At 41.0% G+C, this 138,635-nt stretch overlaps 3 protein-coding genes and 2 long non-coding RNA genes across 7 annotated transcripts; 2 read left to right on the plus strand and 3 right to left on the minus strand.

The window, feature by feature from the left end:
* Positions 1–31,009: 31,009 nt before the first annotated feature.
* LOC134488030 (uncharacterized) lies at positions 31,010–32,902 on the minus strand. The gene is made up of 2 exons (XR_010066924.1): positions 32,808–32,902; positions 31,010–31,942 (listed from the first exon to the last, which is right to left on the minus strand). It is a non-coding gene; the product is annotated as an uncharacterized LOC134488030 (long non-coding RNA).
* Positions 32,903–42,183: 9,281 nt separating this feature from the next.
* Positions 42,184–59,418, minus strand: LBH (LBH regulator of WNT signaling pathway). Its single transcript, XM_063304457.1, has 3 exons — positions 59,160–59,418; positions 55,453–55,552; positions 42,184–44,748 (listed from the first exon to the last, which is right to left on the minus strand). Exons 1-3 carry the CDS (start codon positions 59,183–59,185, stop codon positions 44,560–44,562), a joined length of 315 nt encoding a protein of 104 aa, XP_063160527.1. The 5' UTR covers positions 59,186–59,418; the 3' UTR covers positions 42,184–44,559.
* A 17,174-nt stretch (positions 59,419–76,592) lies between these two features.
* LOC134498413 (uncharacterized) lies at positions 76,593–100,602 on the minus strand. Its single transcript, XR_010068034.1, has 3 exons — positions 100,501–100,602; positions 78,334–78,413; positions 76,593–77,493 (listed from the first exon to the last, which is right to left on the minus strand). It is a non-coding gene; the product is annotated as an uncharacterized LOC134498413 (long non-coding RNA).
* On the plus strand, positions 100,077–108,872 carry YPEL5 (yippee like 5). Of its 3 annotated transcripts, none has more exons than XM_063304468.1 (3): positions 100,077–100,238; positions 105,594–105,753; positions 106,814–108,872. In XM_063304468.1, exons 2-3 carry the CDS (start codon positions 105,613–105,615, stop codon positions 107,036–107,038), a joined length of 366 nt encoding a protein of 121 aa, XP_063160538.1. In that variant the 5' UTR covers positions 100,077–100,238; positions 105,594–105,612; the 3' UTR covers positions 107,039–108,872. The 3 variants fall into 3 exon arrangements, with proteins under 3 accessions (XP_063160538.1, XP_063160554.1, XP_063160546.1); XM_063304484.1 differs by lacking the exon at positions 100,077–100,238 and adding an exon at positions 100,854–101,215; XM_063304476.1 differs by lacking the exon at positions 100,077–100,238 and adding an exon at positions 103,206–103,237.
* A 7,903-nt stretch (positions 108,873–116,775) lies between these two features.
* LOC134498421 (ankyrin repeat domain-containing protein 9-like) lies at positions 116,776–118,508 on the plus strand. Its single transcript, XM_063304498.1, has one exon. It carries the CDS (start codon positions 117,307–117,309, stop codon positions 118,198–118,200), a length of 894 nt encoding a protein of 297 aa, XP_063160568.1. The 5' UTR covers positions 116,776–117,306; the 3' UTR covers positions 118,201–118,508.
* Positions 118,509–138,635: the final 20,127 nt, after the last annotated feature.

Below are 138,635 nucleotides of genomic sequence, written 5' to 3' on the forward strand. Positions count from 1 at the left end.
ACAAATTGTATCATCCCTTCCCATTTAGCTCAATGTGCTGGTTTAGTTCAGTAACAATCAAAGTGAAACTTGTAGCTCAGGGTTGAACTGTGGAGTCCTTGGTGCTCTCTGAGCCTTGCTGTTTTCTTGCAGACGTTTCATTGCCAGACTAGGCAACATTTTCAGTGCGAACAGGGAGTGGGCCTTGCTCTCTGTTTATATACTGTCCAGCTTGTGTTGATGGAGAGTTCTCTCCTTGGGAGTTCCTTGATTGGGCTGTTGTTTGCTGCTTGGTTGGTTGACTGAGTTAATAGTTCTTTGATTAGGGTATATTGTGCTGTTTGATTGTTCATCTGGTGTTAATTGTAGTGTTAATCTTTGCATATCTGGGTGTTGATTGCTGGTGAGGAGATGTCCTGGTCTTTTGTTTTCTATTGTCTCTTTTGAATGGTATATAGGGAGAGGCCCACTCCCTGTTCACACTGAAGATGTTGCCTAGCCTGGCAATGAAACATCTGCAAGAAAACGAGGCTCAGAGAGCACCAAGGACTCTACTTTAGTTCAGTAAACCATGATTCCACTAATCATGGATAAGCACATTATGAGTATACAGTACATGTCTTTCAGTACTTTATCATAGTCAACAATTTTTCCAAAGGCAAGGTGGCTAGTGGTTTCAGCACCATGGAAAGTTCCTGCTGAGCAACTTGAAGGGTTAATCTTGGAAGTGAAATAAGGCTTCAAAGCTCCACCCCCTCCCCAAAGAGTGTGAATCTTTAATATTAGGATTCCTGATAGAAAGTGAGAACCTCTCCTTTTTGTACTTTTCCTCTTGCCACTGAAATAAGTGGTGGCAGCCAACCCGTAAATAACCTGTTGAATGAATAAGAACTTCCTGGATACTCTTGGTTGGCACCTAACCTGGAAAAGAGCCAAGAGAACCAAATAATCAATAGAAAGAAGGTGTGTGTGGATGAGTATGTATGTGAATGAGCTAGACAGGGCAGATTATTCCATTACACCCACATGTTCTTCCTTTCTTAAGGCTAATGTCTGGGAAGTATTGGAATCACATGTAACCACCTCCCTTCATCTGCTAAATTTTTACTTGTCTCAGAATAAATAATGGCAGAGCAGTTGCCAGGGGAAGGGGAGGAATCTGGCTACCCCACAGCCTTATAAGAATGGGTGGTCATTATTAATGGAATGGGATGTAACCCATTTGAAGGATATCTCTGGTATCAAAGGACAGATATTTTCATGTAGTCTTTGTTTCCTTTTGATTTTCTTTTCCTCTGACAAAAGATTCCCAAAGGCCAGACAAGAGCTCTCTTGGGCTTTACTGCTTTTTAAAAATTATCTCGAGGCAAATGAGCCTTGAAGAGTAATTGTAACGTTACAGGAGGAAGCAAATGATCCTGAATTATGCAATGGCTTTTAGCTGGAGCTGTTTAGTTGATTGGCTGAGGGAATGAGAGGCAGCTAATTAAATTTTGGTGTCTGTTTGTTTGCTTTTTAATCAGGTAGATGTTTAGACAATGGAAAGGTGGCAGATGTTTAGGAATTAGAATGAACAATTTATGTTAGTTCCCTCCATTGTTATTCTGTTGGATAAATAAGGATAAGGGCCAAAAATGCAAACAGTAACTTGAGGTTTTTAAAAAACCTGTCAGTCTGATGCAATACTACTTATATTTTATTTATTTATTTAATTTTTATCCTGCCTTTATTATTTTTATAAATAACTCGAGTTGGTGAACATACCTAATACTCCTTCCTCCTCCTATTTTCCTCACAACAACAACCCTGTGAGGTGAGTTGGGCTGAGAGAGAGTGACTGGTCCAAGGGCACCCAGCCGGCTTTCATACCTAAGGTGGGGCTAGAACTCACAGTCTCCTGGTTTCTAGCTCAGCACCTTAACCACTCGACCAAACTGGCTATATACTTCAAATCTAATTTTTTTAATGGAACTGTGCCAATATATCACAGGGTCCAGGGCTATGAGGATAAGTAATACCAGTCAGCATCAATGTTCTTGAGAACATCTGCCTTGGTACCTGGCAGCCTTCTTGTTCCACCTGATGACATCATCATCACTACCACCACAACCTAAAAACAAAAATGAAACTGGCCTGATGCAAAGCTTCTAGCAGCAGGGCAGACAACATCCAGGCCAATTCCCATTTTATTGCTTACAGAACAATTCAGATCATGCCTCTCTATGACCATTTCACTAAGCCAAAGATTCTCTCTGCAAAGATACATCTCCATCTTCAGGGCCCAGTTCAGGTAGTTGGTCTCTGATAGGTGCTCAAGAGGCATCGCTGAGGGCTGGGAGGCAGCCATGGCTTCTTCCTTCTTTTGCAAGTCATCTCAGCTGGCTTCTTTGTCCTGTAGACCAGCAGTGGCTGGAAAAACTCCAGGTGACTCCAAGGAAAATCTTGGTCTTTGTTACTTGACTTTAAAATGTGCATGAGTTGTGGAGCTGATCTCTCTGGTTTCTCTGGACTGGGCCCATAACCTGTCAACATGTGCTGGAAAGCATTTGGCCCGAGAGATCAGAAAAAACACACACCAGGCATTTCTATACAAATAAATGTATTTACAGAAAGCTTCTTACATAAACATATTTACAAGCTTATGCATTCGCACGCGCTCTGAGAGGACTGGAAGGAGAGGCAGATAGAAAGGAAACTGAAACTAGTCCAGGAAAGCTTCCTCTAGGCAAATCAGGAGCTTTACCTTATATGGTCAAGCCTTTTCACACCCAAAACTGAGGATACTTAAGTTTGACCTGTTCACCCTGCCAGAGTGATTTGTTACCATAGTGACCTTACTCCTTAATAACAGCCTGAAATACCAACAGGCCAATCCCCATTTTATTGCTTACAGAACAATTCAGATCATGGCTCTCTATGACCATTTCACTAAGGCTGAACTAGCTTTGGGGGCAAAACTGCCTATTTTTTTGCCAGCAATTTTAAAAAATTTCCCCTACTACAATGGATGCTCCTTAAATTACTAAAAGATCCTGAGAAAAGCGGGATTAAATGTTCATTGTCCCCCTTCCTCTCCAATGTTATCAGCAAATCACTGGACATACCACCTCAGGCCCAAAAAGGCCAAAAAGAGAGAGAGAGAAAGTGCACCCTTTGCTCTGAAAAAGATACCTGTTCCTGCTGCAGTACAAGGGGAGATAACCTTTCTTTGTTCAGACCTCACTTTAAAAAAGGCCTCCAGATCAGGCAGAAATTGTTTCAATGTCTTTATCCCAATGTATAATGTATAATTTGAGTTATATTGACTATAGATTTTAATTATTGCATAATAACCCCATTTAAATATTGACTTATTTTTAGTACTGACATAAAATTTCAAATTGGTACAACATGTTCCAGCATGCAGATTTATATTAATATCTTTTTGAAACTTTTTAAGCTAATTACACGTTGGTAAATATCCTTTATTGCCTATTTTATGTTCTTACTGTTTTTTTTCTTTGATTGTACTTCCAAAACTAATGCATCATTTAAAAAAAAAAAAAAAGTCCTCCAGTGATTGTAGGAGACATGGCAGCAAGGTACCTGCAAGGGGAGGCCAAAAATTTAAGATGGTGGCTGCACCATGGCAGTGATCATAGAACAATCTTTCATTCATTCGTAACATTTATTGTATTTTTTAAACTAGGTTATATTGCTTGCAAGCTATTTTGGAAAGAATGCTATTCTGAAAGGTGGGAGAGAACATGTTGCAAAGCTAGAATAGTTGGCAAAGAGCAATCTCTTCAGTTTAACTAAACCAGTGTTTCTCAACCTTGGCAACTTTAAGATGTGTGGACTTCAACTCACAGTGCAAGTTGAAGCCCACACATCTTAAAGTTGCCAAGGTTGAGAAACATTGGACTAAACAATAGCATAGTCGAAAGGCAGTCCAAAAATCAGGTATCCAGAATGCAATATGTCAATCTAGCATAATCAGCCAGGTCACTGGGCAGCTGAAGATTGTTAGGCTCCAGGCTGCTGAGTCCTCCCTAAGTCCAGCTGTGAGTTTTATCCAAGAACACTCGTTGTAAGCAAGGCCTCTTCCCCAGATACATCCGTTTCTTCTGAAAACCCTTCCTTGAGGTGTTCTTTTCATTGTGCTACTATTCTAACCATTTAATCTGAGGAGTCTCAACTCCCAAGGGCTGGGAGGAGATCTCATAACTCAGTCTGAGTTGAACACCACTCTTCCTGATATATCCATGTGGAGATATATCCAGTATGTTCTTCCCTTGTGACTAAATTGGATTAAAATTTAGGCATGTCTGAGTGAGATGGGTGGTGATGAAACTGGAAATAGGAAGGAAGGAAGGATCTAGGGGAGGAGTTACCATGGTATTACTCCTAACTCCAGATTTTGCAGTCAATCAAATACATAAATGTGTAAGAGAAGTCTCAGAAGTTCAGAAAGAAAAGGGAGTATTTAAAAACATGACAGATGAAGAGCAGACAGACATTTCAGCATATCTGGCTAAAGAGCCACTAGCTCTTTGGTTAAGCAATCCAAGAAAAAGAAGTTCTAGTGATTCACAGAGAATACTCCCCCCCCCCTTAATGAATTCTTTACTAAACAAGGACTAGAATTTTGCTTATTCAGTTTCCAAGATTGTGTATGTTAACCCTGTCTCCACCCCACTCCACCCCCATTATTAAGCCGGCTTAATGAAACTCCATATGAACCTGACAAGGTTTCTGCCTGCTTTAACTATTATTATTCTTTTGGGGGGAAAAAAACCCTGTTAAAACATGGTGACAGTGATAATGATGCAGAACCACGTGATGGTGCAGATTGCAGAGGTAATGTCTCTTGCGATGGAGAGAGAGAAATGTGCCACTATTTGAAACGTTTTGCCCCCATGCACTCAGGGGATACGAATATATCAAAAGGGTCACAGTAATTATAGGTCAGAGATAATTTTCCTCAGCTATTGTTTCAAATGATAGTTGCTATGCACAGGATCATTTGGATTAAGCTAGGGTTACCAAGTTATCACATCTGCATACACAAACATGCAAAAGGACTCTGAATATTTTGTCTCCTTCACAGGCTGGCTTGGGTTTAAAAGAATTCCTGTGTGCTTTGCATGCATCAGCCACAAGAGAAACCTGTCTAGTGGTAAGAGGAGACCTTGAATTACCTCTTGTTCCATCTCTGTTTAAATGCAGGTGGTTATTGTTGTTGACACTCAGTGATAAGTGAAGACTTTTTTCCATTGGAAAGAATCTCAAGAATCTGAGTTCATTTTTCATATCATTTTCCTTCTAATGCCTTGCATCACCTAGCCATTTCAAACAGGATGTAGATAAGAGAGGGAAAAAGCCTAGAGGGTATGATAATAGAGGGCCCTGAGTCTCCCTTTCTCTCTCTCTCTTCCTCTCTCTCTATCAGCAGTCAGAAATAAGAATAAGAATTTGCTTATCCCAGGTCCTTGGAAGGACTTGATAGGTGGACAAAAATGCCAAATCCAGTGTCAACATCTGGTTGATTGTGCGATCAACAACAACAATAAAAAATAAGTAATGTGGCAATACCAGGGGATAGTAGAATAGAAGACAAAGAATTGGAGAAGATCACAAAGTATCAAGATCAGAAAATCAAAGTTGAAAGATTATGGCATAAACCAGCTGTGGTGGTCCCAGGGGTTATTGGTACCAAAAAGTCTTGGATGGCACTTAGAAAATTTGCTCATCTGTCAATTACAAAAGGCCACACTGCTTTGATCCACACATATACTACGCCGATACATTACGACATCCTAGGTTTTTGGGAAGAACTCAGTGTGAATGAAGACCAGCACCAGCTAAAGAACTGGCAGCTGTGATTTTACATTATTGTATATATAATAATAATAATAATAATAATGGTATGGCTGGCGGCTATAGAAATCAAATAAATAAATAAATATTCCATTTGGTCATGATTTGGCCCATATACAGGTAGGCAACCTTTCAGTGGCCGTGGGATGGGAAAGTGTAGTGAATATTTGAGAGACAGTGAGAACTGCTGTAGATGAGGTAGTTGGACAAATTATGTAGGGCCACTCCCTACATCTACAGTAGGTAGGTGGAAATTTTATTTATTTTTTTCCCCTGAAGTTTGGTGAGTAGTTTGATTGGTGTCCTGTGTCAACTGCCTAACTTGTATTTTTTGTATTTTTTATCTTTACCCTTTTCACCTTCCTGAATTTTCCCCCTCTCTCTTCCTGAGCTGCTGTTCAGCACAGCACTTCCCTAAAAACGTGCTAGTAAAGGTAAAGGTTTCCCTTGACATTAAGTCCAGTCGTGTCCAACTCTAGGGGGTGGTGCTCATCTCCGTTTCAAAGCCGAAGAGCCGGCGTTTGTCCGCAGACACTTCCGTGGTCGTGTGGCCAGCATGACTACATGGAACACCGTTACCTGCCCGCCGAAGGGGTACCTATTAATCGACTCACATTTGCATGTTTTCGAACTGCTAGGTTGGCAGGAGCTGGGTCTAGCAACGGGAGCTCACCCCGTCACACGGATTTGAACCGCCGACCTTCCGATCAGCAAGCTTGTCCTCCTGTCTGAAATTGACAAAGACCCTAATCAGTTTGACCCTAAAGGCTTTCTTAAGTGGCTCTGGCCTTACTGCCGCCAGCATGCTAAGCAAACAGCCAGTGACAAGGCATTCCTTTCAATGTGTGTTCCCCTCATTGTGTACTCCAAGGCATTAAGCAAGCAGCTGGCACCAAGGCATTCCCTTTAATGGATGATCCCCCATTGTGCACTCTAAGGCATTCCCTTCAATGTGTATTCCCCCATTGTGTACTTGCTTACTTTCTTGCAATCTCTTCCTCCACGTTGACTCATCATGGCAGACGGACATGATCAGATGATTCAGCAATCATTTGATTGTGGAGTCTGACAGTCACCAGAAATGGAGGGTCCTTGAATCCACAACTACTGAGCCTTGTTAAGGTTCAGTATAACTCTATTCCACCCCATCCAGATCCTAATAGCTTCCAGGCACTGAGACAGCATCACTTGATATATCAGAGGTTGAGATATACAAAACGGTATCATCCACATATAAATGATACCTGACCCCATGCTACTGGAAGACTTTACCCATCATCCTCATGTAGATGTTAAGTAGAAGTGAAGGAAGCTTCAAGCCCTGAAGGACTCTATAAAGGAGGGCCTTGAGCTTTGTCTCTCCCCCAACACCAATTGGAACTGGCCATGAACAAAGGAAGAAAACCACTGCAAGACAGTGCCCTCCATTCCCACCCCTTGAAACTAGTCCAGAATTCACCACTGCATAGATCTAACCACATGTTACCTCCTGGACAGCTTCAGCCAAGCAGGAGTGACAGGTTTCTAATATATAGGTAGCCACCCTGACAGCCCCAAGTGCCCTGTCAACTTTCTCAAAATTCACAAGTTCAAACTCTTCCCAGAGGTCCTGATTAGGACTTTGCCTGGAAGGAAGCCTTCTGAATTTGTATGCTTTCCTGAATGCTACTACAAAGCCATAGTGGTCTCTTCCTGATTTGGTTGACCCTTTCTTATATTGTGGAATACATTCTAACTAAGCATCAATTATTGCCTTTGTAAGTAACTTCCAAGGCTCTCTGGCTTTTTCTTTTAAGTTTCTTTTTCACCAGACCTCCTTTTTTTTTTAGATATTTCCCCTTTCCTATCAAACAAGATTGTTTTGAACCCTCTTGTTTGTCCTGTTTGTATGAATGCTGAATATAATAGCTTTATGATCATCATCATGTTGTAGAGGTTCAACAATTATGGCACTAGATCATGCTCACCATTTAGGATTAGGTCACTGCCCACAGTGTAATAGCTGCCTATCTAACTAGTCTGTCAGTGCTTGGAATACTGGCCTGAAAATGCCATCTCTGCTTACCTTACAGCAGCGTTTCTCAACCTCAGCAGCTTTAAGATGTGTGGACTTCAGCTGGCTGGGGAATTCTGGGAGTTGAAGTCCACATGTCTTAAAGTTGCTGAGGTTGAGAAACACTGCCCTACACTAAGAGAAAATGCAGTCGAGTCTGATAAGTTATTTTTGAGATCACTGTGAAGGTACACGCAATTAAGTCTTGGCTTTCTGCACAAGACTCTTGATGTAGGCACCACACACATAAATGACTATCTAAGTGGGGTTCACAAGTGAGGAAATGAGTTCTTTCCATGACCGTGAGCACAGCAAACTTGCAAGTACATGTTAATTATATAAATGCATCTGCAAAGCTCTTTGTGGCTGCAAAGCCCAAGGCACTGTAATACAAGATGTTTGGATTGCCTCCGTGGAGCATGACTTTTTTTCTGTCAATTTCCTGGAAAGTCTCAAATGCTATAGAGGTTCTCCAGTGGACTAATAATGCCGCCTCCTTTGCTGTCCTCCCTCCCTTTCTCTCTCTCTCTCTGTAATTATGCTGGTGAAGGAAGAAGCAGTTCCAACTACTGTGCCTTGCCCTATTGCATAATGGAAAATATGAATGATCTTTTTAAAAAAAATCCTGGGAGCAAGCAAGCCCAAGGTGTCTGCACAAAGTACCCTGGGAACTTAACCTAGCCTGGCAAGTTCGCTGAGGTTAGGCTGCAGTGCAGTCATTAATTAGCTGTCTTTTTGACTGCCACAATCGTCTCATAAGCCCCTGAGAGCTCCTTCTTTTTCATAAGCAAGAACAAAGCACCACAACCTTTGTAGCAACAGCAGGCTCAGACAGCAGCCTTGCAGCCTTGAACCCAACCCCCTCCATTGACCTGGCCTGCTCTATACTTGTTGGATTACCACTCTTGTACTTGTTGTGCTGGCTGGAAATTATGAACGATCTAGTCTGAAGGCATTGCATCAGGAAAGGCTGTTTTATGCACACTATTTGTCACAGCTGCAGTTTGGACATAGTTCACATTGCCTACCAAATCATAATTACTTTTAACTGGTTCATTGTTTCCATTGATAAAATTGGTTTTATAATGGCCTATAGGCCAAATGCTAGAGAACTTACTTGGTCTTCAGTCAGTGGGATAGATCTAGAATATTAGTTGTCCTGATTATCTACTGAAATCAGCAGGACTATTTAACATGATTCCTTATTTTATTTATGTGTCTACTGGATTTATAAGGCTGCCCAACTCAATCAATGTGATGCTGGCTGGCATACAACAGAAAATCAAACAATAAACCAAAAGAACCATGTAACATTAAAACATGCATAATATACATATACATATAAGATTTTTGTGTGCATGTGTATCTTTGAGTCAATTTTTGACTCCTGGTGACTGCCTGGACAAGTCCCTGCAGTTTTCTTGGCAAGATTTCAGAAGTGGGTTGCCATTGCCTCCTTCCCAGGGCTGAGAGAGAGTGTCTGGCCCAAGCCTTTGTGCCTAAGGCAGGACTAGAACTCACGGTCTTCCAGTTTCTAACCTGATGCCTTAACCACTACACCATACTGGCTCTCAAATATGAAATACAAAATGGTGGACCAAACACAATAGTAAAAACAAGCAAAAGAGACTTCACTCACCTGGATCCAAAAGGCTGGCGGAAAAGCCAGGTCTTAAAAGCTTTCCTAAAGGTGAGCAGAGTTGGGGCCAGTTATATATTGGGGGGGGGGCAGTATCATTCCTGAACACAGGGTAGCCACCGAAAAGGTATTCTAATATATAGTTTGCCCTCCCTCCCTTAAGATGCTCATTGAATTTAATGCAGTTTTTTGTTGACAGCTTTGTCCAAAAAGGATTTAACCCTGTTCTATCCCAATCAGGACATAGTGTGGAAAATTGGATGCTCAGGATGAGTCTCAGAACTACCATTTTTTTAGACCTGTTGTACATTAAAATGCATATTCTTCCAAAAATCCAGGGCCTTTACATGGTCATATGCAACTATAGACTTTGGATATATAGTCAGGGACCTTATTTATTTTACATTTCCTGATTGAACTTAGAAATATACATAGAGGTTAGGGGCAAGGCTGGTGCTCCTGGTGGTCTCACTTTCCACTCCCAACCTGCATGTTGATCAGGATGTCTGCATAGCCCTTTTCCTAGCAAATTATTAATAGGTATGCATTGCATCATGTACAATGAAGCAAATCTTCTGGTATTAAAACTGTTGAAAGAAGTTGGCCAATTGTTAGAAGGTGGGCTGGTCCATTGGCATAACTATGGTGCACCTAGATGTTTATCGCAAAGCAAGTAAAGAAGCTATTGCTAGGGTAGCCAAGTATACATACATGAACTGTTATCCAGAAAAAGGCACCTCTGATACTTATGAATTGTCTACAGTGAATGATGTTTATGGGTAAGCGCCATCTTGTGCTTTGGGAAGGTGTGGAGTTCCTCACAGATTTATGAACGAGCTGCTTCTACTTTAAAAGCTGCTGTTTTAGGTCAATAGATATGCGTACATCTTGCTATATTCCCCAAAAGGACTTTTGTTCTGTGCAATCTGTTGTTGGTAGCTTCCTGCTATTGGCAAAATGGGTCATATGACTCATCTCCTTCAGTGAAAACTTGCCATATTTTTAGGGGTGGAAAATTTCCAAAAGCATATGGAAAAGTACCAGCTCTGCTTGAGACAAATGAATCGGACTGTGCATTTGTCACAGGGAAAAAGATGCCAGAACTTCTTGAGCATCAGTTGGTTGTTTGTGTTTCTCGTCTCAGGTTCCAGTGTTGCTTTACCGGAAACATGAGATAGATGGTTATTTCATAAACCCATCTATATAATTTGCATACCAACCACTCAGAAGTGGTGTGGCAGTGCCACCTTCTAGATGCCTTTTTTACTTCCCTGCCTAGTCCACAACCCTGGGATTTCTAGGGTTTCTCACCCAAGTACTAACCAGGTCCAAACCTGTTTTGCTTTTTTTTGAATTAGGGTAGGTATTGTTACAGGGAATCTGAAGAGCAATACAACACCAAAGGTTCTAATATGTGCAGAATTTATGAGGATGTATGCTAGATATCCACAGCTTTTTCTTCTTTTCAAAGCTTGTGAGGGGTGATTCCTACAGTTCTGATTTATGCAGAAAGCTGAACATCAGATTATTTATGTAGCATTGGCAATTAATTGATAGGTCAATGGTAAATTAATAAATCAGTGGTAAATAATTGATACAGTAGGTTATTTATTTAGTAATAGTGTCTCTTGACCAGTTTGATAATGTTGTCAGAACCAGTGGCCCTCTAGGTCTCCAATAAATGACCCATCATCTGCCACTCAGTTACAGTGGCAATGGGTGCATCATTGGAAGTCCTGAAGGAACAGGTTAGCGACAGATCCTCCTGGAGGAAGTCTACCTATGGGGTCGCTTAGAGTCAACACTGACTTGATGGCACGTAATCAGTCAATCAAAATCATCTACTATCCAGTCCTTTTACTGATGATGTTCAGAACTGAATCTCAGGCCAAGTGTATGCAAGATAACTATTTTTCTCAGATGGTTTCTGGCATGTGTTTAGAATGGCGATGTGCAAAGTCTTCAATGCTAAGATTTCTTTTTAAAGTCCACCTGTAAAATAGGGGCACATACTGAAATTCTTTTCACCCACATTAGCACTCAGTCACACATGAAATGAGACCAGCTTTTTAGCAGCCTTTTGTGATTGGGCAATAAAGCTCTTTGTCATGGGTCAGTGTCAGCTGTCGAGAGGAAGGAGAGACAACTTCACATAGCAATAGATGTTATGTATGTATCATGTAATATTGTGTAGGAGTAATACTCTTATTCCACTGGTCTGTGATTACTTGTGGAAGTTGATTGGGAATACGGAATGCTTTCCAATTGCCAAGATAACTTAGCAAATATTTCCTTTCTTGCACTGGGATGCACCTCCAAATATGCAACCAAAAACAACTGCCAGAGAAAAGGGTAGGACGGCAAACTGTCACTATAAGTCAGAAGTAGGCCATATCTGTTTAAAAGTCTTTTTTTAAATAGTACAATTAAGAAAAGGTGGTGGGGGGGAAACCAGCAGTAGTTACCTGTGCTGAAGATCAAGATTGCTATTCTCTACATCTCTGTCTAGGAGTACTCATGACTGAGCACTTGAATGCCCATAATTGAGTTTCATGACAGTATAATGTGGCAGTTAAGGTGCTGGCCTGTGACTGGGAGACCCATGTTCAAATCCACCAATTGCAAAAGAAGGCCACTGCATGATTTTGGCCTAGTCACTCTCTCTCTGAGCGACCTATTGCACAGAGTTGTTGTGAAAATAAAATAAGAGGAGCGGTGGTGCACATGCCATCTTGAACTCCTTGAGGAGAGATGGAATAGTAAAGCCCTGTAATAAAAAGAACAGCCTACAACAAACTAATGTTTTTCGTTAATTTGGGGCATCACTGCAGACTTTTCCATGTTCTAATACTTGTTCACGTTTTACATCATCTGCTTGGTAAGGGATTTGCCTAGCTTAGTGAGTAAAATAACAAAGCTAGGCATTGTAAGGAAGGAAAATGAAGGAACATGGTTTTGGTTTTTGATGTTTTTTAAAATGGTACTCTATTTACTATCCAGAGCTAGAATGGAGAAAAGCAACTCATTCTTTCTTTTTCAACTGACTTGAATCCCATTAAAATTCCAAGCACAGAAGCCTTCCACGCAGATGGCATTAGTCATGAGAGTTGCTTACTCCACACTTGCGTGAAAGATTATCCTTTGTGCGTTCATCAGCACAGAATCCTTGACATATCTTCTCTCACTGGCCACATTATTCTTTTTTTTCACCTCTTCTAAGGAATCACTTTTCAAAGGTCCCTTTTCCCTCTTCCCATCCCCACCCATATCCAAACAGCTTCTGCTTGTTCGTCAGCACGTCCCACTTGTGATCCTTGTAGCATCTCACAGCTCTGTGGCCAACAGAGAATGTAATGACTAGCATGCCAAGAACAGGAGAACACTGACTTTTGTCCCCCTCAAATTTGAACCAAAGCTCAGCAATATGTGACTCTCTCCCCCCAGCTTTGTCTAGAGTAGAAGTCAGCCAACATATAAGAATCAATTTATTATAAATCACAACTCACAAATGTCACTCCATTATGCCAGGCTTTCCTTCAGAGCTGTGTTGGAAAGTCAAGCCTGGGGTGCAAAATTATTATTTATTGTTTTATAGGCAGTTATTGAATGCTGCAGTGAAATGGTCTCAGTGTTCATCTGGCAAGAATATATCACATGCCGAACCATAGCCAAATTTCAGATGCAGTTGGTTAGGAGAGGATCAGAATATGGCATTATCAGGGACCTGTTGAGATCTATACAAACCAGTGGGGGTCTATCATTTACTCCCAAGCTCACTGCCCTTCTCTTCTTTTGCAGTTGCTACCAGATTGTGGTATGGCCTCCTCTGAGTTAAGCTTGACTCCTGGTGACTTCATGGACAAGCCCAAGTTATTTTCTGGGGATCAATTAAAAAAAAAGTGCTGCTGTCTTTTTCTGGGATGTTTTACAATTTCTTGGGCTAACTTACAGCTCTGGTATTTCCTGGTGATCTCCCATCCAAATACTAACTAGGTCCAGTCCTAAACCAAGGTCACTATCAGATTACTGCCAGCAATTGGCCCGTAATGGCATGTAGATTAGCTCTGTCCATTTGGGGCATTTTGACTCGCTCTCTCTTGCCACAAATCTGAAGTTGTTTGAGGGAGTTGTGATCCATAAGCCTTTTATCATTTATTTCAGATGGTTGTTTTATGCCAATGAAAGGCTTAAGCAGAAGGATCAAGACCTGTTAGACAAAGAGGACTCATTTTCCAGTAAGCATGGATGGTGAAAGACCCATCTGCCCCCATTGCCACATGGAACAGATTCCAGGAAAGAAATGGGCTAATGAAACCTCTTCCACCTCAGCTCAGTCTGAAGTGACACCTTCTCCTTCCTCTTCCATCACCACTTAGGACCCTCTGCCAGGAATAGATTCTAAGACTTATTATAGTTCAGCGTGGTGATTTTCTCTCAACTACTCCTGATCAGTTCCCTTAGAAGGATTCATGTCCTGAAAGGGAAGAGAAAGGGGGAGGAAAAGGAGGAAAGGGAGTAAATCTGATTGATTTTACTGCCTGTTTTATGGGGCAAATTTATTTGTGGATTTCTAATAAAATATCAGAGATGAGTTATGTCTGGTCCATTTAAGGGACGGGGGGGATGTCCTTACTAGGAGCATGACAAATTTTGATGGGATGCTTCCATTTGAAGGTGAATTGATTAAATCACCCCATCAAAATAGAAGTATGCCGTGGGCTGGTAAAATACTGTCATTTACTAGGTCAAAGTAACTACCTTGAGTCACTTTACTTCATCCCTTCTTTGATGTCTTATTTATTTATTTGATATTTACTGGTTAGATTTACATCCTTCATATTTTGTTAAGGACTCAAGGAGACATACAGTACATAGCACACCCATCCTATTTTCTGCATAACACCCCCCCCCACACCCACTCCCATGAGGTAGGTAGAATTGAGGGAGAATTTCTGGTTCCTTTGATGAGCTTCTGTGCATCTGTGGAAGCCACTTTCCTTGAAGTGGAGTGGCCAGTTGAGGCAAATCAGCCCTATCTTGATGCTTCATGAGGCAGAGCATATCACTTCCAGCACCTTTTCCCTCTGAACATACAGAAGGTTGCATCTCCTCTGATGCTTGAAGTGAAGCATTCAAACAGATGGTGACCCTTGGCACAAGCCTAACAATTAATCCTAGGTGGCTAAGATTCCTGGGTTTTGTCATGTGATCACATGACAGAGCATGTTCACACGGTCATCTAGGCAAATAAAGTATAGTTTCTGTTAAGTGCCTTGCACTGCTATGTGCACGGGGGGAAGGGGGGTGCTTTTCCTGTAAAAAGAAAGAAAGGAAAACAAGACTACTGGCCATCACTGTCTTTACCCCAGTGAGTTTATTTATTTATTAAATTTATATCCTACTGAAATCAGAAACAGAGTTTTGGCAGCCCACGAAAGAAGATGCTAAAGGTTTTTTCCCCCCTTAGGAAGGACAAAAGCTAGTCTGATGTTCATCTTGGCTTTGATTTAGTGGATGTGAAAGATCTGCTTCCAGTAAGATCTGCGCAAATTTTTTTTTTACATCTCTTGAGAGACTGGGGAAGGAGGAGAAAGAAATTCATGATATTCAGACACTTTGTGTACAATCAGTCTCCCTCACTTACTCAATTTTACAAGGGGGTTATTTTTAACCATATTTGTTTGTTCACTGTTTCTTCCATCTTTTTTTTTTCTTGGCACAGATTAACAGCTATGGAGGAAAAACATGGAAATGCTACATAATGCCTTTTGACTGGCAGTACAGTTTTTCACCCTCAAATAATTGTACTTCTGCAAACATGACTGAAATCAAGAGAACAGGTCCTGGTGCCCTTTGAGGACTGAAATAGACATAGTGATTAGAGCCATCGAGTGTCAGAGAAATCCATACAAGTTAACATGAACATTTTCATCCTAAACTTGGTAGAGATGAAGCGGAAGAATTAATAAATAAAAAAAAAGATGCAGTTGTTTCTTCACATCCTACTTGGAGCTAATCTTTCTTCCATTAGTTCATCATTGAGTTCCTGCTAAACACCCTGTGGGAACAACAGTTTCCAGAGCAGACTATGGAAACTTCCAAAGCACAAACACTTGAGACATATTCTCACGGGCCTCTCAGTATCTGGCAGCTGGAGTTTCCAGGCAGGCCCTGATCATTTCCTTGCGGGGACCGCCACAGGCAGAAGCCATCACGTGCATGAGGATGGCACATGCCACATATCAACCCAGATCAGGCTTTTGGCATGCCACCAAGATCATTCAGAGGGCTGTTCTTTCAGTGGTGAGGACAGCTTATCTACTCTAATTCTAGCACAACCATTAGGCCGAGCGAGGCGGTTGTCTCAGGTGGCAGATTAAGTAAATTCAGCTGCCAGTCTGGCCTGTGTTGGTTCATGGAACGGAGAAACACTCTCTTCTTATTCATCCCAGACAGCATCATCTCTTGGGCCAGCTGTAAACTACTTGAATAATTATGACTCCCTTAGTCTGAATCAACTGTTCTTCTATCTTTCTATCTACATGCATCTAATGGTTATACTGCTGTTCTGTATATCGTTAGTCAGGATGATTTTACAAAATTAAAATCAAATAAAAATCAAATACGTTTCACATGGACTTGAATATTCATCAGTGGGAGCTGCCAGAAAAAAACCCAGCAACTCTATTGGGCTGAAGGTGTGTATAGTTAAGTGCTTGGCCAGAACCATGACTGCATCACAGAGCCGTTCAGTCTTAACTTTTCCCAGTGTTTTATCATTCACTGGAGTGTAAAGTAGTGAAGGAAAGGGAGTGTATTAAATCTTCATTGTGACAGATTGTCCCCCATAATGATGCTCTTTGCCTGAGAGGAATAAACATCTTTGCTTCTTGGGCAAACAGCATCTTCATGTAGGAGAATAATGTTTAGAAGAAAATGTCCTGAGTTTAACATCATCTCACCATTGTCTTGGATGTGAGTGGTATTTCAATGTTTCCTCTATTAACAGCATTTTAAAATATACAGACGGTGAGATGAAGATGGCTATTATACTCCTATCTTTGTGGGCTTCCTAGGGGCAACCTGATGCTTCCAAGTCTCCTGGCCTACAATCCCCATGATTCCCAACTCTTTCTTATATTAGTAGGGGTATTCCATAACAACTGCAGTGCACCCAGACTGAGGAAAGCTGAGAAAAGCTTCAGATCAACTCCATCAACGATTGTCTTGATAGAGTTCATAGATCTCACACATCAGCTTCATACCCAGTTTGATTCTTAGTGAGATCAATATCTTCCATCAGATCTTTAGTTACCTTCCAACGAATGTTCCTAATGCTACAATAATAACATCCCTCCTCTGTGTCCTGATTTTTTTAAAAATGGGAAGCAACTCTCAATGATATTTCTTCACAGACAACACACTATTGAACCCATACTTGTCCTGAAGAAATTCAGTGCTTTTAGCCATCTTTTCCTCATTTTCCCCTATTTGGCTTGACTCCTAGCAGTGTTCTGTAGATTATTAGCACTGAAGAAATATTTCTTTGCTGCATAAATGAAGCCTGGTGGGAAGGTTTTCACTTATGCAGTTAAACCTATCCTGCAAAGGCTGTGTATAAATTTATCACTGCAGGTGCTTCCACCATGCAACTCCCTAGCAGGAGCTGAGGTGCAAGCACATTCCAGTGGGTCAGGATGCTGTTGTAGTGCTGAGCTGAATGCCTCCCTCAGCTTCATCCTATGGCAAGGCTAGGCATGGTCTTTTCATGAAAGCATCCTTGGCTGCAATGGCAGTGGTCCCTGTGGGAATGGATGGCATGTGCCAATTTTGCCCAGCAAGCTATAAGCACAGGGTACATCCAAATATGGGTTTTATTATGCAGCCACCCTGGAAGCCACATTTACCCAAAGAAGAGGCAAGGCTAGTTCAAATTCAATGTAATTAAACACAATGAATAATACAATTACTAGACCTGTGTGAGGCAACTGTACATTCTGCCTCAAAGAAGCAGCTCGCCCTGCAATGGCCCCACTATTTGCCTCATTGTGCTGCTTTGTTTTGCTCTTAGAAGTGCAGCAGGGGAGATCTGCAATGCTTTACAAAGCAATTTCAAAGAGGTGCTTCACTCAAAGCATCACCACAGCAAGCACCCCTTTGAAGCTTTGCACATCCGCCAGGATTCCTCTCATGTCCTTAATATCTCCCTCCTTTTGTTATATTAAACATTAGAATTCAATTGTGTCTTTGGGAAGAGTAGTTGGGGTTGCCTCCAAAGCTTTGGGAGGCCTTACGTAGGTCTCATGTGGCAGAGAGGAATGCTATACTTTTTTTTTTTGCATTCTGCAGCCATTACGAACTTCCAAGAGAGGAGGGAGGGTTCATATGGTATGAGGCACTTCCTTTTTAAAACATGGTTTAATGATGAACCCAATTACTTGATTCACAAAACTCAGGGATGGGAGTTTTAGCCTTTCATGCAGCATGAACTCAGCCAAAGAAAGACAGAAATAAATAACAGCAGCAAACAAACAATTAACTCAAAACAAACACACCCACTCCCCAGATAGTTCACAGAATCATTCACTTCCTAGACAGCCTCATTCCCTATTTCAAGTTGTAAAACTACTCTGAACAGAACTTTTGGCTCAGACTGATGAAAGACAGAAGTTGAATGGCAAAGGAAGAACAAACAACAATTGCCAGATCATTGGGCAGTGTGTATACTGACCACTTTCACTGCATGTCTTGAAAAAAATAGCATGAAAAGATTGTGTGGTGTGACAGAGAGGATGCATGGAATAGGAAGAAGGATGACACTGGTAATTCCAACAAAGGAAGAAGGAACCCAGATGCAAATAAATATAATCTCCTTAAGGTAGTAGCAAGTAAATGGAACATATAAAGCTGGTAATTAAGTTAGTCACCAGCAGCAAATTACAGCTCTTAAACCTGCAGTGACTTTAAAGACTCTTCCATCCACCTTTCTTTCCCCCTCCCTTAAGCACCTGCCTGTTTATGAAAGGTCCGTGACAAAACAGCCCATTAAAGGAATTATGAAACAAAGCTGCCCATAACACTTTCTGTCTCAGAATTTTCCATTCCTTTCTGCCTTGCACAGCTATCTTAGATAATTGGGCTTTCAAGGTACCAGGTGCCACTGCTAATAATACAGCTCCTTTCTTAGCAGATCTCCTTGAGGTTTTTTTTTTTTTTTCTTGTGTAAACCAGAATACAGTCACAAGATTGATCCTGGGCAAGTATATTGAGATATATAATGAAAATAGAGGCAATCTGACCAAAGTATGACAACTGCATGCATAATCCCCTTTTTGGGAGAGATGGGCAGTGATAGAAATTTGAAGAATAAATAAATACAATTTACAGAATGATCCAATAGGTGGAGAGGTAGGCTGGGGTGGGGAAATGGATGTTAGAGTTTCTTCTAAAGTCCTACTGCTTCGCTGCAGAAAGAGAGAGGGTGGCTTGTCTACCCTGCTGAAGGGAAATGATTATGCCCAACTCATGAATGGCGTAATATCAGACATATTTTCTGGGCATGCCAAATGAATGTAGAGGCTTTAGGTTTTTTCAGATCTATGGTCTGGTGACATAGAAACATCAGAACTTGAACCCTTCTGGACTGTACTAGGGAACATGTAGTCCAGAATTTTCTGCCACACTGTCACAGCTTCTGACTTCAGAGGTAGTAAACCACCATCAAAATTAATAATCAACAATTATCTGATCCTCCCTGAATGTGTCTATTAGTTGCCATGTAAACCTGTTTAAACTGGTGGCCATGAGTACCATAATGGTAAAGAATTCCATGATTTAACTATGGCTTTGTCCTCACTTGCAGCTAACCACATCATAAATTTGCCCTGACAACCTCTTTTTTCCTTCCATAATCTCATAACATCCCCAGCCGTGAGTGAGCAGGCTTAAGTTGTCTGCAGCTGTAACAGCGTTAAAGAAGAATGTTCCCCTTTATTTCAATACAGTCCAAGGGCAGCTCAGGCTGTGTAAAATCTGTCAGAGTTGTCATCTTCTACTTTAGAGGGAAGTCAGGCACCTGGCAGTGAGAGGCAGTTGAGGCAAAATAAGGGTCAACAAAGGGGACAGAAAATTTAATGCAAACATTTTTTTCTGCCCATTCAAGAATGCCCCCCTCCCCCAAATCCTGTTGGACTGCCTCATTGTGGCAGGGCTGTGTTCCTACATTGGGCAGCAGTGATATAAGAAGATGCTGGAGGTGGATGATCACTTTAGTGGCAATACCAAAGGCATCAGTTCATACCATGTGGGAGAAAACAATGGTAAACCACTCCTGTGTTTTACCAACAAAACCACATGGACAGAAAATATAAAATGATTAACTATATATTGTTGAGTGATGGGCCTCTCAGGTTGGATGGCACTCAATATGCTACTGAGGAAGAGCTGAGTCTTTTGGAGTACTAATGGTGTTTATGATGTGGCTAGATTAAAGCCTTTAGTTGCTGATGTTGCCCTATATGAAAAGGAAATCCAAAGCTGCAAAGAGAGAATTAGTGGGAACATAGAATGTAAGAAGCATGAACATGGGAAAGCTTAACACAGCGAAATACAGAATGAAATCACTATATTGATTATTTATTTATTTATTATTTATTTATTTATCAAATTTTATTACCACCCATCTTCCCCCCAAAGGAGGGACTCTGGGCAGTTTACAAAAACAGAATTAAAATTCAGTATCAATTTAAATACTATACTAAATATACAACAAGAATAAAGTATAATAAAATATAATAGAATCCAGACGGCTAAAAGTTGTGTTTCAGTCCATGGGTAAAAATTGTCCTAGGGCGCTAGCCATCCCCACGAATGGCTGTTCCCCAACCTGCCCCAGGCATGATGACAAAACCACGTTTTTAGCTTTTTGCGGAAGTCCAGGTCTGAGGGGGCTTTATAGAAAGATCTTTGTGTCAATCATGTCAAGATGTGAAATGTGCTTTAAAAAATGGGAATCCCAAAATATCTTATTGTCCTCATGTGAAACCTATAGACAGCTCAGAAAGCCACAGTCCAAACAGAACATGGCGAAAAGACTGGCTCCAGTTGGGCAAAGGAATGAGATAAGGCTGAATACTCTCCCCTTATTTATTCAACCTATATGCTGAATATATACTAAGGGAAGGTGGATTGGAAGACGATGAAAGTGATTTTAAAATTGGAGGAAGAAACATCAATAACCTGTGCCAAGTTGATGATAGCTATTATGATAGCTGGAAATGCAAAGTATCTACAAACTCTGGTAATGAAATTCAAGAGGCACAGTGGAAAAAAAAATTAATGTTAAGAAGGCCAAATAATAGATACAGCAACCAGCCATAGAACTGACAGTGAAAAATGGTAGATAGCTTCTGCCTTTTAGGATCAACCATCAACAAGAATGGAACAAGCTGTCAAGAAATGTGAGGCAGACTAGCACTTAGAGTAGCTATGAAGGCCTTGGAAAAGACAATTAGATGCCACGGTGTGTGGATATCTATAACAATCAGAACAGTGCAGGCAGTGGTGTTCCCTGTGGCACTCTATGGAAGTGAAAGTTGGACTTTGAAGACATAGGATAGAAAGAGTATTGCCACTTTTGAAAATTGGTGTTGGAGAAAACTCTTGAGAATACTATGGACAGTCAAGAAAACAAATGAAAGGATTATAGAAGAGATCAACCCACACTTTTCATTCGAGTCACAAATGATGATTTGTAATACTTTAGACACATTATGAGAAGATCTAACTCTCTGGAGAAGGTTCTAATGCTGGGAAAGGTGGAAGGAAAGGGAAGAAGAGGATGACCAGCAATAAGGTGGTCAGTTACCATGACAATGGGTGCCCCATTGGAAGTTCTGAAATATCAAGTTAGGTTAGATCGTCATGGAGACTTTGTGGTCGCTCAGAGTTGGCACCAACTCGATAGCATGTAATCAATCAAAAATTCAAGGATGAGGGTATAGAACTATAACTCAGTAGTAGTCAAAGGCACCAAATATTATGTGGTGAATTATTCCCTTTTATGGGTTCTGAGTGTTTCTGCAGTGACTCTGAGTTCTGACTTTGTAACAGGAAGGGACATTTCAATCCTCAATGCAACTTCCAGATGTGTGGACTTCAGCACCGAGCACCCCCTAATCCGTGTAGCCATTGCTGAGAATTCTGTTTGTAGTCAACACAGCCAAAAGTTGTAAAATAAAAAGCCACAGACACTATAGTCTTTTCTTATAGGGGAGCTGCTCTAATCATTCTGATTGCCTTTTTTGCTTTTTTTTTCATCTTTTCCAGTTCCAGTGAGGTGACAAAACTGAACAAACCTTTGGTGAGCTATCACTGGTAAAGTAAAAACTCAGACAGCATTTTCCACCAGCTTACTGCAGGATTTGCAGTTCATATTATCCTATTTACAGATCGTTCTGTCTGTTGGGGAATATTACTTCTGCAACTGTCATAAATTTTCAGCCATCCTCCTGGGTCCCTCAGGTTGTTTCTTAAATAGATATTATATGTTCACCATTTATTCATGACATTTCCACCTCACCTTGCTTTTTCTGCCAGGAGCTCAAAATGGAACACAAACTGCATACGCTTCCATTTTTATTCTCTGGGGAAACCCTGAGATCAGCCCAAGATTATTCAATGAGCTTGAGGGTATTTGAATCTCAGCAGGCTTTGTTCAGTGTTCAAACCACTACACCACACCAGCACAAAATAGCTGAAGCCCAACCCTTTCTATGTCTACATGGAAGCAAGGCCCACTTGTTCAATGGGCATAGGTTTCCAGCCTTAGGCTGTGTTTGCATTTCTTATTAAGGTAGGTTTCTTGTCGCTCTAAAGTCACATACAAACTTGGACAATGGGTCAAATTATGTTTAAGATAGAGCACATTAATCACAGTTTCACCTATGATTTGTTTTAAGTTTATTTACTTACTTTACAATGCTTATAACCTGCCCCAATTCCAAAGGACTCTAAGTGGTGTACAGCAGATGTTACCACAATCTACAATGTCATTTGAATCTGAGGCAGGTGGTGTCTTTCTTAATAATCTCTTCTGGCCTGCAAACATGGAGATAGGAAGCTAGAATAGAACTGCTGTAGCCACAGCATCTCTTCTGTTCCCATATTTTTCCCCACCAATACAAGCATGTGTGTGAAATGAAAACATTAAGCTTTCCACCATGCTGTCCTACATTAGTGTGATCCTACATGGGCAACTGAAGAATTTTTTTACAATTATTTTTATGATAGTGTAAAACAAGAAAAAGTTTGGTCAACCAGTCCCTAGGGTATTGGCCAAGATGGCAGCTACCTAGCAAATAGGAGCTGACCTTGTTTCATGGCGCTAGATTAGTGAATAAATATTCCATCCCTGCTTAGCACCAAATATAGCTGAGTGTGTCATATCTGCTTAGTGTTCCTTAACATTTAAAGGTTAAGAATTAAATCTACATTCCTCTGTACAGTTATCTGGAAGTAAACCTCATTAAAGTAAGCCTCAGTAAATTGTTATTTTTGAGTAAATGTGCATAGGGCTGCACTATAAAATATTTGTTTACAATAGCTACAGTTGGGTGCTAAGTACATTGATTGACTAATCTGAGAGTTTTAAGTAATTTTTAAGAGAGTGTTTATACTCAGGATATTCTGGTTTATCTTTTTTTTATATAAGCAATTGACATTTATTTGGTTAATTGTGTGCTTTTTGAAAGATGGCTGCACCATGAAGTAAACGAAGGCATTATTTTAAAAAGTGCATGGGTGTAGCTTAGGTAGTAGCAAATTTTTGACTCTTGTCCAAAATGTGCCACCCCTTCATCTGCCTGATTTGACCCTGGAGATAATTAGACTTAATCATTTTATTTATACAATAGCTAACAACTAGTTCAGGTTAATGATGTGGTTGGTTCAATCCAGCTTTCCTCAAGGTGGTGCCCACCTGATGGGTAGAATCTCAGCATACAGTCTGGGAATTCTGGGTATTATGGGATGGTGACAAATCATTATCCCTGGACTTAAAAGGAATTTTTGAATTCCATTTAAAAAGGAGATGGCAATAGAAAGTAATCAAAAAGACTTTTAATTTAATCTCTGGATGTCTACCTTCCCAGTTCCTACAACTGCTTTTTATTGGTAAACTGTATATTGCTCTTTGGGGGGGGGGGCTGTATCACTTTGTTTTCCTAAATGGTAAACACAGGTGTACCCCTGAAATCCATTCCAGATGAACCAGCACACTTTTCAACAGTTGGGGATGCTTCATGACTGATAACAGATAAAGGGCGGTCAAGTGATGTCCCCAAAGGCTGCCTTTGCAATTTAATCTAACCCCAAGAGCCATTCCAAAAGTCTGTTTTAAAACAAAAAGTTTGTCCAAAGCTTTACTCTGAAGAAAGTGATATTGTTTTCTTTTTTTACATAAGAATTTCATTAGATTTCAGACAAAGATAAAAACTACAGAAAAAAACCCTAAAAAAGTGTGGAAACACAAGGTAATTTTTTTAAGTTACAAAAAGGGGTGACTTCTGACTTTTAACAGCAAGGATATACAACTATCTTCCACAATCAGTTCCTGACTCTATATTAAACCAAAATCACATTATTTCTATAAATCATTCCATTGGCACAATATAAAAATCACTAAATGTAATTGCTCCCTCCCTTTATGTTAAAAGAAGAGATAGATAGATAGATAGATAGATAGATAGATAGATAGATAGATAGATAGATGCCTCCTAATCAACTTCCCCCACAAGGATAACATTTATTTATTTCCTTCCTACTAATAATCTATATATTCCTGTCTACTATAATAAAGATCAAACTAAAAAAACATATCAATTGTCTGCCATTGTAATTAATAATACAGTTATAATAATCTTAATTGTATTAAACCCAATACCAAATATTTATTATTTCTTTTTTTATACCTTAATAATCTTACTCCAAATCATTAAAGATAAATGAAATCAACCAGACCGTAAAGGCAATCCAGATAAATATTCTTAAACTCTTACCTCACTTCAAAATAAACCAGAGCATTTACATAACCCCACAATGCATGCAGAGCTTTTTTCATAGAGAAATTGAACAGCCTAACTGCCCCCCTCAAAAACTCTGACTTCTCTTCAGAAAACCTCCCATACATAATAACCACTTCTTTTCCATAGCATTCTATCAAAAAGTCAATTTCACTTGTGGCTTGCAACTCCATCTCTCCCTTAAATTTCTTCAACTTGACTGTCCAACCTTCATCCACCCATTCTGTTATTTCAACAGAAGCCCAGATCTCACTGTTAGAAGAAACATTTCTATCACTGTTAAATTCTTCAGTTTCATCCACAACATCCCCAACCAGATGACACATGTTTTCCACAATATCCTGAATGCCTTGCAAAAGAGCTTGGCAGGAATCAGAAAGCACCTGTTTAAAGTTTTGATGGAAGTCAGAAAAAGTCTGATGGAAATCCTCCATGTCTCCCGCAGTAGATTGTGGTGCCCCCTAGGTACTTAGCCAGCGAAAGTGGAAGATCATGGAAAAATTCCGGAATGTGTTTACACAAGTGAGAGTAAGATAACAGGCAGTTCCCCAGGGAAAGTAGCAGCAGAAAGCTGAAAGTTCAAAACAGCGGATTCAGGGTATAGGAGAATGCTAATATCTTTAAATTTAGTACAAAAATAATAGCAGGGAGATGATTATGTACTCTCAACCCTCCTCAGTATTTGGATGGGAAAAAAAATCCAAAACTTAATTTTTTTAAAAAAAAAAATCACAAAAATAATGATAAGCATCAAGAGAACCAGTTTCTCCTTGCTGTAGAAAGCCTCTCTTAGGGCATGCATACTTAAAAGAAAAATAAATTGGGTGCTTTAGAAATGGGGTGGCTGGTCTTAATGACCCTTTAAGGCTACAGCGTGGCTTGGAAATGGTGAAGCCCCAGCCTCCTGGCTGCTCTTACCAGTCAATTGCAAATGCTGTTTGCGATCTTCTGGCTGCAAGCAGCCATCCAGAGGACAGATGGGGTGATTCCAAGTGTTTTCCTTTCTCTGGAAAAACACTCCTGGGCTTCAGGAAAAACCTGCCTGAGCCCAAAAAATTGCTACGTAGTCAGTTCTGCCCACGGAGCCAGTGGGCACAGCTGTTCAAACCACCATGTCCCCACTGGAAGTCCAAGAAAATGGTATTGCTTTCAAAGGTAACTTGGGCAAGAAGGAGAAATAGATACTGATCTTTATCTTAATTTTTTTTTCTGGGTTTATATGTAATGTTCTAGCCATGGCTGAGTGGATTTCTTCCATAAATATCAAATCATTTCTACTTTATTAAACAGCCTGACTCCCCATGGAGGAGTGAGAATGTGTGTTAAAATAAATTTCTGCTTCCAGACCCCTGCCAGGAAAATACAGCCCCACTTCAGCCCTCCAGCTAAATTCATAAAGTAGCTATGGAGGGGGCTGGAGTGGGCTCTGCTCAAAGCCTGCTCAGATCTTTACCTGCCCAGAAAAAGTATCCTCCCTTTAATTGCAAAATCCACCTTTCTCTCAGGGAAAGAAACCTATAGTTAATTCTGTTTAATCCTGGACAGTAGAGGTAGGAGCTTGGATGGCACAGTCAAGAGACAGAATTTTAAAGTTTCAAAAAGATCAAGTTTATTAATAAATTTAAAAAGCATGCAACATACACACATGCACAATTAAGAGTGGGTTCCTGTGATTAGTTGCTGTTACAAAAATTCCAGGGGAGTTGAGATAGAGAGAGAGGCTATATTCACATAACACTCTAACTGTAAAACTCAGTTAATAAGCAGACCTCTGTGATACTATCATGACAGCCTGCATTCTGCCTTGGCTTCCTGCTGGCTATTCAGGTATCCCTGCAGAAGCCCAAACAAATGCTTTGCATTACCTAGCTGATAAGACAAGCTGAAATTAGGGATCATTTACTTTCCCATAGGAAAATGGTCCCATAGGAAGAGGAAGGGTCACTAGGCTGGCGTCAGAGGTAGAGTTTGAACTTTATCATAAAATTCTGTGAACTAGGAGGGAGAACCTGATGGAATTGAGTCATGGCTGACAACTAAGATGGATCTAAACAGCGGCTGTTGAAGATTGGCTATTGGTTTAGGAAATGGTTGTTGGTTTAGGAAAGCACACAGAGGGCTGGCAATGCTGAATGGGATGGGCCTTACAATGCTGAAGCATTGCTTTGTTCCAAGGATGCTTATGATGGTAAAAGGTACCCCCCCCACACACACACACATGTGAGCTGCATTCAATACCAAACCTGTGAGGTGCAGCCCCACCCCATACATGTGAACTGCTTGGAGTGCCCTTGTAAAAAAAGCCTTCACAGCAAGCTGAATTGACCCTGAGTAGCAACAGGGGGAAGACTCAGTCAGGAACCAGTGGGCCGGTAAACCAAATTGTTTCTATCCACTGACCATATCTCAGGGATAGTAGCGCTGCCATGCTGACCCAGGAGGAAGGGATAAATAAGAGGGAGGTCACCCAGATGGGTTTATCAAAAACACTCCAACATCTTGCTGTACTTTACACTGTGTCTGCCTTTTCCTTTACCTTGCCTTTGCAAGGTAGTAGGCCAGGGGTACATAAGCAATGGTTCTGCCTTTGCTTAGGACTGCCCAACAAGCTGCTGATGCTTTGCTGGGAATCCAGTGTACACCGTTGTATAGTTTGCATGCTAATAAAAATATATGTCATACCTTCAAACTGATTTGGTTGTTTTAGGCGAGCCAGGTTTTGGCACCGCATGCTGGTCCAAGGGGAGTTTGAAGCCTCCTGAAGTGGAGAAGGGCAAAATCCAGAGAATTGTGCCAGTGAAAAAGTGGAGGCATCATGGGACCTGGTCTATCCTTTGCAGATGATCTCATGATCCGTCGATTATGTGCCATTGAGTTGTTTTTGACTGCTAGTGACCACATAGGTAGATTTTCTCCATGACGAAGATGATCTTTAGTAGAGGTCAAAGATAGAGAAAAGCCAACTGCTAGGCTGACTGACAGAGGGAAATTGCTGGCTGGCATCTTTAAGCCCTTTCTGAAATCTAGATAGCAGTGACTGAAATATTTAGAAGAATAGAAGGAGAGATATACACTAAGCTAAAAGTATATCTCACAAACAACTATAAATTTACAGAAGTTTTAGGCTGCATAATTCTCTGGAAGGGGGAAAAACAAGGCATTTTAGATACCAAACTGAGACTGTATTCCCTTTTCTGGGTCTTATCAGCAGAAGTACCAATACAAGACAGGAGACCTCAGGCTTGGCTTGAAGAACTGTTAATCATCTTGCTAAGGAATGCACTTGAAAATGAAACTGCCTGTTTAATAAAGGGGAAAACTTTCTGAAGAGGGTGTTTTGCACTGAGTTTTCTATCAAATCCTGAGAATCTACAGAAAGCCCTAGTCATAGATACATTATGCCTTTCATGGCAGATCCACCACAGCTACCATTTTGAAAACTGGATTTTGTTTCTAGCTTTATTTTAGATTATTTTCAAGATGGGTACCTGTTTTAGGTCCAGATAACATTGGAAGCTACAAGCCTCAATTAAAGAGCTGAGAACAACTGGGCATTCTATGATTATGTTTGTTCACTGAGTTGTATATTTGACATATCACACTAACACAACCAGAAAGCAGGCTGTTTAGAAATATGACAGTCCCTGTCTCAGATGAGGGTAAAAATTCCCTTACTTTCCATGGAATTTTCTACAAAATTCCTCCTGAAAAGACATTTTGTTTGCTTTCTAATCTATTCCCCACCACAGCTATATTTACAAGCTGAGCGAAAGTTGGCAGAGCAAATTAATTATGCATGCTTTTCCTCACAATTTCCTTCCTGGAAGAACTTCTCCATTGTCTCTTGTGGTGGGAACCCACTTTTCCCCAAACCATGGAATTTTTTATCGGTCTCCTGAGAAAGGTATCAACTTCATCTTTTCTTGCCTCTGTATATTTTCTTTTCTCTTACTCTTCTGGTGGTCCGTTCTTAACAGAGCTTAGTCTGGCTTTTCCCATGATCCTGCTCAGTGGCTGTAGTTGAACCATAATGTGGATTGTTTGACTTTAACTTAACATATGCAATCCTAGCCATTGTGGTTAGTCAATCATAGTTTGAGGCTTAGCATGTCAAAGTCCAGGTAGTTATGATTTATTCATGGTTCAGCAAGCTATGACTTAGCAGAATGTGTGAAACTAGGCACACTCTCATCTGCTGTTCCCTGATGTTTGATTTCCTCCAAACCAAACCAAACCAAACCAAACCAAACCAGTGAATCAATAAGGAAAAAAACAACACTACAGCAGTGCTTTTTCCCACTGCCCAGCTGATCAGGCGCCATGGCTAACATAAAATTAGGAAGTGGGGTTACACCCAGACATCTACTGAATTATAGCAAAGGAGGGAAGGTACTTCAGATTATGGGTACCACTAAGGTGTTGAAATGTGGACATTTCCCAAGGCATGTTGGAAATTGTCTGCATCACCTACGTTCTCCATATTCTGAAGAAAATAATGCCTGATGACCATTTCCTTTTAATGGACTGTTAGTGCGCATTCTCTTTGAGGAGATGTAAAGAGTCTGGTTGTTATGCACAAGAGTTACTTAAAACTGACATTATCTTTACACATAAATGCATGTACAATAATAGAAAATGCAAGTGTTAAAATTAGGATAGCTATTTGGCCAACAAAAAGCTGGAGTGTGTGTGTTGTGGGGGGAGCCATTGTGGCTACTGGCACATTATTTGGCACTGTAAGGCAGCAGAGGGTGAGGAAAATTCACAGTATGCCACCGGTGATACTGATTGGCAGTGCAATGCCACCTCTGTTCCCCATAGGGTTGTGAAGGGTGCTAATAGTCCCACATGTTTGGGAAAAATGCTGGGTTTTGCAGAAAAAGAATCAAAAATAAAGGGGCAAAACACTACAAAATAGTGTGGCAGAAAATAAATAAACTCAGTGGCCACAGTGAAGGGATGGGAAAGCGAATGAGATTTTATTTTAGGGTACAAAATCTAACACTATTGACAGTTCTAGTAGACTTTGCAAGGCCAAACCAGATTTACTAATGTATCGACTCACTCCCACATCTTAGTCTTCTGCAACCACTTCAGAAGATTTTCCAAGATGTGGCCAGATAGTTGTTGGAGCTGCTGAAGAACCAGTCTGACAAACAAACTGAAAGCAATAATCTCAAATTTCAGCTTGGTTGACTTTGCCCTGTGAATAGGTTAATGCCATTTTTAGCTTGCAGAAAAGCAGTGTCCCAGATCATCTGATCATTAGACTAGCCATGATTATGAGAGTTTGCCAGAATACATTTGCTTAATTTAAAAAGTGGCATGATGATTTCATCCGTTTAGGTAAGACAGCTAAAATGCTGACCAACAAACATTTGAGGGATGAAATCATGCAGAAAATAATTTCATATAGCTTTTTCCCTGCTTCTCTTAAATCTGCAAGCAACATTTCTTACTGTCTCGGCCTATGTTTTCAAGATAGCCCACCTAGTTTAACCTTCTTTCTGTGTGTGTGTATACTTATACTTGGTCTCTCATATTCTTTTTTTAACATTTGTAAAATTGATCAGTGTCTGAGCTTTACAAGGATGTTGAATAATGAACTCATGGACAAGTTTAAGTGAACAAAACACTCTTTCTTATAGATTGTATCACTGAAAGAAAACCAATTCATTGAGGCATTCAGTTGGTGAAAACAGGGAAGGCAGCAGACATGACCACTTGGGTCCTGCACACGCAGGGGCCCTGGGCTTCCCTTGCTATTCTTTTTGCCTTATACCTCCCATCTTTCCAAAAAACCCAAGCCTAGTTGTATAGGGCCCCATAGGGGCTGCAGCAGAAGAATAGCAGGAAAGAGGGATGGAGGGAGATAATGCTACTGCTACTATGCTATGCCACTTCCATTGCTACTCTCAAGCCATCACCTCAGGTTGCAGCACTGCCCCCCCCCCACAACATCCATTTCTGTTTCCTCTCAGCCAAGGAAGGGGCAGCAAGTGGAAAGCCTCAGGCACATATTGGTGGTGGTGGGGAAGATCCTCTTCCCTTTCTCCTTCCCGTCTCAACTGCCATAGTGGGATGGAGGGGGGAGGGCTCAGTGCCTGAGCTCTGTCCCCATTGGAGAGCCCCATCTGAGAGGTCAGAGAGCTCTCCTTACACTTTTTCATTCCATTTCCCCTTCCAGGAGGCAGCATATAGTTCAGATGCTGATGCTACAGATCATACCACTAAACAGAAAACAAGAAGAAAAAAGCAGAAGTACAAACACAAATAGGTATGGTTAGTTTCTCAAAAGTCCAGCTTCTGCTACTTTGCTGGAATTGTTTCCCAGTCTGGCACATTTTTCCTACCAATTTGTTTTAATGAAACAAAACGTTGTTCAGACTAGTTGGAGGCTGATGGACAATGTATTTATTTTTCAACCATGTACAAGGCAGATGAAGGGTGTCTCCCAGATCTGTAGAAGTTTCCAAAAGCCTGGACTCTTACAGAAGTGCCCAGCCTTTCATGGAGGTACTTCTTCACTTCTCCATGCTTTCTTGAATGTCCATGTGACAACATTGTTGCTTTTAAGGGAAGTAAAACAACAACAACAACAACAATAAATGGATTCAGCTTATGGGTAGCATTCATCTCACCATGGATTCCTGGGATGGCAAAACTCCAAAACTACTCAGAGCTTCATTTCAGGAATTCATTTACATCCCTTTTTTTAAGATTCTTTTAAAAATGTATAACGGAAAGACACAATTTAATTAATTACATTTAGGTTTCACGTATTTCGGTGGAAGTTAAACATATATTTAAAACACTCTCACTGAACCCAATGAGATTTAGAAGCACTGTATGTAGATATTAGGTATTTTTACCCACCTGCATGTTTGGATTGTATAAAGCTTCAAAGGAAGACTTTGCTTTGATGAACCTTTGAATGAAACACCTCCTCCAAGCTGCTTCATTCACTTTTCAGGGAAAAGCAAAGTTGCTTGGTTTTGCTCTACTTCAGAGCCTCTCTTAGCCTTCTCTCACAGGACCTCAGAAGGCTGAGAGGGATCCAAAGGCAAGAGCTGCAGGGGACGAGCCACTTACGTCTCTGAGGGTCTCTCCCCAAAACCAGCTCATTCACCTTCCAGACTAGGTGGCTCCCGCACATGTTGCAGGCAATCTGGCAATGGGTGATGAAGGTGCCTGGACTAGTGCCCCTCTCAGAACATGCCAGAGTTCTTTTAGGCTTGGTGGCTTTAGCAAGGAATGAGCATTCTCTACAGTGATGCCACAGCCTCATAGCAGGAAGCCTCCTGTCTCCAAACCAGGCAACTACAGGGTGCACTGTGAGGAATCCCAAAATTGCTCAGCCTGGAAGTACAAAAACTTCTCCTCCTGTGACTGTCCTGAAGCAGTTCAAACCTCCCCCACACCCATTGTTTTATTGCGGTAAATCATGTGGCTTCTTCACTGTGGTGGAATTACATGGCCGCTGCGGCCTGAATTGCTTCGTCAAAGTGAATGTCAGTTGCTTCACACAGGGCTGCTATGTTTGAAATTTTTGCAAACCTTTAGCATGTGAATAGAAATTAGGGCACATCACAAGGCCACACAAGAAAGGATTCAAAAGCCAAAATGCCATAAATAAATAGATAAAATTTAAAACTTTGGCTTGGAGGGGGGACAGAGGGCAAATATCAGTATATCTGCTACTTAAAAGAATCTTCCAACCATTGGGCTGCTTTGTTAGTTTTAGGTCTGCTGCTTCTGGCTTTTTTTCAGGCTGCTATCTATGGCTCAGCTTTCACAGCTAGAAGACCCTGTCTTCTCCTTCTCCTTCTCCTCCTCTTCTTCTCCCCCTTTCCCCCTCTCCTTCTCCTCCAGTCAAATGCTGTGTTTCCATGCTGTTGACAGAGGAGTGGTCTTCTCCTGTTGTCAGCAAGGAAATGCCTGGTGGTAATACTCTTTGGAGGTCAATATGCTTTCAATTTGCCAGCTTATTTGTAAACTTGATACTGTACATGCTTATTGTGATGTAACTGGGGTGGGATGTGAAGTATTTCTTTAAAACAAAAATCTAATAAGTAAATGCAGCTTCAGTTAGTCATTCACTACACTTTTTGTCTTCTTTAGTTATGCAGGAATAAATCTATAAACCTGAAGAAGCCAGAATTCTCTTTGATTCAGTTAAAAGCATCTATACACCTACCTTGTACTTCATTTTCTGGGAAAAAATGACAGAAGATATTTGCATTAAGGATTCGATTTATCACACAAATTCAAACCAGCTTGCTCATCAGAGCCTTTATTTCCACTGCAAAATCAAACCCATCGGTCCTTCTTTGCCACGTGGCAAAGAACCGTATGTAATGAATCAACAGAGACTGAGCTCACACAAATAGTGATGTGCTTTCACAAAGAGAGTCATTTTATATGTAATATACAATATGTAATTACAATTGTTCCAAATGAGGATGACTCAGATGTTCCAGTAATCTTTCCTGTTGGCGGTGTGTAAAATGTAATTCTAGTCATTTTTTCCTATGACTTTGGACTTTAGAAACAATAATTAGCAGAATCAGCATGTTATTAACTTTGTCAGTAACCTTTCCCTTACAGGCATCTGATGTGTTTGGACACAGATACAAAACAATCCTGAAAGTTTGCTTCTGTTTCTCAAATGATGTGAAAAATTATAAAGTGCAAATGTCACAAACACGGGTGCAGAGTATTTGGTTTAAGTATGTTGCATGTTATCCTCTTTTAATCTGCTGGCTTTTCAGTAGCCAAATGATGATGTTTCCCTCTGTGTTTTTATCTACAGAAAGAGGGAAATATTAAATATATGCTTATTAAATACTTATTAATGGCATAAGTATGTATTAAATATATAGTAAATAGACAGCTAGATATTAAATACATAGAATTAAATATTAATCATAATTAATGAAATAATTTAACATTTATTTCTCTTCTGGCTTCACCCAATTGTATCCCAGGCATTCCACTTGAAGGTCAAGTTTGAGCAGCTTTTGGCCCAAAAAAGATTGCGTTGCCCTGATATAGTCTAGAAGAGACTATAAACTTTTCTTAATTTGAAGGAGAGCAATGGAAAATACCAGCATATTTTCCATTCCAGAGCAAACTTCTGTGAGATTGTAAAGACCAGGGCCACAACTGGGGCGGCGGGGGCGGGGGCAAGCAGGGCATGTGCCCCAGGTGCCACACTGAAGGGGTGCCAAAATGAGCACTGGGGGATTGCCAAAATGGGCATGGAACCCATGTTTGCCCTGGGTCACACAGACCCTAGTTGCGGGCCTGGTAAAGACTATCTTTGAGAATGTGCAGAGTATACTCCCTTAGCACACTGCAGCCATGCTTGATGTCCATGATAAAAGTCATGGTGGAAGAAAACCCTGAATCTAAGACAGGGGAAGCACTTGGAGAATTTGGTCTATTTAACCTGGATTAATACAGGAGGCAGTGGGTCAGATTTTTGCCATCTGGATTTTGTTGAAAAAATATACCTGCAAGCATGCTTAATTACTCTGATGAAATAGATTAAATGATAGATAGAAATAGATTTAGAATTTGAATGAATTCACATACATTTTTTTCCAGGCCCAACAACTGAGTTTATCACTGGCTTTGCATGTTGATCTGAACAGGTGTTACAGCTCAATGTATCTTGAAATATATTTTAAACACTTGCTAGATTTGAATTCAGACTTTCTGTGACTATGAATAAAAACCTCAGTTACCCCAGTGACAGTCCTGATGTAGTCACTGTGGCACTAACCATGGATAAGATGGAAATATCAGTAGGCTTGAAGAAATGGCAAGATTTGCAGATGTACAAAGACATCTTTAGAGAAAAAAGCCCTTAAATGGAAGGGGAGCCACAGATATGGCCCAGGGAAGACTATATTCAGTGGACACCAAATGTTAAAAACTGCATGGGGAGGAAAAAGAAAACTGGGTGTAGGAAGGGGCAATAGAACAGCTGGAATTCTAAATATGAGTAGGTTCCCCTGGTTGCAAATCTCACCTGTTGCTTTATCGTTCAACTTCAGTGACAGTTTTGACTTTAAAAAGAAAACAAAAAGGTAATATGCCTTTTCAACATTTACCTATATTATTTTAGGAGTGTTTTTCTTTTTTATATCATAAAAGCAACTTAAAATACACTTCTTGGTATCTTTTATTAAAGTTATATTGAGCAATAATTGTATAACTTCAGTTATTATCTGTTCATTCATAGATAGTATCTTTTTTGAAAATACTCATTTGTTTTAAATAAAAGACTAAAAAATTTAAAACCAGCACAGAGTACTGTTGATGTACCTTTTAAAAGAGGGAAATGAATATCTCTCTATCTATGTATCAGTATATGCTTTGTTATTGTTAAATAAAGTTTTAACTATAAAAAATGAAAAAAAATGTAAAATGCCATCACAAGTCACATATCAGGTTGGGATGAAGGATTCTGTCCTCAGGCAGTTTTCCATTCTGGTGATTTTAAAATACATTTTGCTGGACTGTTAGGGGGCAGGTAGACTAGATGATGTATTTATACATCATACATACATACATACATACGTATATATAATTGTATTATAATACAAATTCTTGTATTTAAAAAGTAAATTCAATCTACTTTACTCCTTAATGCAGGTTTCCCCATCTTCACCCCAGGGAAGATTAACATGACTGGACTTTGTTCCTGTGAAGCACTCACCCTGCTTTGGATCTGCTGGGAGAGAAATACACAAATTTGTTCCCTAAGAGAAATGTGGCAGAAGACATTTTACTCTTAAAACATTGCAAAATAATTCCCTAGCATGTACAGGCAGTCAATAGGGACTGCTAATTCCCTTGACTCTTAAAAGCACTGAACCACTGCTTATAAAACAGTTGGCCAGGACAATACTTACCATTCACTGAGAACACCAGCTTGTGGTCTTGAGATATGAAGAGAGGCTTATGTAAAGCTGTCTGATCAATCAGTGTTTGTGATACCACAATCAAGGGTGTCACCTTCAGCAGCCATGTGTGTAGTAAAGGTGGTGGTAGTGGTAGTAAAGTTTCCCCAGCACTGAGATGCCAAAAGATGCTGACAGCAAGTCTGCAGGTAGCTGCTTTTTATTTTGGATGAAATTTGGGATACAATCAACAGTGAATCCAGAAGAGAAGAGAATGCATCATGCAAGTGCTGCTAAAATCTTTGCCTGAAAGCAACTGTAATGAGCATCTGTAAGTTAAGGACAGTTGTAATACCGCAAACAAATGCTAAGGGCACAACTTTATTTGCCACGTTTAGACAAAAGTAGTAAAGCTATTAATGGTGGTCCATCTTTGGGAACCTATTATTTCGAAACTTCTGACATGCTACACATAATAAAAGGAATGTTCTTTTCAGGACAAAAATCTACAGCCAACCATATGAACCATATCAGAAGGCAGTTCATTTCATTGGCGATCATTGATGATAACTAGCAAGTTCTTTCCAGGCATTTTTATCATAAAGTGACACAGATATGAAAGGAATGGTCCTTGTATTGAAAGGAATGGATTATTCTTATTTGGCATTTCTCTTATACAAATACTGAGAAGTAAATTCAAGAGGATGTTTGCACCTGCCATTTGGAAGAGGAGTAGTTTCATCCTGCCTAACTGTCCTCCCACCCTAGGCACAAAGCCAGCTGGGTGACCTTGGGCCAGTCCCTCTCTCTCAGCCCTGGGAAGGAGGCAAGGGCAAACCACTTCTGAAAAACCTTGCCAAGAAAACTGCAGGGACCTGTCTAGGCAGTCTCTGAGAATCGGACATGATTAAACAGATTTTAAAAAAACAACCCTGCAGCAATAAAGCCATTGACTGCTAGGCCTGCACAAACAGATCTTGGAGAGTGTGCTTCACTTTAACAAAGGCTCAAGAGAGGAATTTGCTCAAAGCTGCTTTAAAAAGCAGTGTTGGCCCCTTCACATCTAAGGGCAAAGCTGTATGGCTTCACCTCACGCTGCTCCCAGCTTTCCTGCAGCTCTTGCAATAGCCAGAAGAGGTTTCTGTATATACGCAGAGCCTCTTCTAGTTATTTCAAGGGCCAGGAGATGCTCTGAGAACATATAAAGTGCTTTGTTACGGCAAACTGCATCACCTCTTCACTTTAGTAAGTTGCATTATATTGCCTTCACATTGTGAAATGCCCTGCTGATGTAAATCAAAGCCACTTTGCACTGGCCTACTGACTTACTCTACTGATTCAGTTGTGGGCCATTTTAGATGCCAGCAGATTTATCTGAGGAGTGATTTATTCATGTCACCCTCCTCAATCTGGATGTGCATCGGCTTCCGTTCCTAGAATTCTTCAGCCAGTATAGATGTTGCTAGGAATACTTGGAGGTGAAGTCTTGGAGAATGTTTATGATGGGGAAAGCTGATTCAGTCTATATGTAATGCAGTAGACAACCTGTTGCCCTGGGATGTTGTTAATCCCAATCATGACCATCAGCCAACATGGTCAGTTACAACAGACTGTGGTGCTGTAATCTTAAGGAAACATACAAACACAGGCAGAAGCAAAAAGAAGGGATGTCTAAGCTTTTAGCCTTATCAATGGGCTGCAAAGATAATAGTTTGTTTGGGGAGATCTCAGCAAGAGTGGCCAACATTTAACCTTGTTCTAGGGAAGAGGGAATGGAACATTGTTTTGCCTAAGGAAGTTGAGAGTTCATTATGCCCTGCTCTGCAGTCTCACAGAATGACAACAACTGCCTGAAGGGCACATGAATCCATCGACTGTGTCTCCCCAAAATGTCCCAAAGTCAGGGGAAAAGATATGAGAAATGTAAGTTGGTCAATGCCTAGATAAACTATTTCCAGCAGGCCTAGCATATGAGTAGTATATAATAAATTATTACTGCTCTTCCATTTCATTTGTCCAAGTTGAAAAGAAAAGGGGGGATTATTCCAGAATGCCTTGCATGTTATAACACAAAATCCAGACTCCCAGAATTCTCTTACCACTTGCAGTAGCCCATTCTTGCAGTTTGTAGGTTATTGCATATAGCCCACACATTACGTACAGGGTGTTGTAGGTTTAGCCACCCACAAATTCTGTAGTGGCTTTCCCTAAACTGACACTTCCCTGGTGTATTAGGGCTCAAAAGTTCCATACAGCATAGTCAATTTCTGAGAGTTGCAGTCTCAACACATCTGGACTAAGGAAGGTGTAGGCTGCTCTACAGCATAATTCACATATCTTCTTTGTGGAAAAATGTGTCTCATGCTATAAAATCCTCATACAAAGGGATAGCTTCATACTATCAAAGAGCTAGGCCTCTGTGGTTCAAGAGGTTATCAATCAAGTCACAACAAATAGAAAAATTGCTGCTGCACTGATCATAACAGTTTTCTATCAAAAACTAGACAGAATAGTCTATAATGCATAGATCTGGGTTCAGCTCAGGAAGACTAATACCATCCAATTTGTGGTGGATAAAATCCATTCCTACTGAGAAACCCAGTGAAAAGTAATTAAATCACTTTGATCACACTGTCAGCCATTTGAATGCATTAGGATTCATCATTGTAAGAGTCAACCAGGCAATGCTAGATTATAACCACAGAGAGATATCCTGATATTGTACTGACAGAAAAGGTAACAAATTCTATGCCCCTCAGATAAGGAATGGAGAAGCCAATACCCCAAAGCAGAGCATAAAACCAGTAAAAATAGGACAGGCATGCACCATCCCACAGTCCAGGAGAGATTTTACCACTGCCCACTAGTCAGAGACAAACCAGCAATTATGTTGGTATCACAATATATGATGCCAAAATAATTAGGATATTTGTCAGCATGTAAGCCTCCAGCACAACACACATTATATTGTTGTTGTGTTTCTACTCTACCAATCAGTAGTTCACTCCTGAGTGTATTAGGAGTGGGGGGTGAAAATTTGAGCACCACAAGAGCAAAGACCACATGCCCCAGTAACAGTTATGTGATTCTGATAATAACAGCAATCAAACAACAGAAAGCACACACATACCCCAACCCAAACATACATTGCCAGCCCCACTGGAGACTTCAAATATCCTTGTACTTCTTCAGTCTGATGACCTCAAGAGATGTTGGACCTCAACTTCTACAATTCCCAACTAGGTGGCTCCTGCCCAAGCTGGATGAGGATGATGGGAACATCTGCCTAGCACATCTAGAAAACACCAATTGTTGGCATATTGTTATTTTGAATTGTTTTCTGCCTTCTACCTAGTTTTGAAAGGCCACTGTAAAATCATGCATTAATGAGAGGAAGCTGCTTGGAATATGATTTACTCCTTGCAGGAGAGCAGTGATTTGATGAGAGAACAATAAAGCTTGCACACATTAAGGACCTTACCAACAGGAAATGCCATGAAGCAAAGAATACATTGAGAAGTACATGCTGAAGGAGGAAGTACAGAAAATAAAGTGAAAGAATTGGTGACATTCTCGTGCTCAGCTTGACATCCTCTTCTTTATGCACACTTCACTTCCTTAGTTGTGTTTATCAGATTAAGCTGGTGGTTTCTGGGTACATTCATGATGAGCTTGCAGCTTATAGGTCTGTTTTAGAGAGTAAAATGTGCAGTACATGCTTCCTTTGTGGCTTCTTCCCTCCCTGCTTGCTTTCCTATGTTGGTTTCTTCCCTTCATGACCCACAAAAACAATGTTTCATAGAAAATGAAAGAAAGTTCCTTCATCAACTTTATGATTTTGTTTTTTGAGTTTAAAGAGCAAGGCTTCCGAGCATTGTTTTTTCAGCTGAGCTTGCTGGGGAGGGGATGTATCCAAACCATTTCTATTCCACAGCATATTTCATTCTGGGAATGTGAACAATCACCTGCAGACCACTCCATTCGATCATATGAATGGATCGCTGTTTGTGCATATTAGTTTGCTCATAGATACAGTTTGCCAATGAGCATAAAGCAAGTCCTTCCTGGCAAGCTAACTCCAAGTGTTCATTCATGGAACACCTGCAAAAGTAATCAAATCCATATTTTCATTCATTTCCATCATAAGTTTATTACTGTTTTAAAAATGATTGGGGACAACTGCCCTTCCAACATCATATGTAAATAGGAGATTAGGGCAATCATATTTGGGCTGCAAAACTCCAGTGACTACTAGTTGGCACCAAAGAGATTTTTTTACATAATGCCATCTGGTGGTCCTTTGGATTTTTGCAGATCAGATCTGGTAGCCCTACTGAAGATCAAAAAGTCTTTGAAAACTGATAAAATATACAGTAGAACTTCAGAATGATGGTTAAAAAGGTTCAGGTAGCAGAGGTGGGCAATCTGTATTCCCCCCTTACCCCCCCTTTCCCCCGAGTTTCAGAGCATCCTCTGATCATCTCTGGCAAAAGCTAACAGCACAATTTCCTTGGGAAACAGATAAAAATGATAAACCCAGAATAGCCATTATCACAGCTAAAAAGCAAAGCAAAACCCCAATTCCTACTAGCTTGTAGCTTCCCAAAAATGTTAAGTGTCTACCAAAATGTTGCCTGTCATTATTCCTGTCATTTACAGATAAAAAAGATCAAGATGGCACCTTTACAGCTGCAACATGTTATTTATCCTTGAAAAAAATGTTAAATACTGTATATCCCTTATGGGGATTATTTTTCTTCAGACTTTTTTGAAAAGGCACACATATTTATCTTTTCTACTGAATATAAATAATAATCTGTATTTTACCAAATCTGTTTTTGTGGAACATAGGAATAAGATTTGGATACTGTACATTCAGAATAACCTGCATGCATGTTTCTAAGAAAACATGTACAACTGCTCTTCTGCAACAGTGTGTAGGTGGAAGGAGAGAAGAATGGTGATTGAACATGCCAGAGAAGGCTCAGAACTGACCAACAAGTCATTGATGAGGAAAATGGCTTCATTGTTGTGAAAAGGGAGTTATGCTGTTTTGTACAAGCCTGCTTTCTATGCAATACCTTTGGAAAAATCAGCTAGGTTGACACAAAACATGGCTAAAGCTCTCATGTTTTTCAGAACTCTTCCTTAGGCATGTTACAGAAATGGCAGTGAGGGGTGGAGAATGGAGAAGCTAGTTAGCTAATTTTGATGTTAACAGCTTTATGCTCTGAAGCTCAGATCCATTCTGAAGAGGCTGATCACTCCTTGAATGTATCAATATTAGCTGCATCTGGTTTCAAGTTTCACCTAACATTTTTGGATAAGAAGTTGCCTTCAAGATGTTGGGCCATAATTCCTATCACGGGCATAGTCATTTCAACAAATTTGGAGAGAACCCACTTGGAGAAGGCTATGTGTTGGCTACAGACATGTTAACCCACAGGCCAGCTGGACTGGCATCTCCCATGTAGCCCACTGTCAGGCAGCATGAATTCCTTGAAACTAGCTGAAAACAAATAATCCCTCCCTCAACCCACTTCCAAAAACACTTAAGGGTCATCTCCCCCATGCTCTGAAGTTTATTAGTAATGATGTTCTGCTACAAGTGGAACTTTCTAAACCTTAACCAAGAACTCTGACTTGAAGAGACAATTTGGGGACACGTTTTGGCTCAGGGCATGCTCCATCTATGGATGAAGCAAATTCATACTTCAGAGTCCACTCAAAAGGGCAAACCACGGGGCATTCTGTGCAAAGCAGTGGTGCTTTGCTTCATGGTATCTTCCTTTCATCCCTCAAGTGATGGGCTTTGAGATGGTGCTCAGTAAGAAGGAACAAGGTGGTTCCCCTCCAAGCCTCCAGCCAAGGAAAGCTGCTTTGGCAGAAATATCTTTTGTGTGTGCACATGCAGACAACTGACAAGGGCCAATACAGTGGATAATTGGCTATGCTTAATACTTATACTTAAACCAACCTCTGAGGGCTGGATAGGGTTGAAGGAAAATCTTAGGGAAAGCATCCCCTGCTCCCACCTTTTGAACGTTTTGATTCACTTGCTTTAGATTTAAAAAAATATTCCTGAAATGCTGTTTGCCATATACTTGGATTTACATTTACGTTCAAACAGCAACCCAACAGATCTTAAGATGTTAATGTGCAGCTTTGACTGTATTCCTAAATGGTGCAAGTGTTGCTCTGTCAGGAGCCCACAATGCTCCTGCCATCAGAGGTATACTGCATTGCAGTGTTTCGCAAGCTCAGGGGCTTTAAGATGGATGGACTTCAACTCCCTGAATTCCGCAGCCAGCTTTGCTGTATTGGGTCAACTGACTAGATTCAAAGGCCTGTTTTCCAGTGACATGCCTACAGAAATGGCTTCACTTGGTGCAGTATTACTACCCCTCCATTGTAGAAAATGGACAGGAGGGATTTTTTTTAAATAAAAAATCAGCTCCTCCTGGCTGATTTTTGGTGAAATGAGAGGACAGAAAACGCAATGCCGTTATACCAATGGATCCGGTTGTCCACCTTTGCCATAAAACAAAGGTACGATGCTCTATTCAGTGAGATCATTCCACCTACATCCAAATTCCTGAGACAGTTCAAAAAGGCTGTGGGAAAGTCAGAGCTTTAAATAAAAGACCCCTCTCAACTTAAGAATTTGGAAAGCATTTTCAAACTTTATTTACAACTGTCACAGTGACAAAAGTAGTTTGAAAAAAATGCTAGCTTTTTCCCTGAGGCTCAAAAAAGAATTTTACAGAAATATAGAATGTAATATATAACAGGAAAAGTTCCACTGGAGTGCTTTGTTCCTCAGACACATTCAAAAGTGACAGAAATACAAGCAACAATTGTATGCTTTAAAAAAGAAGCAGAAATGGTATGCAAATATTTAAAGACAAACAGCATTCCCACTCTGTCCTTAAGCATTAAGGATTTTTGCTTTTCTGAGTGGTTAACATTTGACAACTTCAAACTGGGACAAAAATGAAGAAAGAAAAAGTAACTTTGGAGGGAAAAAAACAGGGCAATTCAGGTTGGGTGCAGGTGTAAAAGCTGATTCTACCGAACAGCAAGACAAGAACAGATTCCAGGATACAAAAAACATCTGGATCCATCCATTTTAAAGCAACCTTGATAAGGCAAGGATGCGAGACAAATTTCAGTGATGCCCAAACATCCACCAAGACAGGTAGTACATGCGTGACAGGTTCTTGGATGCAAAACACACACACAAGAACACCCAACTACATCCCTACAACCTCACACCCACATGTAACAATGATTCACAGCTGTTAAGTTATTGCCATTATGAGGAAAACACATGCGAGACAAGACTGAAAAAAGTAACCCTGCTGATTTCAACAAGCAAATACTCTAACCCCTTACCAGCAATTTTACTACTCATGAGGTATCAAATATAAGTGTAAGTGTGTGTGTGTGTCTTTCATATATAACACATATACAGGGTTCCAACAAATTTGGAAAGAAAGAGAAAAGGTCATGGGAAACTAAGGATTATTTTGACTATCCTGTTAAGGCCATAATGTTTATATATTACATAGCTTTCGTTTCTCCAAAATTAATATGGAATCACTGGCTTTTGATTTCTGAAAGTGGTACTTGAAATTTCAACTCTGTAGAACTTCCTGCCAAGAAGTCAGATACTGTTCTCTTATGAGGCTGCCAATTTAGCTTATCTGACTATTAGTTTGCCTTCTCTGAAGAGAGATACATGAGACATGAGGAATGAAGATTACAATGGGGAATTCAAAATCTGTGAACGAGGTAAGCCAATTGAAAAATCCTGTAGGTTCAAAAAAGCGTGTTATCTTCTCCACAATACTGAGACTCTAATACCTTTTTGTTTTTGAAGAGAAGCCCTGCTTTCCTTCAACAATTACTTATGCCACCATGCTTTCAGTGGGGGTACCAACTCTGTTAAGTTTCTTCCTATTTAACAGCCTTGGTTGGCTCCTGTATTATAATCATGATCCCTTGAATGAACATTAACACATGACTCAATCATAAATCAATGCTGCTGAAGAAGCTGCATTTCACAGCAGCCAGATGCATTACTGACAGGGAAAGTTAGCAGCAGCTTCAGCAGCAGGAAAGAAAATATATTTATTTTTCATGTCAAAATCTCCTGGAGTTTTTCTGAAGAAGCATTTCTTCTCATTCCGCCTCCCAAACAAAACAGAACATGACCTTTTAGAGCCTAAACAAAGTAACTGCAGAACACGTAGTAAAGGCCATTTCTACAGTCAACAGCACAATGGCCATACAAAGCTATTCACTGCGAGGTTAAAATGCATGCTTAAAGAGGTGCCAGGAAAGGAAAATACAGAAAAATATAGTTTATGTGCAGCAGGTGAGCAAGCCAATGCCAGACGCTGCAGTCTGACAAAGATGGTGCGACTTTAAGAGGACACTAGGCTGCAGAAGGCCACCCTAGTTATTGATCCATTGCTCCTCTACGCTGATCAGCAGGAAGGCTGCCTAACTTGGTAACATCATAGGAACATTTCAGTGGCTTGTCTTCCAGCCTCTAAACACATGCACATGTAAAACCAGAAGGAACACTATGAGAAGGCAAGGTTTTGAGAGATGAACACTATGCTCATGCATTTGTAGCCAAAGGCAGTCCCTTACAGAATTCAGCTGCATTTATACTTGCAGTTATTTCATCTAATGCCACACACTTCAGAAGAAGCATGCTTCCTGCTGGCCTATTCCTCCACCAAAGCGCCCTCTAATTTCCTGGCTGCCCCAGGCAACCACCACAGAATTCAACAATGATCTTGAGAAGGGCAATCATTTTTGGCTTGTTTTGCCTGCCCAAACTTTCTTAGTTTTAGCTGGAGATTGTCATGTCAAGCGCTTCAGTTCTCAATAGAGAATATGAAAAAAACTAAGATCTTGCAGGTGCAAAATTGAATGTCTTTTGTAGAAAAGACCCTTCAGAGAGCTGTTCTCCCTCCCTCAAGATGACCTAACATCTTGAGTAGAGCAGAAGATCTTCGGTGCTGTTTACTTCTCCTTGCCCTCTTTCTTTGCTTCATCACAGTTCTGTTCCTCTTCTTCCTGCACCAGGAACTCCTCAGGTGGCCATCTTAATTCTCCACTCTCTACATCTCCTTCTGTTGGCTCCACCACAATGGAAGGGAGACGGTCCTTCAGCTTACAGTAACGATCAAAATCTGAAGGGTCAGGGAAAATCTGAAATGAGAGATTTAGAGTGATCAACATCTCCACTGTTTTTTCAGTAGACTTTCATTTAATCACAGCTGTCCAAGTAGCCCCCTGTGAACTTCACAGACAAAAAATTTTTGAACTTAGGATAATATGGATTTTGCATATGGGCAGGCCTAACTCATATGATCTCTTATCAGAAGATTTAGAACATGGTAGGCAAACTGATTCTCAGACAACTTTCAAGTGGCTTTCCACAAGTGATCATTTTAAGACCCTCCAGATGTTGCTGATCTACAACTTCCAGCAGCCAGCATGCCCACTGGTAAGGGATGCTAGAAGTTCTAATTCAGCAATGTCTAGGGAGCCAGAGGTTCCCACTGAACAGTTGTCTCTTTCCTTGCATCTACTAGTTGGCTGGCAGATAAAAGGAGATAGTTCCACCCACTTTGGCACTAATGTCAAAAGATCACTACACCCCAAGGGAATGCAGTTTCCCCAGCCTTTAAAGACAACACATCTCTGACTGAATACAAACATTTTTTTAATGCAATGGTTACAATCTGGATGAGATCTACCTCCAGCCTATTGGTCGGTTCACAAGATGTAGTTAGCTATCAATGACATTCTTCTCATTTCAGGCTTTTCAAGTGACACACTCTGTATAGGCTGCCCTTGAAGAGCATTTGGAAGCTGCACCTGGTTCAGAATGCCATGATGCAGGCAATTTAGTGCATTCATGATATGCTTTTGTTATCCTACTGCTCCATGAGCTGTGCTTGCACCCAGGGAGTTTCCAGGTGCAGTTTAAGGTGCTGGTTATTGCCTACAAATCTGTATGTGGCTGTCCAGATATAGGACTAAAAACCACACTGAGATCAGGTGCTTTAGCTCTAGTGTTTATTGTTCTGCCCTATAGTACAAAATCCTGCTAAACTGAGAAAGTATCAGTGATTCCTACTAGAAAAGCTCAGAAAGTTAAGGCGGTTCTCTTCTGGATTTCTTGATAGGAAGCTGAAGAGAATCCGAACTACACATGCACTTCTCCCCCTGGAGAGGGCCCCCTCCCTCTCCATCAGCAATGTCTGTAACAATGGCACAGTGTAGGTTATTTATGTGATTGCTTGCCTTTGCTCACCCCACCAAACCCAACAGGGTGGACATGTTCTGAGTCCCTTCTATGAAGCAATATCATCTAGATTCAGGAGACATGCCTTCTCTCTCACAGCACCTGCCCTATGAAACAGCATTCTTCTCAAAGTCTGGATGACCCTGACCCTATCAGCCTTCCTTAAGGCTCCAGAAACCAGTTGATTTGTCAGTCTGCTGTTTGATTTGCAAAATGGAAGGGAATTTTTGGACCTCAGATGTATCGCGTTTGACTGTTATTAGAATTTTTTAAAAAAATATTTTGGGCTGTTGTTGCTTTGGCTTTTACTTACCCTTAGCTGCTGTATTTGTGAGGTAGGTGACCATATAAATGGTTAAATAAGGCTCTTTTTACATGTTTGTACACAAAAGATGTTAGGAAAACTGATCTGTAAGTTACTCTAAGGTCTATAAATAAGTACCAAATGTGATTGTAATGCACTTAAAGGATCCAAAATGTAACACATGTCCTACCCATCAATTTCCTGTAACATCATTATACTATATATAGTTCAGGTCTGGAGCTAGACCTGGATCACCCATAATGTATGAATTATGTCAATGTTTGATGAACTGGATGTTACCAGACAACCTGCTATGCTCATATCTCAAGTTCTCCTCTTGCAGGGTTGTTTCATCTCTATTCCTGATACTCCACTGGATTCTTGCCAACATCAGACCATACACAAATATCAGTACTTTCAAGCTTTTCATTAAGTAGCCTGCCATTTTCCTCTGGCCAGGTTAGCACTGCCAGATAACATTGTTTGCAAACCAGCATCTTGACAACTCCATTGTCTCACTGTTTGAGTTCTGTGCAGGTACTAAACAGGCACCATTTCCTGTTCAGTCAGCCTTTGCCACCCTGGTGTCCCCCAGATGTTTTAGACTCTAGCTCCTACCACATGCATTTGGCTTAGGGATGCTGAGAGTTGCATTCCAACATATTTATTATGTAAATAACCAGCTACCTTACTAAGCAGATATGGGGCATTTTCAAAACAGCTCCCAGAAAACACTAACATCTATTAAAACTCATGTGGAAATAACTGCAATATTAAAGTCTGATCTATTCCACCCTAGGCATTTTTCATCTCATCAATCCTACTCAGACCATTACAAAGCCGCTATAAACTAAATTGAAGTTTCCATCTCACCATTAGAACACATCAGATGACCAATATGTCAATGAAGATTCTCAGTCATCCAGGTGGAATTGTCTGTAGGTTGAGTCATGGCAACTGGATTTCTTTCTTTTTGGTTGAAACGTTTCGCTGCTTGGACAAGCAGCAGAACATTTCAACCAAAAAGAAAGAAATCCAGTTGCCATGACTCAACCTACAGACATCAGATGACCAAATGAGTCCTGTTTCCACATTCTATAGGTTGCATATAAAGCACCAAGTTGAACACTCCGTCCCAACTAAGTACTCTATCTCCATTTGAGAGAATAAAAAATGTTGGCATTTATTTAGAGTTGCTTTCCTCAGCGTGGCATTTCCAAATTGTTCAGCATTACAACTCTCATAATCTCCAACCAACACTATCAGGGGCCTATAGGTTGGGGGTAAGAGAGGACCTGCAGCTGAACCCAGCTCATAGGTATCAGGTTGGATAAGCCAGTATACATCGTCAGCATGGGAACAACACACTCCCTGTTATGTACAGGGCTGCAACTGGGGGGGGGCAAGCAGGGCATGTGCCCTGGGCTCCGTGCTGGTGGGGCACTAAAATGAGTGCTGGGGGGTGCCAAAATGGGCGCGAAATCCATGTTTGCCCTGGCTGACACAGACCCTAGTTGCAGGCCTGTATATGTATAATGAACAGCATCACAGGATACAATAGCATTAAGCCTTTGCTATTATGGCAAGTACATTAGGTCAAAGTGGCATAGCTGTTTTGAAAATATGCTGACCCACCCCATTTCAAAATAATGAATAAACGATTTCTTTAAATAAACATCCCCCAAATATATAGGTTTCTGTATATGATTTAAAGAGCCTGAAGAATCTTATCTGTAACAGCTGCAGAGATAGAAGAGATTTTTCCACTAAGTCATGCTTTTTTAAAATAATCAAGGAAGCATAAAAATGAGATGTTGCAATTGCACTCAAGGATTAGGGATGGCCCAATGGAAAATAAATGAAGTCACATTTCCCAGCACGTGACAGACAGGGAAACAAGGATAAGCTGTCAATAGAAGCAAAGAAACAAGAGCCTTTGCATAATGACATTTTAATCCATGAAGGAATAGGGCTGAATATTGCTTGCCCTCTTCTCTTTACAGATGAGACAGTTCAAAATCTTTGACCCAATCCTTGCCCACAATCCTTCACATATAACTATGTGTGTGTCTACCCAAAATTGCCCATGGCAGGAGACAGACTTGAAAATTATCTTTGTGGTTTTCAGAGCTGAGCATTGGGGAAGGGGGCAAACATTTTCTTTCTCTCTGAATGCTAACTGTACTTGAACCTAAGATCTCCTTGAACTCAATTCCTGGTGACTACATGCTGCCCATATAGTTTTCTTGCAGCTTGATTTGTCACTGCTTTCACCCAGGATAGTTTTTCAACTCCTCAGTCTAGCCTACAGCCCTGAGGTTTTGTGGTAGTCTTCTATCCAAGTCTAATCACATCCAATCCTGCTTAATATTGAAGATCAGCTGTTAGGTACTACCATCTGCTGTAGACAATCATCCTCTACCCTCAATATATTCAGTCTACACTTTCCATCAAGATTGATTCTGAAATGCAGATTTTACATCTGAAATATTCACGCCTAATTTTCCTGCTTCTTCTCATCACTTACTTTTTCTTACATCTTGCCTGATGCAAGAATCTTGCATACCCTTTTGAGCCATTTCAGTTGGCCCTAACAAAAGCAATGCTAAGCTATAGATTTAGTACATTCTCCCTGAAAGTCACTTGTTATTGTCTACCAAGTTGCTTCCGCACAATTTTGTAGAGAGGATTTATTTCAAATTCCCTTCCTGCACTGCATTTTATGTAATTTTTCCAATAATCTTCATCTATGGTAGCAGTCATTTTTTTATAAAAAAATAAAGATTTTTTTAAAAAAAAACAGTACAGGTAGTCCTCACTTAACAACCACAACTGAGACCAGAATTTCAGTTGCTAAGCAAAGTGGTCATTAAGCGAATCTGACCTGACTATGACTTTTGCGGCAGTCATTAAGAGAATCACCATGGTCGTTAAGCAAAACGCGCGGTTCTCCTTTGATTTTGCTTGCCAGAAGCCAGCTGGAAAGGTCGAAAATGACGATCACATGACCACAGGATGCTGCAACAGTCATAAATGCGAACTGGTTTCCAAGCACCCAAATTGTGATCATGTGACTGTGGGGACACTGTGACAGTTCTAACTGTGAGCACCGGTTGTAAGTCTGAATCATCACTAAATGAATAGTCATTAAGTGAGGCAGCAGAGACATAGGAAGTAGATTGATACATTATGGATGAATTCTGGTGGCTACCACAGGAGGAAGTACCAAATAGCAGAGAATCACTTGAATATTCAAATACAGGAACAAGTTACCATTATATTATTATTTTATTTGGAATATTCATAGCTAGCAAGAGTACTTATTCACTGGGCACCTCAAAGAGGAGAGAAAAATAAAGCTCTAAACTTGAAGATAAATGTCTTTTCCTGTGCCAAGTGACACCCCACCCCCCTCCTCTAGACTTGACTGAACTTAGCCCCAGAATGGAAAGAAAAGTTTAACCACTATAAAAAAAAATGCTGTATGTGAGCCTGCCTCCCAATGACTAAAACAGAAGAGCTCTGCTGCAGTACAAGTTGCCCATATGAAACCAAGCCTCGCTAATAAGGAAAGCAATTCTGCTGAGAAGAGATTACAAGCACCTAGCTAGGCCGTTGACTATGTCCTAGTCCATACAGTCTACAAGTCCTTCAATGAAACTAGCAGTAGCAGGGTATGGAACATATTTAGTCAGCGCTATCAGGATCTAGCCAGCCCTAGCTTACTGATAGGACTGTCTGGTTGGAACCCCAGGCATTTGCAACGTGACCCAGTGAGCCTACCAGAGACACATTAAGACTCTGCTTTTTACCACTTCTGTAGGATGACAAATGCAGAGACCACAAATCACCTGGTTGGCCCATTTTGGGCTTGATGAACGCCAGCGGTATTAAGGGTTCAGACTTTTTGGCTTGGTGCATCACAAGAAGGTTTGCCTTTAACACTGTTTAAAAACAACAGCCACAAGGACAGCCCCAAATAAAGAAAAGTGCTGTGCAGTCCAAGTCATGCATACCAGAATCATTTCCATTTCTAGATGAGAGACAACTCTTTGCACAATACACACTATAGGAGATTCACCCTGACTTCATCTGCAGACAGAAACTCATTCTGGGGTAATTCTTTGGCAGGCTTCAAATTCACTGCTGCTTCACACAGAAGGTTGGGTTGCTTATGCATCAGCTTTGAGTGCCGGCTCTAATTAGAATCAATGGATTTAGCTAACCAGCTCTTCATGGCAATTTGAATATAAAAAATAGAACACTTGCCTCTAAATGTTGTTTACTCAACCCAGCTACCACAATGAGAGAGGCTGTCTCAATGGTCATCACTTCAGATTCCATTCTGAGGTTTTTTATTTTTTTAGAGGAGTTTCAACACAACATTATTTTGGCAACAGAGTAGGCAAATTTTAGTCCTTAGTCAACTCCAGTTTCAAATACCATGACTAGTGCTAGAGTCAACTGTCATTAACAGAGTCAACTTGGAAAAAGGATGTGATCATTTCCAGGTAGAAAAGATAATAGGAGAACACAATGGATGTGATCCCAAATTTAGGCTGAAAACTACTGAAGTCTTTGTTTCAGTATTCAAACCACATTTGAAAAAGGAAGATAAATAAAGCTCACTGAATAGAAGCTTTGGGATATTTACTCTACCTTAAAATAGATATTCATTTTTGCCACTTTGCCATTCTCAGCTAGATGTTGAGATATTAATAAAATGTAGAGAGAGAATAGCTCCCATACATTACAGCATTACTACAGAGTTCCAAACTTCTTGTCCTCTTAAAATGAAGAGGGCAAAAGTCTATGTATATCCTGGATGTTTTTCCTGGCCTCCATTTGCTATTTATTTAGTGAAAGAGGCCTTCTCTGACCTGGCACTTTCCAGACTGTTGGACTGTAGCCTCCAGCATCCAACCAACATTGGCAATTCCAGCTGAGGGATGATGGAAGTGGTAATCCAGGACATCTGCAGTTTGCCAGGCTAGGGAACGCTTTGCTAAAGGATTACTAATTTTAACAGTTTAACATTAGTCACCTTCAATAATGCTGGACTTTTGTTACCCAAGACTGTGTTGAAAAGCTCCTCCACAGTAGAGAATAAATAAATTTTGTTAGAAAAGTAAGCTAGGTTAGTTTTTACATGCAGTGCATTTGGGGGAAGGGGGCAGAATCCAAATGTTAAATACACAGAACTACTCCCTGCTGCTTGCCTGAAATGGTACCTGAAACATCTGGGTGAGGGTTCAGATTTAACAAGCAAAAATAACTGTAAAAACCCTAAAGGTTCCAGTTCAAGACAAACAACCTTGTGCATTACAGGTGCTTTGGGCTACAATTCCCATATACTCTTCCTTATTCTGGATGAGGCTCATGGGAATCAAAATCCAAAATCAAACCAAGTAGCCTGCTGTCTCTCTCTCTCTCTTTCGAGAGAAACAGAGACACACACCAGGGTTGCTCACACATGCTCTCTCTCTTTCCATATGTGATTTTAGTTACAATCTACAAATTATTTAATCTCAAGCAATTTATTGGGATTTTTTTTCCTCAGTTGACTTCTTGGTGGGCTATTGAAGATGCAGATCTATTGTTATTTTGGTAACAACAATTATTTTAATTTTTATGAACAAATTACATGAATTTATGAATTTCATTTGTAAATAAAATGAGCTTTATTCTTTACCTCCAAAGAGTTATCAGTAACTAATTTTAAAAACAGAATGCAAAACTTCAAATCAAAGATGCTTGTAAATAACCAAGCCAAAGTTAAGCAACAGAAAAGTTTGGAGAGCAACAGAGTACAACTACAGAATCCACTCCAGCTGGATTACTTTTCTCTCTTTACCTCATTCCAGGTTATCTAAAATGAGACTCAGTGGCTGCAAGTGGCCTACCAGCATCTATTTGGTAGTCTCCAGAGTGGGCCTCTAAAAAAATGGTATATGGTACCATTTTGTAGTCTCCAAAAATATGGGCCTCTAAAAAAATGGGATGAGGGCTTAACGAGCAAAATGGGTAGCTTCTTAAGTTTTGCGGGTGCTTAAAACACTCACTTCATCTTTTAAAACTCCTGAAAACCCCTCCCAAAAAGGGTCCTGGCCCTGCCCACTGTTAGGATGCAGCCCACAGCATGCCTTGCAAAGCCTGGTATTGCTACTTCCTGGGGTTCCTATCTAAGTCTGGAAGATAGATGCAGTTCTGCAGCTTTGTTTATTCACAAATGCATTACTTAGAAACTGAGAACTCAGAACAGGAGGAAACAACCCTCCAGATCACATTTGAGATGTAGCACTTCCTGATTTGATTGGAGTGGGCAGCTGTTACTTTGGGGAATGCTGGCATTTGAAAGTGCATAATGCAATACAGACATTTTTGGTAGGAGTAACAGATTAGGATGAGCAGAGAATTTTTTTCTGCCCACCCCTGGAACAAAATGATGTTCTAACGGTGGCAAGTTCTTTATGTAGAATCACAAATCAGCAAAACAATAGTAACCCTCTAGAAAAGTACAGTTCTCTACAGCTTCCACTGGCTTCCTCTTTCAGATTCACAAGGAGAAAAATTGCTCTCCTAACCTCAGAACGGGGGGGGGGGATTAGTATCTACCCTACTCGTGTATCTCTAGATGTCTTATGAGAGATAACAAGGAACCTACAACTCCCAACTATGTAGCATCAGAAATTCTGAAGATCTAAAAATGTTTTCAAGTTCTAAACTGGACTGCAGATTTGTGTTCAGGTTCGGCAAGAAATTGGCTGTACCCTTTGAGCTACCATTTGCATCTCATTTTCAACTCATATACTGTATACCCAGACTCATGATGAGTTGGGCAGCCTTACAAATTTAAATTTTAAAAATTAAATCTGGATCTTCAGCTCTCTTTTTATGTTCAGTGGCAAGCAAACTTTTAAATTTAATTTAATTTTAACTTTAATTTTATTTTTTTTACTTAATTTCCCCCTAATATTTAATCAGAAAGGAGATCAAAATGCAAGCAGATTTCTAATTAAAGCGCAGAAAGCACCAACGTCTAGACAGTGTTATTCTAAAGATCACTGGCACCCAATGATTTTGTCTTGCAAATATATAGACAATCAATGAGCACCCTAAAACTACCTGAACTAGAAATAGCGACATAAGCATAAATGAGGGTGAGGCCAAAGCCAAACTTCCAGTCATTCTAAATGGCAAATTTTGCAAATACAACCAATGAGTTTGAGAGGTTCATTCACTTATTGCTGAACTCTGCTCTTCTATCTCATTCTTTGGAAATATTTATGAACACTTATGAACAATTTCTTTTTGCTGCACATAAATAAAACTTCTGGTCTGATGAGTTAACAAAGTTAATGGACACAAACTTTTTCCAGATCAATTTGAAACCACATAGCTATTAGTATGCTTACAAGACAGAAGACTATGCCATGTAGCATGACCTTATAATGTATTTGTTCTGTGAGATGGAGATTAAGAAAACATTCTTCAAAAACACCTTAAATTTTGAGTCGCTGCCAGCGTGGATGATTTAGGAGACAAAATATAGCCATAAAATCATCCCAAGCCCAAACACTGCCAAACCTTTGTGGGCAGAAATAAGCAAAAAGATAAGCAATATGCTTAAGCCCATTGATCTAACGGGGTTTCTGCTGCTGCTTCATTCAGCCCAATTTATATTGGGGTCTAAGCATATTGACCTTACTCCAGGTTGCCAAAGTTATCTGAACCACAAAGGTTACTTACTCTAATACAAGTCAGTCTCAAAATAGCTAAGACCCTTGAGCCTTACAATGGAAATTCATGTGGCTTTTTAAAGCTCTGATGCAATGTTTGCTAACTGTATTTTTCCACTGGGATTCATTCCAAAATGAATTCCCAAGTTAAAAAGAAAAACCCACATTAGCCTGAAGTAATGAAGATTCCTTGCACTACCATTCACCTAAAGGAGATTGTCTATGATAATTGAATGTGGAAGACAAGACAGAAGTGACACACATACCTTCCATTTAAAAGACAGAGCAGAATTAAGAGCCACTGAGGGGAAAAACCGTAAGGGGGTTAAAAAACGCTTAAGCAAACTTAATATCAATATACAAAACCAAAAGGCCACTTTATACACAGCAATCTACACATGCTTATGCAGAAGTAAGCTGAAAGAATGAGACACATTCAATCAGATCAAAGCCCCACATAGCTGGTTATTCTGTTTCTACAATGAGCAGCCAGATCACTATGGGGCATCCACAGATTGGACCCGAGTGGAACAGCACTCTTGCATGCCTTTTTATTATACCATTTATATGCTGTTCTCTTCCATTTCAGGCTTGCAAACACTGATATATAATAAAATTCAAAGTAAACAATCATTAAATCCAGCCGAGAATCGGCTAAAAAACAAACAAAATCCTCAAAGCCAGGTTAGAAATAAATGTTTTAAGGCTATACACTAAACTAGCTATAATAAGGGAGGTAGTTTCAACTTCAGTGTCATATTTATTCCAAGTTCTAGGAGCCACTGTGAAAGATAGCACAATTAGATGTTCATGTTAAACATATCAATGGTGGACCAGCAATGCAGCTGCTTCAGTTCAGGGAGTGATGTGATACATTGACCACCTGGGCTAGTGCATTCTGGGCCGGGTGCAATCTCTGAGCCATCTTCAAGAGCCACACCATGCAGAGATCATTGTAGTAATCCAACCTTGAGGCCACCGGAACATGTGTCACCAATGCCCACTCTTTCTTCTCCAGGAATATTGACAACTAATTTATCTCCCAAAGGTGATAAAACACCTTCTTGCCAATGATCTGTGCCAAGTCTAGCTCCAACAGGATACCCAAGAGATGAACCTAGTCCTTAAAGGAAACTACAATACCCCCAACATACATCCAGATCTAACCCGTCTCCCATATCCTGAATGATCCTATATTGTTGGTATTTAGAGAGAGAGAGATAGCCATAATGTCTAGCACTAGTGATTATCTTATCTTCTGGAAGCAAGTCTTATACTTCATGAATGTATCTCTTAGATTCCTCAACAGATCTTTTTCTCTGAACTGTTCATATATTTACTTATAAGTCCCCCCGCAACCCAAAATAGACTAGCAGCCTGATGCTGTGCTTGCTAACTGCTCTTGCCAAGGAAGCATTACAAACAGCTTTGTAAATTTTAAAATATTAAGAACTAATTCATCAGCCTTCTAAAAAGACTACTACCTAATCCCGGTTGAATCCATGAGCAACTTGCAGATAACTAGTTGCACTAAGTGTTCTGTATTACAATGAATTTACCTGATAGGATAGGCCATCCTTGCGGGGGCTTAAACCAATCTCATCCATAGTTGGAGCACTCATCACTTCAGTCATGTCAGCTGATCTCAAATAATCAGGGCTGGAAACAAAGGCAGAGGGACAACTTCAGCAGTCACTCCTTTATTTAGTTACAATTAGCAGTGGACAAGCAAAGAAGAACCAAGACTCCACATTGTTAAGTAATCCTAATACAGATTAAGAGACTAACCATTTCAATGCATATTTCCAGTCTTATTTTGGAAAGAAAGTACTTCAACCTATTCTGGAACACAGGAAATGAGAAGTCAAAAGGCCAAATTGGTTTGCCCCAAAGATGCACTTGGACACATTTTATTAAACCCATCCTATATTTTTACATTACCACCTGGAAGGAGTATAATGCATCTTCTACAGCAGCTTTTTTTCAGCCTTAGCAGCTTTAAGCTGTGTGGACTTCAACTCCCAGAATTCCCCAGCCAGGAGCAGTCCACACAGCTTAAAGGTGCCAAGGTTGAAAAGCACTATCCTACAGAATCTGTGAAAGCTTCAGAGTTAAGAGTTTTAAACCCAAGGCATGACTCTTGCTTCGCATTTTTATCAACTGGGCCACCTTTAATTCAGATTGATTCATTCTACAGCCCCAGTTTCAGTGCAAAGAGTAAATGATGTACTGCCTTACACTCATTGTTTCCAGTATAATTAATTTTGAAAGCAAAAGTAGATTTGCATGCATGTAAGCAACTTCTGTATTTTAGCATGTGGTAATTTCATTTCAATTTCCAGGCATAGTAATTCTTAAAACTTTCTTGCAGCCACTCCTCTTTTAACTGAAATAAAGACAATGGATGTGGTGTGGGGCACATATACAGAAATGGCACTGCCGTTTATTGGCTGCTCTACACTGAAAGGCATCTTTAGAATATTTACTCCAGATAATAAAATTCAGGAATGTCAACATACTAGCATAAAGAATGTGTACCCATCAATCATCAGTGGCCAATCTATAATGGGTAGAAGGTTACAGTATATTGTAAGTCAAGCAAAAGGCTGGTCTTTATTCCTTGCCTGCTCTTACAAGTACCTGCTCCTCTTCTAAATCAGTACTTTGAGCACTAGGAATACTGAATGACCAGCATCAGCTCTGTCAGGTTTGCTTAGTTATAAACAATAAGCCAGATCATCCCAAGGAATCATTTGCACAAATAACAATTCTATCAGTACATTATCATAATATCAGCATGATACATATTTCACTTTAAGTTACTAAGATTTCTGCTGCTAGGAGCTTATACTTTTATGTTTAAAAAACAACAATGCTTGCTCCTGTTGCATCTTAATTAGGGAAGCAACATCTAGCAGAGTCAGCCTAATTCTGCATAGTCCAGGTGACACAGACTGAGAACAGAGTAGATTTCTTTCTCTCCCAATTTCTTTCCTTGCCCCTCTTTGTCCCCTTGGTTCTATGTATCCTAAAGGCAAGAACTACCATCTCCCTGTACACTTCACCCCCACCTCCCTGACTGGGTGTTACAATTCTTCACAGTAAATTTAGAGAAAAGCAACAGCATCAGTGTGCTTTGTGAGCTGTACGATTGGTGAAGAGGCAACAAGTTGGTCTAAATTATCGGCAGGAAATATTTACAGCTAACACACAACCCAGTGGAGTAACTTTAGACTGCCTTTGTTTGCAAGAAAAAGGGGAAATAACATTGTAATAGGAATTTGAGGTCATCCAAACAGCTAAGCTCTCCTTTAAGATAATCAGAAGAGAAAACACAAATGTTGCAGCTAAATGGAACATTAGTTTGTTGAGTTTTTTACAAAGTACATGGAAGTCCCCAAAGGCTAGTCAACTGGCCAGGGAACCATCCAAATTGCAATGTCTGGCAACAGAACTGTACACTAAGCAACAGATAAAACACAACAGTTGCCAAAGATCTCAGCACTTCGACTCACAGGTTTTATAGAGGAAAGTTCACTTTGCTGACATTCTTTCTGCACTCGCTCTTCCAGAAGAGGCACAAATTTTAATTGTGTCATACTCGCCAGTTGTACCCAGGCTACCGGGTTCTGGTAAAAGTGATGAGAATTTACTGTCTGCCAGAAGGTATTTCTGCTTCTAATGGCATTTGTACGGGAAGCACTAATATTCAGGCTGTGTGTATATGAGAGAGAGAATGAGAATATATGCACACCAGGGCTTAATATCTGGGGGAGGAGGGGGAGGCTATTTTCTCCCTCTCTGCCAAAAAGCAAAAATACTTTAAGCATCCTTACTTATGCCAAGCCAGCCTTTCTTGAAAGCATTCCAGGAAGGTGATTACACAACTTTGCCGCAGCTCACTCCTCTTCTAACAAAGCTCTAAAGTATAAGCCTAACCCCTCAAATGCACCTGCCATAAAGGACACCTTTTTGGGCTTATGTGGAGCCCCGTTTTTGCCTAAGACCGAATTTTCAAACTCCGGGCTAAATCAGAGGAACCAGGAGTTTCTGAACTTCTTAGTGGAGCTCTCTACTGTACTGTGTTCACTCACACATTCAGGATGACGGATGGGGGTTTCTGGGTTAACTGAAACACCCAGAAGGCAGCTGCTGACAAAATCTGGGGTCCCTTCTTCTCTTCCCCCACCCACCGGTCAAGGTTGCTACTTCCCGACGGGAATACCAAAAGCAGCAATTGCTGCAGCGGCGGCACCCGCTCCCCTGCGTAACGTCTGCAGCCTCCTGCCTTTGTGGATTGTCTCGAAAGAAGCAGCTGCTTAGCAGCAAACTTCCTACTGCGGATTAAGTTTCCTCCACATCAAAATAGCATCCCCCCATCTCGGGGGCGGGCGGGGGAGAACCCCAGATAAGGAAACGGGGAAAAAAAATACTTTGGGGATCTTCACTGGCACCTCAAACATTCTTCTAACGGGTGAGGTTTTTTGTTCGGACATTAATATCCGTGATGCCTCCCCCCCTCCGTCCCAACACTGACAGGATGCTGCTCCGTTAAGTCAGAAACCCAGGGAGCTAAACAGTTGTAATTAGGAACCGCGAGAAAATCAAACAGCTGCTGTGCCGGTTATTATTTTTTTTCCCACAGAAACCAAGCCAGTAGCTGTTTTGTTTTCTCTATGGAGCTCCAGCTGGAAGAAATTAACACTCGCTGACAAAATTCCCCTGGGCCATCGCAAGCAGGAAGCGTCGATCCGGACACCCTCTTCGCGAGAGGAGAGCTGCCACCTCGCCCCGCAACCGAATTCTCCACAGCTCCTCTCGGCGCGGTGGAGTGGAGGACAAACGACGGATAAAGAAGCGCTTCGGCGGCAGCCTCTCCTCCCAGCAATAGGACGTGCCACGACTGCTAAGGAGCTCCACGGAACGTCAACCGCTGTCTCGAGGGGCTGCAATCCGCCGCACGCATCCGGGTAGACTTCGGCTCCCGGGAACTCAGCCGAACCCGCCGGCGGGTGAACGAGGACCGGGTCGGACTGCAGGCGCCATCCTGCGTGTTTTGCGGCGGAATGGAGGCGCGCGCCCTCCCCTGCTTTCTTTGTTCCTCCCTCCCGCCTTCACCCTGCACACCCTCAAACATTCCTTGAAGTTCTCGAGTTCTGGTAGCTGGCAGAGGTGGCGCTTGCCTGCCGTAAAGCTCTCCGGATTTCACCTCTGCCTTCGACCCGCACTCGCCATCCACACCGCAGAGCTGCGCCCAGGTACTCACCAATGAATGGGGAAAAATACAGACATGAAGTCCTAACAAAGAGGTCGACCCAACGTCTTTTGTAGCTCAGCACAGGAATAGTGCAGGAAGGGGACGAACTAAACCAAAAACGAGAGAGAGGGCTATTTTTTCCCGTGAGAAGCTATTGCCAGTGATTTCTCAGAAGATAAACGCCCGCCGGGATTTTTCAAGTTGTTTGGGTTGAAGCTGCTCGGTGTTTCTCCTGCGCGCAGCAGCCACAGGTTTCTTCCACTAAACTGACCAGCACAAAGAATTTGAGAGCTATTTTTATAGACGAGGGAGGCGTGCCTGGGCTCACAAAGCCCGCCCCCTCCCTCCGATGATGTCACAAAACTCATGAATGGTTTCGTGCGCTCGGCCTGTAGCAAAGCCGCGCCTCGGAAGAAAGCAGCAGGCTTCGGAGCATTCCTATTGGACGCGCACTCTGGCATCATCTTCGGCACGAGCCCGGCTTGCCGCTGGTGTGTGTTGTTACCTAACCCAGACCTCAGTCGATCCAAGTTTGGCCATAACCGTCCTTCGATTTCTCCCTCCCCCATTCTTTTTTCAATGCGTGGCTATGGGCTTAAAGGAAAAGCATTTAAAGCATCCCTCTCCTGGGAGAAATAATTCGTTTGGGAAGGGCTGAGAGGAGCCTTTGCCAACGCGAGTTCTGCAGAAGCAAATACGGTCGCTGAGAAAATCGCTGTAAGATCCGTTCAGGGACGGCGTTTCATTCATAACAATGGATTTTACAAGCACTTGCCGTAGCTTGCTTTCTACACTCGGAAAGGCGGGCCTTTCGCCTCCGTCAGAAAAACCAACTTACGCTTCCCACCAGCTACGTTTAGCTTCCATTAAAATAAATGCGCAGACACATGCGCGGGCGCGCACAGACTACTTAAGCAAGGATTCGAGCAGTCATTAATGCGCTGCCTTGAGGAAGTGGATGCTTCTCTCCTCGTTTTTGTCCGGATGTGGGTCAGGCTGCTTCCCATTTTTGGTTTCCTAAACCGGGATAGGAGAACGTCTAAATAATCCCTGGGAAAGTGGGCGGAGTTTGCAGCGTTGCAGGGCCATCAATTGCTAGGCTGGGTGACTTTGTTTTTGGCTTCCGTCTCTCCAAAACAGGGATTATTTTTAGCGTTTTGGTGTCTGTGGGAGAAAGGAACAGGGTGTGCTTTGAATGTGTGCTTTGGTGCTGCCGAATTGCTTTCCCACAAGAGTTTCATCTCAGGAAAAAAAGAGTTGCTTTATATCTCCCAGAGGCGATGTGGGCAGCTCGGCACTGATGCCGCCAAGAGGCAGCCACTCTCAGAGTTTGGGGAGGTCTTTCGCAGCCCTCCAGAAATTGAATTTGCAGGACCTTCTGCATATAAATCTGCTGGTCCCATTGGCTTTTCTTAGCAATTCATTTATGCTTTGGGATCATATTCTCCATTTCACCGGTTGAGGAAGTTCACAGATCGTGAGGGTGCTCTTCCACTTCAACTCCTTGATTCTCAGCAGTGGCTATACTGGTGGGGAATTTGGGGAGCTGAAGTACATACATCTGGAAAGGGCACCTATGTTGAGGGAGGCTTAGCTAAGCCACAGATCATAGTTTTAAAAACCACATTGGCTGTTTTTTAAACAATAATGTTAAGCATAATGTGTGATTGAGGTGTAATCTTGGCATTGCCCCAAATCTAGCTTGCAAGTCTTAACAACAGTTCAGATTCTGAAGAAGCTTTTGTCTCATTAATGAACTTAAATGACTAAAGCCAAAGTGCCCAAGAGATAGCAACTTCTCGCCAACCTGGTTCAGTTCTTTTTTTTTTTTTATCCTGCCTTTATTATTTTTTGTAAATAACTAAAGGCAGTGGACATACCTAATACTCCTTCCTCCTCCTGTTTTCCCCACAACCACCACCCTGTGAGGTGAGTTGGGCTGAGAGGGTGTGACTGGCCCCAGGTCACCCAGCCGGCTTTCATGCCTAGGGCGGGACTAGAACTCTCGGTCTCCTGGTTTCTAGCCCGGCGCCTTAACCGCTTGACCAAGCTGGCTCTAGAAACATTCATAAGATCTTGCTACATCCTGGATGGGGACCATCCCAATGCTGTGCAATAGAATTGGCAGTGAAATGTCCTGGAAGTCGCAAACCACTTCTATACTGCTGCCAGGAATATCTCCACGAAGACATTAGGAGTCAGACTTGAGCCAAAATGCCCATGGTTTGTAAAATGAAGAAATGCTGCTATGTATAGTGCTTTATTGTAGTGCCACCAGACATGGAACAACTGGATAGCATTTTCTATGGGTCTCTTATGTTAATATCAACATCAGCCTTCCCTCAGCAAGAATGATCTCCAGAACCATTTAGTTTCTAGAATTTGAAACCAGCATAGCTATTACAGGAGAAGTACACAATTCCTTCCATGCTAAGGGACACATTTGGCCTTTGAGTGGCATGTCAGAACTGCCTTGCAAAAAATTATGGGGGTGGACAAGGACAGAGAATAAGCTTGTGTCAATGAAGCTGATACTAAATTAACATTAAATATAATTCTCTCTACTCATGCATTTAATTAAATTGAAATTTCAAATGTATTTTTTTTTAGAAATCCTTGCTGCCACATGTCTAGGTTGTGCATCTCTGACAGTATATAAATATTACAAATACATACAGTATGCAGTATATTGATACTGAGAAATTCTTCAAGTGACTTACAAAACAATCCCTTCAAAAGTTGCCCTTTCATCTTTTCCAACATTCAAATTCAACTGCAGACTCTTCTTAACTTGAATATATTCAACAAGAAAGCTTTACCTGTTGAATTTCATGTTTCTTATGCAAAAAAGGCTAAGATATCCCATCTCAGCAAGTCTTGCTCCACTGTAGCGTCTTTCCTCTGAATCTAATTGTCCTAAAAGATTGGTGAGCAGACTGGTTCCTTGGAATCCCTCCAGATAAGGAGAGGACAGGAGATTGCCCACATCTGCTCTGGACAGTTGGTCCTCATGAGGAGACCACAGGACAGTGGTTTTGGACAGGTTTGAGCACCGAAAGATGAAGGGACCATACAAATCTTAAATAAGCCACTTTTTCTGTCTGTGCCTAATGAGAAGGTAAATTCAGAATTAAATAGGATGTTGGGACAGTCAATTTGGTAACATAGAGCTATATGTCAATCTGAATTATCAGACTGCCAAAGAACAGACTACCTGTAGATTTTCACATGCACTTTATAGAAAGGTGCTTTTCATTCAGCTGCAGCTATGTACGAAAAGGTGCCTTTGCATCCCAAGAGTTCATAAAACAGCAATGATAGAGCCGAAGAAAATACTGATTGCCAGCATTTATGACTTTGTCATAGAATTTCTGTAACACAGTTTGTACTTCTATCTGGTACAGTTCTGACACTTTTGTTTACAATTGCATTTCTATATTTGCTCACCTGCTCCTTCCAGTGTTCCTAGGTTAGAAGTGCAACCATAAACATTTAGCCTCTTTCCTCATGCCCTGAACAGTTTGCTATCAATCATCCAACTATGTTCTTTCCACATTTTAAAAATATATCTAAGAGAATCAGGCAGTTATTCCCCCTATCTGCTTTGAAACAAAATAAGCAAGCAAATGTTGATTGGCTATCATTTCAGAGTTCTTTTTGAAGACCTATTGGGTTCACTCAATCATGCAGATCATGAATGTAAAAATATACCTGAAAATCACAAACCTTACCTTTTGTAATGAATGCCTATTCTAAAACACTCAGACTCATGAGCAGGAATGCAAAGATATCTGATTTATTAAAGAATAGTATACAGGATCACAAAGAAAGCTGAGAATGATAAAAGCACGCCAAATGCAAACTAAAAACCCTCGGTGCAAATGATACCCCTCCCCCCGTAGAATCTTCTCAAGCTTACAATCCCAGGTGCTCCTAATGGCTTCTGATGGTCCACGGGAAAAGTCCTTGAACAGAGCACATAACCCAAACACATTCCATTGAAATGAACATAGATACAGAGCTTGGCACAAGGTTTCACAGCAGCTCCCTCCCAAACAGAAACATGCATCAGCGCCATGGCATGTGAAACGTTATGATGTATAAACTACATTGAAACAGTGAACATGACATACTGCCCCCGAAAAGAAAGAAAACACTAAGCAGCAGGCTTTAAAGGGTACGCCAAGTGGAAACAGCGAATTAAATCAGGAGCATTAACATGGTGAGCAGACACCCATTCAGGATGAGGAAAGTGTTTTCATCGGACCAGATACTGGAGGGTGCCTCGAAGCTTGCGAGAATCAACGACCTCCTTGACCTCAAAGTGCTGTTGGCCGTCAATCATGATCGGAGCAGGAGGAGGAGGTTGGGGATGCCAGCGGGAAGAGTGGTGGACAGGCTTGAGCAAGCTGCAATGGAAAACAGGGTGCAAGCGTTTCAAATTGTGAGGCAGATCCAACTTAACAGTAACTGGATTGATAAGACCAACAATAGGGAAAGGACCAATGAACTTGGGAGCAAGTTTTTTAGAGGGTTGTGGGGACTTGATGAATTTGGTAGATAGATACACTTGATCCCCAATCTTGAAATCGTGTTGCAAAGAATGATGCTTATCGGCTTGAAACTTGTAAGCAGCCTGGGCATCAGCCAAAGCCTGTTGAATCACCGGCCAGGAATCAGCCAGCTTAACAGCCCAGTCAGAGGCAGAACATGTTTGGGGAGGGGGTTGTGGCAGTTCAGGGATGGGAACAAAGTCGTGACCAGAAACCACACGAAAAGGGGTTTGCTGGGTACTCTGATGGACAGCATTGTTGTAAGCCACTTCAGCAAAAGGCAGCAACTCCACCCAATTGTCCTGATGGTAGTTAATGTATGCTCTAAGAAATTGTTCAAGGGCGGAGTTCAAAATCTCAGTAGATCCGTCAGTCTCAGGATGGGACGAGGTGGACAGTGCCTGTTTGGTGCCAATCAATTTTAAAAATGATTTCCAAAACTGGGAAGTAAACTGTGTCCCTCGGTCGCTGACCAAACGGGAGGGGCTACAGTGGAGATGGTAGATGTGGATGAGAAATAGGCACAACAGTTGCAGGGCCAATGGGATGGACACACATGGAATGAAATGGGCTTGTTTGGAAAAAATATATTTTACAACCCAAATGAGTTTTCTTCTGACTGGGAGGAAGTTCCACAATAAAATACATAGAAATCTCATCCCAGGGACGGGATGGGCTGGCCACAGGCTGCAGAAGCCCCTGCAGTTTCCCCCCTTTTCGCTTTGACATTGCACAAACAGGACAGGAAGCCACATAGTCTTTTACATTGCGTCTCAAGGTGGGCCACCAGAATTGACGACGAACCAAATGCAATGTTTTAACAAAACCAAAATGCCCAGCAAGTTTATCATCATGGGAACACTGTAAAATGTCAGGTCGTAACGTTTCGGGTACATAAAGGCGGTGTTGCACCCATGCCAGACCGTTTTCAAAAGAAACAGTGTCTTTATTAGCTAGCAACCAAGTGTCAGATTTCAGCGCCTGGAGAAAGCCTTTCTGTAATTGGCAAGGAACTTGCACTTTCTGCTTCCCAGACTGGGTTGGGGGTGGGGATGCCTGCGCATGGGTCTGGCTCCAGGTGACAGCAACTAAGCCCAGTTGTGGTTCAGTGAGAACAGTCCCAACCACATCTGCCATGTGGTCAAGGTCCTGAGGTAAACGTGACAAAGCATCGGCCAGAAAGTTTTTCTTTCCCGGAATAAATTTTAACTGGAAGTTAAAGCGACTGAAAAATTGAGCCCAGCAAATTTGTTTAGGACTGAGATGCCAGGGGGTGCGGAGGGCTTCCAAATTCCTGTGATCAGTCCAAACTTCGAAAGGGCATTTAGCGTCTTTCAGGAGGTGACGCCAGGCTTCCAAAGCGGCTTTTACAGCAAAAGCCTCCTTCTCCCAAACATGCCACTGGCGTTCGGTTTCAGAAAATTTTCTGGAGAGATAAGCGCAGGGTTTTAAGTGATTTTCAGAATCTCTCTGTAACAATATAGCCCCAACTGAGGAGTCAGAAGCATCAACTTGGACCACAAAGGGGCATTCAGGATCGGGGTGCTGTAGAATAGGCTCAGCAGTGAAGAGGGTTTTTAACTTCTCAAATGCTGCCTGGCATTCAGGTGTCCAATTCAGCACTGCCCCAGGGTTTTTTACTTTGCATGTCTCCCCCAAGACCTTGGTATGGAGTAAATCAGTGAGGGGCAAAGTAATCTCAGAGAACTCCTGGATAAATTGGCGATAGTAATTACTGAACCCGAGGAAACTTTGCAATTGCCTCCGGGTGCGGGGACGTTCCCAACTTAAAATCACCTGAATTTTTGCAGGGTCCATTTCAATGCCCTTGTCAGACACCCTATAGCCCAGATAGTCAAGTTGGGTCTTGTGAAACTCACATTTGGAAAGCTTGGCATAAAGTTTGGCATCTCTAAGCTTGCTTAACACCTGTTTGAGGAGGCGTTCGTGTTCCTCCTCAGTTTCAGTGTAAATGAGAACATAGTCTAAATAAACCAGGACCCATTTAAACAAATGATCATGTAATACTTCATGAATCAATTGCATGAAGACTCCGGGCACCCCTGCCAACCCAAAAGGGAGGACTTTGTACTGAAAAGAATCCAGTGGACAATTAAAAGCGGTTTTCCACTCATCTCCAGCTCATATGCGGATGCGGAAATAGGCTTCACGAAGATCGAGCTTGGAGAAAATCTTGCCCTTAGACAAGTGAGCTAACATGTCCTTCGTGAGCGGAAGAGGGTACTTGTTGCAAATTGAGATGGAATTTAACCCCCGATAGTCCATACAGAGTTGAAGTGTGCCATCTTTCTTTTCCCGGAATAGCACAGGGGCCACAACTGGGGAATGTGCAGGTTCAATAAACCCCCTTGACAGATTTTTGTCAATAAAGTCCCATAATGCCCCAAGCTCCTTCTGAGTCATTGGATAAATTTTTGGCTTGGGCAATTGAGCATTGGGAACCAACTCTATTGCACAGTCAGTTTTCTGATGGGGGGGTAGCTGACCTGCTTCCATTTCCCCAAAGATGTCTGCAAAGTCTTGGTATCGATCGGGCAAGCCTTCTAAATGTGCCAAACTAGGGCGCGGCGTGGCAATTGCAGCCCTTCCAACCCACGCACGTGAAGCTCTCTCTGCTGTAGGAGCTTGGTAAAACCCATCCTTAAATGTCACAGTTCTGTGTTCCCAGTTTATATATGGGCTTCGATAGGTCATCCAGGGGATCCCCAGAATTACCAAGGGATTGCCAACAGGTTCCACTACAAATTTTAAAGTCTCACGGTGGGTGCCCATTTGCATTGCAACAGTTCCAGTGAAATGGGTTGCCGCCCCCCCCCCCGCCATTGACCCATCCAACTGTGTGAAGATCAAAGGCTGCTGGAGGGGGAAGCTAGGCAGGTCCAAAGCAGCAACCAGATCAGGGTGAATTAGACACCTGGAGCACCCAGAGTCAACTAAAGCCCAGACCTCTGTAGTCTTTGTGCGGGAGCCCAATTTCACTTTTACTGCTAAAGTGGGACAGTCAGCACTCACCATAGCATCCTTGCGCCCATCCTCCTCCACCTGCCCGCAGGCGCTCTTTATGGCAGGTGGCTGGCATTTCCCGCCGGCTCCTTAGAGTCATCTTCAGCCTCTCCGAAGTAGAATACTTCCTCAGCATCGGCTGCCCCCTTGGCTGCTGTCATCCGCCGCGAGGGGGGGGGGCGATTTGGCCGGCAGCTTGCCCGCTCAATCTCCAGCCTTGGCTTTTGGGCAATCAGCTGCTCGATGCCCTTCCTTTCCGCATCGGAGACACTGACCCCTCGCACAGCGCCAATCTCTCTCCTCTTCCCAGGCTCTATAGCCTGGCTGGGCAGCAGTTGCGGCACTTTGGGGTCCATAAACCATAAAACGGTGAGGAATTGCAGCAGACTTCTTTCCAGATGTATAATCTATACCATATTTCTCCATTTTATTAAAAAGGGTATCATGAGAAACTTAACTGAATGCTTTCCTTTGTATCTTCTTTTTGCGTGGAGGTCCCATTTCTGGCTTGAGCATTCTGTGTGCAGATTGTTTGTTAGGAAGGACTGTGTGTAGGAAAGGAGGCAGATGGTCCAATAAATCTTCGCATACCTGGTTTTCTCTATGTACTCTATGTATTCAGTTAAACTAATGAAAAATCCTGGTTCACACATATCACTAAGCTGGAATATGGTTTAACATTATGGCTTCTTTATTGTGATTGATCCCTACATCACACTAGATCAAATCTTTGCAAGCAGTAAAGGAATGGCTAGAGTCTACTTCTCAGATGCTTTTTTTTCCCCAACTGAATAACTGAAACTTTCTTCTGTGTGGACTGGAAAAAATTCCACTAGGATTTTTCTTTAATTAAAAGTCATGAGTTATAATTTTTGGCATGTAAGTATCTTCACAGAGGGTCTCCAGAATGGTGATTTATATCCTCCTTCAACGGTCTGTGTGACAAATAGATGTAATCCAATCTATCATGAGCAGAGATCACTTTGTACTTAATGAATAATGAGATATGGGGAGATTGGCAAGATACCACATTTACTTACATTTATTCTCAGAATTTGCTAACACTTCCCTAAATCCAAATAATTTTATTTCAGTGAGAGGGAGAATATGTGTGCTGGGTTCAAAAGGGTTAAATAGGAGATGTGGACTATATTTCCATTATAAAAGACACTGAACTCTTCCCACCTACATATTTTGATTCTAACATTACCTGAGCAGAATTTCACATGCATAACTCTTCTCTCTCACTTCCTGTTTGTGTTTTGAAGGGAGGTGAATGTTTAGGTTTAATTAGGCATGAAAGAACTAAAATATATGTCAGTAAGTATAAATTGGTGTCATTTAGGTTTTGTGAGTGCATATGAAAGTAGAAATCCATTTGTTGTTGACAGCTGCATGTTATGCTCCAGTGAATGGTGATAATGGAAAAAACAGAGATGGGTTTTGCAATTGTGCAACATTATGAACAAATGCAATCCGGAGGAAAAATTATTCTGTTAGATGACATGAATGGATGGGTGGGGAAAAGATGAGAGTACAGAAAAAGTGATTAGGCCATTTGGAAACCCCTGAGTGAACAAAAATAGTGCTCTTTGGTATCTGAGATAGAATACAGTTTGTTTCAAATACATGGTTTAAGCAAAGAAATTAATATAAATCTAAAAATATGATTAATGTAATTGTTCATAATGAAAAATTGAGAGAATTAGTGAAGGATACAAGGGTGATGAGACATTCTGAGACCATTGTTGCTAGCATCATACAATAGATCTTGGGGAAAAGTGGATTTGAAAGAAAAGGAAAGAACTGAAAGAGTCACCACAGAAAGAGACAATATAAGACCTCAATGAAAAGGTTCTAGAAGACAGATAATGTAAGAGGAGAGCAATGTTTGGTAGGAAAAATTCACAAGGAGTCTGTTAGCACCTTTTCTAACTAACTAATAAATAATAAAATGTGTTACTTGAAAAAGGTGCTAGCAGACTCCTGCTGAAGACAGATAAATATCTCAACAGAATGAATAGAAAGAGGATATAAGGAAAGAGGAGGTGGAAGCTGCTTATACCAGAATAAAAAGAATTACTGTACTGTATATTATAGAGTGTCACAGAAATGTGTGGAATTATGCTAAGGAGATACATGAAAAAGTATGATTCGTAGAATGATGGAGAAAAGAGAAAGAAAGAAAAATGTGTATAAGTGATTGCTGAAAAAAAAGATGAGGAAAATATTTTGTATAATATGTACACAGAAAAAATAGATAATTGGAAAGAGTGTAATCAAAGACAGCAAGGCACAATTTAGATTAAAAGATGCAGAGAAAATGCAGATACATTTTGATAGAAGATTTGTTTTGGAAGTGGGCAAAGAGAGCTGAGCAAGGAATCTCCACCAGCATGAACTGAATTAAAAATAAAACAGGAAATTATTTGAGATGAAATCGAAAGGAGGGAATGCTTGAAGGACTATTTCAGAGATTTGTCTGGGAATACAATACAATTTGTATGAGAATATAGAACCAAAATGAATGCTATGAAAGTATGCAATAACAATTTAATGATAAGTCTCAAATAATATGGGAATGTTGAAAAATGGTAAGGTTACAGATGTGACTGGAGACATATTAAAATACTGCTATGAATTGTTTATGAAGTGGCCATGCAACTTGATTATCTATTGTGGGTGCCCTTTTAAAAAAAATCCTACAGAACTGAAGCATATTCCCAATAATCTAGGAAGATCTCTAAAGTTTCTGTAGGTTTTGTTGCTACCATGAAATCCTTTCCTAATTTGGAAACTCTTTCATTTTTTCTCATATTTGTATTCACATATGTGTGTACACCCACACACACACATAAAGTAACATGACTTGGTGGAGCATGGGGAAGATACAGACAAGCACAGTGATGTTATACATCTATGTATAATTTAAACAAAACTCACATTAAGTTTTATAATATAACTTAGAAGAGTTGTCAACATATCACTTTAAAGTTACAGTTTAGGTTTTTTAGAGCAGTGTTTTCCAAACTTGGCAACTTTAAGAGCATGCTGGCTGGGGAACTCTGGGAATTGAAGTCCACACATCTTAAAGTTGCCAAGTTTGAAAAACTCTGCTTTAGAGTGTCCTTTAGCTTTCATAGCAAGTTGACGTCATACAACTGATATTGTACAAAGTATCTATAGGCCAATAATCTTTGCCTTCCCAGGCAATAAATTTCTATTCCCAAACGTATCATACTAACAGTAGGAAGATTGCTCATTCTGAACTTGCCTCAGACCCACCCTACTACCTACACTTTCCTAAATCTCTAGTTATCTCCCTGCCCTCTGGAATTTAAACTAGGAGGTATTGCCTTATGTTAGCATTCCTTGAGTGACAGTTCTAATACCCAGTTATCACCCCTTGGTAGAATGCTTACTAAAGATGGAAAAATGAATGAAAAATTTTATGACTGATATAAAGGTAGTGAGTAGCATGTGATCTGTTGCAAGGACTGAGTGTTTGTCAAAAGAAGCAAACGTGGCTGTGTATAAGAACGTGTTCTGCCCTCTTTGTAATATGGAAGTGAGGCTTGGGTGTTTCAGGAGAAATATTAAAGTAAGTTGGATGCAGTGAGAAAGGGAAGTACATGTGTGGTTAAAAATAGAAAAGATTGGGCCAAGAATAAATAGATACTGGATGCGGGTGGGTTGAATACTGTGGAAGGAGTAGGTTGGATATATTTGGTCATATAGAATGAATGAGGATTGAATCACAAAATAAATACATGGAGAAAGAGTGAATGGGTTGAGGGGAAAGGGAAAACTGAAAAAGTTATGGTTGGATAGAATTGATGACAACCTCAAAGAGAGAGAGAGAGTGAATAAAAGTTAAAGAACAAAAGGCCATGTATGAAGAGGTATATGGAATATGGTTGAAGCAAGGATCGTTTGCAAGGTTAGAAAGTATGAAAGAGGACGGATGAATGGTATTGATTTAAGCTAGATGTACTTCTATTTCCTTCCTCATGCTTTCAATTCCTTTGGCTTACTATTTCATACTCCCTTTTTACACCTGACATGACACTGCCTAGCCTGAAACGGAAGAGGATGGTGGGTGTGTAGGTATGGAGGGATGTAAACACTAGTAGCAAACAATGTTTAGAACAAAATAATAACAAAGGGGCAGATGAAAAGAGAAGATTCAGCTCCACTTTACATTTCTCTTACTTTTAAGCTCATCTAGGCTTGTTCCAATAAATTAGCATAGCTATTTGAATGGTTTCATTTCTGGGGTGTACATTAGCTCCCTCTCTGGGTTTTTTGTTAAAACTATTTCTTTTGTTTTCTCTTCCTTTGTAGCCAATGTTGTTTTAAATCTTTTAGACTGTAAAGATTTTTGCGTAATGTTTGTTTAAATACCCTATTCATATTTTAAAGATTTAAACAGGAAAGAGGAACAGGTCAAGAGCAGAAACATGTGCTGGCAAGATCAGATACAGTCAATTCACAAAAATGTCCTTCGCGCAATCACTGTTTAGGATTGCAAGATGTTGTAACCCAACTGGGCACTTCTTCAGAGAAAACAAGTGACTAGTGATTAAGAATTATTATTTAATACAAGGCTTTTATGAGCTTCATGCTGTACCACAACTTTTGTCACGCACAGAACTGATACTATCATGATTTATAATTTAGGTATGTTTTATAACATGTAATGAAACTTAATGGGATTTAGAAAATGATTTCAATTTTTCTTGAAGACTATCATAGTTAGGGGCTACTAAATTTCATAACGTTCCATTGTAGCTGTTCATTTTAGCTTTTTATTATTTCCCACCAGTGGAATGTTGTAAAGAAATAATGTAGAGGGTCTCAGGAGGACTCTGTCAGCCAGCAGAATAAATCCCTGAAAATTGAACAGGGGTGGAGGTGGAGAGGCCAGCGAAAGAAAGATGGGGGTTGACAATGGGCTGGATCTGACTGAAGGCTACAGAGAAATGTGTCTCCTCCAATACACACTTACGATAAATCATTTGGGCAGCAGTTTGGAATAATGCAGGCTGTTCTAAGACACCGCCCTTCAGAACACAGTGGGGAGGAGAAACATACACAGAGATTCAACATATTACCTTGTATCGCAGAAGAAAAAAAATCCTATGGCCACTGCTGGTCAAGGGGTTAGAAAGAATTCCAGAAGTCATGCTCTGCATTGTTCCCCTGCCTAGTTATTCTTTCCAACACAACAAAATGTTGGAAATAGATCATATAAAGGTAGTCAGGATTCCCTCTGTTTGCCAGTCATCAGTACAGCTCTCTGAAAACTGAAAGAATAGGATCAAATGTGGATTAAAGGAAGACGCCAGCAAAAGAATTTTGAAAATGGTCTGGATGATAAATAGTACGGTATCATGTGCATGCAATTTTAATACATGTACATTTTCATAAGATTAAGTTAAGCAGAAATATAACTTCTGAATCTAACAGCCTGTTTTCTGTGATCCTCAAGAACTAATCATAGTCTTCAATACATCTGACTTGATGGTTAACATCCAAACCTTTGGAGAGCAGGCAGGCTTTTTAAGAAATTAAAGAATGAATAGATACGTTTGCTGCATCCTTTTCTTTTCCCAACAAAGGAGAATTTCATCCATGCAATGTCTTGAAGGACATCAGTGAAGTTTATAGCAACAGAGATTAAAAAAGATTTCTTGAATAAACATTAAGAGCTTGAACTTGTTTACTTTAAAGAGTGAGAAGCTGGAACCATTAGATTGATCAAATACAAAACAATCTGGGTCTCCTTGGAAGAAAAAAAAATCAAACAAAAAATAAAGTTCAGTTTTGCAAGGGCAAATGACAGTGAAGATTAGGTACTTCAGCTAATCAAGGTTAGTTAAAAGTTCATATCCATGGAAATTGCTCAGCTGCTCAAAGAGTGCCTAATCCTGTAAGATAAAAAGTGATTCAAGGAGGACCTGTAACAAAATGCTACTACATGGAAAGCTTCTTAGATAGGACACAAGACACTCCATTTTACTTCTCTTCTCCCCATTTTCCAAAAGGGTCAGCACCAGGCTTTTTTCTGAAGTTTGCATTTTTCCTTTAAAGGTTTTATACTTATTCAGCCTTTGTGGTTCTTCTACTTCCCTTCCCTGTAAACGTGCGTGTTGGGATCATGTGTGCAATTCTGGCAAAATAGCCTGAACATTGGAAATAAAGGAAACAATGGACTCTCGGGGAAAGCTGGGAATGTAAACCAGAATGATGCATAGAATCCTAATATTTCAATAAAATAGTGTTTCCCACTGAGCAGATTATTTGTTCTTGTCATGTTCAATTTTTCCTAAAGTTGGAAAAACTTCTCAGTGCAGGCAACATAAAGATTTTTGTGTTTTAAAAAAATCTCAACTGAATTCAGACATAGACTTTCTTAAAATAGATGCAAATAAATAAGTAGACCTAAGTTAGTGACTGAGTTCATACATTGGGCTAAGCCGTAGGTTGGTTAAACTATTTGTTTGTTTTTTTAAATACAGTGCAATTGACAGGTAGAAATCAAAGAGTATTAATCACACAGAAAAATGGGGGACACAATGAATTAACAACAATGAAACAAATTATGCTTCCAGCTCATTTTTTAAATATAGTGGATTGATGTAATGGGCAGAAGGAATAAGCTTGAGGAACACGAGGAAGACCCACAACCAAGACAATGGTCTGATAAAAGAAAGCTGAGTCCAAGCCAGAATTGTAACCTCAGAAAGCTGCTTAGGCAAGACCCTCCCTAGTCCTCATAAATATAAAGGGATGGAGGGGAAAACACATTCAGACTCACAAGATCAAGTTACTATAACTTTATAATAAAAGTAGTATTAGCATGCATGACTTTGGTTTTCTTGTCTGGTCTACCTTGAAGGGCTGACAATTATGTCTTGGTATTTGCTGCCTAAGCTAAGTTTGGACTTCCACAGACATGTTCTTCTTTATTTCCAGTTGTGCTCCCTCCACCTGGGAAGAAAAAGTATCCCCCAGTGTCAGACATGGGAGCAGCAAGTTGTAGCCACAAGCCACAACAAGTAGAGCAGTACTGCAGAACAGGCAGGAGGATGGGGACAGACATCTTTCCTCGGCTGCCTCCTGACTGGCTTTTAAAATGAAGAGAGAAAAGAAAAATTACAGACATGGTGTTAGCCATATGACAATATTGAATTTACACAACAGAGAAGAGGAGAAGAGATTTATCTCATGTACAAGACTGACCATATTGCACAAAAGTCCTCCTCTTTGTCTTGAGAAAAGAAAGAAAGAAAGAAAGAAAGAAAGAAAGAAAGAAAGAAAGAAAGAAAGAAAGAAAGAAAGAAAGGATGCAGGGGAAATATCAGGCTATGAATGTTAATCAGATCTCCATTTGAAAAAAGGATATAATAGAGCTGAAAAAGGTGCTGAGGAGGGCAGCCAAGATTATTAGGAGGATTGAACACTTTCCAGATAAGAAAAGGCTAGAACATTTTCAATTCTTTTGCTTAGAAAAAAAGGTGACAAGAAGGCATGATCAAGGTGTATGAAAGCACGCATGGCATGGAGAAAGTTGCTGGGATGAAGTTTTTCTTCCTATCTCTAATCACTAGGACCAGGGGTCCTCCAATCACACTGACTGGAAGGAGCCTTAAAATAGACAAAAGGAAGTATTCATGCAGCACATGTGAAATTCATTAGCACAAGACATGGTGATGGCCACTAATGGATGCCTTTAGAAGGGGAATGAACATCATGTTACCTAGTTGGGTAATGAAACATCTGCAAGCAAACAACCAAGCTCAGAGAGCACCAAGGACTCCACAGGGGATTGAATACATTCATGGAGAACAAATTAATCAGGGGCCATTAGTCTTGAAAACTCAGTGTTTCCACTGGGTTGGGCAGGAGGCCTCCAAATAATAGTGGCATGTCAGCAATGGTGAGGGAGGGGTATATTTCCATTTCCTGCCTAAAAGCATCCCAGAGGCATCCACTTGGCTACTGTGTGTGAGAAACCAAAGCTGAACTAGGATGGGCCTTGAGCTAATTCAGCGAAGGGTTCTTCTTATATTCTTAAGAAGGGCAGAAAAAAGTGTGTGCCTGTCCCATGGTAAGATCAATGTAAGGAAGAACACACATTCCCTAAATCAAGTCTCTGTGATCACAGTAGTACTGGTTACCAGGTGATGTTTTCCACTTCCCTCTCTACAGGTAGGGCATATCAAGCCTTGTTTTCACAACTTCCTATCACCTTCAGACATTAATTAACATAACGTTACCCACTAGTCAAGTACAGGGTACTATTTATAGGCAATGAACAGCTTTGTATGTTTTTCTTTTTATCATATAATTCAACCTTCTTTCATATAAGTAGATCTAAACACGTACATATATTCTGTAATCTATTAACCATACAAAGTTAAGGTGCTGGGCTAGAAACCAGGAGGCTGTGAGTTCTAGTCCTGCCTTAGGCATGAAAGCCGACTGGGTGACCTTGGGCCAGCCACTCTCTCTCAGCCCAACTCACCTCACAGGGTTGCTGTTGTGGGGAAAATATGTTCGCCGCCTTGAGTTATTTATAAAAATAATAAAGGTGGGATAAAAAAAATAAAAAAAAATAGTTTTAAATGCTCCTTTGCTAAGCACATATACAAAGAAATAAAATCAACATCAAATATCCTATTTAAACCTGATACAGTACTTTGTGCGCAAAAATGCTTCTTTATTTAGAAGCACTTGTATTCAGTGACTTTCTTTTGATCAGTCTGAGCCTTTCTTCTGAGACGGTATCTGATTGGGATCCTTTCTTCTTGATTTTCAAGTACTGCACTGAATGAAGGCTGCTGAGAGATTAATCTGACTGACTAGGTCCAGACTGAGTACAGGGGATGGAACAGACATTTCAAGTCAAGGCCTGTTTTAAAAGTTGAAGTCTGCAGGACAGGAAACACGTTCACTTCTTAGACTAGAGTTTTAGGTATTTTATCCCAAAGTCAGGAAGTGTGGGTGTGTATGGATTTGCTTACTGGGAAAAAAAGTTGAAAATCACTCGGATTCAAGGCAGATAATCTGTTTTTGATTAAGTGTCACGAAGGATCCAGTGAATGTTGGGTTGCAAAAGGTGATTCAGCGTTGAATCGTATAAAATTGTACACTGTTTTGCAATTCAGTGTGCACTGGGTATTTGGAAAACTGATAATCTGCTGCCACAGCTATGTGCTCCATTTGGCATTTGCTGAGGTTCAGTAATGTTAGGAAGGTTTTCAGAAGATGCCACATTATTTGTGATTATTCTGAACTATACAGATAAGCTATTTATATGAATGAGAAAATCCAAGCTGATCAGCCATGTATAAAAAGACAGTGGTAAAATGCAGTATTGTCAAATAAATCTGTCACCAAATAAAATCAAATTACTTTTTCTCCCCCAGTAAACTGGGCAGCTTTTTGACCCATTCAAAAGACATGACAAACTGAAGAAACTTTGTGTACTGATGCCAAACGCATGTTCAGTTTGGTTACAAAGCCACAAAGAAGTACCCTCTTTTTTTAATGATAGTAGCACACTTGGCATTACTGTATATGTGATATTTGAAAGGCTGTAGATTATAGAGATTCTGGGCTCTGGGGAATATCTGCTCACAATGCCCTCTGAGATATCTCTCAAGGTTGCAACATAGAAATCGGGCAGCCCACAAGCCCAGTAATTTCTCTCATGTAAAATGTAGCTTTGGCCCACATTTGTGCCCAGGCAAACTCAGGCCATATATCTTATGCATGTATTTTTCTAGCTGCTACTTAGGTTATGTCACTCTCTCATCTTTTATACATATACCTGTATACCCGCCAGCCTCCTTCCTTAATCATCAGAGTCTTCATGGCTCCCCTGACTTCCAGTTTACTGTATTTCCAGCCATTTCCTCAAGTTACTTCAGTCATATTTGGCACTCTCTAAACGTGTCAGGCTATAGATCTTGTTCTTACTCCAGTCAAAGCATCTGAAAAAGTCCAGATTGTGAAACGTTAGTTGAGTTTCTTTCCTGCAACCATTGATGCTTTGCATTTGCCTCCTGCGTTACCTTGATGTAGAAGAGCTGCTTCAGGTTTCTGACATTTTAATGTTTCAGCATCACTTTCTGAATGCTAGTTAGATGACACCATTGACATCATAAGTGGGTTTCTGTCAACAGGAACAGGCTCCCAACTCATAACCTGGATTACTTAACTTCCTTAGTAGTGCTCCCTCCTTTTGTGACATTCTGTTGTAAAGAGCAGCCATGCTAGGTGGCTATTTTACCAGCTCCAAGGGATGGAAAATGCATGTTGGTTGCCTAGCAACCATAGCCAGTATGAGCCAGTATCAGAAAGGGAGTGCAACCTATGGTTGTTCATAGGTATGCATTTAAACTGATTAATAGACCATTTACAAGGGTGCTTATATGACTGCTGCAAAAATGTGCTCTGTATCTTCTCCACAAAATGGCAGTTAAAGGGCAAGAAGGCTAATGGAAAATGGAAATATTTGAAGTGAGGTTGTCCAAGTCAAGTCCTACAATCACCTGCCCACAGATATCTCAAGGAATTTCTTCAACTTAACATCATGACTGAGATTAATGAGATTGGAAGCAGAAAGGAAAGCCCACGTTAGCAGCCCCCAAAGCAGTTTTCCCCGAGCGATGGGTTCCAAATGTGTTGATACCAAAATAGCTTCTAGACAGCACAGCATGTAGATTAGGAATTATGGCAGCTGAAGTCCAACATATCTGGAGGGCACAGGAGTGAAAATAATTTCAGTGTAGAACATTCATTCCCAGTCTTCTAATTATTATGAATTTCTAGACCAATATTAACTTCCAATTCCTTGCAACATAAAGCCTTTGTGGAAAAGAACAATAAGATGCTTCTGCATGAGGCAATTATTATGCAATTGCTCCGACTCAGACAGAATTTTTGGAGTAGATACCCTCACTTCTCTTTCATTTCTACTACCTCTTCCATCTTTTTTCTGATCACAAACATTGCATCAGGAGGTGAAAGGCGCAAGGTTTGCTTTTCATTGACAAGCCAAGAAAATATGCAAGGAACTCTTTTTCTCTGAAAAAGAAAATCACATCTGTGTTTGTTACCATATTCTCAGTTATCTAAGACAAAAGATCCTTTTCGTTTTCCTTCCAGGTAAAAGCAGAATATTCTTATTTCTCCACTACTGTTGGAGATATGCTGCTTATGCCATAAACACATGTCTACCTATTTATCTAGGTTCAAAAACACAAGCATGCACATATTTGTCCTCACAGAGCCCTTATGGAATGCACCCATTTGAAGTTATCTTTTTCTGCTATCCTAATTTTTTGCCTTTCATCATCATATTCCTTCTGCATATGGTAACTTTGATGTGAAACCTGTGACATTGCTAAAACTCCCCACCCCTCTCTGGGGAAACAGAACAGTCCCCAAGCATTTCTTCTTTGCTGATGTTGCTTGCTACAGTTTGACTTGCTGTATCTGAGCCATTAACTTGGTCATATACTCTTATTTCCATTAAACAAAAGGGATCCTTGATCCCTTGGCAAGTTTCTCCAGCCCAATGTCCATCATCTTACCTGAACTGGTCCCAAAGCCACCCATTCTTCATACCAAATGTTATCCTGATTCCACAGTGTATGACCATCTGTTTATTTCACTGAGAAAAAAAAAAGAGAGAGGGGGCAATGTTCACTGTGTCACTCTTTTCAATGACATTCTGTGGAATCTCTTCAGATCTATCTCATTTCACAGGGACTTCCAGTTGGAGTTTGAATTTCAATGCTGTCTGTGGAAAGGAAATGGCCAACCAAGGTTTTATTCTCCTGCTCCGCACACTCTGTGGAATCTAAGAGGGGAACAGTTTCAACTGAGGGCAGATTGGGGATTAAGAAACGTAGTTTACAAGGAGTGTTAAAGAACTGTTGCTTTTCCTCCTGATAAGCTTTCAACATGTAACATTTGTGTGATGATACAGTGATAGATCCACTTTACTTCTTAAATGCCTGTCTTGCAGTTGTTAAAGGCAAGGGAATAGGGGGGACAAATGCTATGAGACAGAAGGATCAAGAAAGGTCATTATTATTATTGATGGAAGCAAAACAGCCGTTCAAGATGTTTCACCAGGGCCAGTAACAATTAAGATCAGCAACTGAAGCTGTTTTTGTAGAGGAATGGCATGATAGGAGGGAATGTTTTATCTATTATGCAGCTGTTACAGATAGAGAGACCCTATTAGGAAAAGATGGAAAGCTTTAAATCTCTGTCATGTACACATTCCTACTCCTTTATCAGCAGTTAACCAATGCTTCCCCTCCCACTTACAGGAACTGTGTTTACCGAACCCATTAAACAGGCAGCAGGATTTCAGAGAATTCCTGATCACATGGAAGAATCTACATGCACCCAGTGATGAATAGGTCCACTTTTACCCAAGCTTTCCTCTGAATGCAGAGTGATCAAGGGTACAGTCATGATGTCATCACATAAATGACACCAATATACCATTTGCAAAATGGTACTTCCCAACACATTAGCAGTAGTAAGGAGCATGCTGCTTCATTGGCAGAAGCAGAGGACCGTGCCTTTTCCAATACCATTAACCTTCTGTACAGAGAGAAAGACTTGTTTTTAAAAAAGAGAACTTCTTTTTTTAGAGGTTTAACACTGTCTTACAAGTTTCATAACAGCAGTGAGCACACACTAACAAGGAGGCCATCTAAGATCTGACTCCTGCTTTGGAAAGCACCGGTTGGGCATCGTGTGAACAGCTGCTTGTAGAAGCCGGGTGTTGTATCTGTTCAGCAGTATAAACCAAAATGGCAAGGGAGGCAGCACCCAATGTTGGGAGGGGGAGGGAGGGATGTACACTGTGTCACAACTAGACAGATGCCATTCCCAGCCCCTGATGGGCCTCACCACAGTCACTGCCAAAATGCCGGAAAACCGTGCAAAACTACCCAACGTGAAGTCATCTCTTTTCCCTCCCTCCCCATTCCACCCAAGGCATTTTATTTTCATGGGAGGGTTCCCATTTCTTCATGTGACAATAATGAACTCAAATTTGTATGTCCTTCAGATGCCCTCCTTAGAGAATGCATTGTTGTCAAAAGTTTAAGGGAAGATTTAGATGTGTGTTTTATGAAAAAAAGTTAATAGATTAGTCAACTGGCTAAAACAAGTCACATGAAGTGGAAAACTACATACATGTCAAGCAAATGATGAGGTCCCTAACTGCCTTTGTCTATGCAGAGCTATCATAGATAACTTACTGACTTATTACCAATTAATTATTCAAAATTAAATCTCCTTTGCTAGTAATGAGATATTCTCTGAAGTCTGAGGAATGCTGGCTTCTTTCTTAAACATAACCTGTTACTGCAGGTAGCAGGGGTATTTGTTACAGCTTTCTATTCCTCTTTAGCAATAGCGCTCATCAAATAGATCCTACTTTACTACATTTATCTTCAAAATGAGCTACTTTAGGATGACGCAGATGATGATGAAGAAGAAGCAATACCAACAAGGTAACTTGCAGCACCTTTAAGATATATTGAGATATAGATGACATGAATATGGGTCCTAGTCTATCAAAGTTTGTATCAGAAAATATTTTTCTTATTCTTGCTGCAAAGCAAAATCACCCAGCTCACCATTTAAATTATATTGTTTTTATACTGAACTTGCAGATCAGGCATGATGTAGAGCGGTGTTTCTCAACCTTAGCAACTTTCAGATATGTGGACTTCAACTCCCAAAATTGTCCCCTTTGGGGGGAGATGGGCAGTGGCGAAATTTGATAAATAAATAAAAAATAAATAAACTCCCAACATTCCCCAGCCAGCCATGCTGGCTGGGGAATTCTAGGAATTGGTCTACATATCTTAAAGTTGCCATGGTTGAGAAACACTGATATAGGGAAATCTCTGATACTGGGATTCCAAAATGGTACCCGGAGGTGCCAATGTTCTTATGGACACCTTTCTTGGCATTTACCAGGTTCTCAGGTACACATGACTATTTTACATTTTAAAAACTATCTTTTATTTTTTTAAAAAAAATATAAACTGGAACGCTACAAAGCAAAGCACCAACTTCCAGCATCCCTTTCATTTTTAAGAAGGACTGATCCTCAAAATCTTTCTTAGGATATAAGCCCTTTCTTTGAAAAGAGAGATCCTGTTACTCTTGTCCAAGCACTTTGTTGAACTGAGGTTCATCTAATCCAGTGTTTTTCAACCTTGGGAATTTTGAGATGTGTGGACTTCAATTTCCAGAATTGCCCAGCCAGGATGGCTGGCTGGGAAATTCTGGGAGTTGAAGTCCACACATCTTAAAGTTCCCAAGTTTGAAAAACACTGATTTAGTGCAAAACACCATTGATTGTGAATGCCATTTAAATGCTTCAAATGCTTCAGCCCACAGTCTTGCTAAAATAGAACCGAGAACAGGAAACAGGAGTCACTTACACATTCTTGTGTCTGGCAAAATGCTACTGGTAGTCACACTGTATCTGGGCTACAAGAATCTGGATTACCACAAGATGGCAGCAAGGAGATGCATTTCAACTCTAGTGGCTGGGGGTGTTTACAGCCCAGATATGGTAGCCCTAACTGTTGGGTAAAGTCTTTGGGTATCTCCACAAGTTGTCATTCAATATTGTTGTCATCCAGTAATTAAATACACACATGCAATTTGTGACCAGCTCCGAAACTCACACATGGAAATGTCTGGCAGTTGAAGCTGGGAGTTTGCAATATTAGAACTCTTTAAAAAAACAGACCTGGACAGCTCTACCAGAAAGTAATTTTTCCTTCCCAGCAGTCGCTTGACAGGATTTTTACATCTGAAATCACCTGCATAGATCTTCTGCCAGTGCCCTGAGTTCAGTTAATACACAAATCAATTTTTTGATTTGTTTTTACTGCTGATCCCTAGTGCTGCAAAGAGACCTTCAGAATCTGCACTGTTTATTTCACAGGCATGTTAGCCAACACTGCATATTTTGAATGAAGTCAGCCAAAGATGGATTTTTTTTTCCAAGCACATGAGACTAGAAGGTCACATTCAAGATTACTCTGACAAGCATATAACTTCCTAATCTCTTGCAGTGTGTATTTATGAATGATGTAGGGAATTTAATTTGTGCTGAGTACTGAATTAAGGAACTGTTATTATTTCAGATTCAGATGGAGTAATATGAGAATAGGTAAAACGATTAAGTTTACTGGGAAAGAAACAGGATCTGGTTATTCTACTGCAATCTTTAGAGACTGACAAACAGTTTTTATCCTTTTGAAAAGTAAATGATCAGTGGATTTCTTTTTCTTTCTCTTCAGTTCACTGGGATGTAAGATAGACCAGCTTGAGCAGCCTTTATAGTATATCTTTGGAGATATTCTAAATATGGGTTAATTAAGGTGTGACACCAGTTTTGTTTATACAACCACTGAATCATAGTCTACCTAACCCTGTTATAATCTAGCATGCTGTGTGAATCAGCCCATGTGGTTTGTTTATTATTAGGTGAGTCAAGCTAATTCAAAAAGTTGAGCTGATTCAGCAATCCATGACTAAATGAACTGTGAAGTGGGGTCACAGAAACACAGCTGCTTTCTGTATTGGCCTGATATAACTATGATGATACATTCAAAAAATTCTGTCACTGTCTTCAAACAAAATCCACAGAAGAACTATACTTTTTAGGCCAACTCCAAGGGACATTCAAATGCTTAGCGGGGCTTAAGCAGGCTGTTCAGACATTCTGAATACCAAGAAACAACAAGGACTATCTTTATCACTTATTGGCAGATCTGCAGTACTGCAGACAACTGAAAACCAATTACAATTTGCTTCCTGGTTGAAAGATGAGCACAGAGAAGTCTCAGCTCACCCGTGCTCATCTGTTGGCCAGTAAAGACTGCCTCATCCCATCATTCAATTTAACACTTAAATACAAATTGTTCCCTTCCCCCACTAAAGGATTAGCGTTATAGCGCTCTGCCATTCCCCCTGTCATTTGGGAATAAGAAAACTTGGGAAGTACAGCAAACCAGGTATACCCTCCCATGGGAGACTATGTTGTGGTACAACTTCATCTATGCACAAACATTAATTGTTTGAAAAATTACCCTATGTACAAAACCGTGTGATTATAGCAGATGGAAACTGAACCAAGAACAATTGCAAATACCTAGCATCAACATTAACTGATCACCAGGGTGCTGGATTAGCTTTGTGACGAGATCTGAACCTATGCTTAGTAACACCTTAAGATCACAAAATAGTGTACAAGCTTTTCAATTTCCAGACTGTTTCTTCAGGCAAGATGGTAGACAAAGGACAAAGGGAGAAGGAAAAAGTGACTGAAATAATGAAAACCGTATTTAATCAGATGTCACGGGAGGAGGTTGAAGGCACTCAAATTGCTGCTGTATTGACTTCAGGTTGCAACCAGGACTGGGGTGAAGCAGAAACAAATATTAGGTGATTCCCCCTTTCTGAAAGCATACAATCCTGTCCTTAATCTAAAGTAACACACATTCCGAGAAAGGTGGAAAACAAGAGAAGAGAGAAACAAAACAGTTTTTGTATGAAGGAAACAAGTGATAATTTTAAATTCTGTGTTACAGTCCTCCCCAGCTTCTCATAGGCATTGGGCTACAATTTGCTTAATTCCCTGCAAGACAAAAAGCCATGTTGACTGGAAATTCAAGTAGATCCCTTGATTGGGAAAGATAGTTATCGCTAGGAATTAATAACTGGAGGATGAATGTTCAGGCAAGATCTATTTCAGTTCTTAGCTATTGTCCAGCATAGATTATCATCATCATCATCATCACCACCACCATCATCATGTATTATTACTGCTTTAATAAAATGGAGGGAGGGGAGACAGTGGCTCATAAACAATGTCCAATTTGGCACCATTTTGTGAATGGGCATTTCTCCTGTGATTGTTACTTTATGAGATGCCTAACATAAACCATAGTTTACAAACCAGAACTGTTGGTTGAGCTAAGGCACAACCAAACAAATTACACTGTGGTTTAGCCCAATACGTGAGCCCAACTTAAAATACTGTAATGGAGAGTTAAATAGCTTTGATATTGTTTAGTACCTCATGCTGTAATTCTGAAACTTCTATCTCCCCAACCCATTTCCTTATAGACTAGTGGAAGGAAGGGAAGGCAAATGTGAGAGATACCTTGAAAACTAGAAATAAAATGATGGTGATGATTCACTTCCATCAGGCTATTAAATCCAGCACAGCTATGATTTAATCCCTCTTTTGCCACACCATTAATGTTTGAAATGTTGACAGAGGCATTATCAAGCTGGATCAGTCTGGCTTGTTCCAGAACTGGTGGTTATTGTTTTTGCTCAGTCTAAGCAGAGGAGGGTATCAATCCTGCATATTTCACTACTTGAAAGTGAGATTTGGCTTCGCCCTGACTCGAGCTCCCAGCAAAAGATGGGGATGCCTCTCTGTGACATGGCAAGCAACTTGGTTAGAAGCAATACCACACTGCCACCAAAGGCTCTTGGCAATGCCAGCCCAGAGGCACTGAAGATTAAACACAAAGTAGGGTACTCCCACCTCCCCTTGTCCAGAGAGCCAACCAGGAGGAATGGTAGCCCACACCCTACCCCATGCTTCATTCTAAATATTGTTAGGTGACACATGAGCAATTATGTTCCTTGCTGCTAAGGTCATAAACAGATTGAATCTTAATGTTTCTAAGAATCCAACAGCCTCGTGGGGGTGTTAGCAAAGCTCTTTCTTTATTATTGATTTTAATAATTTGATCCAAGAGAAAACACTACCTAAGCACAAATACACATGCCTACAATTATTCCTTGGCCACAGTTTTTAATTTGTGCACATCAGTGATGAATCCTTGGACAACCCATGAAGGGGAGAGATCAGACAGAGGAGGAAGAAGTACATGAGCTTTCCCCCATCTCTCCTTTGTGCAAGGGGAGCTCCTGCACCCCTAAATCTCCCAAATGCTTTCAGCTATTGTAAAATTCAAGATGTTCAGAATGTGAATTGCCAGCCAGAGCAACTGAACTCTTCTCCATAACTCTTCTCCTATACTACCAGACCATTTAATGGAAGACTCACGCCCCCTCCTGGTGAAAGAATCAATTTGCAAAAAAGCCAACAAGTTAACAACTATTACTTTATTTAGACCAACCAAAATATCCTAAAACAAAGCTCACTCATTTTAGTTGGTGTAACTAAATATGATCTTACTGTTTGTTTTGAATCAAGTTATTTCAGAATCTGCAGAGGAACATTCAGAAATATCTTAGTTCCAAATTTTGCACACCTTTCTTAGGACACTCTGTTTCCTGTTTGTTAATATCCATTCACTCTACCTGTCCTGCTCTGATTTAAAAAGAAGGGATCATTTGCTAGACAAAATATAGCAGTCTTAGAAGTTCCTAATTACCACCCATTTGTTTCAATGGTCTACTCTAATCCCTTCCTCAATATTCTCCTTTTGTAGAGTGGAGGGCAAAAGGAAGAGGGGCCGACCAAGGGCAAGGTGGATGGATGATATTCTAGAGGTAATGGATTCGTCCCTGGGGGAGGGGGGTGTTGACGACCGACAGGAAGCTCTGGAGTGGGCTGGTCCATGAAGTCACGAAGAGTCAGAAGCCACTGAATGAATAAACAACAAACATGGTAGACTTAACACCTATGAAAAGGACAGACAATGTATAATCCTTCTGATATTAGTGAAGTCTAATTCCCATCAGCTTTAGCTAGCGCAGCAAGTGATGAAGGATCATGAGGACTGTGGTTCTGCAACATCCAAGTGTCTATACCTTACTTACCACTGCTAGCCCAATCTAGAAGCTAATTCTATGGTTATGAACTTCTTCAGTGGGGTTGTAACCTTTCTTGCAAAACTCCTAGGTATTTTTAACTTCATAAATTCATCACTCACTCACACACTAGCTTTATGTGTTGGGAGCATGATAAACTGTAACAAGTGCAGGTATTTAAAAAGTTATCTACTCTTATTAATGATTAGCTTCTCATAAAGAATTGAGCAACCTACTTTGGTTGTTTAGTTAGTTCAGATTCAGATTCAGAAGATTCTGAACTAACTTAAGAAGAAAAAACAAGAGTCATCTATAGCATACAGTGTAAGGACTGTAAGAGCTACTATGTAGGACAGACGGGCAGAAGACTAGCAGAGCAAATCCACGAACACCAATTAGCAGTCAGAAGACACGATGAAAACTCCTTAATCTCACAACACATGGACAGACTCAGCCATACTTTCAACTGGGAAACTGAGCACTCTAGACCAAGCCAAATCCAAAAACACTATGGAATTCCTGGAAGCTTGGCACTCAGACAGATCCCATCAACAGGCACATAATGGTAAACAACATTTACATACCATTCAAAAGAGACAACAAAAAAGCTAAAAAAGAAACAAAAAGACCAGAATACCTCCTCGCCAGCAATCAACAACTAGATATGCAAAGATTAACACCAGGATTAACACCAGATGAGCAATCAAGCAGTACACAATATCCTAATCAAGGAAATATTAACTCAGTCAATCAATCAAGCAGAAAACAACAGCCAAATCAAGGAACTACCAAGAAGAGAACAAACGCCCTACCAACACAAGCAGGGCAAGCCACTGTATATAAACAGAGAGCAAACCCCACTCCCTTTTTGCACTGAAGATGTTGCCTAGTTGGGCAATGAAACGTCTGCAAGCAAACAACCAAGCTCAGAGAGCACCAAGGACTCCACAGTTCAGATTCTATTTAGCAGCCTTTTTTCCCCATCCTTTTTTTCTGGCCTGCTTTCAGTGGGAGGAATAAGCATAATGGAGATTCCTGCCCTTCCTGAACTGAAGATCTTGACATTAATGTTACCCATCAATGGCTTTAACCCCAAAACAAGGATAACTTTCACAAACAGAATAAGCTACCCCCTTCCAAAGATTAATCTGGGGATAATGTTGCAGAGCAAATACTTTCTTTTCTCCATTGAAATGATCATCAGGGTTAGTCTTAGAAAGCTGCTTTGGAACCTATCTTTTACAGGCACATCTGGTATTTTGATGCTAAGCATTGGGTTGGGTTATTTCCAAAGTTGTGTAAAATCAATCACAGTACAGCTTTACAAAAGTCCATCCTGCAAGAATCTAATTTCATCAACAATGTTTGCTCCAATCTTAGGAAATAATCTGTTTGAGACTCTTAGAGTTTGATGGAAGTAGAAAATTGTTTCCTTAAAGTATCCCTATATCCATAATGACTTAACAGTAAGATACTTTCAATTAAAGATGAGGCTTTACAATACAGTTATAATTAGAAATATGCCCATCAGCCCCAAAGTCTTAAAGGATTAAGAGTGTCCCTAAATAATTTCTTGATGCTGTCTCCTCTGCCTTTGGCAGAATTTCAACTATTTACTGTTTGGTGTCTAAGTACCTTAGCAGGTCATCTGAACTGATCCCAGCTTTCAAAGATATGACCTGGCTGGATTAATGCTTCTACATGCTTCCTTGCATGGAACATATGAGAAAGAAATCAAATGACAGTTATAGAACAAATTCACTGTGATGTCATGATTGTATTTTATGGCTGAGGAAAATTTAGATATCCTCATATTAGCCTTTATTTATTCCATGGCAGATGTTTTTCTACAATAAGAGATAAAATTATCATTGTTTCTCTATCCCATTTGTTTCTGAGCATCCTAACACATTATTCTGCAAAGGTCTTTCTTCATGATCACATTCAGTTTAAAACTTAGAAACATGTTTCCTTTCTTTTAATTTGTTGACTGGATAATCTCCAGACAGAGGAGAGTTGCTTCAAAGCTCAGGCACATTATTTGGGGAAGCCATCTTAGGTCTTATAAAGGAATATTTCTACTGGCCCTCTTTGAAAAAGAACTCCAAAATTAAATGCTATTAAAAATAGAGTATTGCTTTTTCATAGAGCAAAAAGATAGGAACTTTTTAAATTACCACATTGCTTCCAAAACTGTTTTGTTTGGTAGATAATCATTTCTGCCATAACCTAACTCCCTCTTCTATCTCTACTTTCCCAGCTTCCAAAAAAGGGTGCTTTTATACCTTTTATAAAACAACTATAGTGGAGTTAAGGACAGAATAATCTATGGCTGCATTTATACATCACTCCAGACCATAATATGTATTTTTAGTTTCAGTTTAGCCCAATATATGAATTCAGCTATTATGGTATATATACCATAACTTTTTGTTTGTTTAACAAATTGAAAGCAACAATGGCTTAGTACAGTATACTCATGATAATACAACACATCCCGAAGCACAAGAGCTCTTTTAGAGGGTTTTTCTGCCTTACTGTATTGCATTTGGTTCATTTAATTTTTATTGCCTTTTCTGCTTTTTTATGGTTTCATAATCAAGTGCCTTAAGCACTTAACTGAACGGAGGGAAGATTCAAAATGCAAGGATAGATAATTGTAAAGGGATTTTACTGTTGAGAAGAGAACCCAACTGGGACAGTGTCACTGTTTTAAATTGGCAGGTGGATGGGCTCACTGCCTTTGAGATAAAGGAAGTGATTCTCCTGAGGACATTTAAGGAATAATGCTAATTTTGTACAAATTCTATCTGTTTCAGGGCTACACTGAGTTTTGTGCTGCATGTTGTACAAAAGTACAGTACATGGGACCAGGGCATATTTATTGGCAAAGGGTAAATCTCCAGGAGTGGTTTTAGCTGGAATTGGAACAAGCTGGACACTCCACAGGATTTTCTGTGTTTATAATTTTCCTTTCTAGTCTTCATTATTGTAAAATTTCCCCATCAGTTCGTTCATTTTTTTTCTTTTGAACAGCAGAGGGAGTTATTAAGCTATCAGCTCTTGATACAAAATAGCTATACATAGAGAAGTAATTGAGCTACATTCCTGTAGAAAGCAGTGTCAAACGACTGAAAAAATTGCTTTTCAAGAGGCACTTGAATTGTTTTTTCCTATACAAGCCATCTTCTGTGCACAAAATTTATTAGGATTAACTTATTTTTGATACTGTGGCCATCTAACAGATCCCACAATTAAAATTATTTCTCCTCTTATTTGAATATCCATGTTCTCTCTTAAACTCATCTAATCTTCACTTCCAGCATGATTGGTTTTCTTAATTGCAGTAATATTGGCCATGGCCCTGAAAACTAACTTGTTCTTCTCCAAACAGAAATATTTCAGATGAAAAGCTTATTACAGATGTCAGGTGACCTGTTCCTGGAAGCATTTCAGTACTGTATTCCCTCCCTCTCTCCCTCCCTCCCTCCCTTTAGTCTATAGTATAAGGACATGGGTTGGGGAGACAGAAAAGGTTCGAAATTGGAGTATGAGATACGAAATGATAGCCAAAGTTATTTAGTTCTCCTTTATTACAATGTTTTAGGTTTATTTATTTATTTATTTAAGAAATTTATTTGGCTGTCCAGCTTAAACAAATGTGACTCCTGGTGTTTTGTTTTCAATAAGAAAACAAAAACAAAAATGCAAATACAATTAAAATTAAAATTACAACATCTGCAGTTAATAGATGATTGGACATTCTCAATATGCACTAAGCTTACCAGGCAAGATCTCCTATCATCCCGGCCACAATGCCCAGGGGAAGAATCAATTTTTAATTCCTTTCTAAAAGCCAACACACTTGGATCATTCCACAAGGCAGGCTCGACAACAGAAAAAGCATATCTCCAAGGTCCCATAAGATGACATTGCTTCAAGCAAGGGACCTGAAGTCTACAAATCCTATAAGAGCATTTGAGAGAGGCAAAAGCAATCAGAGAAAGGCAGTCCTGCAGATAATGCACCCTGTCCATGTAGGGCTTTGCAGGTGATAATCAGCACCTTGAATTATACATGAAAGCCTGTTGGGAGGTAGCATAGCTTGCAAAGTAGTGGTGTTACATGGATGTAATGTATGTGCCCATAACTACCCATGCTACTGCATTCTGGACCAATTGCAGCTTCTAGCTGGTTTTCAAGGTCAGCCTCATTTAGTGTGCATTGCAATAATTCAACTGGAAGGTGATTAAGGCATGACTGTCAGCAAGAAGAGCCTCCCAATCCAGGAATGGGTGTAATTGATGCACAAGATAAAGTTGTGCAAGGGAGGCCATGGCTGCCACCAGACTCTTGGTCCCGGCTGCCACCTGTTCCTTGAGCAGGAGCTGTGAGTCCAGGAAAACCTCCCAAATTGCTTGTTGCTAATGGGAACCCTCCCTCCCGAACCAAAGCTGGAAACTCTCCAGTTTTGGGAATAGGCTGGCCTCAAACCTGCAGCCACTCAGTCTTACCAGGACAGAGCCAAATCAGCAATTCCACATCCAGACTCCATAATCTCCAGATAGTGGGACTGAAGCTTGATAGCATCACTTGGATGACCATGGGCAGAGATATACAGTTGAGTGTCAACAACATACTAATTATACTGTACCCCGTGCTGATGGATGGCCTCCTCTGGGTTTTCAAATAGATGTTAAACAAAGATAGGAAGAGGGTAGAACTCTGAGGCATCCTACAAAGCAGAGGTCTAGGCCTACCCCTTTCTCATCCCAACAAAGAAACTTGTACAGGATGGGGAAAACTGGTTCAAAAGAAGCACATGTGAGAAGGACTTAGGTGTATTAATGGATCATAAGGTAAATGTATCTCAACGGTGTAATGCAGCTGCAAAGAAGGCCAATGGCATCTTGAAGAACATTTAAGTTGAGCACACAGTCCAGATCGTGGGAGGTAATTATCTTGCTCTATTCTGCCTTGCTCAAACCTCACTTGGAGTATTGTGTTCACTTCTGCACATCCCAGTTTAAAAAGGATATTGATAACTTGGAGCAAGTCCAGAGAAGGGCTACCAAGATGGACTGGAAACAAGTGCTACAAGGAACACCTAGGTAAGTTTAGCTTGCCAAAGAGGGGGTGGATTGGGGACATGATATCTGTCTTCAAATATATGAAGGGCCGCCACATTGTAGACGGTTCAGACTTACAGGTACTCCTCACTTAACAACACTAATTGGGACCAGCAACTCCATCGCTAAGCTAAGCAGTCATGAACAGAAAGACCACATGACTGCCCTACTTAGCGACAGCAGTTCTAGCAGTCCCTGTTGCTGTCATTAAATGAATCATGTGGGTTTTTAGGTGAGGACCCACCCCAATCCAAGCTATTCCCAGCTTGGTCCCACCCATCCCGCAGCCTTGTCCTTCCAAAGCAAATGACTGCCTCCTCTTCAACTCCCCCAACCTGCCTATCTCCCCCCATCTCTGCCCTGCACAGTATGAAGAGGCCACTGTATTCCTCCACCATTGCTCCCAGCAGACCTTCCTCCCTGTCCTTGGTGTGACCGTTGTGTTCTTCACCCCCTCCGCTGGGCTTGTCATTGCCACCAAGGAGTGCCACCTCAAGTTCCACAGTGGGGCAAGCAGCCCTGTTGCCGCAGTGGACCAAGAAGCCCCTGAGCCGTGGTGCAGCAAGCAGCCCCAAAATCATGATGTGGCAGGAAGTCCCGTTGCCATGGCTCTGAGGCAGCTTGCTGCACCACAGCTGTGGGGCAGCTTGCCCCAAGCAGCCCCAGGGCCACAGGATAGCAAGAAGTAGCTCCTTAGAAGCCCACCTCCTCCTGTGTCCCATCAGTGGCTTACCAAACAAGAAACACCCTGCATCGTTTGCCTGAGTCCATCTTGCCCATGAATCTGTACTGTTTCTTCCCTGGCTTCCCATTCCTCACATTTTGGATTATAAGCTCCTGTAATTAGGTCCCATCACAGCTAGTCTTTGTGTTACATGCAGAGATGACACTATGCAAGTAAATAGCATCTGAAGAATATTCTTGCCTGACTTTGGTTCATCTTGAAAAGCTAAGTAAGGTTGGACCTGCTTAATATATGGGGGGAGCTCACCTGGGAACTCCTGGGGTGGTGGAATAAAACTGGGAAGTTAAAAAAAAACTCCCAGAGAAAAGAAATGGCAAATTACACCCATATTGTCAGGTTTCTACTTGGAAATTTCCAAACTGTTGAGATTGACTCTAGGGCTGTGTTTCTTGAACATTTTACTCTCAGGATCCCTTCCTACTTTTAAAAATTATGGAGGACCCCAAAAGAGTTTTTGTTTATATGGGTTATATTCATTGATGTTTATCGTATTAAAAATTAACATTGATGCATTCATAAAATATTTATTTATTGAATCATGTAAAATAACAATATTAAACCCATTAGATATTAACATAAATATTTTTCATGAAAAAGCCCTATATATTTCAACAAATAAAAAATAAGAAGAGTGACATTGTTTTTGCAAATATCTTCAATATCTGGCAAATAATTTTGATTTCATGGACCCCTGAGAGGTTCTTGGGGGATCCCCAGAGGTCCTCAGACCACACTTAAAGGAATACTGTTCTAGAGAATCTTCATCTTTTTTACCTTTGAGTACAAACTCTGTTAGCAAAAGATCTAGGGCATCTAAGAGATAACAAAGCTTTAACCTACATACACAAGCACCTTCACTCCTCCATCTATGCAACTAAGTCACCAAACCAGGAGGTCTTCCGTTTGAACCAGCAATTATTTGAACCAGTAACTGCTGATGTGCAACCCCAGGATACCACTTAATCCCCTTGATGCCAGACTCTCCTCTGAGTATAACTGCTAAAAAATTACAGGACAATTTTTTGCGACCATTTGAGGTTGGAACACACAACAATTGTCATTTAAACCCTAAAATGTGGATTTTTGAAAAGGTCAGAGCCCCCTCGCTAGTTCACACAGAACTAAAAAATTCTGTCCCTGTTTATCTGTCATATGGCCCCATCCACTTTGCATCATTCCCCCATATGCTGTGACATGGCTCTTGGCCAGAAAAAGGTTTCCTGCCCTTGATTTAACCATAGATTGCTGTTGGTTTATCCTATTTGCTTTTCCCAAAGCTGTTAATCATCCTATTTGGTTTTCCAGCTCATGTAAGCTGAAGTATGACCATGCAGATCCTCTCTGTGAGTTGTTTGGCTCTCCAAGGAAGGTTTAATCATTAATCATTCGAATTGTTTGGTACAAATGTATCTTGACTGATTGGATACAATACTTTAATTAAATCTTAACATTAAAACTATGTGAATGTGGCCGATATTGAGTCAAGAAGAGACAGGATTAGTTCAATAAGAGAATCTTCTAGCTTAGCACTAAGAAGGCCCTTAATAAAGTTCTAAACAACATAATCAGACAAGAGATCAATTTTATTTGCTAAATCTTTGCCTATAGGGATGTGAAAAAAGTCATTTCATCTACCACACAGCAGCCCCTTGCTGAGGAAGGCTTCATATCTGTTAACCGCAGCATCTGTTTAATTGTTGTGAGTGCAAGTGCTATCTGGAGAGAATTGCTCACTTGCAGAGAAACTGTGACTTAGCTTTGCCTTCTTTTCCAAGAATATAAGAATGTTGGAAGCACTGTGATGAAAACAGTCACTCCCCAAGAAGCATAAGCTAGCTAAAGATATTAAGGAACACACTGCTTAACATACTGGAAGTGTAACTTTTAAAATGTTGTGCTGTTAATTGATACAGATGATTGTGCACGGTAGGACATGGATTTGGGGTATAGTTTCAAACAGATGGCCTCAGAGTACTTTTTTAAAATCATTCCATCTGTCCCAACATACTGCTTCCCATAGTTCTGTCAGGCAGGATCTCTGTAGTTACTTTAAATATTAGTTATGTCATATGCTATGCCTGACTTTTTAATCTATATTTTCTTTTATCAAGAGATTTCAGTACCTTCCATAATATGACTCTTGTACAACAAAAGGAGAATTCTACATGAGGCCATTTTAGCACAGATGAACTTTTATTTACCAGAGGAAACCCACTGTTAGGGTTAAATAATTATTGCGAAAGTTTGGAAAACTGTTAAGGTGTTGAAGCTTTTGCTTACAGTCAGTCAAAAGCAGCAAATGGCAGAGGAGAAAGAGGGAGAAAGAGAAAAATGGCTCAAAACCTGAAGCCATCTCTGGCATGTTCTCTGAAAGAGATGTAATGTACAGAAATGCTAAATTGCCCATAAATCTAAAAAAATGGACCTTGAATTTTAGCAGAAACACAACTGAGACAAAATTAAATACACATTTAGTTTCTCTCTAGGTGAAATGTGTGTCAGGATTTCAAAGGAACTTAAAAGAATTCTGGTAATATTTCTAGGAAGTGTGTGACTTAGAATAGGAAGGTTTTTTTAAAAAATCTGTTTAATTGTGTCCAATTCTTGAAGACTGCCTGGACAAGTCCCTGCAGTTTTCTTGGCAAGGTTTTTCAGAAGTGGTTTGCCATTGTCTACTTCCTATGGCTGGGAGAAAGTGACTGGCCCGAAGTCACCCAGCTGGCTTTGTGCCCAAGGTGGGACTAGAACTCACAGTCTCCTGGTTTCTAGCCTGATGCCTTAACTCCTAACCAATCTGACTCCCAGAATAGAAAGTACATGCCACCATATCCAGGTTTAGCAGTAGAAATATGGGCTTGATGCAAGAGTTACTGCTGGTTTCTTTTAACTGGAGTTGCCACAGATTGAAAACTGCATCTTCTGCATGTGGGTTTTAGGGCCCCCCAGATCTACTGACTTTCCAGTGTTAACCCTGAGTGGGGTTCACTCCCCCGCTCAAGTCTGTATGTAGTATGGAGTTTCTCTTGCACTCATAGCTCCTGCTTGAGGAGCCAGTGGAAGCCATGGCTAGGAGAGCTTTTTCACAAATACATTTTATGTGCCAATTATACCCATTCCTCATAGTCACTCATGCCTTAGTAGCTCCCAATTGGACTATTGCAATGCGCTCTACATGGGGCTGCTCTTGAAGAGCATTTGGAAGCTTCAGCTGGTGCAGAATGCAGTGGCATGTGCAGTTTGGGCACACCACAATAGGTCCATGTAATATCACTGCTATGTGAACTGCACTGGCTCCCACTAAGCTTCTGGATGCAATTTAAGGTGCTGATTGTCACCATTAAAGCCCTACACAGGAACCAGGTTACTTGTGGGACTACCTCTCCCCAGTGGTTTCTGCCTGCCCCACCAAATCTAGCAGAGTAGGTATGCTCTGGGTGCCACTGATAAAACAATGGCATTTAATGGGTTGCCAGAAGCATGCCTTGTCCATTAAGGCACTTAACCTGTGAAGCAACCCCCACCCCACCTCGAAATACACAGTCCATACTCGATTGGCCTTTTGCAAGGCTGTGAAGACCTGGCTCTTTCCCCAGGCATTGGGGTGGGGAGGTTAATATGGAAGCTCTGGCATGGGTGTATTTGTCTAGTGGTTTTGTGTTTTCATTAAGCTCAGTGAAGCTTCAGTTGGTTTTTTGTCTTAATATAAATATCTGCTCTTGTTCCAGAGTTCTTAGATAGATAGGCAGCCATATAAATTGGATTAATAAATATAAATAAATAAAGGCATGCTACAGAAATCCACTGAAATACTATGCCCCCAAGCCTGAGTCCAGACAGCCTATCTGGAAAACTATCTCACTTGATGATACCAAAAGCCAACAAGCGGTCCAGAAAAATGAGCAAATGGAATCATACTCCCCCTTTCCTCTTCGAGCAGAGGATATCTATCAACTGATTTCTGCATCAAAAACAGACAAGAAAGTGGATTAAAATACAACAAAATGATTATTTCATCCAAGTGTTTAAAACGATATACTGTAGTAATCTTACTCCATCAAATATCTTATGCATATCTTGACATCAGAACAGCTCTTTTGTATACATCAAAACCACCAGGATCTAAATCCTAATGTCGAAATCATAGTGGGATACTAAGTGCTTTTTTAAAAAAAAACATTATCTTTAAAAATGTGGCTGCAGAAGACAACAAAACTCATGGGAAGTTTCAACAAGATGACCATTGGAGGGTTGCAGTGAGTAATATCTTCCCTGCCTAAGTATCTGTGGGGCATAAAAGAAAAAAAGAGAGAGAGAGAGAAAGTTTGCACAGTAAACTGTCCCACCACTTACTATTTAGTTGTTAATTGAAGAGGAGCCCCATAAAGGAACTTGATGGCTATGCCTCTTATTTTTTCATGAATAAGCATTTACTGCCTCTATTCCAATACAAACAATGCTATTATGGGAGCTTTGGTCTCCACTCACAACATTCTTCCAGTTCTATCAATAAATATCACTGTAATTGGTGGGGTGGGATGGGGTGAAGGGAGAAGACAGGAAAATTGAATCGGTTTTTCTGAGACTTCCAGCTTGTATCACTGGTAATCTAACCTCAGCCAGGACTTTCTCATAAATAACAATCTAATCACCTATTATATAGAATTTAATTATATATTACAGGTATGAGATTGCTCTCTGTGCTTTTTATACCCCATCAGCTATTTCCTCTTTTTTTTTTTTATGTTTTCATTGGTATATGTGAAAACCACCCCACACTATGCAGAATCACCTCAGTTTTTTATATTTTGCTTTGCTGATCAATTCACTACTGTACTTTAATTTAACTTTCTGCCAATTAAGGCAAAAACGGCAAGAAAATCTCTCTCTATACGCTAGGGTACAAAAGGTACAGTATAACCCAGGACAGTCATATCAGTTAAATACAACATTATCTCCAGCCAATTACATTCATTTGTAGTAGCACAGAGCACAAATTCCTCAGGTTTTATAAGACTGCTTGGGAAGAAATAACTCTTACATATTGCCAGAATAGGTTAGATAGAAATGTTGTGAGCCTTCCACTGGAGGAAAAAGGAAAGGAAGTATGTAGTTCATCTGTAAAATCATAACAGGACAAGAAAACTGTTTATTCATTAATATATGCTAAGGATGAATTAACGGATATAAGATTAAACGTATGGAGTAATGTGAGTAAGAATCTCCCTAATGCTGAAACAGATAATTGGGCCGGTATCATCAGCATAGAGCGGACAGGCTATAATTCTATGTGACTTCTAGGCACAATTTTTTCCAACCCAACTGGAAGCTACAGGGATCGAATCTAAGACCTTACTCATGCTCTACAGTATTATCGAGTTTGCCATTAATTAAGCTAAGATACTCTCAGACTCTGGTTTTGCTGAATGAACTAAAATGATTCCTTGTCTAGACTGTCAGCTCTAGACTCCTGAATGAGAATGGTATACCAGTTTTCTCCCAACAATATTCACTCTCTCCAAGGAACAGCTCCAGTCAGACCTCTCTCCTTTTAATTGCAAGAAGTCCAAGATTCACAGAGTTGGAAAAGGCCATTTAAGCCACTGATCGCAGCTCATTTCGTGCAAAAATCCAGTTTACAAAATCCTGATAGATGGCTGCCCATCCTCTGTTTGAATGCATCCAGCCCTATAATCATCCTTATTAATTGCCTCCACCGTCAAAGGGTTCTTACCATCAGAAAGTTTTTCCTGACAAAATCTGTACCATGTCATACACCAAAAGGAGTAAAACTTGAATTGGCCTCCTTTTGTGGCATCCTGTCAGGTACTTGAAGAGTGCTACCATATCCCCCAACCCTCAAGATTAAATATATTCTGTTCCCGCAATCTCTCTTCATGGGACTGTGGTTCCTGCTCGTATTTATGGAAACTATACTCAACTGTTTGGTTTGGCTTATCCAAATCATGTGTTAGTTGACAGCATTTGATTCTCTCCAGCTCTACAGCACAATATTCTTGTTCACATTTTCAGTTGTTTTCCATGGACTACATGGATGGATGAGAGGCCACCTTACTGTACTTGCTGCCTACTACTGTACTTGATGTCCAACTCCAAGGTGTTGGTGCTGTTGATTTTGCTTTGTGTGCTTCATGTGGTTTTAAAACTGTAAGTCACTGTGGGAGTCCTTTTTATGTTGAAAGGTTTTTCAGAAATAGTTTTAGATATAAGAGAAAACTGTAATATGACCAATGTAATTCAGTAATACTCTATGGCTAGTTGTAATTTGTGCATGCATTCCTTAGGTCACAAGTTTCAACTTGAAATATTCCATGAATCCAGTTTATCTGAATAAATACTAGTACTGAATACTGAAATGCATTTTGTAAAGATATGAGCAAGTTTTTAAAATCATCTGAAGTGGATAAAATAACATTCTAAGACGTTTCTTGTATGAGAGAGGCATTGTGCTAGAATAAACAGATAGAGCTGATTTTTCTTTCTGTATTTTTAATTATCATATTTTCAAAAGGGGACTGGGTTTCAGGTGGCCACTGAATCTGACTGATGGGAAACCTGTCAGTCATATTATTTGAAAGACAAAAGTAAATGAACATTCAGGATACTTGTAAAGCTGGACATTATAGTTGCATGGAGATGGGAAAAGCTACTGTAGGAGTTCACAGGTTCTTACTAACAGAAGAACACAAATGTATCTATTTAGAGAGCCAGTTTGGTCTAGCGGTTAAGGCACCAGGCTAGAAACCAGGAGACCGAGAGTTCTAGTCCTGCCTTAGGCATGAAAGCCGGCTGGGTGAACTTGGGCAAGTCACTCTCAGGCCAACTCACCTCACAGGGTGGTTGTTGTAGGGAAAATAGGAGGAGGAAGGAGTATTAGGTATGTTTACCACCTTGAGTTATTTATTTATTTGTTTATATTTATCAAACTTTATCACCGCCCATCTCCCCCACCTGGGGGGACTCTGGGCGGTTTACAATAAAACAGGATTAAAATCCAGAACAATTACAAATACAATAATACAATAAAAATAGAGATATAATAGTCTCTATATTATTCATAAAAATAATAAAGGTAGGATAGTAAATAAAATAAATAAAAATCAGAAAAATCAGAAATAAGCCATTCATTTCTGATTATATTTCATATTTGATAGTCAAGTTGGACTCATGACAACTTAGCATTCTTGGCAACAATATGGAAGTTGTTTGCCACTGACTTCTGGGAGGTTTTTTTTTTCAACTTCCCAATCTATTTTACACCCCTAGGATGCCACAGATTTTCTCCTGATGTGCCAGGATCTGTCCAAGGATCTGTCAAAAGGTAAAGGCCTGAGAAAATGTTATATATGAAGATATTTATTTTTGTATAAGATTCATATATGTATTTATTTGTTAACATATTCGGGCCATGAAAAAAAGCCTGGGTGGAGATTTGGATATCCCAAAGCATCCTCAATCCCATTTTCATAAAATGATGGCAGAATTCTAGGTCACCAATCCAACCCACAGAAGAATGAGCTTTGCCTTGTTGTTTTTTAAATTTACCAGTAGTGCACTTTGGTGCACAAATGGATTTGGACACAAATTATATGAACGTAGGTGAGTTTGCAATATTTCCACATTTTGCTTTTCAGAATGTGTTCATTTAGATGACAAAGAAGATGGGGAGACAGGAGCTGTATCAACAGTACTCCAGAGAACAGAGTAATTGGCAACCTCACTCATTCAAGCCACAGACTGACTGTTGTACACAGGAAAGTCTTTAAAAACTAACCCCAGTGTAGTTGTTCAAGAAATCTAGCTATACCATCCCTTGCTTGCTAGCAAGTAGTTGTGTCCACCAATTACCGTCTGTGCTTTCTGTTTCATGAGATACACTGTGTAGACCCTGTTTCTCAACCTTGCCAACTTTAAGGTGTGGACTTCAACTCCCAGAATTATACACCATCCATTTACATTACTGATCAATTTATAGTTTATATGGATATTTTCTGTAAATATTTTCTATATCCATATAAAGCCTGTGAGACTATAGTCTAATATTGTATCTATTTATCAGGGCAGCTGCTCTCTAACCTTTAGCAATTAAGCATGTAATATACATGAGTGTTTTTGTAAGTGGCAAATGGAACGAACTATTTGTGTATAGATGTTGCACCAGTAAGTTGAGGCCTTCTTTTCTACTTAGGTGTAAATTTAATTAAAACCTGATCTCTTCATTTTCCTTTCCCACAACAAAACTATACTCAGCGCGTCCTTCTTCCCTCCTTTCCTTGTCCTACAGAATTCAGTAATATCTCTCTATACGGAAAGAACATAACAAGGAATTTCTCAGACGACGAACCACCACAATTAAAAAAAGATCGAAGGGCAGATCCGACCACGCAAAACGCACCGCTTTTCCAGGGCTCCCTTTCTAGCCTCTGGCCCTTTAACGAGCCCCCGCCTCCCCACGTGGCCTCAATGTTTGTGCGAGGCCCGAGCAGCGTCAGCGGAAGGCGTGGCTCGCGCTAAGAGGAGGTGGTCCTCAGCTACTATGGCCGCGACTGACACAGTTGAAGGAGGGGCTCCTCCGGGAGGGCGGAGCCGAGCAGGGGCGGAGCCAGCGAGGGCCGGAGAGTGGGACCTCGCTGAGTTGAGAGGGCGACGCTTGGAGCTGCCTCGGGAGCGAGCAGGCGCCCGGCGCTGAGGCGGCTCTTTGGCTGCCCCTTTCTTTTCAGTGCAGGCTGCCGCGGAGTCGAGTGTCAGGTCTTAGGTAATGGCTGCTGCTCCGGGGGGCTCTAGAGACTCGCTGAGGGAAGAGAGGTTGGCGGAGGGGGCGGGGAGGCCAGTGGCCGAAGGAGCTGCGGGGCCTTGGCGAGCCTCTCCTGCTCGTCTCAGCCCGGCCTTCCTCCCGGGCCCCTTGGATCCCCTTGCCTTCCTGTACTCCCCAGGCTTGCTGTTTTTGCTTGGCGCCGGGGCTCCGGCGCGTCTGTTCCTTGTTTTCTCTTTCCCAACTCCCCCCCCCCCATGCAAACCTCCTCCCCGTTTGTTCCCTCCGTGTTTCCTCCTTCCTTCATTTCCTCGCTCGCGCAGCGAAATACCCCGAGCTGGTCCCGCCCTCGCGTTATCACAATAACACTCACTATGGCACAATAACACCCAATATGGCACGAAACCGTGCGCCGCCCGCCTCTCTGTGTGTCGGCCCACGACCGCCGCCTCCCCCGCCGACCCGCCGCCCTTGCATCCTCCTCGTCTCCGCCAGCCGCAACAGCGAAAGAGCTTTTTCCGGCTCGGCAGCCCAGCTTGGACCCGCCGCGTTTCGGTTGCTGCCCCTGCGCCGCAGCAACTCCCCCTGCCTTTTGTCCGGCGCCGCAGAGGAGCCGTAAGGGTTTTGCTTTCCTGCGGCAGATGGTCGAAAGTGCAGCTGCGATTGTCCCACGACGAATGCGACGGTGGGGCTGAGAGCCTGTCGTGCCTGTCTCTCCCTTTCATTCGAGGCGTTTATTGTTTTTCCACTCCATTGGTTCCTCCTCCTGTTGGGACAACTGTTGAGGGTGTTCCTGTAAGGAAACCACTTTTAACTATGTTTGCACGCCCACACGTATACTGAGTATACTGAGCAATAATTGAGGCTCTGTTTCTGGACTGCTTATTTTGTTTTTCCTTCTAATGTGCTGATTCCAAAAATGTACACCATTTAGTGATAGTAATTCTTAGGCTTGCTGCAAATCACGTTCACTTATTGAGGTATGCTCCTAGTTAAAATGTTTACTTTGAGTCTTCTCTTGTTTTCCCCATCAGTACAGCCACTTATTTTTTTCTCACTGAATATAGATTTGTCTCTGTTGCTGTCTTCTAAGGCTGTAAATGTATAAGAGATTCCTAAATGTAAAAGTTTCCAAATATAACACCACTGATGTTTAAAGAAGCTGCTTTTTCTTCTCTGGCTATGTGATAACAACTGGAGGCCCACAGGTCTCTTGTCAGCTGTTCCTTCTTTTTTTGTTGTCAAATCGTCTGTGTTTCTGGGTCCACCTCATTCTCACATGTGAAGGAAGGTGGCAGAATCCTTGCTGATTGGAGGCTGTGAGGCATGTGATCAGATTTCAGGCTGCTTTTTATGGGCTGTTGGGATGGGCCTTGGTTTTCTGGGTCTTCTGGCGGAAGTAAGCGCCTCTTGCAGTGTTCTGTAATGATTGGCGGAAAGGTGCCCAGGTGACTGAAACATTATCTGGACGGGAGACAATTCTGCTTTTCTCCTTTCTCCTCCTTTCCTTAGTTGATTCTTTAGTACAGAATCTATAACCCATAGTGCATTCCAACAAGCTTGCATTAACTGTGAGGAAAAGACAGAGTTTAACAATGCTTGATTCATTCATATTCCACTTTTTTTGTTACCCTTTTAAACTAAACCTGAACTATATCTAGTAGAACAGATTTTTGATAGAGCACCTTAATGTGTTAGAATCTCATTAAAACATCTGTTTCTTCAGATACTGTAGAACTTATTTCACATTGCTTAAGGAATAATGAAGTGTGTACCCATCCACCAAAGAGCTACCATGTGAGAGAGTAACTGACCCAAAGTCACCCATTTGGCTTTCATGGCTATGGGAGGACTAAATTTATGATCTTCTGGTTTGTAGTCTGGAATGTTAATCGCCATGCTGATGGTGTTGCATTTAATCTTCTGTGCTAATTATTATAAAGAAGATACATTCATTTTATAATTGAAATGTTGCATGAATCAAACACATAAAGATAGATCTCTTCAGTCCATTCTCTAAGTTTATTAAAAATAAGTTCAAAGGGGTGCTTCTCCAAATAAACCTAAGACATGTGTTTCTTTGTTAACAATAAATGTATGTGAGTAGGAAATCCTCATGGTAATAAGTATACCTAACAAATCCAGGTTCTATTCAGACAAAGAATGATGATGAGGAGAGGGTGATATCCTGAAATATTATGAAGGTTGTCAGTGAATTAAATGTGCTGACTTAAGTGTCTGAATTAGCTTTGGTCTCTCCTGTAGGATCAGGTCTTCATGCCTGAAATATAATGTTAAATCATTATTTTGAATCGTCTGCATAGACTTCTGCAGTGGGTGGAATGAACAAAGTAGTTAAGTCCAGTTACTGTAATGGATGTGCTCATACTTTTGCGCATGAGTAACTCTGAATTGTCAACAGCAAGGCAGTGAACTTCCCCAATTGTCCATAGATGAGCAGATGACAGTATTGCATATATCTGTTCTGGAAAATACATAGTTACTTAAGCTTGGATTCTTTAATCAAAGTTATACAGATCACAGAAAAACAAATTGCCCCCTTCTGTAATTTTTAAATCCAAGAAAAGGCACTTTTGAATTAATAAAAGCAGGTAAAAATAAAATACTGTACTGTTTTCAATCTAAAACCACTTTGCTTTTAAAACATGAGACATTTCATGTTTAGTTTGTAAGTTCATAGAATCATAGAGTTGGAAGGGGTCAGTTAGACATTTGAACCAAAATTTATAATAAGATAAACATGTGGCTGAAACATGAAAAGTGCTAATGGGCAGGTGGTTTTCCTTCAAAATATCAGACTAGTAAGAATTTTATGCATTATTCTATAAGGGAAAAATATCAGGCTAAGTTTTTCAGTATTTCTTGTTTTGTTGGAAATGGGCAAAAAGGAACAGCAATGATAATAACAATAATATCATTTTCCCTGTCTTTTCAGATTTTGACATCTCAAAACCAGAGTCCCTTCCCCAGTGGTTTGTTAGGTGAATATTCCTAATTTTTGAACAAGGAGGTCAACTTTGCCATCTGGTCTCTGTGTAAAAGCTATTTATGAAATACAGTCAGCTCTGAATCTAGAAGGCAGTATTTGTAAGACAATGCAATGTAGGCCACAAGCAGAAACTCCTGTAAAATGTTTTGTAATACAGAATACTTTCTATATATTGAGTTTTATATTCTAATCTGAAATAGAGTTATATAGTTGGACTATAAAAGTATGTGCCATAATAAATGTCTTTGAAATGCTATGAAATTTTGTTTTGTGCTTCCACATGATGGCTTTCAGTAGTAGTTTTGTTTCAGATTTCAGCTTGATTAATTCTTCCAAGAATGATATTTGCAATCTGAAACTAAGAAGAACCATTTAACCATATACACTATATTCTGCACTTTTTAAAAAATTTAATTTTGTAAGCATGTCTGTCTAAATAAGCCTCTTATATGCTTTGTAGACCATGAGATGTGTAGAAACCTGACAGTTGCAAGTGGCTGGTTTTGTCCTGCTAAAAAGTAAGGCTCTTAGGAATTCAGTAGTAGCATATGCCCCAAAGTATAGTAAACAGGCTATCCTGGTGATAAATGTATTTTGATTTATCTAGAGCTATTTTCCAATGCCAGTTATGGTCTTTCTGGTCTATAGCTTGCAGTTTGATCTCACACAAATGTAATGTCGGTATATAGAATCATAAAAGTTAAGGAGGGAGTTTTAATGGTCATCTGGTGCAACTACCTTCTAATGCAACAATATTGACTACCGTAATTGTTCTATATATGACAACTTGTCTCTGTTTAGAAATTCTAAATAGAAGATTTTACTTCTGCAGCAAACATCTTCCTGTTCTTGTGTTCTTATTATCTAAATACATTGTTCTGTTATCTATGGGACAACAGAAGAATCTTCTGATATTTGCAAGTGTCAGTTATATCACTTCTTAATTTTCTCTTCAGTATACACAGAACTTCAAGCTTTTCATATGGGACTATATTCTCTAAGCTTCTCATGTGTATTTTAATATGTGGAATCTATTAAATGCTCAAAGTATTTTTAATGATACATTCTGTAATGTTTAAAGGTGCTGCTGACATGTTGGTGGTCAGTAGTTCCCAGGGCTGTACACTAATACAAGCAAAGCCTAAAGTTGGAGCAATTTGGAATAGATCATCTGAGGTGAGATGGAGGGCTCAAACTTGCCCTGTTCTAATTCAAAAACCTTGGTGGAGCTCTGATACTGATTAGGGCAAAGATACAGCAACAGTACCAAAGGGAATTTCTAGGGAAAACCCCCCTCCCTTTCAAAATTTACTTACATAAAATACCTTGGTAGGAAGGGAATAGAGCAGAAATACTGAATTCTGTAATGTCCAAAAGCATCTTAGATCAGACTATCCTTTGGGATCAGAGCACCGTTGTTTGCCTCAGTACTTGTCTCAATCACAGCTTTAGGGAAAACTGGCAAAATGGGGTCTCTCAGGCAATGATTGGGCAATGGGGTCAGTTGAAGACAGCAAGGTCATGCAGGCCAGGGACAGGTCACAGGCAAATTGTTTCATAAAGAATTGTTGGAGGTTTTGGAACAATGCAGACATGGTATAATTAAGAGGCTGCTAGAGTTCAAATCAAAACCACAGTATGACATTACGATGATGGAGCATGCTGGGCTTAGAATAAGGGTTGTGATCTAGTGTGGAAGACCCCAAATAACACTAAGGGGATGGCATGGGGAGAAAGAGTGGATTATAGGAGAGGAATGTCTCCTTTCCTTGTCTTAAAGAAACAACCTGCCTGTTTTACCTGCTTGGGATTGTAGACTTACACAGTCTTGTGGTGCAGATGGCTATACCTTTGTGTACAAATTCTGGGCAGCTGGTTATTCAAGAGGTAGGAGAAAAAGACTCTGGCTGCATGCTGTGCTGTGACCATTTTCTGAAATAAATAATAGAAATAATAAAAGGAAGTTATTTTTCTTGCTTGCTTTTTGGTGTTATTAAAGCAGTAGAGGGAGAATCCTACTAGGAGGAATGGAGTTCCTTTTCCAGAACAGAGTGAATCAAGGTGGACTATGAACTGTTTGCAAAGCATCAGATTTTTCTCTCTTCCCCTTTTTGAATATGAGGACAACTCGTAATAGATATTTTGTATACAGAGTGTAATGGAGGGTGGGATGTGAAGGTGGAGATACCTGTTAATTTAAGTAGCCACATTTACAAAACAGTTCTTACTGAAATATCTAAGGAAATACTTATGCACTCTGTCATTTTTAAAAGAAAATAATTCTCACAAGTATATTGTTTTGTTGTGACTTTTCAACATTAATGCAATTTGTTTCTCCTGTTTTTTAGGGCTCGGACAGTTTTTAAAATGGGCCGCATCTTCCTGGATCATATTGGTGGTACTCGCCTATTCTCCTGTGCAAATTGTGACACAATCTTGACCAACCGATCAGAGCTTATATCTACCCGTTTTACAGGGGCTACAGGACGAGCCTTTTTATTTAACAAGGTTAGTTAAAGACACCTAATACTAGTTAGCAGTGTGACTCCAGTATTCCTGCAATACTTGGTTAGGTGAAGCAGAAATGTCCATTGATGAGTTGTAACAATGTGGTAGTAACAGTGGCTTAGGGCTCTTTTCAGATGCAAAATTTCCTGCTACAGTATTGCTTCTATGTGGCAGTGTATGTATAAGAAGTACATAGGTATCTATTTCACCATTTATCCATATGCTGAGAAGTAATGATCAATCCAAACTTGATATTAAGGTATTATGGATGTTAGAGTTATTGGATTGACTGTCTTTGCTGGGCTGTGGTTTTTTGTTAAAGGCTAAGAATATCAACATTAACTTCTGGAAAAAGTCAGCTTTCAATTACCAAGAATGTTGAAAATGTGAACGTAGCAAACAGGTAGAAGATTGGAAATAGAACACAAATTGGTTTCCACTTTAACAAATTATAACTTATAGACCAAGTTAATTAACATAATTAAATTGTTCTATGTAATGCTGATTATAATATGTGTAGGATTTGCTGGAAGTTGCTAGCCCTTGCTATGTGCTGAGTTGTACCTCCTTAAAATGTATGCCTTGCTTAATTTTGAAGGGTACTTTGTCTCCAAAAAGAAGAATATAATTAAGGGAAGAAAACATGTTGTTGGAGAGGTTGTTACCATAGTGGAGTTTAGCAACATGGCAGAATTCCAATTAAAGCTATTGTACTGCTTCTACAGAGTAGTCAAGGACTGACATTGCCATTAAAAGTTGAAAATCAACTTTTCCAAAGTTCTCTAGTGATTGCAAGATTTCTGAGTTGTCACTGTAGATGTAATAAGGTTAAAAATGTAGTGTAATAGGAAATGTGTTTGACTAGGAGTAGGAAGATCCAGGTTTTAGTTTCTTTGGCTATGGAAGCTCACTAACTTTGGACTAGTAAATTATTCTCAACCCAACCTATCTCACAGGCTTGTTATGGGAAAAAATAGAAAGGAGTGTTGCATATACCTCCCTGAGCTCCTATAAGTCACATCAATCAGTTGACTGCTTCTGTCCTTTTAACTTACTTTAGGTAGTAAATCTGCAGTACAGCGAAGTTCAAGACCGAGTTATGCTCACTGGCCGTCACATGGTTCGTGATGTGAGCTGCAAGAACTGCAACAGCAAACTTGGCTGGATATATGAATTTGCCACTGAAGACAGCCAGCGCTACAAGGAAGGCCGTGTTATCCTGGAAAGAGCTTTAGTCCGAGAAAGCGAGGGTTTTGAGGAGCATGTTCCATCTGATAACTCTTGAATTGAAATCTCTTCATCTTCAGGCTTTCTTTGTTGAAACTTAAAAAAGAAAAATCAACAAAAAACCCCAACCCTTACATATGCTGTCACCTTAGCATCTGCGTTGGATTCATGAACTACAGAGAGGGAAAGAGAATTCCATATGGAATGTTCCTTTTTCTTTATTATTTTTCTTTTTTTATCCTTTTCTCACTTGTTGTTCATAGAGAATGTTGTCTAGATGCTGTAATACTTTTTCACTCTCAGCTATGTAAGCATTTGAAGTTACAAATCATCTAAAAGGAATTTGGAAATTCCTTTTATTAGAGAAATCAGTTGTATTTTAGTTTGTAAAACCTGTTACATCATAAGGAAATTTTAGTGTAGCTATGCCTTTTAATTTATTTCCATTTGGTCCTCAGTTTTTATTTCATTTTTAGCCAGATTTTCCACCTTATTAGCTGGCTGATGAAGAGATCTGACTTTGTGAAGAGTGCTGAAGGTTCAGTGTTTTGTCCAGTTTGTGCTGGCCACTAATTCATATTTTTGTTGGGGCTCATTGGTAGTATGGAATCTGTGCTTGTCCTTCTTTTGTAACCCAAAGTTGTTCTCATTCCTTACTTACTTAAGCAACACTTTTACCATGTGGCTGGTGTTCTATTACTTGTTTAAACAAATAGGGCAAAAGTACGTCTTTCTATTTTTCAAATGTAATTTAAAATATTGAGAAATGGCTGTATTGTATAGGTTAAAACTATGTTGCTAATTATGGGGACTGAGCAGTTGTCTTATTCCTTTTCCTTCTTAGTTGATCTTAAATAGAAACTTACTCTTAATCTTGGAGTTTATTCCCTTTTTACCCTTAACCTTTAGTTCTGCATTAAAACCTGGCTGTGAAGAAAAAGGGCATGCATACATTCAGGCATCTAATCCATGCCTGTTTTAATAGCTTACAACTTGTCTTCAAATGCTGCTTCTGATGTCAAAGCTCTTACTCTTAGATGCATCTTACCTTTGTGATGCTGGGCCTTTACTGCTTTCACCAGCACAAGAAGCTCATTTGGCTGTATGTTGTAGCTGGATTATCTGGTGCTTCCTATAGCAAGTTATTTGTGTTACAGTACTGATTCTTGCTCATCAGAGCAAATATTTCTATATACTCTCCTTACTCAAGGGTGCCCAAATGTTGCTGCTGGTATGGCCTGCCCTCATGACATGTGTTTGGAGATCCAAGAGCTGAATCTTACAGGACTAATCACAATTTTGTACTCTCCTTGTCAGTACTAAGTATTTCATAAATAAGGACATACATGAAATTTGTATTTGCTTTATTGCAATAGATTCTTAAGCACTTGTTAAGTTCTACCATTGAGCAAAGAATACAAATGAGTATTCCTGTAGTTGGGATATTGGTAATACTGTAACTTTAATCATCCTAACCACACTTGCAGTGGCTGGGATAGGAAGTGATACCATTGCAAGTGTCTTGAAGACTTGTGTTCTCTGAATCCTGTCTCATACATAACTAGCAGACTGAAGAGGGTGGATTGTGATTATATTTTTTTGCACTCCATAAGTGGTACTTCGGCCACTGAGCTGCAGTTGGGCATCCCTCTTAGCTTGAACTTTAAAAAGGCCTGTTATGCAATTTAGAAGGACAAGTTGTGTATGCTGCAGCTGAGTTGAATAAGGATACTTAAAATAGGGTATTTGTGACTCAGATGAGTAGTCTTTAATATTGATTTCAGTATATCCCCTTTATTTTACTACTATGGTGATCTGTCATTGGCATGGTCCTTGATGTACTCTTCATGTGTTTTGATGTTGCAGTACAATAAAGTATGTTTTGTCCTGCATGGTCTCTAATTACATAGTTCACGTTATAAATATCACAAGTGGAACTCTGAATAACGCCAATATGTATTTGAGTGATTTCAGCCAATAGTGAATATACATAGTTGAAATAATTTATGTTCTTAAATTAGGCTAAGACAACTAACTGGAAGTAAATATATTTTGATATGTTTATAATATATAAATTGCCCAGTACTGCACTGTAACATTTGTATAAGTAAAATCCAGTGGAGAATTATGTTTCAATCCACATAGAAATACAAAAAGTACATATCATACCCAAGTACTAGAATTTGGAAAGATTTTATTTGCAAACATGCCCAATCCTAGTTATTTGTCTTGTCTTTAAACTGAAAGGTGTTATGAACATTTGTGCTATCATACATAGTTTTGGAACAGAAGTCTAGAATCCCATATAGAAGAATGAATAGGTGGATCCAGCATGTAACAATAAATAAAATAATGCATATTATTTCATTATTACCTCTGCACTCTTAGATAGGTGCACTTTTTGTGTAGATGTCAAGCACATGCTTGTGAGTTTAGAATTACGGGTTCCTAATTCGAGGGTAGACCACAGAACAACAGACTGGTTTAAGATTGGGAAAGGAGTATGGCAGGGTTGTATACTCTCACCCTACCTATTCAACTTGTATGCAGAACACATCATGTGATGTGCTGGACTTGAGGAATCCAAGGCTGGAGTTAAAATCGCTGGAAGAAACATTAACCATCTCAGATATGCAGATGATACCACTTTGATGGCTGAAAGCGAAGAGGAACTGAGGAGCCTTATGATGAAGGTGAAAGAAGAAAGTGCAAAAGCTGGCTTGCAGCTAAACCTCAAACCAAGATTAGGGCAACCAGCTTGATTGATAACTGGCAAATAGAGGGAGAAAACGTAGAGGCAGGGAAAGACTTTGTATTTCTAGGTGCAAAGATTACTGCAGATGCTGACTGCAGTCAGGAAATCAGAAGACGTTTAATCCTTGGGAGAAGAGCAATGACAAATCTTGATAAAATAGTTAAGAGCAGAGACATTGCATTGACAACAAAGGTCCGCATAGTTAAAGCAATGGTGTTCCCTGTAGTAACATATGGCTGAGAGAGCTGGACCATAAGGAAGGCTGAGAGAAGGAAGATCGATGCTTTTGAACTGTGGTGTTGGAGGAAAATTCTGAGAGTGCCTTGGACTGCAAGAAGATCAAACCAGTCCATCCTCCAGGAAATCAAGCCAGACTGCTCACTTGAGGGAATGATATTAAAGGCAAAACTGAAATACTTTGGCCACATAATGAGAAGACAGGACACCCTGGAGAAGTTGCTGATGCTCGGGAGAGTGGAAGGCAAAAGGAAGAGGGGCCGACCAAGGGCAAGGTGGATGGATGATATTCTAGAGGTGATGGACTCGTCCCTGGGGGAGCTGGGGGTGTGACGACCAACAGGAAGCTCTGGCGTGGGCTGGTCCATGAAGTCAGGAAGAGTTGGAAGCGACTGAATGAATAATTCGAGTGTAGAAAGGGAAGGAAGAGATTCATTTGTATTAAAATCAATACATAAAAACTAGATTATAATTTGTGAAATGAATACCTGTATTTTCCATCTTCTCATATTTCTTAAAACCAGTCAATGTAATAATTTCAGCTGGTTTGGGCTTGATACAATAGCAGTATTGTTTTTATAATCCTAACATGCTAAAATCCTGTTAAGCAATAATCTCAAGCCTAAAATACGTTTTATTTGTAATATTGTTACAGATTGTTAATCTGCAAATGCAAAATACTATTTTTCTCATTGTACTTATGTTATTTTACAACTGTATTAGGGTTCCACCCTCCACTGAAATTTTATTTTTCACATATTCAAATAGGTTTCCTCAGGGCATTCTCTTAAAGGAAAGTAACCCTCTTGGGCCATGAGTAACCAAATAAAATTTAATAGAATCAAGTACCAGGTTGTTCACATGGGAAACAAAAATAAAATCTACGTGTGTAGGATGAAGGACTACTGAGTAACTACATTTGTGAAAAAGATCTTGGAATAGTAGTTGATTGCAAATACAATATGAGCTAGCAGTGTTATATAGTCCCCCCCCCTCAAAAAAAGATGCAATCAAAAGGATGCATCAAAAGAAGTACAGTGTCAAGATTAAGAAGAGTCACTGCTCCTCCTATTCTCTATTGGTCAGGCAGAACAGAGAACATTGCCTCCAGTTGTGGGCTCTCATTTCAGGTAATTGAGAAACTAGTACATATCCAGAGAAGATCAAGATAACAGGCCTAGATGGTAAAACCTATGAGGTTCTGCTGGAAGCATTGCATCTGTTCCTGGAGAAGAGGAATTGTGTGAGACATGAAAGTATTCTTCAAATATGCAAAAGGCATATTGTAGAAGAGGGAGCAAATTATTCCACAAGACAAAAAGCAATGGGTTTATATTACAAGGAAGTAAGATTTTGGTTGGACTTGAGAAAAAAAAAATTAAATTGCTTTAGGAGAGGAACTTTTCATTGTTGATGTTTAAGCAGAAACCTAATGGCTTCCTGTCATGATTGCTGAAGCAATGGATTCCTGGACAGGAGAGCGGGTTGGACTAGATGATCTCCAAAATCTCTTAAAACTCTTACATGTTATGATTCTAGACAGATTTTCTAAATTAAGGGAAATAAGTATTCCACCTCATTCTACTTGCTCAGATAACATTTTTGAGTGCTATGTCCAGTTCTGGGATCTGTGTTTTAAGAGAAAATGGAACTGGTTCAGAGAAGGGCACAAGATGAAGATGATTAAGGGACTAGAAATTAAAATCTATAAAGGCATATTGAAAGAGTGGGGTATCTTTAACTTCAGAAAGGATGGGTGGTATGATGTAGCATAGAAGGTCAAGACACTCATTCCAGAGTGTAGAACACAAAATAATGGAGGCAGAATTTGACAGCGTAGGTTAAGAATGGAACCAATTATCCAAAGAGGTGGTGGGTTCCCCTTCATTGGATGTGTTCAGGTGGAGGCTAGGAAGCCATCTGTCTGGAATGCTTTGATTCCTGTACTGATTAGATGATTGAACTCTGGCCTGAATGACCACCTCAAACTTCATAATTCCAAGAGAACAGCACTAATTGCTAGAGTTGCATTTATCTATTCACACCATTCACACTTACTTGTCACCCTTCTGAACAATCTTGACCAACTTCAGTTGGAGGAAAGAAAAAATTAGGGAGGAAAGAAAAGAATGAGGCAACAATCCCAGCAATCTGCATGCAGATTATTCATTTCCTGCTGTGGAAAACTGTTTCAATGCAGGATTACTGGAAGGGTTGTGGAAGCCTAGTTCCACTCCCTCAGCAATTATGTGCCAGATTGCTGGTTTCCCATTGCTACTGTCAACAGGAAACCAGCAATATTGAGTTTCTGAGAGGAAGCAAGGTTTCTTTCTGTAAACCTATGCAGATTGCTGATTCCTTGCTGTCAGTAGCAGCAGATACAGGTGACCTATTGCCCACCTACTAGTTCATCATGCTGTGTAATTGGACAATTAGAAAAACAGCCAGCTTCCCTGTAACTCAGGCATCCTGTTCGTAAAACTGTTAAGAACTTTTTCAGCATGTTAAAAGTTGTGTGCCTCAACCCTGTTTTTTGGGGACAGTTTGTTCTATGTCTTACATATGTATTTGCTCCTTTCAGGTTTTCTAAATCTTCGTGTATCTTTGCCGCTGAATGTTATCAGAGCTTTATGCCGGTCCTGTTGATATATGAATAGAGTCCGAGTGAAGAAGTGACACCAACACCGGGTGCTTATTTCATTTATTTCATAACCTAAGTAATATAACATGATGTGCCAGTATGAAGAATTGCTCCCCGCATCATTCTCCCAAGTCAGTTAATGGGGGCCAATTGTGGAAGTACATAACTGAACAGTCAGAACTGTTTGGAGCCATCATTGTCCTACATAAGACCCACAAACTGTGGCTCCCCTCATCAGAGTGAAATCATCATGCAGATTCTAGAGATACACAATCCCTTGCTCACAAGAAATATCTGAAGATCTCCTTAACATAGTCATTGATGATTATCAGAGTGGAAAAATTACAAAATGATTTCTGTAACTCTGGGGCTCCACCAAAGTACAATCAGAGATATAGTCTTGAAATGGAGAAGATTTGAGAAAATAGTAAAACTTCCCAAAAGTGACAATCACAGCAGCAGGATTATCTGGGCAGGGTGGGGGGGAGTGGGATCAAATAGGCAAGATGGTAAATGATACACATACAAAAGGAGTAGAGTTTGCACTGTGGCACTAGGTTCACCATGTTGCCAATTTTGGTTCCCCCTACAGACATTGATGCATTATCCTGACAAAATTGTTCTAGAAGCATGAAATTGTCACAGCAAAACCTAAAGCAGCATCTAGGAATCTGCAGGCCTCTCTTGCCTTGACTAAAATCAGTGCTCATGATTTCACCAAGAATGTAGATGCTCATATCCAGTTTGTCAAAAAGCACTTTGATGGTCCTGTAAATTTTTGGAGAATTGTTTTATGGACTGATGAATCAAAAATAAAACTTTCTGAACTGATACATGTGTTGTTATGACCAGGGGAAATCAAACACTGCAAACAGGACCTATATGACTTCCCATCATTGAAGAAAACATGAATTCTGTTTGCATCAAATAATTCTATAGGAGAATCCAAATGTCTGCTGAAGCCCAAGTGGGTCATGCAGCAAAGCGTTAATCACAAACATGTCCATAAGTGAATAGATGAATGGATCTGCGTGTTGTCCCTAATTCCTGCCCAGTTACTTAGGTACCCAATTTTAAAATGCCTGTGTTTTATTAATAGGTTCCATTTCTTAATTTGGGAATCACAGATTTTCATCACTGGAATTCATAATCTTTTCTATCAAGCTTAGAAGATCCAACTATTTTTTTTTTTAATTGTGGAGATTGTCATGCAGGTTATCAGCAGCAACTATCTGGTCTTTTCTAATCCTGCTACCTAGAGCTATCTGGATAATTTAACATTTGCAATGTGTTTCTCCTTATTTTTGATATGTGTATTGGACATACTTTGTTGTGGATATAGGTTTCTTTTGGCATTAGCAGTGAACATTATGCTATTTTCTATAATTTAAAATTCTTGAGTCATCCATTTATCTTTTGTTACCATGAGATAGAGAACCCCAACTTGTCTAAAATAATATTAGCCATCATAATATATATTTAAGCACACTGGAAAATCTGGTAATCAATGCTTAGGCCAGTCTGCCTATGAAGTTTCTTTCAGGTGCTGTGAATATGTATGGGTTCTGTGGCTGATCAGAAGATTAATTTGATCTGTCTGAAAGAGTATTCAAATTGATTTGAGATTTGCATATATATCAACTCAGACTACTGGTCCATTAGCCTAGAGCTATCTAAATTAGCAGAATAACAGAGTGTAATTCCTGTTCTTAGGATAAAGGGCCACATGGCATCTACCTCCTAAAAACTTTTCCCTGCTTTAAGCTATCAGGCTCCTCATAGACTTCCAAGCAGCTACTGAGAACCTGATTTTCTAGGAAAAGGAGTAAGAGAAGAAAACAATTCAATAGAATTGTACTCCCAAAATCTTAGCAAACATTTGTGGGTTGGCACTCAGGAGTCTATTTGTGCTGGGGCAGGAACTTGCGAAGGGATTTATTCTAATATACCCCCTTCCACAGTACAAATGGGCTCGTGACAGCCAACTAACAGTGCCCTCTTGTTTGGTTCAGTGCATTCTGATGCTTCTGAGCCCATTCTAGGAGGAGAATGAAACAGTTATAATGTGCCATGGGATCATTTTGAATTGTAAAACAAGATCTAGAAACATCTAGTATGTTGAGATGTGATCTCGTCATCATTGTCTCCCTGTTCTACAAGCCTTGGATATAAGAAGCAAGAGCTAGTAAAGTTTAGGGAAAATTCCAGGTAATGCTGTATCTGCTCTTAAAGCTCTTGGGGTTCTGGTATAGGAGGTAGATGGGGGCACAGCTCTTCAGGCTGAAGATTTCTGAGTTTGCCTGTACCTTACGTGAATGGAAGAATCCATTCTCCTTTCCACCATATATTCTAGACATTTGGTGTTAGAAACAAATGGATTCATTCTTGGCTAGGGCTGTCATATCTGGCTATAGGCATCCAGTTAACCACTAAGTTGCAGCAAGGAGCTACAGAAAACTCTTGTAACCTTATACAAGAGACCATATGGGTAACAAGCCTTGTACAACATAGCTTTGAGTAGAAGGAGAAAAATAGGTGGAACCTAAAGGAAAAGATTGGGCACAAGTAGCTGAAAACAGCCATCATCTTCCTTATCCTTTTACTAAAACCATGAGACATAGCCTATAATGCATTGAATAGTCTATTTAGAGAAGAATGAAAACCATGGTAATAAAAGGAAGGCACTCTTGGACACTTGAATTAATTGAATTTGGCATGCTGTATTCTATACTACACAGTAAGAATAGAAGAAAACTTAACTGGTTTCGATAAACTGGCCTACCATTTTTCTTTTACGGTTGATGCCACTCACTTTAATTAGGTTAGTACTTTGCAGGAGGCAGAGCTTGTGAGCAGACTTTTCCACATGTATTGGGGTTTTCCTGGCTATTCTCTCCTCTGTATCATTATATCAACTCTGCTCTGGAAAAGAGAGGGTGTCTCCTTTCCACTGGTGGAGAGAAACACCACTGAATACAACCATTAGACAATGTACCTGAGGAATCCATCTGTATGCTTGGAGTCCATGAAAACTCAGCTGAAAAACTGGCTGTTATTTCATGAAAATGTTGTCATGTATGCTTTATGACAAAGATTTTTATGTTGGGTATTGAATTATTATAGTTTATACTTTTATGCAATTAAAGTAAGCTCCTTTCATTGAAGATGCATTGCTTCCATTACATCGGAAAAAGAAGGAAAGGTGTAACTGTAAGAAGTAACTAAAATATTTTTATATGTTTCCAAATTTCAACAAGCTAATATAAGTTACAGATGAGAAAAAAAGAGGAATGCTCTGATTCTGTTCCTTTTACAGACATTAAAACCAGTTTCTTGTTTCTATATTTATATTCAATATTTGGTTTTCAAACTTACTTTAGATTTTCCTTGTAAAATCTCCCTTCCATGTAAAATTATTTCCATGTAAAATCTCCCTTCTGATTATATATAATATCCCCATAATAAACCAACACAATCTAGCCAAAATGAGCAATTTTAAGTAAGTGCCCCACTTGAAAATACAGCTTCTGCGGGCTTCAAGGAGTGTGTGTTCGGTGGTGTAATGATGGCACTAGAGGGCAGGGCCCAAACCCCCTTATCTGGCAGCATTTAGAGGTGCAAAATAAACACCCCTATTCTATACTTTGGAGAGAAGAAAAGGACCAGAAATTGTGCCACAAAAATCAGTGATTTTGCCACCAAATTTCAGTTGTGCAGTTTGGGAGCATTTTAGGGCCAACAAAATGATTGCCAGAGAGCCTGTCCCAACTCTCTCATGCCAGGAATCAGAAGCATAGTTTCCTGCCATTCTAAGGTAGAAAGTACAAAAAGTACAGGATCCCCTGTAAAGTAGGTTTAACTTAAAAATGAAACAATGAAAAACTCATAAACTCTCTCCTAAAGCCAGGAGATCCAGAATTTTAGCCTTGCTTACAGCTCCTCTTTGCATCTTAGCCACATATACTGCATCCTCTAAGCATCACAAAAGTCCTAATTTTTAATGGCTGCCTAAGCCTCTTTTTAAAGATTTAATACCCAATTTCCCACAACAGCAGAATTTTCTCAGACCCACAGCTACTCTAGCATGATTATGCAAGCTTGTGCTATGGGGCTGTGATTCAGTAACCTTGCAGGCTAAGAGGGAAGTTTGCATTTCAATTAACTAGGCTGGATTGTAAAAGAGACTGAATGATCATGGACATTATCTTGGGAGCATTTAAAAAGCAGGATTTTCACCCAAGCCAAACAATGGCTTCCTTTTCAAAGCTAACCATAATCCTCTCTAAACAGATTCCTCTAATCAGATTGCTTCATCTATTTTTTTTTTTTTTAATCACAATTGTTGGCATTCTGCTAACCTTGTAGAGAACTGATTTCACATGCTGCCTGCTTGCATGGCAATGGTTAACTGAGCTGGCGTGATTGTGCTTACCTCAACAAAATCACCGCAGTGAGAAAGGGAAAACAGTGAATGGGTGGAGATGAGCAGCCCGTCAGAGAAGAGCTATGCATTCTGGCTGGTGCAGCCCAGAGCAGGCTGCTGCAACGACAGCCTGAAGGTGCAGCAGCCTCTGGAATCTGCACTGAAACTGAATGCCAGCTTTCTACTGCATGGAGAATTATTATTATTACCACTACTACTATTATTGTTGTGATTATTTATTTTTGCACAAAAGAGTTTGCTCCTTGAAATATGGCCAGTGGTAATACATCTAGTTTACAGGATGCCCAGAGCAGGCATTGCAAGTTTCTGTCCTATATGTTCTACCAGGCTGTCCGAGATCACAAGCCTGTGTGGATGCTGGAGGACATGAGGACTATGGAGCATTTCTACTGGGAGGAGAATGCCAACCTGAGGACATATTCCCCTTCAGAAGCCCTGCTATATGCTGTGGTGCACAATCACCTGCCTTATGCCCAGTATCTGCTGTCTCATTTTCCGGAAGAGGCTCTCAAAGTTCCTGGAGAGCATTTCTGCTATTGCCCATCCTCTGCTCCTCATTTAGCAATGGCTGTAACCTATGACAGGAGAGACATCCTGGGGCTGATCATCAGCATCGCACACAAGCTGCCTAGCCTGAACTCTTACATCAATAGGACTGGCTGTTTTCATCTGGAAGACGGCAAGACCCCTCTGCATCTTGCCTGCGAGCTCCTGAGATCAGAGACTGTTCTCATCTTGCTAGGAAATGGAGCCTCTCCTAGGATAGAGGACAGCAAAGGGCTCACTCCACTGGATGTAATCCTGGAACAGATGTGGGATTCCAAAGTCAATGTGGCTTCCAAGAAGCTCTGCCTCAATTACCTCTTGCTCTTCATGCCGAGCCCCCGGTTCAAGATGCAGAAGGTCTTGCGGGAACATCCTGAACACTGGGCAGTGCTGCTTGGAGAGGACAAGTTCAACAGCCTGGTGGGGAACACACCTGCATCCTTATATCTGCAAGCTATGCAAACCATCCTCCAGATTCTCCCTCCCTCTCATTTTCCTAAAAGCATCCAGGAACTACCTATACCTCAGGCACTAAAGCCCCTGCCTTGCTTGGGCAAACAGCATCTGGCAAAAAATGGGGTAAACAATTTTCCATGATCTACCCTTTTCTCCCTGTGTTAAAATCAAAGATAGGTAATCAGGTAGGATTTTCAATGATGTGTCAGGTTGCAAACCAAGTCCTGGTATAATTTTATTTATACTAAATAAAACTACTCTTGGGTAAGTCATATAAGGATTGCTGCTTGTGAAACTTTGAAATCTGGACATGTATTTCACCCTGGTACCACTGAAAATCCTAGTAATATATTTTGTTAAATGCCATTGTTCTTGTTATTATTATGATTATTTCAATGCAAAAAATCTATTTTGTTTTATGCATGTGAAAGATTAAATTCCCTGAACTGCTTCCCATCTGAATTTTGCTTATTGAAATCTTTGTAGTACCAGAATGTTTATTACTGTTTCTTAGATAAATTATCCAAGTTTTAAAATGGCAGTGTAGCTAATGGGCTTCTGTGGCCTCGGATTCCCATTCAGCACACAGACTTAACTCCCTAACCATGCTGTGATTTAATTATCCTGCGGCAGGATCCCAGGTTTGGGGTTATACTACGTCCCTTCCCCTAAAGAGCACAGGGGGCTGAAGCAGGGACTCATCTACTGCCTTATAAACCAACATGCATAACTTTAAAAAGGAAAACACCAGTCCTCGGTTCTATAAGTGCAGTGATAAGTAATCCCTTTGCCTGCAAGTTGCTATTGCGTTATCCTAATGAAATCTGGGGCTGATAAATAAAAATTTGTTGGAATCTTTATTTTGGAAAGACTGGGGGGGGTGGGGGGTTATGAATACATTCATGGAGTGGGAATGCCTGTTGGAAGTTATGTGCTGTGGAAGGCCCATTGTCCTTCATCAGGAAATTGCAAGTCACCATGAATTTCTTTCCACTATGGATGTTCCCCTCAGGAGCAAAACTATGCTTGGTTGCTTCATTTCATTAGAGCAGTACATAGCCCAACTCTGCATTTTCTTTTTTCTGGTCAGAAATAGTTCACTGCTAGCCAGTTTAAATTGCTCACCCTCCAGGAGGATGCAAGAGATCTGCCTGAATCTTTATGTTGCATTGTACTCTTAGCTGTGCTAATCTAGGAAACAGTGCTCCCCATTTTAGAGGGTGAAGCCTTGGGAATGATCATCTGGCAGGCTTCATTACAACAGAGAATGTTTAACTAGCAAGTTTGCCTGAATATCTTGCTCCCTCTCTACAGTATTCTCATTCTGGTTTATTCCTCTAGTCATTGATGTAGCATAGTTAAGAAGTGTCCTTCATTCTGTTCCACTTTATCATCCTTAAGTATGTATTATTTTTGCAAGTATGGGCCTAGAATAAACCTGGCTTGCTGAGGTCATTTATATCTTTACAAAGAACTATAACTCTTTAAAGCAAGCGAGATGTTCACATTTTAGATTGGCCATATGTCCTCCTTCGCAGACGTCTGTCCTCTGTTTGAAGAGCTCCCAAATAACAGACTTCTGAAGGTCTGTCCAGTTCCTGATCCATTTAAAAGAGAGAGAACCAACAGAAGGGACAACATGTAAGGAATGCCTAAGACCAAATAAAAGACTCAGACTCTAAATCAAGTTTAAGCTCTGGCTTTTATTTAGAATAGAATGCACACCAGTAAAAAGCTGAGTGAGGGAAGCACGCCAAAAGTTGAATTAAATAGTCTTGCGCCAAACAGTGCTCCACCCCCACACTCCCCGGGTGTTCCCCACGAGTTCCACGGAGTGACAGGCCATCAAGACTTGATAGGTGAGAGGTCGTCCAGCCCCTCGATATTCCTCGAAAGCCCGGACGCGCCTTTCTGAACCTCGCCCTGATCCTTTCTTTATCAGGGGCGTCAATGGCCAATTACCGGGCGATGGGACCTTGTTTGTTCAGTAGATCTCCCAACCCCATTACCTTCTTTGTCTGGTTTATCACCCGCACCTCTCCAGCCATTGACACGCATCCGCGCTTTGTCATGCGAGCCGTTATGATGTCGCAAACATCGCAACGGCGATCATGACATACCGCCCCCCTGAAGAAAATCAAGCTGAGGGCTTGGAGGGATATGCAACGTGGAAGTTGCGGACTAGCTCGGGGGCCTGAATGTCGCGGGCAGCGACCCACTCGGGGTGGGGAAAGTGTTTCTAGCGCACTAAGTATTGGAGAGAGCCATGAAGCTTGCAGGAGTCGAGAACCTCCTTGGCTTCGAAGTGCTGCTGTCCGTCGATCATGACGGGTGGAGGGGGGGAGTGCGTGGATGCATCCGGGAGGGGTCACTGGCTGGCTTGAGTAAGCTGCAGTGGAACACAGGGTGCAGCCGCTTCAAATTATGAGGTAGATCCAAATGCACCGTGACCGGGTTCACAATTTGTGTAACCTGAAAGGGGCCAATAAATTTGGAGGCCAGTTTCTTGGAAGGCTGAGGTGACTTGACAAATTTAGTGGAGAGATAAACCAGGTCCCCTACTCGAAAAGGTGGCTGTTGGCGCCTGTGCTTGTCAGCCTGAAGTTTGTATGAGGTCTGTGCCTCATTGAGGGCATCCTTAATGACGGGCCAGGAGTCTGCGAATTTAGAACCCCAATCACAGGCCGCCATACTGGAGACGGGGGCTGTGGGAGCTTGGGAATGGGGATGAAGTCCCGACCCGATACCACCCTGAAGGGGGTTTGTCCCGTGCTTTGATGCACAGTGTTATTGTATGCAACCTCCGCGAAAGGAAGCAAATCTACCCAGTCGTCCTGGTGGTAGTTGATGTAGGAGTGGAGGAATTGTTCATGGGTGGCATTGAGGATCTCAGTAGATCCGTCAGTCTGCGGATGCCAGGAGGTTGACAATGCTTGCTTGATGCCAATTAAGTTCAAAAAAGCCCACCAAAACTGTGAAGTAAATTGTGTGCCCCTATCAGTCACCAAGTGAGAGGGGCAGCCGTGAAGGCGGTACACGTGCAGCAAAAAGAGCTTCGCCAACTGTTGCGCCGACGGGGTAGAGGCACAGGGGACAAAATGAGCCTGTTTGGAAAAATAGTCTTTGACTACCCAAATGACTGTTTTCTTTTGACTGGGCAGTAAATCCACGATGAAATCCATAGAAATTTCATCCCAAGGGTGTGAAGGGTTAGCCAGGGGCTGCAGCAGCCCCTGGGGTTTACCAGACGGTTGCTTAGACATTGCGCAAACAGGGCAGGATGCCACATACATTTTGACATCCTTCCTCAGCGAGGGCCACCAAAATTGGCGTCGGGTCAAGTGGAGGGATTTGAGAAACCCGAAATGACCAGCCTGTTTGCTGTCATGAGACCGGCTGAGGATAGTTGATTGTTGCGAGTCAGGGACGTATAAACGTCCCTCCACCCAGGCGAGGTCTTGTTCCATGGAAACCTTGTCAGGGTTAGCAAGGAGCCAGGGATCAGACTTTAATGCAAGGGCAAAATCTGCATGCAACCCACCTGGCATCTGTGGTTGCCTGCGGCCTGGAGCGGGCTGCGCTGGAGTCGTTTGCAGGGGGGGGGAGGCTGTTCCCGAGCGTGGCTCCGGGTGACAGCGGCCAAACCCAATTGAGACTCAGAGAGCACTGCCCCCATGACGTCGGAGACAGGCTCCGCGTCCTGGGGCAGTCGGGAAAGTGCATCTGCCAAAAAATTCTTCTTCCCCGGAATAAACTTCAGCTGAAAGTTAAAACGGCTGAAAAATTGAGCCCAGCGGATCTGCTTAGGGCTGAGGTGCCTGGGCGTGCGGAGCGCCTCAAGGTTGGGGTGGTCTGTCCAGACCTCAAAAGGGCAAGTTGCCCCTTCTAAGAGGTGATGCCAAGCCTCCAGTGCTGTTTTTTACGAAAAATGCCTCTTTTTCCCAGACATGCCAGCGCCTTTCCGTCTCGGAAAATTTCCGGGAGATAGGCACAGGGCTTCAAGAGTCCGGCAGAATCCTTTTGTAATAGGATAGCCCCAATTGAAAAATCAGAGGCATCAGCCTGAACGACAAAAGGCCGTTCGGGGTCGGGATGGGATAAAATTGGCTCCGCTATAAAGAGAGCTTTCAACCGGTCAAACACAGCCTGACAGGCGGGAGTCCAATTGAGCACGGCCCCTGGGTTTTTTACCTTGCGCGTTTCCCAGACGCCTTTGGTCTGCAACAAATCAGTCAAGAGCAGGGCAATCTCTGCGAACACTTTTGCAAAGGATCTGTAGAAATTTGCGAATCCCAGGAAACTTTGGAGCTGGTGCCGGGTGCGCGGGCGTTCCCAGCTCAAAACAGCCTGAACCTTAGCGGGATCCATTTCGATGCCCTTATCTGAAATCCTGTAACCTAAGTAATCCAGGCGCGACATATGGAATTTGCACTTGGAAAGCTTAGCATAAAGTTTAGCGTGCCGAAGCTTGGTGAGAACCTGTCTTACCAATCTTTCATGTTCTCTCTCAGTTTTGGAGTATATCAGGACATCGTCCAGATAAACCAGTACTCCTTTAAACAAATGGTCATGCAGAACCTCATTAATTAGTTGCATGAAAACCCCTGGGGCCCCTGCAAGACCAAAAGGCAGTACCTTATACTGGAAGGAGCCCAAGGGACAGTTAAAAGCTGTTTTCCATTCGTCCCCCTCCCTGATGCGAATGCGGTAATACACCTCATGGAGGTCAAGTTTGGAAAAAACCTTTCCAGTCAATAAGTGTGCCAACATATCTGTCACGAGGGGGAGGGGGTACTTGTTTGACAAGGAGGCTGAATTTAACCCGCGATAGTCCATACACAGTCTTAGGGTACCATCCTTCTTCTCGCGGAACAGAACGGGTGCTCCAACCGGTGAGTTTGCCGGTTCAATGAAGCCCCGAGCGAGGTTTTTATCGAGGAAGTCCTGCAATGCCGCGAATTCCTTTTGTGTCATTGGGTAAATTTTTGGCTTAGGCAATGGGACATGAGGGAGCAGTTCAATGGCACAGTCTGTCTTGCGATGGGGGGGTAACTGGTCCTCCTCCTCCTCCCCGAAGACGTCAGTGAAGTCTGTGTATTGTTCTGGCAACCCCTCCATGGGGGAAGCGTGAACTTGAGGGTCGACAATCTCAGCCCTCCCCACAGTCAAAGTGAGGGATTTCCCCTTAGCAGGCACCTGGTAGAACCCATCCTCAAACGTTATTGTATGGGTCCTCCAGTTAATGTAGGGATTGTGGCAAGTTAGCCAGGGGATTCCCAGAACCACTATAGGCTTGCCCACCGGGGTGACCATGAATTCTATGGTTTCCCTGTGCGTGCCTATTTGTAGGGTAACATTCCCTGTACCCTGGGTGGCCACCCCCCCCCCCACCGTAGAACCATCGAGCTGCTGGAAGATCAGCGGCTTCGGGAGAGGGAAACAGGGTAAATTTAGCGCAGCGACTAGGTTGGGGTGGATCAGGCATCTGGAACACCCAGAGTCCACCAAAGCCCCGACTTCGATGGTCTAGAAGCAGTAGCTCAGTTCAATTTTTACGGCCAGGATGGGACAGTCCGCACTCACCCTGGTGGTATCGCGCCCATTCTCCACCACCTGCCCAGCAGTGCTGTTTAGGACAGGTGGAAGGCGTTTTCCGCCGGCTGCTCCAGGGTGGCCAACCCGTCCCCCGCGAGGTAGACGTCCTCTTCTTCGTCTGGGGTCGCTAGTGCCCCTGTCAGCCGTCGGGGAGGGTTGGGTGGTTTCTGCGGAGCCATCGGTCTAGGTGGGTGATCCGCCGTCCTAGCCTTGTGGCATTCTGCCGCAGGGTGACCTGCCTTACCGCACTTGATGCATTGCCCACGGGCAAAACGACGTTGTCTTTCAGTGTCCCATGTCGGGCCCAACTGTGGCACTGGCCCTTTCCTGCTGGGAGGACGCCTGTCTCTCTTAGTCACCAGCATGAAGGTGTGGTGGGCGTGTTCAGCCTTCCCGGCAAAACAGATCCAGTCATGCAGTGAGTCCGAATCATCTCTGTACAGCGCCCATTGCAACACCTCTCGATTGAGGCCATCCTTAAACATATCGATCAGGGTGGCCTCCTTCCATTCAGGGACCTTCCCTGCCAAGACCTTAAATTCTAGGGCGTAATCTGCGACCTATTTCTGCCCCTGATTGAGTTCTTTAAGAGCCCCTCTAGCCCTTTCCTTCACCAGGGGGTCTTCAAAGTACTGCTTCAAGGTGGCCAGGAAGGTATGGATGGTAACCAGGGCTGGGGCTCCGGACTCTGACATTTGTACGTACCAGTCCACGGCTCTGCCCTTAAGTTTTGTGGCAATAGCCGAGATTTTAGCCCCTTCTGATGCAAAACAATGTCTGTATCGCTGTACGTAATTTGTTGCATTGGTTAAAAAAAATGACAGGTTCGTGGGGTCGCCACCAAATTTTACTGGAAAGTCTTTAGCGATCCCACCAACTGGAGAAACCCCAACCTGTGAGTGAGTAGGGGTAACCCCCACCAGAATAAAACCACGGGGCCCTGGGAAAAAGTCCCGTGCCTGGCCCCTTCCTCTCGGGGCCGGCAATGGGGTTCGTGGGATGCTGAGACCCTTCCCTGCGCCCTGTGCAGCAGCACTCTTTGTGAGCTCACTCACCACAGTTGACATGGATCGCCGCATGTGTTCTAATGATTGCACCTTGGACTCCAGAGCCTTGATCCTGTCCGGTGTGACGGGATCGTCCATCCTCGGTGCTGCTGGTTGTTGCCCGATCGGCAGTCCTGCGAATTCCCTCTCGGGCATCTGGGGGTATTGGAGTCTCCAAGTGATGTGGGATGTCCCCAGCCGGGGGTCCGCTATGCCGTCCCACCTGAAGTGTTGTTGACTCACGACTCCCTCTTCTATCGGGGCCCTCCACTCCGGGCTGGGGCTCCAGGCTCCAAACTGGGGTGCGGTGTGGGTAGGGAGGGGGCTCGTGTCCCATCTCGGGAGCACCAATTCCAGAAGCTGTCTGGTCGCCTCCCCCACTCACGTTGAGTCCTTCGCGTCTCCACTCTGAAGCGCCGACTCCAGGATCGTCCCCAGTTCAGTCATCGCTAGTTGCTTCTCTTGCAAAAAAAAAAAAATTCCTGGTAGAGGCTAGCGAGGTTCGTTCTTAAAAGACTCTCAGCTTTATGTAAGGAATGCCTAAGACCAAATAAACGACTCAGACTCTAAATCAATTTTAAGCTCTGGCTTTTATTTAGAATAGAATGCACACCAGTAGAAAGCTGAGAGTGATGGAAGCGTGCCAAAAGTTGAATTAAATAGTCTCGCGCCAAACAGCGCTCCACCCCCACACTCCCCTGGTGTGCCCCACGAGTTCCACGGAGTGACAGGCCATCAAGACTTGATAGGTGAGAGGTCGTCCAGCCCTATTCACCCCGGGCATCACCCTGTTTATCTTCCTGCGAGGTAATGGTCCATTACCGGGCGATTAGACCTCAATATTCCTCGAAAGCCCGGACGCGCCTTTCCAAACCTTGCCCTGATCCTTTCTTTATCAGGGGCGTCAATGGCCAATTACCGGGCAATGGGACCTTGTTTGTTCAGTAGATCTCCCAACCCCATTACCTTCTTTGTCCGGTTTATCGCCCGCACCTCTCCAGCCATTGAGACGCATCCGCGCTTTGTCATGCGAGCCGTTACAATGTCGCAAACATCGCAACGGCGATCATGACACAACAGCAGAAGCCTTGGGGGAGCCTTTCAAAATTTGGCCACTGGACAGCAGAATGAACAAGCACACAACTCACCTGTCTTCCCCTCTGTGTTGGGAGGTACTGTATTTTGAAATCAGTTGCAGCAAATATTTCTGAATGTTAATCTATACATATAAAATAGCATATGCTGGGGCGGAGGGCAGAGTTGATATAGAAACTCTATCAGACATACCTTCTCAATGATATTTCGATTACCAAGATGATAACACTAATATAAAATAATTACTTAAAATATTCTACTGCTTGCCAATGGTTGCCAATTGTGACACACACACGACTTGTAGTAATTCTACAGTAAACTAAGAATACATTTCTGAGAAACTTTTACCATTCACCTGCTAAAGGAACAAGAAGAACCTTTTTAAAAAAGTTGCTGAATACCATTTTCTTTTACCCAGTATCTGAATAAATCCCCACGGTTTTCCCTAGTACTCCAAGGTTCCCAAGGTTGCCTTGGTGTTTCCAGCCTTGACTTAAAGGACTTCCCCCCCCAAAGCCACTGTAGCACAGAGACTTAAAGAGTCAGCCAACCACACACACACGTACACACACACACATACACTTATACAAATTAGAATAAAACAGTGTAAAGTTACAGGTGAAGATACTTGAGAACATTTCAAGAGTCAGTTGACATTGTACCATATCTCTTGGAGGCATCAGATCCTAGTCAATATTTCTAAGTCATCAAAATTCTCTTTAATGTTTCATTCAATAGAAAGGGAGTATCCCCTGCCAAACATTTCATTTCTTTATTTTTACAGAACCAATACCAGCTAATATTTTAACGTCTCCCCTAAGCAACAGAGTCTGCTGCATTGGCAGTTTGCCATTGCTCTGGAGCATTTTCCTTCCCTGCAAGAAGAGAATGATGAGCAAAAAGGTGCTTCTGCAAAAGCCTGCTCAAAAATCCTGCAGAGAATTCATCAGCATCTCCAGCCATAGCTTGCAGACTCCTTCAAAGTCTTGGAAGGCATGAAACAGAAAAAGCTTTCATTTTTTTCTTTCTGTTGTAATGGAACAACAAAGAGGTTGCTGGCATTGGTCTCTGGCCTGCACCAAGGAGACTTTAGCTGCTGATAAACGTGGAGGAAAGGCTGGGCCTGATGTTCAAATACTTCCATTAAAGCTGAAATATTTAATTTGGATGTCAGCAGAGAAATGAGAATAACAGCGCAGGCATAGGAAAAGGACTAACTGAGCTCCAGCCACAGAAACTACTATACAGTTTCAGAAGAAAATGCGTTCAGTGGACTGATAAAATTCATCCCATTTTATAGTCCCATTAATCTGAACTTCAGAACGTTCCAAATACAAAAGGATCTATCATGAGGCTGTTCCATGTACTGGATGACTTTTAAGGATTGATGCCTGGGAAAGCTGGAGAAAAGATCAATGTCAGAGAAGTAAAATAGAACTTTGAGGCACAGAAAAGGCTCAGGGAGGGAAAAGTGTGTGTGTGTGCACATGTGCAAATCATAATCCTCAAGCACTTAATGGCCAGCAGTTTGTGGTAGCTACAGTCATACTAGACATGGGTAGATTATGTTGGTATTAGTAATTTTTGCTGTCTAGAATTGCCAAAGTGAAATATTTAGACTAGATTTACCCAGTCTGGTATTAGGACACAACTTCCAGCTTTCCAGCCAACCTGGCCATTAGAACTGTATGTGAAGTCAAAGAAACACTCTATGGCTGATTATCCTGCAAAACTGCAATCATTATTACCTGAGAGATGGTGGCAATGCAGGAGGGGAAATAAGTCATTCAACAGTGAGCCACTCATCATCACAAAGAGGCGCCTCGTGAACTTGAGTATGTCATGAAAAAGCCCCCCAAAATTCAGGCTAGCCAATCAGCAAGCTTCTTATTTTAATGGTCCTCAGAGATTCTGCAGGAACTTCTCCACAATAATCCACATTAATGGCTATCACAAACTTCATCTGGGAACTTCTGGATGGGGTTGCCAATTTATCAGAAAAATACAATTTCCTGTTTATATGTATTTAATACACCTTGAGGGGCAGAAGTCAACAGGTGAAGTTTTTGAGCCATACAGAGGTAAGCATTATTATGAGTGTGCATCCCTATTTCAGAATATGAAAATTTGAGAGGTTGCATTGTTCACCACTGTGTGGATTCCCTAAAGCTAGTTCACGGGACATTTGTGTTGGTTTTAATCTATGTTACACACACACACACACAAACATGCATGCCATCCATTCATGGAACACCAGGACAGTTAGTTGTCTCTTTTCACTACTTCTGTCAGGCTCCCTTGACCTGGACCTAACAATGTAACACAGACTTAGACATGCCTAAACTCATTTCCTAACTTGGACTCAGGAGAAATTTCATAGGCTAGATTCTCATTTGACTAGATGAGAATCTTTATTGCAAGTGAGAAATGCAGCCAAATGAAACAATGGATGGTCCATTGCTGGCACAAAGGTGCAAGTGCTTACCCCATAGTGCTTACTCCATAGTGCTTCAAATCCATAGTTTTCTCTTCCTACCTTTCCCATAAATCAATGAAGTCTGTGTGGCATTTGGTGGCCTTGAAGCTGTGCACTTGTCATCTGTATGCATATCTGTCAATTCTGGCTAAGAATGGCCAGCTTTCCACTTCTCACAAATACTGGCCTACAGGGTTGGGGAAATAAAGTATTCTTGGGGGAACATATTTCTCTACCTCCCTGCTTCATTTCATTACATTATCATTCATAAAGATAGTCTCATCTAGCCCGTGTTAAATGTATGGGTATTGCAGCTATTTTACAAATCAAGTCTGGTTCTAAGCATGATTTATGAAAATGAAAAACAGCTATAATGTTAGTTGAGTGAGTCATATTTGCAAATGCACATGTCTGTGCCTATAATAACATATGAACATTGGCAGTAACTGAGAGCTTTGATATCTGATGCATGTAGCAATCTGCCCAAAGGATCAGCTTCAATGATGCCTTCATCCTATTGGTAAATCATCTGCAATAATGCTTGCAGTTACTTACAACCTGTTGCTGATGTCATGTGGTACGCCTCCCTCCCCGCCCCCTTTGCAGTGGACTGTGTATAGTAATAGAAGTATCAACTTGGAAAAGTTTGAAATATTAATCTAAGTCTGTCTCAATCAAAGTCTAAGTCTAAGTCTGTCTAAGTGTAAGCCTCCAGGAGGAGAATATTTATTTCTGTTTTACTCTGTTCACACAACATACTTAACTGGATCCATGAAAGGGCTCATGTGTTGTGGGAATATAAAAAAGTAGTCACTTGATCCAGTGAACTAATCCACAAGGGGCTAAATTTAATGCTTAGCTGATCCAGATAAATAAAGGATTAAAGTAATACTGCATAGTCAGTCATGTGGGAACACCCAACCCCAGTGATCTGACATATTTTGTGTACCTAATTTTCCAGGAAAAAGAGCTGGAGAGAAAGAACAGCTGAAAAAGCAAGGCTGTCTATTTCAAAACTCCTTGCCTCTCTTAAACTCTTGATGCAATGGCCAGGATGTGTCAACTCCACTGATGGCCTCACAGTGAGGAAGATGCTGATCATGTCATGAAGGCTTGCCAGTAGGCTCTTGATGCAAGGGCTCAGGGTATACTGGGCACTTTCTGGAAAAGTGAATGCGGGCTCTGAGTTCCCCAAAAGGTGATTTTGGGCTCAGGTGGTTTGACTGGGTTAGTAGCTGAATTATGGGAGAACTTTTTGTAGCATACTGTCCTCAAAATGTCTTTCCAGGTTGTACTACCTCATTTTCTACAAACTGCATACATTTGTTAATTCAAATTCAAAATGTGGGTTGACATTTTTCATTCAGAATGAATGGTTGCTCAAACTGTAAAAGGTAACCACCTTCCAATAGCTGACACTGTTTCAGCTCTATGCTCTCGACCCTGCATATTCAGGAGCTATGTTTACACTGGCAAGCACTGATTTTCCTGAGTAAAATAAAAGTAGATAAACCGACTTACCACTGATTGTAGCTGTCTTATAAAGAAAAAGCCACATTTTGTAACTGAGATTTCTCTTATTGTTTCCTCTCCCTCCCCCTTCAATTTATAATGAAAATAATCTTTTTCCTCATGATTGTATATTGGGCATGTTAAATAAAGAGACGCGGTGGCGCTGCGGGTTAAACCGCTGAGCTGTCGATCGGAAGGTCGGCGGTTCGAAACCGCGCGGCGGGGTGAGCTCCCGTTGCTCGTCCCAGCTCCTGCACACCAAGCAGTTCGAAAACATGCAAATGTGAGTAGATTAATTGGTACCGCTTCGGCGGGAAGGTAACGGTGTTCCGTGAGTCGTGCTGGCCACATGACCCGGAAGTGTCTATGACAACGCCGGCTCCAAGGCTTTGAAACGGAGATGAGCACCGCCCCCTAGAGTCGGACACGACTGGACTTTACGTCAAGGGAAACCTTTACCTTAAATAAAGAGAAATGTAGCTATATTTAAATAATAAATGAGTGGGATATACTCTTAAGTTGCTTATATTTTTTTTACACATTGTACTGAACCTCCAGAATAAATGTAGTCTGTTTAAAATTGCCCACTGAACTGGCTTTGAGTTTTATTATCCACTGGATTTAAATTGTTGAGTTAATTGCCTGTTGTTTTTTACCTCCATGCATCCAGCTCTTTTTCATTATTGGAAAAACATACCAGTGTTTTCTAGGAGGAAAAAAAAATCACAATCAAAGAGCCACAAGATCCATTTTAAGGCTATGGAAGTTCCAGGAAAAAAATGCATTGGGTTTCCATCTCTAATTGAAAATGGAAGGGCCACAGCTCAGGAGTGAAGAGTACACACCTTGCATGTAGAAGATTGCAAGCTTGATTCCCAGCATTTCCTGACAGAGCTGGGAAAGATTCCTGACCAAAATTCTGGAAACAGCCAGGATTATAGAAAAAACTGAACTAGGTGGAAAAATGGCTTGATTTGGTAGGAGACAGTTTCCTTCATTAAAATCACATTTCAGTTTCCTTCATTAAAATCACATTTCCAAGCATGACATAAAGAGATCATATCCAATACTAGATGTTTGCCTATCAAAGCTAAAGAAGAAACATGGATCTTCAATGAAAATTAAGGTATGATACTGAGTTTTCAAATAATGCCATTTGTTTCATTCTTGGGCTCCATCTTTATGTTATTCCTGATCAAACTATTTCCTCCAGCTGCTTTCCAGGGTAAAGTAATATCTTAAAACTGAATGAAATTCACCAATAATTAGTTCTTGTTTCCCAGGAGAACTCAATAGTATAGAGTGCTAGTTGGCCCTTGTAAGAAAAAAATAAGGTTATCTAGTGGTCATCTGGATTTTTGCAACCCAGATATCATAGCCCTAGTTCAAATGTTTAAGCACTGTAACTACCTGAAAAATAAATGTTTTTAAAAAACAAAACAAAAACAAACCTCATACCTTGTGGCATATGGGTTTTTACTGGCCTGGCATGGCTGTTGTTCCACTGGCATGAGCCAGCCACTGGCCTGAGTAAGGGCAGGGGGGGGGGGGAGGCAGCTCACTTCTGGCCTTGAAGGGCAGCTGTGCTATCACAAGGCCTGAGGAGCTGACCTGGCTGCTAGCCAGGGGTGGTGTGGGGAGATCTCGAGACAGCAGTCCCATTGGTCCAACTTGGCATGTAGGTGTTGGGGACTAGAACCCTGGGGGCGGGGGACACTCACCTCCTCAGTTGCTGGGGGACATACTGCCAGTCTAACCTAAAAAATAGGAAAGAGAGAGAAGGAAAGGAGAAGAGAGAAGAAGTCTGTGCATGGAGTGAACAAAGTAGCTGGAAAGAAAAGCTGGAGCAAGAAGTAAAGTATGCAGAGCAGTTGTCAGTTCCTGGTTAGGAAGGAGGTTGGGGGAGGGGTGCTTCCTTGGAGAAGGGAAGGGAAGTGAAGACCCAGAGGGATAAAACTTCCACCCAAGACCCAAGAACTGGAAGGAGGAATCCGGCTGATTGCAGGTGGCGGCTTCACTGAAGACCCCAGAGGAGGAGGGGATCGGCTGCTGGTGGAGAAGTCCTGGTCTCTGGGGAAGGACTGGGCAGAAGACCCTGAGAGAGGTTCTTCCCCAATGGAGAAGTAGCAGTTGTTTGGCTGAGTGGTTCCAGGAGGAGGTCAAGCCATGCTCGGCACACTGCAGTAAATTGCAACCCATTCCTTTCATTTCGCTCTCTTGTCAAGCCCAGCAAGAGAGACAGAGTGGGAGAGTCTCTGGGAGGGAGACTTAGGAGGACACCTGACCCTGGGTGAGCACCAGCAGTGTGTTGTATATACTTGCTTAAATACCTGCTGTAAATAATGCTACTGTATATAGTAAAGAGCACAAAAGCCTCCACTGTCTTGTTTTCCTATGTCAATTGCCACCCTTGCAAAACAATACACCTCCAGTTCAAAAAACGAACCTGTCACACTGTGACATACCTCTTCTCTGCAGAGACGAAAGTGAGATGGCTTTTTTATAAAATTTGCTGCTGCCACAGTGGGTATGTGCATTTACAGAATAATAAAGGCAGAGGGTTATTCCAGCAATGGGAAACATGCTACTGGAAAGATGAACTATCTCAGGCTTTAAGAGCTTAAGTTATCTCATTTGTGCACCTGAAATCTGCTATATGCAAACAATACATTGACTTCTAATTCCATTTCACATATAGGTATTGAGGTAATAAAAATGAAATATTTTGAATAAATAAACTAGGAGAACTAGCAATCCTAACTCAAGAAGGAAATTTTATGTGATAGGCTTCATATGAAAATGCATAGGATAATACCCAGGACTGGCATATCGCATTGTTAAACATTTTCTGAATATAAGAACATAGCAGTGCCCTGCTGGATTGAACCCCAGCCCGTGCAGTCCAGCAGTCTGTTCTCATGGTGGCCATGACTATTATAATATTGGCGTCTCTATTTTCAATACTATCTCTTATTACCCTTGAGATGCTGTTGGCCTTTTTTTTACAGTAGATGCATGCTGTGTCAACACCTTCATCAAACTATTTACTGTTACTCAAGATCTCTTTCCTCATTGGTCACTGTTAGCTCTGATCCCATTAGTTTGCATGAGTAGTTAGGATTTTTGGCTCCAATGTGCATCACTTAACACGTGACCACACTGAATGACATCTGACACTTCGATGCTCCTTTGGAGCTTATTGTTTATTCTTATTATTGCCCAAACCAGCCTTTCTCAACCTTTTGACCCTGGAGGAACCCTTGAAATAGTTTTCAGGCTTCAGGGAACCCCTGTACATTCAGAAGTTACAAAATTATTATATTTGTTTCATGTGTAGGCCTGTATATATGCATTAACAGTGTTCTTAAACTAAAAATAAAGAATGAAATTTACCTATTTACTGTGAAGTTGAAAATTATTTCAAATTTCAAAAAAATTGAAATATTTTTAAAAATAAATTGTGATCTCCCAGGAAACCCCTAGTGACCTTCCGTGGAACCCCAGGGTTCCTTGGAACCCTGGTTGAGAAACTCTGGTGATGTCATCAGCCAGCTTGGCTATAGCACTAGTCATGCCCAGTTACAGATAATTTATAAATATGTTTAAAATGCACCAGTTATAGGACAGAACCCTGGTGGACCCAACTAGTTACATCCTTCTATTTTGAGAACTGTCCATTTACCTCTACTCTTTGTTCTGTATTCTTTAGCCAGTTGCTTATCCACAAGAGGACCTGTCCTTTTATTTTTATTTTTATTTATTTTAATTTTATTCCATGGCTATTAAGGTTACTGAGAAATCTTTGATGACTAGATCTAAGCAGATTATGTCTGTGGCTCACCCTTATCTACATGTTTATTAACACCCTCAAAATTCTTTGGTAGATTAATTAGATAGGACCTTCTCTTAGTGAAGCCATGCTGGGTATCCTTCAGTAAGGGCTGCATCTCCAAATGTTTGGTAATTTTATCTTTAATAGCAGCTTCTACTATCTTCTCCAGAACATATGTTAAGTTGACAGGCCTATAATTTCCTGTATCTCCCTGTGAGCTGCTCTTTTTGTTTGTTTGTTTGTTTTGGATTTTTAAAAAGTTTGTTTCATGATGCAGCTGTGCAGTCACTGCTAGGCTTTAACTGAAGACTAAAGACTGAAGATTTCCATCTTGAACCACTGCCATGAGGTATCTCTGGACAAGATAGCAAGAAGAGGCCACATCTGAGGGGTCACTGGCTGCCACTCCACCTCCAGGAGACCATCAGGTACATGATGGCATGATTGGAAAGGTAACGGCCTTTCTGTGGCCTTTGGAAAGAGATAATGGTGGGAATGGGAGAAAAAGACTTAACCTGTGAGCTGCTCTTAAAAATTGGGGTTATGTTGACTAACTTCCAGCTCTCAGCTACAGAGGCTAAGACAGGTTACATATTTTAGTTAGGAGGTCCACAATCTCAGCTCTATAACCCTTGGGAGGATGCCGTTGGGGCCTGGTGATTTGTTGAGGTTCAATTTTCAATTTGTCAGTAGGGCCTGGTGTTTCTTCTTTTGTCACCCTTAAATGGCTCAGTTCATCTGATTCCCTTTCTGAGAACAGAAGCTCAGGCTCAGGGATCTGTGCCAAGTTTTGCCTGTGAAGACAGAGGCAAAGAATTTATTCAGCTTCTCAGCAATGTCCTTTTTTCCTCTTAGCACACCTTTGACTCTTTCTCCATCCAAGGGATCAATGGCCTCCCTGGCTGGCTTCCTACTTGTAATGCATTTGAAGAATCTTTTATTATCTGTCTTCAGAGTTTTTGCAATGTGCTCCTCAATTTTCTTTTTGCCTCCCTCAATGTCTCTTTGCATTTCTTTTGCCAGAATTTATGCTCCTTATTTTCTTCCTTAGGACAGGTCTTCCACTTTCTAAATGATAATTTCTTGGCCCTAATATTTATTTATTTATGTTATTTATTTATCCAATTTGTCCCCACCCATCTCCTCCCATAATAGCTTCCTTTACAATGCTAGTCAACCGTGCAGGCCTCTTTTTGGACTTTGGGGCCATTTTCCTAATTTTTCTGGAATCTAACCTGAACACCCTTGCTTTTTACTTTGAGATGTAGGGGTGGCTGTCCTCAGGGATCAAAGCTGAAAGGTTTGGGATCTTATGCAACAGTAGACCATAGGCACAGAAGTTAAGTAATCAAAGAAATTGGTTTATTTAAACAATTGCAATAATCAATTCCCATTCACTTTCTTATTCCCTCATTTTTATGTACCATCCCTCAGCCAGGATGAATGGGCACTGGTTAAGGTTTTAGGAGAATGGATGGATGACCTGGGTCAGAAGTCTTCCAGCAAGCCTTGTGATTTCATTCTCCTTTTCTAGCCTGCAGACTGATAAACTTTGCCACTGAATAAATCCTCCCTTTCCTGGTGCAATCTACCATGAAACAGTTCTTTAAGTGTATTCTCCCTTTTCCCATGTAATGTGTTATTTCAACTTAATTGCCTACACTGCTTTCCATTTCTTACTGTATTAGAATGATTGATTTTCTAGTGAGGTAAATTGGTATCAGATTTCCCTTGGTCACAAATAGTATCTCAGGTTGTTTATAACAATACTAGAAGGCTACAATATATTCAAAAGGTACAAACCCAGCAGAAAGGATGGGTGTTGTGTTGCACTGAAACTAAAGGCAATAGTATATTTGCATAGAAATTCAAAAATTGATGAATGGAAATCCTGTTGAATGAGTTTGAATAAGAATAAAAGGTGAGAGAAATGAAAATGACACCATCATGGATTTCTGGGAGATTATTATAGACCACCTGGGCAGGCAGAACATATGGATGAGGCCTTTCTGCACTAAATGTCCAATCTTTCAAAGAGATACAAAATAGTGATAATGGAGAAATTCAATTATCTTGACATCTGCTGGGAAGCTAAATCTGCCAAGAGTCAGAGGTCCAACACAATTTGTCTTGTTTTGCTGCCAACTTCATTTACCAGAAGGTGGAAGAAAGAACAAGGGTGTCTTGTGAGACTAGGCTGAAGCTGCCGTAACTAAAGAGGAAGCATGAAGCAGGCACATAAGCAGAGAGGACAAAAAGCCAGGAATCTTGTCTAAACGATCCCTTCAGGGAGGTAGATAAGAAGGAAACAAGTTGTTAAGGAAACAAAGGAAAAAATGTCACCTGAACCAGACAAAGGAAGTTGGGCCTGAGCACATGGACAGCACCCCTCCCCCCCAATCCCATCAACAGCTACCAGACTTGTGAACAAAGCAAGGACTGTTGGGGATAAAAGGGGTCCTAATCCCTGCCGGAAGAACTCTGGACAGAAGTTGGCAGCATTGTTCAGGAGGCGGCAACAAAATACATCCCAAAGAAAGAGAAAACCAAGAAGGCAAAATGGCTGTCTGCTGAGACACTAGAAGTAGCCCAAGAAAGAAGGAAAGTAAAAGGCAACAGTGATAGGGGGAGATATGCCCAATTAAATGCAAAATTCCAGAGGTTAGCCAGAAGAGATAAGGAATTATTTTTAAACAAGCAATGCGCGGAAGTGGAAGAAGACAATAGAATAGGAAGGACAAGAGACCTCTTCCAGAAAATTAGAAACATTGGAGGTAAATTCCAGGCAAAAATGGGTATGATCAAAAACAAAGATGGCAAGGACCTAACAGAAGAAGAAGAGATCAAGAAAAGGTGGCAAGAATATACAGAAAACCTGTATAGGAAGGATAACAATATCGGGGATAGCTTTGATGGTGTGGTCGGTGAGCTAGAGCCAGACATCCTGAAGAGTGAGGTTGAGTGGGCCTTAAGAAGCATTGCTAATAACAAGGCAACAGGAGACGACGGCATCCCAGCTGAACTGTTCAAAATCTTGCAAGATGATGCTGTCAAGGTAATGCATGCTATATGCCAGCAAATTTGGAAGACACAAGAATGGCCATCAGACTGGAAAAAATCAACTTATATCCCCATACCAAAAAAGGGAAACACTAAAGAATGTTCAAACTATCGAACAGTGGCACTCATTTCACATGCCAGTAAGGTAATGCTCAAGATCCTGCAAGGTAGACTTCAGCAGTTCATGGAGCGAGAATTGCCAGACGTACAAGCTGGGTTTAGAAAAGGCAGAGGAACTAGAGACCAAATTGCCAATATCCGCTGGATAATGGAAAAAGCCAGGGAGTTTCAGAAAAACATCTATTTCTGTTTTATTGACTATTCTAAAGCCTTTGACTGTGTGGACCATAACAAATTATGGCAAGTTCTTAGTGGTATGGGGATACCAAGTCATCTTGTATGCCTCCTGAAGAATCTGTATAACGACCAAGTAGCAACAGTAAGAACAGACCACGGAACAACAGACTGGTTTAAGATTGGGAAAGGAGTACGGCAGGGCTGTATACTCTCACCCTACCTATTCAACTTGTATGCAGAACACATCATGCGACAAGCTGGCCTTGAGGAATCCAAGGCTGGAGTTAAAATCTCTGGAAGAAACATTAACAATCTCAGATATGCAGATGATACCAGTTTGATGGCTGAAAGTGAAGAGGAACTGAGGAGCCTGATGATGAAGGTGAAAGAAGAAAGTGCAAAAGCTGGTTTGCAGCTAAACCTCAAAAAAACCAAGATTATGGCAACCAGCTTAATTGATAACTGGCAAATAGAGGGAGAAAATGTAGAAGCAGTGAAAGACTTTGTATTCCTAGGTGCAAAGATTACTGCAGATGCTGACTGCAGTCAGGAAATCAGAAGATGCTTAATCCTTGGAAGAAGAGCAATGACAAATCTCGATAAAATAGATAAGAGCAGAGACATCACACTGACAACAAAGGCTCGCATAGTTAAAGCAATGGTGTTCCCTGTAGTAACATATGGCTGCGAGAGCTGGACCATAAGGAAGGCTGAGCGAAGGAAGATCAATGCTTTTGAACTGTGGTGTTGGAGGAAAATTCTGAGAGTGCCTTGGACTGCAAGAAGATCCAACCAGTCCATCCTCCAGGAAATAAAGCCAGACTGCTCACTTGAGGGAATGATATTAAAGGCAAAACTGAGATACTTTGGCCACATAATGAGAAGACAGGACACCCTGGAGAAGATGCTGATGCTAGGGAGAGTGGAAGGCAAAAGGAAGAGGGGCCGACCAAGGGCAAGATGGATGGATGATATTCTAGAGGTGACGGACTCGTCCCTGGGGGAGCTGGGGGTGTTGATGACCGACAGGAAGCTCTGGTGTGGGCTGGTCCATGAAGTCACGAAGAGTCGGAAGCGACTAAACGAATAAACAACAACAATCCCTGCCCACTCCTTGAATCTCTTTGGATCCAGACTTTTGGATCCAGACTTTTGGATCCAGACTTGGCAGCTTCCATCCCTGGCAGCCTAGTTGAGAAGGACATGGGTAAGTGTGGATGAATGTGTGTATGTGTGTGTGTGAGAGAGAGAGAGAAAGAGCAAGTGTACCTTGCAACCAGTAAAGTTTTGCTGTTACTTTAAATTCACTGGGTCTCCGCGTATTACAAACTGGTTGAAGAAATGAAGATGACTCTTACTTTGAGGTAAAGTGATAACATAATCCTTGAATTCATGATATCCAGAAGAGGAGGAATTGAGAACAGTCAGACCTGCACACTGGGCTTCAGAAGAGCAGATTGTAATGAACTCCAAGGTAGTTGGATTCAATGGCTTGAAACGCTGAAGGAGAAAAATATCTGGGAAGGATGGGGAATCCCACAAATCCAGATATAAAAAAACAGAGTTGCAAACAATTTCTACAAAAGCAAAACATGGAGATGACTAAAGAGGCCAGTGGGGATATGTGCAGAGCTCTCTAAAATGCTGAAAAGGAAAAGGACAT

Source organism: Candoia aspera, chromosome 1 (assembly GCF_035149785.1).
Source record: "Candoia aspera isolate rCanAsp1 chromosome 1, rCanAsp1.hap2, whole genome shotgun sequence".
Lineage (NCBI taxonomy): Eukaryota > Metazoa > Chordata > Lepidosauria > Squamata > Boidae > Candoia > Candoia aspera.

Excerpts from the sequence above, each read along its gene's own strand:
- LBH (XM_063304457.1), bottom strand. The coding sequence starts at position 59,185 with ATGTCTGTATTTTTCCCCATTCATTG. Across the intron at positions 55,553-59,159 it reads GTATTTTTCCCCATTCATTG|CCCTGATTATTTGAGATCAG; the intron begins GTGAGTACCTGG and ends CTTTGTTTCCAG. Across the intron at positions 44,749-55,452 it reads AGGATGGCCTATCCTATCAG|ATTTTCCCTGACCCTTCAGA; the intron begins GTAAATTCATTG and ends CTCTCATTTCAG.
- YPEL5 (XM_063304468.1), top strand. The coding sequence starts at position 105,613 with ATGGGCCGCATCTTCCTGGATCATATTGGTGGTACTCGCCTATTCTCC. Across the intron at positions 105,754-106,813 it reads GAGCCTTTTTATTTAACAAG|GTAGTAAATCTGCAGTACAG; the intron begins GTTAGTTAAAGA and ends AACTTACTTTAG.
- LOC134498421 (XM_063304498.1), top strand. The coding sequence starts at position 117,307 with ATGGCCAGTGGTAATACATCTAGTTTACAGGATGCCCAGAGCAGGCAT.